Below are 144,179 nucleotides of genomic sequence, written 5' to 3' on the forward strand. Positions count from 1 at the left end.
TTACGGTGGACCTCAACAGCTCTCTAATGCCAAGTGTCACATTCTAAATGTGCAAGCCTGGGTATCAGCAAGTCATTCAGCCATGGAAGTCATCACAGTTAGACATGATTTCATCTTTATCTAGATCTTCACTGGTTCCCTTTCCTGCCAAAACAATTGGATTTCTTTCTCCCTAGTTTAAATACTCCAATATTTTTAAACACTGGTAGATTTCTTTTTGACTTGATGTGAGTTGATGAGAAGCAGCTGGGGCAGTAAAACAAATTTATTGCCTGTCAGTCAACCAATCACCTTTAACAATTCTGATAGGTTTATAAATGTTTAATATGCTTCAGTGCTAAACATTACATAATCACATACCCATCAAAACAAAGGTGATATAGCATTGAGCAACAAAGTTTAGATCCATGTAATTCCCTAGCTACAAGATACAATGAAAAACATTTTTGCAGACATTGCAATGAAGATGAAAGACTTTTCGCTATTCCCTGTGGAAAGTGGATATCACTGGCTATGCTAGTATTTACTCCCTAACCCTTTATACCCTTGAAAAAGTGGCTCTGATTCACCTGTTTAACTGCTGAAGCCCACATGATATAAGTTACAGATACACCCACAGTGCTGTAAGGAAGGGAGTTCAGAGCTCATGACCCAGTGACACAGGAGGAAAAGTACTATAGTTCCAAACCAATATGATGTGTGACTTGATAGGAACCTACCAGGTGACAGTGTTGTCATGGGTGTCCTTTCTTTGTTCTACATGGTAGAGGTTCTGTTGCTGAACCTTGTGAGTCCCTGCAGTGAATTTTGTTAATGGTTCAGACTACTACTGTTGTCCATCAGTGGATGGAGGGAATATTAAAGATGCTGATGGGATATCAGTCAAACAGGTTTCTTCTTCTGGGAGGATTTTGAAATTACTGCATGTTGTTGGAAACTGTACACATCCATATAAGTAGAGAGTATTCCACCTCACTCCTGACTTGTTACTTGTAGAATATGGGCTGGTTTTAGGGAACCAGGAAGTGAGTTACTCACCACAGTATTGGTCTTGTAGCCACAGTATTTACATTGGCGGGTCCAGTTCAATTTCTGGTCAGCGGTAACCCCCAGATGTAGATAGAGCGAGATTCAGAAATGGTAACACAAATGACCATCAATGTAAAATGCATAAGTTCTCTCTCGTTGGAGATGGCCTTGTCTGGAAATCGTGTGATGCAAATGTCACTTATCACCTCAAGCCTCGTTGTTATCCAGGTCCTACTGCATATGGGACATGCGCTGTTTCAGTATCCAAAGAGTTGGGAATGGTGTTGATCATTTTGTAATCATCAGTGAACATCCTCACTTTAGACCTTTCTCCATGGATACTACACTTATGCAGTCTTACAGAGATATCCTGAGACTGAGGTGAATGATCCTAAACAACCGCAACAATCTTCCTTTGTGCTAGTTATGATACTAATTGGTGGCAGGTTTTGAGAACTTTTCTTTGATTTCTGTTGACTTCAGTTTTGCTGGGGTATCACAATTTGTCAACTGTTGCCTTGACGTTAAAAGCAGTAACCCACCTGCCATCTCTAGGATCCAGCTCTTTTACCTGAAGAGCTTGCCAGTTCCTTCATTAAGCTACACAGGAAACTAAATTTAATTACTTGTAAAAAAAGAAAATGCTTCGTTGTAAATTAAGAAAATTGTTAAATATAAATGGTTATTTATTTCTCTGTGATTACCTTTGTGAGGGATTTATATTTGTTGAGAACTGCATCCAAACGTCGATGTCTGTTATTTGTAAATTGATTCACGTAAAACAGTAATATCTGTCTCTAGTTCCAAAAACTATGAGCAACACACAACACATTTGTTTAATCTGTTCTCAGGTTTATAAATTAAAAATACTTATCACTTAAATGTTTCACCTAATGCCATAACTGTCAGTTAGTAGAATATCAGAAAACTGTTTAAAACTCACAGTTGTACAAAATTATGTTTAATTCATCTATAAGTCTTCTTGGTAGATGAATTCAATTTTTAGTTGTTTAATACAGACCAGCAACCTTGAGAATTTGCAAACTGGTTTACACTGGATCAGCATTAACCAGGGCGGGGCCAGTACGGGGCAGGCATGCAGTTGGCCTTGCAGGTTAAGAAGGGGTTAATCAGTTGGGCTGTCACTCCGAATCCTATCTAACAACCATAATGGAAGTGTGGATGGTGAGACTTAGGCAGATGAATTATAGTACTCCCATGGTTAAATGTCTTGCCCACATTTTTTTGTAAACTTTACGTCTGAAGTAATTGGATATTTGCCAATTTGTTTGCAAAAGAACAGTTGAGAGGTAAACATGCCAAAAATAGAATAAAGAGAAAAATGATATTAGACTATAATAAATATTTATGTTTAACAAGCAGACCTATGCCTGAGAAAGGGACTTATGTGAATAGATATGCTTTCTCTGAGGTACACTTTATTCCAATGTTCCTTTGTTAATTTGAACAAGAAAAGATTTACAGCTTGACAAAGTATGCTCATCCAAACTTTTTCACACCCTTTCTCTTTCTAAATGTACCTTTCAATTATCCTCAACATCTTCAGCAGCTTTTTCCTTTGTTCTGCACTTAATGTTGTTACTGTGCTAAAATTAGAGCCAAATTACAGTTTAGACATCATGTTAATTTATTGTTTCAATTAGAATAACAATTTAAATTTGTTACTTGGTAAATTCAAACTGAAATATCGTTGAAATTTCACACTCGTTTCATTTTAATTACGAATGCTTGTTTGTCACCTGATACATGCAGCTGGTACTTTCAGATCCATCCACTTGGATGTTTATTGTTTTTTAAAAGAACTAAAACATCATGGAAATTCTCAACTTTAATTACGTACACCTAATTCCATTGGGAGTCACACTGTCAGAGTCATTAAGACAGAACAAAAGCTCAGCCAATACTTTTTGTGCTGACCTAAGTAATGAGCTGTGACACAACTTTACTGCATATCATTCTTTACAAGTCTTAACGCATAAAAAAAAATTGGATCTGCTTTTGGCTAAAATTTGAGAGCGTACACAGCAGCGACAAAGATGAGTAATTGAAAGCTTCTCGCTTCAATAATTACTGTTTAATCAATGCTCCAGTGACCTCAGGTATGCATCATTGGTTACTTTCTCTGATGGCAAATCATGCAGGATCAGTACATCGTTGATGCCCTTCAGGAACCGCTGGTATTTATTCAAAGTGGCGATACCAACAGGAATTACCATTTCCTTTGCATCTGTTTTAAACTATGTATGTTTCTGTTAGTTTGGATGGTGCAGTCTGTTGTAGTGTCAGCATTTTGCATGATGAAGCTCCTCAAAGCACCTTGTGTCTCATGTTTCTGGCACAGGTCAGAAATGAGGGACTTCTGGTTGGGCCAGGGGCAAATTAAGCAAAGAAAATGCTGTGGAATTATTATTATTATTATGGCCTGGCATTGGAAAAAGTCTAGCAGCACTGATCTTTGCCTTCTTGCCAAAGAAACACAAAGCAAGGGGCAGAATCAGCCAGTATTTTACAAACATTTCTGCAGTATGCTACACAAGAATATTTAGAAAAAAAGCAAAAGGAGAAAATTGTACTGCTGTTATTTTGGAACATTTTGTTGTTCCAGCTACAGCAGTTCTTCTCAAACATTTTCTTGCTGTGACCTCACTTCAGGTTTTAAAAATTGTTGTGGCTTCCATTAGTGGGAAGTGTTAGAGTAGGAGAACAGCAGTACAGTTGTTATAAATTGCTCAGAGCACATCTCATTTTGAAATGGAACAATGAACAGCCAGTGATCCTGGTACTATTGGCGCCAGTAACATAGGGGAAAAGAAAGATGAGTCCTAAAAGCAGCATGTAGAGCATGAGGAAGCAAGTTAAAAAGTAGGACCTTAGAGGTAGTCATCTCAAATATTGCTAACAGTGCCATATGGTTGTCAGAGTAGCAACAGTAAGATTTTAAAACAAATCCATGGTTGGAAAGCTAGTATGAGGACAGTTTCAGATTCCCGGGGCATTGGTACTGGATCTGGGAAAGGTGGGACCCCTCTAAAAGCTGGAAGAATTGCACTTGTTTTAGGGGGAGTATTTGCGAGTGCAGTTAGGGAAGGTTTAAATTAAAATGATTTTGGGATGAGAACCCTGACAAGGAGGCAGCAAAAGACGTAATGGGAAATGAGAGAAGTGACAGGCAGAGAAATCAAAGGGCAAGAATCAAATAGGGCCATAGTGCAAAATAAGGCAAACAAGATTCAGAATGTTAAAAAGACAAGCTTGAAGGCCTTTGTTTCTTAATGCATGAAGCAATCACTATAAAATGAATGAATTAATCTCGCAAATAGGTGAATTAGGTACAATATAGTTGGGATTATAGAGATGTAGCTCCAGAGTGAGCAGGGAAAGGTACTGAATATCCACTGTTGTTCAGTATATTTAGGAAGGACTAGCAAAAAGGAAAAGGAAGTGGGTAACACTGCTAATTATAGAGTAAATTCACAGAATACTGAGTAAGGATGTTAGCTCTGGTGGAGTAGAATCTGTATGAGTATCACTTTTACACACCAAGGAGTAGAAAACAACAAAGGGGCTTGTATATAGACCCCTAAACTGTAGTGGTAATATTGGGGAAGGGATCAAACAGGAATTTAGGAATTCCAGCAATTAGAGCACAGCTGAAATTATGAACAACTTTACTTTGCATGTAGATTGGGAAAATCAGTAACAATACCACGGAGGAAGAATTCCTGGAGTGTATACGGGATGGTTTTCTGAATGCATGAATTGTTAAACCATCAGACCATCCTATTCTCAGCATTGTGTAGTGAGAAATAAATAATTGGTTCTCTGGTTGTGTGAGACCATTTGGGAAAGACTGAGTATGATCAAATGCTTCATAAAAAAGAAGAGTGATGTCATTGCTTCTGAAACTAGGGTCCTGAATCTAAATAAAGGAAGCTATGGGGCGTGAGCTGGCTATGATAAATGTGGAATGTTTCTTACATTATGGGATTACGGTGGATAAGCAATGGCAAGCATTTAAAGAGGACATGGGGAGAAATGCAACAATTGCTCCAGTCTGACACAAAATAGAATGGTAAAGGTATACCTACGAATACCTTCAAGGGAGATTAAGGGTAGCATCAGACACAAAGAAGGGGCATTCAACTTGACCAAAAAGAAGCAGCAAGATCTGAGAATTTGGAGCAGTCCAATTTTCAACAAAAATGTACAAAAGGATTGATTTAGAGGGGGAAAACAAAATACGAGAGTAATCTTGTGGGACGGACGAACTATTGTAAAAGCTTTCATAGACATGTGAAGGGGACAAAAAAAGTGAAGACAGATACAGATTCCTTTCAGTTAGAAATAGGGGGAATTATAATGGGAAACAAAGATAGGGATCAATTAAATTGATATTTTGATTTTCTGTATTATGCTTGTAAAGAAATGGTGTTGGAGAAATTCGTGAGATTAAAGACCAACCGATTCCTAGAGTCTGATGATCTCCATTAAAACAAAGGATTGTGGAAACTGGAGATCTACAACAAAAACATAAAGTGCTGGAGAAACTCAGCAAGTCTGACAGTGCCCGTGAGAGAAAACAGAGTCAGAAGCTCTGACAAAAGATCATTGGACTTGAAAAGTTATTCTGGTTTTCCCTCCACAGATGATGCCAGACTGTTGAGTTTCTCTAGCACTTTCTGCTTTTGTTCCCAATGATTGACATTCCTGAATACTTAAGGAAGCAGCCCTCGAAATAATAGATGCATTGGTGTTTGTCTTTCAAGATTCCTAAGACTCTGGAACTTCAAATGGATTGAAGGCTTGCAAATGTGATCCCAATGTTTTAAAATAATAAGTAGATTAGATTCCCTACAGTGTGGAAACAGGCCCTTTGGCCTAACAAGTCCACACTGCCTCTTGGATCATCCCACCCAGATCCATCCCCCTACAACCCACACACCCCTGAACACTACAGGCAATTTAGCATGACCGATCCACCTAGCCTGCACACCTTTGGACTGTGGGAGGAAACTGGACCACCTGGAGAAAGCCCACACAGACACGAGGAGAATGTGCAAACTCTGCACAGACAGTTGCCTGAGGCTGCGAACGAACCCGGGTCCCTGGCACTGTGAGGCTGCTGTGCTAACCACTGAGCCACTGTGCTGCCCCATGGTGAGAAAACAGGGAATTATAGACAGGTTAGCCTAACATCAGCATGGGGAAAATACTAGTATCCATTATAAAAGATTTAATAGCAGAACTCTCAGAAAACTGACAGGATTGGGCAGATTCAGCATGCATTTATGAAAGGGAAATCATGTTTGAAAAATCTACTGGAATTGTTGAAATATGTGATTTGTAACATTGGTAAGGGGAGCCAATAGATATGGTATATGAGGACTTTTAGAAAGGTTTTGATGAGACCCCACATCGAAGAGATTAGCATGTAAAATTAATATGCCTGAGATGGGAGTAGACTACTGACATGGATAGAGAACTGGTCAGCAGACAGGAAACAAGAGCATGTGTTAATGGATCTTTTCCTGAGTGGCAAGCAATGACTTGGTACACAAGGATCAGTGCTTGGCCTTCAGATATTCACAATATATGGATGATTTAGATACGAGAACTAAATGTAAAATCTCCAAGCTTGCGAAGGTGGACTGTGAGGAGGATTCAGAGATGTTACAGAGTGATTTCACAAGTTGACTGAGTGGGCAAATAAGTGGCAGATGAAGTTTAAAGTGTATAAATGTGAGGTAACAAAGTGTGAAGCTGGATGAACACAGCAGGCCCAGCAGCATCTCAGGAGCACAAAAGCTGACATTTCGGGCCTAGACCCTTCTTCAGAAAAGGGGGATGGGGAGAGGATTCTGAAATAAATAGGGAGAGAGGGGGAGGCGGACCGAAGATGGATAGAGGAGAAGATAGGTGGAGAGGACAGTATAGGTGGGGAGGTAGGGAGGGGATAGATCAGTCTGGGGAGGACGGACAGGTCAAGGGGGTGGGACGAGGTTAGTAGTTAGGAAATGGAGGTGCAGCTTGAGGTGGGAGGAGGGGATAGGAGAAAGGAAGAACAGGTTAGGGAGCCTGGTACGAACTGGGCTGGTTTTGGGATGGGGGGGAGGGGAGATTTTGAAACTGGGAAATCCACATTGATACCATTGGGCTGCAGGGTTCCCAAGCGGAATATGAGTTGCTGTTCCTGCAACCTACGGATGGCATCATTGTGGCACTGCAGGAGGCCCATGATGGACATGTCGTCTAAGGAAGGGGAGGGGGAGTTAAAATGGTTCACGACTGGGAGATGCAGTTGTTTATTGCGAACCAAGTGGAGGTGTTTTGCAAAGCAGTCCCCAAGCCTCCGCTTGGTTTCCCCAATGTAGAGGAAGCTACACCGGGTACAGCGGATGCAGTATACCACATTGGAGATGTGCAGGTGAGCGTCTGCTTGATGTGGAAAGTCATCTTGGGGCCTGGGATGGGGGTGAGGGAGGTGGTGTGGGGGCAAGTGTAGCACTTCCTGCGGTTGCAGGGGAAGGTGCTGGGTGTGGTGGGGTTGGAGGGGAGTGTGGAGCGGACAAGGGAGTCACGGAGAGAGTCGTCTCTCCAGAAAGCAGACAAGGGTGGGGATGGAAAAATGTTTTTAGTGGTGGGGTCGGATTGTAGACGGCGGAAGTGTCGGAGGATGATGCATTGTATCCGGAGGTTGGTGGGGTGGTATGTGAGGACTAGGGGGATTCTCTTTTCGCGGTTATTGCAGGGGCGGGGTGTGAGGGATGAGTTGCGGGAAATGCGGGAGACACGGCCGAGGGTGTTCTCGACCACTGCTGGGGGAATGTTGCGGTCCTTGAAGAACAAGGACATCTGGGAGTGAAATGTCTCATCCTGGGAGCAGATGCGGTGGGGGCGAAGGAATTGGGAATAGCGGATGGAATTTTTGCAGGAAGGTGGGTGGGAGGAGGTGTATTCTAGGTAGCTGTGGGAGTCGGTGGACTTATCTCTATAAATGTGAAGATATCCACTTTGGTAGCAAAAACAGTCAGGTAGATTATTATCTGAGTGGCAAAAGATTAGGAAAGGGGGGAGGTACAAACAGACCCACGTACCTTATAAACTGGTTGCTGAAAGTAAGCATGCAGGTGTAACAGGGCGGTGAAGAAGGCAAATTAGATGTTGACCTCCATAGCAAGACGATTTGAGTACAGGAGCAGGGATGTCTTGTCGCATTGCACGATGCTTTAGTGAGACCACATCTGGAATATTGTGTGCAGTTTTGGTCTCTTTATCTGTCGAAGGATGTTCGGGTTCTGGAGGGAGTGCAACAAAAGTTTGCCAGTCTGATTCCTGGGATGGCTGGTTTGATACATGAGGAGAAACTAGTCTAGATTCACTGGAGTTCAGAAGAATTAGTGGAATCTATAAAAAAAACTCCAAAAAAAAATACTAATAGTACTAGTCAAGGTAAATGCAGAAAGGATGTTTCCGATGATCAGGGAGTCCATGTATAGGGGTCACAATCTAAAGACATGGAGTAGGCCATTTAGGACTGAGATGAGGAGAAATTTCTTCACCCAGAGAGGAGTGAACTTGTGGAATTCTCTACCAAAACATTGGTTAAGCCAAAACATTGAATGTTTTCAAGTAGGTGTTAGATATAGTTCTTAGGGCTAAAGGGATCAAAAGCTATGGGGAGAAAGAGGGAACAGGGTATTGAGTTGGATGATCAGTCATGATGATACTGAATGGAGGACTAGGCTCAATGGGCTGAATGGTCTACTCCTTGCTCCTATTTTCTGTGTTTTTGGAGTCCTACAGCAGCCCTTGCTGCCTCAGAGCTTTTATCCCCAATATTTCAGTTTTTGACTCCTCTTGGCATCCAACATTGACCCCCACTTTGGGGAAAGCCTGAAACATGGACAAGTGCTTATCTTGCTACAAAGCAGACAGCTATAAAGTCAAGTGTAGTTCCAGGCTAATGACAGGACTGAAATTTGCAGCAAGTTTGGAATTAATTTTGATTGGGTGAATAATTGGGGTGTAGGTGCTTACTGTGATTTTTTTCAAATTACAATGGTGAATAAATTGAGTGTAATATTGTTTTGAAGAATGAAACAGGAATTGGGGAATTAAACAAATTCAAGACAGGATGCAACAATTACCTTCTGGCCTTGGGGTAATTGTTATAGAATTGATATAGCTTCTGCAGATTCCAGATAAGTTTATCGGTCCACAATGTAATTTGTGATATAATTGGAGCTATATTATATAATTGATAAACTAAACAATAATATGTTCACTTTACCTGTTCAGAAGTGGATCTGAATCTAATTTTGTCCCAACAAAAATGTTACTTCAGCCTTGAAATTTAATCATAGCTCTCTGCTGATTTTAAGCATGCAAATGTGGCACTGGGCAGTCTTAATAATTGGTGGCTGTCGTTTTGTATGACACTGGGGAGCAAATAAGGAAAAGTAGCAGCTGTTATTTGCAGTATAGTATTATATGAATCTATCTATCTTACTGTAATGTTAGAGAGACACAGAATGGACAGTTATATTTATTGTGCGATGCTGCTAATATTTCTAAAGTTGTTGAACTGTCTTGGTTCTTTTCATGATGCCTTTATCCCTCCAATCACTCATAGCTTTACATTCCACTATTTTCCTGTTATAAGGTTCATCCCTGGATGCTTAGAATCAAGCCCTTCTGCTTCATAACCAGCCTAATCAGTCATCACCAAATTTGTCTTGATCACTACATTTGCTTCTCATTACCCAAGTTTTCCTATGGCTCCAGTACCATCCTTAAAGTCAAGGAAAATCCTTAGGTTCTCACAACTTCCTTCCCATAACATCTTCCTCTGTCCCTCATCATCACATTGAATATCAAGTTTTCGTCACTATGTTCTTCAACTCCTTCTCCATCCAAGTGACAATTCCGTATCACTCTTCATCTTTTCATACTTTTGCCAACTTACTTCTTCACCAGAGATCTAACTTTTCTTCTTCAAAAATTCCCCCAAACTAACTTAACCATTCTTGCTTTGTCCAGTCAAAACTGAGATCATAAATAGCTTCCTCTGCATTGGCATGCTTTCTCCTGCTTCAAATGTATTACGATTAATCCTACCATCTAAAAATGGTTCCTTGATTTCTCTTCACTCTGTAACTGTCGCACTATATCTAATTGCCGTTTTCCCTCTGAATTCTTTAAGTGTTTTATTACCACTGAACTCTGCAATAACCAACCCAAGTCCCTTTTCAAACTTTTCATTTTGGCATCTTTTGCAGGCTGCCTTAGTCGACATCCCCAGTTTTATCCACTGTGTGTTTTCCTTTCTGCCCCTCCATTTGACAGCTGACCCTTCAACTCTCCACCGCTGCCTTTCTTCACTAGCGCACATCCTTGAGACTGCCAGCTCAAGGCTAGTCTCATCTATCTCTGCATAACCACTGCATTCCCAGCTGTAGTTTCTCCTCTTGGTTCAATGCATTGAGCTCTGCTTGTTAAGAATAGCCAGAGGAATATGTTGTTTGATTTGAACAGTCATTTATTGGGATTTAATGAACACATACCTAGCATAGGCATGACAGTGAAATTCATACCCAATGTTATGAATTGTGTAGAGGGCAGAATATCTCTATACACAAAGTTGTGAGGAAGGGTCACCGGACCCAAAACATTAACTCAGTTTTTTCCTTCACAGATGCTGCCAGACCTGCCGAGCTTCTCCAGTAACTTTGTTTTTGTTCCTGATTTACAGCATCCACAGTTCTTTCGGTTTTCATAGAATATCTTTATAGGCTGACAGCAGCACTCTGTTAGTGGAAAACATCTTTTATATCTCCTTTCCATCATAGTATTGTAAAATGGCTTTCTTCATCTATTCAAACTGTTGGGATACTTTACCCTTCCAAGATAAATTGAAATAGGGAAGGAACTTTTCAGGTCTGAGAGTGACAGCCTTTGGTTCATTTGTAACTTTACAAGATGCACGATGAACAATAGTCTGCTCTGGATAGTCACTGTCCTGCAACATTATTGTGATGTGCTTTGTTTCTGCATTGAATTTGCAAGGTGAACAAATGGTTAAAAAGACTAACTGTTGCCAATGGCAATATCAAGCACTTTATAATTCACAGGGGTAAAGGTTTCATTTTGGATGCAATCAGCAATTTAGAAACAAATTCCTTCCAAAATTGTGCCACTCTTGATGGAAACATTTTTCTGTTTTGCGTTTCCACTTAATTGCACATCATAGGACACAATGGAACTGTAGGGCAGCATAGTGGCTCAGTGATTAGCACTGTTACCTCACAGAGCAAGGGACCTGGGTTTGATTCCAGCTGCAGGTGATTGTGTGGAGTTTGTACATTCTCCCTGCGTCTGCATGGGTTTCCTCCGGGTGCTCCTGTTTCCTTCTGAAGTCTAAAGATTTGCAGGTTAGGTGGATTAGCCACACTATATGTCTCACAGTGTCCAGAGATGTGCAGGTGACCTGAATTAAATTTAGGAAATGTAGGCTTATTGGTAGGGGAATGGATCTGGATGGGATGCTCTTTGGAGGGTCATTGTGGACTCAATGGCTGAATGGCCTTATTCCCACTGTAAGGATTCGAGATATATATTAGGCAAGAGAACAAACAACAGGGTAATTTGATTTGACCTGCTTGTGTCACCAATTAACTCTGTTTGAAGCCACAATATTTCAGAAAATTTTCTACAGTTAACATCTTAAAACATGAGGTACGAATGACAAAGAATATGCATGACACCTCCTTGTGATGCTCCTCTATTTGTGACTTGACAAAAGTTTAAAAAAATCTAAGTAATCTGCTTGGCTCTAACAACCTCCAAATTTACAACTCAATTGATCAAATTGTTTGATAACCGCTAACGGCCAATGGTGGACAATTAAAGATTTATTGGTTTGCACATATGTTAACCAGATCCTGCAGAAACACCAACTTGTGCAAACATTTCACATCTTATCCAGCAAAACATTTATTTGGCCCCTTACTGTCACACTTGCACGTAGTGATTGTAAATTTGATTTGTCAGCTAAAATAAGTAAAGAACTTGCCTTATTGAAGGTCAGTCTGTGGGCTGGTGGACCTATTCATTACAAGGTTACTGGGCTTTTACTTAAGAATTCTCTGTGTTTTCTGAAGGGACATGTGTTTAACTTAAGTGCTATAACACAGCAGGAGATGGACTAATTTGTCAAACAAAATGTGGCTGACCACAGGTTAATGTTGCATAAATATCATGCGGTTGATTAGATGACACAAAGGCTGCAAGGGACAAACATTTATGAATGGCCTGGTAGGCTAGCCTGAGGTCAAGGTTTGTTATAACTGAGAGGCAAGCCTCTTTCCTGAGAAAACAGGAAGATGTCAATCGATCATGTTTGGATGTAATACACTTGTATACACTTTGCCCATGGTCAACCAATCAACAGCAGAAGACTGGGTCGTGTCAAGGATTGATCACGCAGGCTGTTTGATTGGAAAGGAGAATAAGAGAACGTGTCTCAGAGTGTTGTCAGCCAGCTCAGGGACAGAAGTCATCTGATCAATGACTGGGGGTTGTAGCGGAGCAGGGTGATCACCTGTTTCAGTCTGATCTTTAGACAAGTGCATGTAAACAGGCCACTTGTGATCATGTATAACTTCATGACATATTTATATTGCAGTGTTTTAAAGCATGTCTTGCTTCAATAAAAAAAATTAGGTATAGCCTGTCATTGGGACAGACTTGGGTTATTGATATCCAGAGTAAATCTAGTCCAGGGAAGGTAGGAATAAAAGCCTACACCCTCCACAAACACTACTACCTCCACACTCTTCCACACACTGAATTAGAATTGTCATCTTTGTTTACGAATCTCTTCAAGGCCTGGTTCCATATCACTTGTGCAACTTCCTCCAATGTATCCCAAACATGCTTTTCTCCTTTCCAGTATGGTCTTCTGTTTCTATCCACTGGCATAGTGCCTCCATCTTGCTGTATGCAAGTTGCTGCTATATTTGCCCATAAAGAAACAATGTAAAACTTCAAGAGTAATAATTTGGTTTCAAAGTGTTTTGGGATGTTCAAAAGATGGCAGAATCCAAATTGAAACAAGGTCTTTTATTTGATGATGCTAATACTAGAATGGCTGAGAGATGTCCATTTTCCCTGCTGCCTTGATTCTGTCCCTAACCAGATAAAAACATCACTTGCTACTTTGGATGATGGGTATTTTACTCTCTTCAACTTTGCTGCGGTAACAGAAAGCAAGTGAATCTTATTTGAAGATAAAACAATCCTTTACTCTCTATTGGTATTTTAAGGAAAAAAGTTAAAAAGTTTAATTGATTCAGAGGACAAAGTAGAACAAAGAACACTGCAGCACAGGAACAGGGCCTTCGGCCCTCCAAGCCTGCACCAACACATTTTATCTTTCCATACTAAAACTGCCCTCACTTACAGGATTCATACTCCACTGTTCCTTCCTATTCATGTATTCGTCCAGGTGCTTCTTGAATGTTGCCATTGCGTCTGCTGCCACCACCTCCTCTGGCAGCATGTTCCAAGTGCTCACCAGCCTTTCTGTGAAAAACGTGCCTTGCACATCTCTTTTAAACTACTTCCCCTTGCACCTTGAACCTGTGACTCCTAGTAATTGACCCCTGCACTCTGAGAAAAAGCATGATACTTTCCACTTCATCCATGCCATTCACAATCTTCTAAACTTCTATCAGGTCACCCATGCAAGCTCCTGCATTCCAGTGAAAACAAACCCAGTCTATCCAACCTTTCTTCATAGTTCAAATTCCCCATACTGGACAACATCCTGGTAAACTTTTCTGTACCCTTTCCAAAGCATCCATATCGTTCGGGCAGTGCGGTGCCTAGAACTGTGCATAATATTCCAAGTGTGGCCTAACTGAAGTTCTATAATGCTGCAGCATAACTTGTCTATCCTTATACTCAATGCCCCTTCCACTGAAGACAAGTATTGCTATAGGACTTTTTTACTACCTTATCTACCTGTGTTGCTGCCTTCGGTGATCTGTGGACCTGCACACCCAGGTCCATCTGCATGTCAATACTCCTAAGGGTTCCACTATTCACCGTAATACGTTTTAGTCATCTTCACTTGTTTTCCTTCATCGGATATAAAATAGAATCTAAAAATAACCCAGATCTCAAGTTTAATTATTCATACCTGACCTTAACTATGGCAAGAAGGTGAAAGGGAACTTACGTAAGGCCAATGCTTTGTAAACCTACTGCCTTCTGGCATATCCCGATCTTATTCAGCTGTTGTGAATCAGTATGTGGGAAACTTGCAGGAGGAGACAGGATCAATTTCAAATATGTATATCAGGTCTGAAATATCATCAGGACCTAAACTCCAATGTCAACCAATATTATTGGGAGTGTGTGGGCATGGAATTGTTGCCCTTCACCCATTAAAGCTGTTAGAAGTCAGGTCTTCTGCTAGCAAAGGTACAGGAGGTAAATTTTAAAATTTTATTTTTGATTTCCCTGTAAGTCAGAAGGGCACCTCTAGGCCTCTCGCAGATGCTTTGGGCCCTACTTGCTCTGTAAGGATCTTTAGCAAAGAGGTTTGTGAGCCTTCAGTAAACTGAATTACTTCAGTTTAGAGGGCATTTGGCTTGGCCTGACCTGACTCTCTGTCAGGAACTAATATGGCATTAAATGGTTAAAAAGTGGAAGAAAGCAATTTTATGGCTATGGGATGAGGGGAAATTTCTGATCAATAAAGTTGGAGGTAGCGTGGAGGCATAAAGAGGCGTGTCAAATAGTACTCTTGCAACCTTCAGGACTAATTACTTTGCCCAGTAAGAAAGTGTCAACTGATAATGTGTGATTGAGGAAAACCAGGCACTTGGGACTTGAAAGATCAGGCCAATTACAGGGTATCTTCCAGGCACATTGCAATGTGAGGGTTGGAAAACGCACAGCACAGGATGAAGGAAGAGAGTTGGAGAGGGTGAGTTCAACATCAAATCAGAGGCAGAGTGAGAAATAATGAGAAAGAAAGGTTAGATTAAGGGAGATAAAATGATGAAACAGAAAGAACATATAGGAAAGAATACAAATTGGATTTTAAAAAATACCCGTTTTAAAATCTCCACAAATAATTTGGAGCTTGAGGGCTTTCAGAGAAAGTTTTCCAGACTAATCCTTGGAATGGAGCTACTGTCCTGTAAGGAAATGTTGGGCAGCCTAGACTTGTATTTTCTGGAGTTTAGAAGATTAAGAGGTGATTAGTTTGAGACATGAAACAAACTGAGGGCTCTTGACAGAGTAGATTTGGAGAATCTAGAACTAGAGGCCAAAATTGAAAAATCAGGGGCTCCCATTTAAAACAGAGGTTAGGTGAGGAATTTTCTCTCAGAGTTGTGGATCTTTGGAACTCTTTTCCTGAAAAGCTGGTGGAATCAGAGTATATGGACATTTTTAAGGCAAAGGTAGATGGATTCTTATCAAGCAGGGTGTTGGGGCTGTATTAGAGGTATGTCAGGAATGCAGATTTGAGATGACAACCAGATCAGCTATGATCTTATTGAGTGGTAGAGCAGGCTTGATGGGCCAAATGGACTAGCTGTGTGTCTGATTCATAAGTTCAGATGTAACTCCAGAGTTAAATTTCAGTCTCATTGAGGGTTATTGGCAATCATTAAACTTATCACACCATTGAAATGGTACTTGTAATTACTCTCCTAAATACCAGCAGTGATTTCATAGTTCATCAACTCCACAACATTCAGAACATGTCGATACTGTTTTCGTAAAGACTGTAGCAGAGGGATGCAATATGGACAGCACTTTCTAGAGATTTGCATTGAACTATGTGATATTCCCCTCAATTAAAGTCACTGTAATGTCTATAAGTACATAATGGCAAATATTTTCATTGCTAAGTTGTTATTTTGTCTCCAGAAACCCATCCATTCCCAATAAGGCTGATTCCTGGGATAATGGAATTGAATTATTAAGGATGTCTGAACATGTTGGGCCCTTATTCATTAGGATTTTAAAAAATGAGGGGTATTCTATTGAAACATACATGAGTCTGAGGGGGTTTGACAGGGTAGGTGTTGAGATTCTTCCACTCGTGGGGAGTTATAGTTCCAGGATAATTTGAAACATTTGAAACTGAGATGTAAAGGGATTTCTTTTCCTAGTGGGCAGTGGAAAGCTGGAATTCTCTATGGCAGAGAGTTGTGGATGCTAGATTGCTGAAAGTATTTAAAGAAGAGGTAGAACTTTGAAATATCAGGGATCAAAGTCTCAGTGCCGCTGCCACAAAAGATGATTGAGGCCTGGGGCAGATTGGCCATGATCTTATGGTATGGCACAATAATCTTGAGGGGCTAAATTGCCTACTCCTGTTCCTATTTTTTATGTTCTTATGTCTATAAAGTGTCTCCACTAGGGGTATCAAAATATCATTGTACGTTTATTGTCATATGTTAGCAGAAGAATAATTTCCTTAAGTATTTTTATCATACAAGTGGAGACCTCAATTACCAGTTTAAGAGCAGGATCAGGGATCCAATATTAGTTTATTTAAGCCAGTGGGATCTCTCAGTTAGGGCCATGATGTTTTGGTACAGGTGGGAATTTTAAATGGGGAACAACAAACAACCACACAGGCACTTGGATCAAATAAAATGCACTAGATCAAGTTGTGAGGACAGAACATATAAATTAGAACTGTTTTCTCTCCAATTCAGAAGGTTAAGAGATGATCTGATCGAAGTTTTCAAGAAATTAATGGGAAATTGGTGAGGGATTCCAGAAGTAGGGGCAGAGTCTGAGAATTACAGCCAGACCATTCAGGAAAAATGTTAGGAAGCGCTTCTCCATACAAAGGATGGTAGATGTCTGGAACTCTCATCCACAAATGGCATGCTGGATCAATTACTAATTTTGAGTTTGAGATAGATAATGTTTTGTTAAGCAAAGGTGTTGGGCCTAAGGGCCTGTTTCCACACTGTAGGGATTCTATGATTCTACGATTAAGGAATACGGGCCAACAACAGGTTTAAGGAATTAGGTCACTATCAGCCACGGCCTCACTGAATGATGGAAAATTCCTGAGGGGCTGAATGGTCTACTCCACATCCTATGTGATATAGAATTTATTTTTTAAAAACTTTGTCCATGTCCTCCGTCTTGACGCCAGAGCACAGATTCAGTACTTACACTTGCCCTCCCTAGCTGGTTTTTGTGCTGTAGCGCTGCTGTTCCCGCCCCTCTCTCGGTGCAGTTTCACCGAATGCTGATTGGAGCCAGGAGCCGCCAGATGAGTGGCGTGAGCAGGGCTGAGCTCCGGAGAGGAGGAAAGAGAGCGGAGCATTATATTGACAGCGACTTGCTAGCAGTGCTCAATGTGCAACAGCTTGGCTATCGGTACGTTTGTGCACATTGAGAGAATGCACACATACATTTATACAAGTATTAAAAGCATTGAACACCAGAAGTAAAAGAAAATAAAACCCTGCATTTCGCAATCAATCCATGCATTCACGGCTGAATTATGTTGAAGCAGGATTTTTTTTGTTAACAATACAAACTCAGGAAATGACTTAAGATGCATGTGCAAACGGTCGGATAAAACAAATCGTGCACGGGTGCTGTTTGGAGTGGTTTGGCATATATTTTTATTATGTGGGGAAGATACAATTGAACCAGGTTTTTCCCGACTATAGCGTTCGGGTACCCTCCCCTCCGCCGGGTTTAGGGACTCCGTCTGCCTCTTCTCCAGCTCCAGAGAAGGGGAAACAGCAAGAGACAGACAGATATGGAGAGTAAGGATTAAAGAAGAGGAGGTGGGGGTGGGGTGGAGGAGGGGTGATGGGGGTGGAGAGGTGGGAGCGGGGGGAGGGGATGGAGCGGAGGTGGTGGGGAAAGGAGGCAAGACGTGGGGTTGGGGGGAAGGAAGAGTCGGGGGAAGGGCAGGAAGCGGTGGGAGGGAGGTAAGAGGGGAAAGGGGGAGAGGCAAGGTGGGGAAGAGGAGCGGAGTGCAGGGGGGCAGTGCAAGCTGGAAGGGGGAGAGGTGGGTGGGATTGAGAGGGAGCGGGGGGAGGAGGGAAAGGTGAGGGTATTGGGGGGCGAGGTTCATGGGGAAGGGGAGGGGGTGGTATGACTATCTGTGTGTGATATGACGTTGCCAGGAATATAAAGCTTTCCTTTGCTGCGCCTGGTTCAGTCTCCCCCCTCTTCCTGTCTCCGTCTATGTGTGTGTCTGCAGTGGATTGTCAGACTGCGAGAGGGAGCTAACTCCACTCTGAGAATAGCAGCAGCAGCAGCAGGAGGAGGAGCTTTTGCTTTTTTTTTCCACTTCGACTGTCAGGATTTTTATTTTTCACGAGGTGAGTGAGGAGGCATTGCTGCATTAACCGTTCTTGTGAGTTCAGCCACTGAATACCGTATATCAGGCAATATTAGACAATAGTTAGAAACGTGTATAAAATGCTATGTGCTGTTCTACAAAAGGTGGGAGCATTGCAAATTGCAGTTCGGCAATGACAGGCTGGGCGAACTCTGTGTATAATGAACCCGGGCAGCCTGCAATTTCCAGCAGGGCACAAATGCTTTATATATTTTGCATTTCAAACGTAGGAGCAAGTCGATGTGGTTTTGGATCTGCACTTTGTTTTGCGCCTAGAGCAAGGGGAGTTTTTTTTCCCACAAGCCTTGCTTGCACTGATCGAGCACAAAGCAGTGCTTCTGTAATATACATCTTTTCTTTTGTTACTCTGTTGGAGAGGAGCACTTTGCATCTTTTCCCCTCAGGGCGTGCTCTCTCCCACTTCTTCAGTTACAGTCCTTTTGATGGCTGCTGTTGGTTTTGAGATTGAACACCTAAAGCTTAGTTTGGCATCAATTAATGTTACGGAGTTCGCTACATATATGGACGGGGTGGGTGGAGGGGAGAACTGCAAAAAAATGGTAAATTAAGGGCCAGCGAAAGGTATGTGAAGAGTTGTGAAAATAAGATGCAACGGTGTGTGAGTGCTGTGCAGAAATTTTGTTCCAACATGATGTGAAGAGTAGCAAAGTTTCAACTCTTTCTCAAGGACGTCCGGAGTATTGGCGTTCCTCCCTCGGTAACTAGACATTTCTCATCCAAATTACATGCTTAAAATGTGCCAAGGTTGGTCTCTTTCAGGGTTGAAACTTTGTTTTGGTGCAGGCAAGTGTATTTTAAAAATCATTGGAGGCATTAATCAGTGAAGCTGGTCTGACCTGACCTCAGATATTGAGGAAATTCTGGGATTGTCAGGAACAGTTAATAATCGATGATTATTATGTATGAAACAACCCAAGTGTCAAAAAGTTTTAGTTCTGACAACCAGTTGAATACAAATCGGAAACAACTAGCCCTGAGCTCTGTTACGAATGAGAAACAATTTCTCTTTCAGTAGTTTTCTGAACATTTGTGTACCCCTCCAAAATCACTTTTGATTAAGTTTGTGTTCATTTTCTGTTACTGTTCCAGTTCAACTTTCAGTCCATTTCTTTGCATTAGTATTCTGGAACACTGTTGGAGTTGTAAATATTGCTAAAATGAATATTTAATGTGTTCAGAACTTTCTCTCCTTGTACTTAAGAGTCAATGAAATGCTATTTATCGCAGGACCTGATCAAAAATGTTATCTGAACAAATGGAAGTATTGATTTTCTTTCCCCTAAGATGCACTCGTAATCGAAAGACTAATTATAGATCATAGAATCCTGACAGAGCAAACAGAGGTAATTCAGCCCATTGTTTCTGCACCAATCCTCCAAGGAGCATCCCACCCCGAACCAACCTCTCCCACCCCAGTCTTCGGCGCCAAGCCTCAGAAAATAAAGCAGTTCAGTTCGGTACACTCTTTGCTTGTTCAGAACAAGTATACATCAGGATTTGACTTTCTTTATAGTTACAATAAACCCAAAGGCATTTCTTAATTACGCAAGGTACTATTAACATGTATTTGAGGCACCTGGAAGGCCCGATGACTGAACGGAACCCCATTTAACTTCAGGAAGACCTCAGGCAGTGGTCATTTCCCACTGCACCGTAGCGGCAGCTGCCCAAAGCTTTAGTGCATCACTCAGCACATAGTCCTGGACTTTGGAATGTGCCAGTCATGACATTCGGTTAAGGCCAACTCCTTGCTCTGGAAGACCAACAAGTTTCAGGCAGACCAAAGAACGTCGACAAAAACCACTGCATCTCTCTCCAGACTTCTTTGGTAAAGACACATTCCAGGAAGAGATGTGCGACAGTGTCATTCTCCCACCCCCCCCCCCCCCACCAACCAATTCAAGGGCAGCTTGCAGTACAGTGCAGAGAATACATGAAGGATCTCACAGGTAGTGCCCTTCTCACTACCAGCCAGACAACGTCTTGGTGCCCATTAGAAAGTTCTGGTGATGAGGCATTCTGCCAAATAGACTGATCAAAGAAACAGTGCAATGCAGATGCCTTGGACCTCTCAGTTTAACATCAACCTTGGGGAAGTTACTGGAATCCTGTCATCACAGACAGGATGATTGACTACATTGACAACGACAAGCTAGCCAAAAAAGGCCAGCACAGTGTAGATTATGCAGCACCAATCCAAGATCTTTTTGAAGAGTTTATCATCTTGGTGAATGGGGAAATGCCTATAGATAAAACCTGTGCTAGAATTTAATAGGCATGTTCTTCATAAGAGATCATCATTGGAACTAGAAGCACAAGAAGTTGGAGGTAACTCCGACAGAAGTTAGTAGTTGGTCAGGACAGGCAGAAGCAAGCCAGCAGTCCTCCCCAGTGATCGGTGATGAAGCATCAGATTTTTATTATAGAAAGCAATGAAGTGGATGAGGAAATAGAATTAGAAGTAAGCATTAGATTTTATTGTCACGCATACTCAAATATTGGAATACCAGAGTGCAATGAAAAGTGTATGAAGTAGAAATAGTTGCATATCTAAGTTTTCTGAGTTAGGAGAGACATTAAATAGTGTTCACAGGAGTAGATTGGCCTACAATTATTGGTCAGTAGTGGGCACAAATACTGGACTGGTACACAAATATTGGACATGTTCCCAAACACTGGACAGGTTCACACATACTGGACCGGTTCACAAATATCAGACCGGTGCCCAGAGCCATCAAAAAAAGGTTGAACATTGATCTTTAACTTAATGGGCTACAGTGGATTAGAAACTATGTTGCAATTATACAGACCTTGAAGATTTCACTTGAAGTACTGTATTCATTATTAGTTGTCGTGCTTCAGAACCGATTATATAGGCCTTTAGAGTGAGTGCATTATAGATTTACCAGCATGTTACTAATCCGGGTTAGATTATGAGGACAGACTCATAAGTGTGGCTTGAATTGCCTTTAGGTTAGAAGGTTTAGGGGTGATCTAATCAGCAGTGTTTAAATAGTAAAAAGAATTCAGTATAGTACACCCTGAGAAAGGGGAATTCAAAACAAAGGGCACAAATTAAAATTAGATCCACCTCAAATTGGAATGAAATTGAGGAAGCATTTTTTAATGCATAGCTTATAAGTAAGTGGGAACTGCCACCCCCGAAGAAACAAACTTTTGACTTAATTTAAATTTTCAAGACAGTTTGATCGTGTTTGTTTCTTTGGCAGAGATATTCAGGCTTAAGGATCAAAGATTAAAAACCTGGAGTTGAAATGTAGTTTAATCCTGACTTTAGGAAAAAACAGAACAGGCTTGAGATAATGGGAACTGCAGATGCTGGAGATACCAAGATATTAAAATGTGAGGCTGGATGAACACAGCAGGCCAAGCAGCATCTCAGGAGCACAAAAGCTGACGTTTCGGGCCTAGACCCTTCATCAGAGAGGGGGATGGGGGGAGGGAACTGGAATAAATAGGGAGAGAGGGGGAGGCGGACCGAAGATGGAGAGTAAAGAAGATAGGTGGACAAGAGAGTTGCAATGGGAGAGAGATTCCCTGAGGTTGGTCCGGAGGGAGGAGGGTAACTTCTTCAGGTTAGGCATCCCTGGAAGAGGCTTCGCAGTGAGGTTAAAATAGTATCAGAGATAATGGGAACAGGCTTGAGGTGGTTTTCCTCTGTTGTTATCTTTCTACATCCACAACGACAAATCATCTCCTGAACCCTACTTTGCCAACATAAAGTTTGTAGGGGAGAATGTAAAACAATGATAGCTTATTCACTGTTGACCATCATTATGTATAGATTCATTTTCTAACTATGAATTGATAGCAAAACATTTCAATGGGCTGCAACAGTGGAGATTTCTGTATCGGGCTTTCTTTTCCATTCCTTACCTTCTATAGTTCTACATATCTTGGGGGTGGCCCGGTGGCTCAGTGGTTAGCACTGCCGCCTCACAGCGCCAGGGACCCAGGTTTGATTCCAGCCTCGGGTAACTGTCTGTGTGGAGTTTGCACGTTCTCTCTGTGTCTGCGTGGGTTTCCTCCGGGTGCTCTGGTTTCCTCCCACAGTCCAAAGATGTGCAGGCCAGGTGGATTGGCCATGCTAAATTGCCCATAGTGTTCAGGGGTGTATGGGTTATAGGGGGATGGGTCTAGGTGGGATGCTTCAATGGGCAGTGTGGACTTGTTGGGCCAAAGGGCCTGTTTCCACGCTGTAGGGAATCTAATCTAATCATATGTAATGTACCTAATTTCACAGCACACTAGTTCCAAAGTAAGGAGCAATGATCCCTTGATTCTGGATGAAATTGCTACAGCTATGATGGTTATTTTAACTGTTTTGTTTATTTTGGCATCAGGCTTTTGATCAGTACTGAATGTATCAAATCACGAGCAAAATGAAACATTTCTACTGAGTTGTTAATAAATAGATAAATGCGTAAGGGATCTGGTAATTTTTGCACCTAATTTACTACTCACTTACACTTGGTATAAAGTTGAGGAAAGAAAGTTCTCAAAATAGCATCAGTGATATCTGACCTGTTGCTTCTAACACTGTAAAATTCTCCCTTGTTAAGTCAATCACACATTTGCTAATTGTTGCTTATGGGTACTACTTGCCTAAAACAAATTACAGACATTGTTAATGGATTCATCCACTCACCCATGTAACTTATGTTATGAATCTGTGGTAATTGTATTTCGCTGATATGAAAACTAAATATTTGATGTTCAGTACATTGTAAAGTGTGGCAGTGGAGATATTGCCCATAGAACATTTTAAACATGCAACAATATAGAGAAAACCTTTGTACTATTGGAATACAAAGCTTATGAGGTCTTTGTTATTTGGTACCAATTGTGAGCTTAATTCTTGTTTTGTGATCCAGCTGTCCATTTACTAAATAATGTTTTATTTGTGCTGAAGTCGAGGTTATCCTTGGTTGGGGGAGGCTGCTTGTTTTCTGCTTAAATATTACTTTATTGCGTGAAACATTTGCTATCTTGGAATGTGGAGTCATTCGTGCTTGTAAGACAAGAGGTAATGAATTTCTGTGGCATTTGATACTGTTGACTACTCCATCTTGTTAGAATATAAACTTGATGGTATTAAAGGCCTCTTCTGTACAATATGATTCTATGATTCACTGCAACTAGTTCATCTTTGTGATGCCATTCCTGCATGGTTTGATCCCTAGCTGTATATGGCTCAGCTTTTACAGTGGTTCCTCCTCCCAACTAATGTGGTCACTTTAAGAGTACCTGCAAAGGCTACATTTATCTTTTCTATTCTTTATCTGCATACTATATTCACTAATGTGGGTTTGGTTTCTACCTGTGTCCTGACGGCACCCAGCTTTACATCTCCGTGAGCAGAAACAGATCCATATCATTAATATATGCTCATATTCCTCATCTAATGTAAAATGGCAGATGATTCAGACTTCTTCAACTTCACATTGCCATTACAAAACCAGCCTACTTGACCCTGTTGGTAGGCCTAGCCTCCAATCCCAACTCCTCAATGAGCAGTTCATTCTCGCTGAACTTTGGTCCCCTATCTGGCTGAGCTGAGGGTCTTTTTTTTAATCTACTACCCATCAATTTCCAGTTCTGCCATATCACCAATCACACTTTCTGCATTGGTGGAACTTTCATACATCTCACAGACTTTTCAAGCTTGCTCTACATAAACCCAATCTCATCCAAAACTGTCTTGACTGCAGTGTACAATGCATTTACCCTACATCTGTTGACTTCCTCTGGTTTTACATTCAACAGTTTATTGAAAACTTTAGAAAACATAAAGGTGAATAAATCTCTGGGACCTGATCGCATGTATCCCAAGACATTGTGGGAAGTTAGGAAAGAAATTAGTGGGCTGCTAGCAGAAATATTTGTATCATCCATAATCATGGGAGAGGTGCCAGAGGATTGGAGGCCGGCTATTGTTACACCTTTATTTAAGAAAGGCTGTAAGGAGAACCCTGGGAACTATAGACCAGTGAACCTGACATCAGTGATGGGTAGGTTATTGGAGGTGATTCTGAAATATAGCATTTATATCTGTTTGGAGCGGTAAAAAATGATTATGGATGGAATGGTTTTGTGCAAGAGAAATGACGACTTACAAACTTGAGTTTTTTGAGAAAGTTCCAAAAAAGATTGAGGGCAGAGTGGTAGACGTTGTTTACATAGACTTTAGTAAAGCTTTTGACAAGGTTCCACATGGTAGACTAATTAGTAAAGTTAGATCATGTGGGATTCAGGGAGAGCTCGCCAACTGGATACAAAATTGGCTTAATGGTAGGAGACAGGGTGGTGTTAGAGGGTTGTGTTTTCAAACTGGAGCCCTGTGGCCAGTCGTGTCCCACAGGGATCAGTATTGGATCCACTTTTGTCATTTATATAAATGATTTGGATGAGAATATAGGAGGTATGGAAAGTAAGTTTGCAGATATCACAAATTGGTGGTATAGTGGACTGTGCAAACGGTGACTAAGATTACAAAGAAATTTTGATTAATTGGGTCAACGGGCTGAGGAGTAGCAGACGGAGTTCAGTTTGGATAAATGTGAAGTATTGCATTTTGGTAAAACAAACAAGGGCAGGATTTATACAATTAATGGTGGGGCCCTGTGTAGTATCGTAGAAGAGGCATCTAAGGGTTCAGGTACATCATTGCTTTGTTTCACAGGTAGCCACGATGATTAAAAAGGTGTTTAGCACACTTGCCTTCATTGCTCACACCTTTGAATATAGGAGTTGAGACGTCATTTTGAGGTTGCGCAGCACATAGGTGAGGTCTCGTCTGAAGTACTGTGTGCACTTTTGGTCACCCTCCTATAGGAAGGATATTATTAAATTGGAGAGGGTTTAGAAAGATTTATCAGGATGTTGCAGGGAACAGAGGATTATAAAAATAAGCTGGGAGCATTTTCACTGGAGAGTAGGAGGATGAGTAGAGGTTTATAAAATGATGAGAGGGCACAGATAAGATAAATAGCAATGGTCTTTTCCCTAGGGTGGGGGAGTTCAAAACTATGGGGCAAAATTTTAAGGTGAGAGGAGAAAGATTTAAAAAGGACTTGAGGGGCAAGTTTATTTACACAGAGAGTGGTTCATGTATGGAATGAACTGCCGGAGGAAGTGATGGATCTAGGTACAGTTACAACATTGAAGAAACATTTGGATAAGCACACCAATTGGAGAGGTTTGAAGGGATATGAGCTAAAGTGAGACTAGTTTAGTTTGGGAACATAGTCGGCATGGACTAGTTGGACCAAAGGGTCTGTTCCATATGACTCTATGATGTCTTTGCCTTTATTTACAAATTTCACCAAACTTTACCATTATTTTGCTTTGTAGTCTCCTCCAGCCCTTTTTTTTAATTTCCAGTCTCCAGAGCATTTTACTTTGTTCCATCTTTGACACTAACTGACCAGATCCTACGCTTGGACCCCTCTTCTTAAACCATTTGCTTTTCTACTACTTGCAGAAGCTCCCTCAAAAGCTGTCTTTCTGTTCGAGCACTTCCTCCAGCTTTTCTATTATTATTCCTTCATGGCAGTTCCTTCTCCTCTGTCTTTATTGACTGAAAAGTGATATACACAGACATGTTGTTGACTAGGAACAAGGGAACAGGATGAAGCCCTTTTAGCCACTCAAACTTGTTCTGCCCTGAATTCAGTACCATGGCTGAAGTGTGACCTAACTCCATTTACTAGCCTTTGCATTAGATCCTTGAGTATAATTAGCCTTTTGTCTGACAAACAGAATTCTCTCAAGTTCTGATTTAAAATTAACAATTGACATAGGGGTAATTTGTGGAAAAGTGCTCTAAGTTTCTGCCACCATTTCTGTGTCACAATGTTTCCTTATTTCTCTTCCTAAAGGTTTTTGGCATTAATTTTTATATTCTGCAGTCCTACTCCTAGGTTTAGAGTAGTACAGCAAGGAAACAGACCCTTCAGTCCAACTCGTCCACGCTGACCGGATATCCTAAACAAATCTAGTCCCATTTGCCAACATTTGGCCCAAATCTCTCTAAATACTTCCTATTCGTATACCCATCCAGATGCCTTTTAAATGTTGTAATTGTACCCACTTCCACTACTTCCTCAGGCAGCTCATTTCCATACACGCAACACACTCTGCATGTAAAAGTAGCCCAATAGGTCCCTTTCAAATCTTTCCCCTCTCACCTTAAACCTATGCCCTCTAGTTTTGAACTCCCTCACCCCAGAGAAAAGACCCTAATCACCCTATCCATGCCCCTCATGACTTTATAAACCCCCATAAGATCGTCCCTCAGCCTCTGATGCTCCAGGGAAAATAGCCCCAGCCTCCCCCTGCAGCTCAAACCTCCAATGCCGACAAGATCCTTGTAATTCTTTTCAGAACCCTTTCAAGTTTCAGACACCCTTCGTATAGCAGGGAGACCAGAATTGCACTCAGTATTTCAAAAGTGGCCTGATTAATGTCCTGTACAGCTGCAACATGACCTCCCAACTCCTATTGTCAATGCACTGACCAATAAAGGCAAGCATACCAAATGCCGCCTTCACTATCCTATCTAGCTGCGACTCTACTTCCAAGGAACTATGAACCTGCACTTCAAGGTCTCTCCGTTCAGCAACACTCCCCAGGGCCTTACTATTCAATATATAAGTCCTGTCCTGACAAAACTTCTCAACCAGTTTTGCTGACTACCTTACATTAAATTCTCCCAAAAAACCCCGTAACTTTAAAAAAATTCTGGGAAGTATAATCTTACTCTGTGCACTGCCTCGCTTGTAGCTTAAACCATCCTTCTGGGTGGTTGGAGGCATACCTGGCATTAAAGAGGGTAGCTGTGGTTGGTGGAGATTGGTCATCTCAGCTCGAGGACGTCTCCGCAGGAGTTCCTCAGGGTAATGCCCTCGACCCAACTATCTCCAGCTGCTTCTTGCTCTCAGAAGTTCAGAAGTGGAGATATTTGCCAATGATTGTACAATGTTCAGCACCATTCGCGATTCCTCAGATACTGAAGCAATTCATGTCCAAATGTAACAAGAGCTGGACAATACCTACGTTTAGGCTGTCAAGTCAAGCACAAGTGCCAGGCATTGACCACCTCCAACAAGAGAGAATTTAAACATCAGCTTTTGATATTCAGTGGCTTTATTGTCAATGAATCCTCTACTGTCAGTAATCTGGGGTTTACTATCTACCAGAAACTGAACTGAACTAGCCATACAATTAGGAAAGCTTGACGTTTTGGTTTGGGACCCTTCTTCAGAAATGGGGGAGGGGAAGGGGATTCTGAAATTAGTAGGGAGACAGGGGGAGGCGGATAGAAGATGGATAAGGGAGGAGGTAGAGCGAGAGGAGACAGACAAGTTAAAGAGGTGTGGTTAGAGCCAGTGAAGGTGAATGTAGGCGGGGAGTTAGAGAGGGGATAGGTCAGTCCAGGGAGGATGGACAGGTCGGGGGGGGGGGCGGGGGTGCAGGATGAGGTTAGTGGGCAGGGGATGGGGGTGGGGCTTGAGGTTGGAGAAATGGTTAGGGAGGCGTGGACTAGATGGGATGGTTTTGGCATGTGGTCGGGGGAGGGGAGATTTTGAAGCTTGTGAAGTCCGCATTGATACCCTTGGGCGGCAGGGTTCCCAAGCAAAATATGAGACGCTGTTCCTGCATTTTTCAGGTGGCGTCATTGTGGCAATGCAAGAGGCCCAGGATGGATATGTCATCTGAGGAGTGGGGTGGGGGGGAGTTGAAATGGTTTGCGACTGGGAGGTGTAGTTGTTTGTTGCAAACTGAATTTGCAGTTGGCAAGAGGGAAGCCAAGAAGGAAAGAAACTTGAGAGGCAGAGGCAAAAAAAAGTAGAAATAGAGAAATGACATGAGATTCCATGGGCTATACAAACAGCAGATTAGCGTTCAACTGAAGCTGCAGGCATGTATCTTTTTCTGCATTTGTTTGCTGACCACTGCAGCATTTCTGTTGCCGTAGACTAACAAAGATCTTCTGTAATAAGAACACTGGTTTCTTTTGGGTGTCTAATGCTTTCTTTCAGACGTTAGGACAGGGGAACCTAGAAACTGCATAGCACTCCAATTCAGGAGCCTAGCCAGCAGTGACAAAGCCACACAGTTAACATGATGAGAAGGAGTGTATAGAATTGGTGACATCTGCAACCAGCTTATGAGTGAGTCTGGTGGAGGAGCTGGTTACTGGGAATGGGCAGCAATCTGCAATTTCAGTGCTCAGCTAGGAAGAGCATGCCTGGCTCCACATTCGGGCAAGCAAAACGTTGTTGGTGGCACTTTCCAGTGGTCCCATTAAGGACTGCTGCTTTGCTTTTAGATCTAAGTATACGAAGGAGCACAGCACATGTTCTGATGAGTTTGTAATAGGCATTAAGAGAAGCTTTGGGTCTATGCTGGACTGGGACAATTGCCCTTGACAGCCACTGCTGGAATTAACTTCTTTGCCATGTACACCATGTACTATTCAGACCTTCACTATCAATGTTATAGACTTGGACACTTGGTTGTCTTCACAGAGAAAAATAGAAAATCATTGATCTGTAACCATCAGTCTGCTTCAGTGTGCTGCTACTTTATATTTGCTCTCTCTTAATTTGGTTTTCTTTTTCTTCATCTCTCTTTCTTTCTCTCTCTCTCTGTTTTCCTTTTTGTTAATTCACATTACTATTCATATCAATCCTAATCTTTTCCCACTTGTTCCCTCTTTCAGTCCTTATCACTCTGTTTTGTCTTCATTTTCTGTTATTATCTCACACTGTTCAGTTTTCACCTTCCTCTTGGCTCTTGTTTGGACTCTGATTCTCAGTCTCTTTTTCCATTTATCTCTCTTGGTTTGTCACTGGTTTGAACCAGCTTCTTTAATTTCCCCCTCTTCCTGTATCACTTTGCTTTCTTTTTGGTTTATCTTATCTCACCTTTATTTCTCTTTGCAGCACTTTAACTTGTATCCACTCCTACTTGTTTTTCACTTCTTTTCCTTCCTCCCCCTACTCCTGTATCTTTTTCTACACCTTAGTGTTTATTTAAATTTCTTTCTGCTTTTTTTTGTTTCTTTTTATCTGTTATTCCCATTCTTCTCTTTGATTCCCTTTTATTGCATGCTTTCTTTCTCTCAATCTCCTTATTTCTCTTTCTTTTTTTGTTATTTTCTACACTATAATGTGAGCTATCATTCTGTCTTTCTCTGATCCTAATTTGGAGGCGTTTGTTTTGGCTTCCCGGCTTTTTCCCAGATCTTTTGGACTGGATTTGCTCTTCGGTATAACTGATGCAAATCGAAAACCACTCTAATGCTCGAGTTGCCTGTCCCTTGTGGAAAGATTTTACACTCTTATTGAGTGGAATTATCGGAACATGATTCAGGTTACAGTTATACATTGCATTATCAGCCTCCAAAATAAGTGCCTTGATGGAATTTTTTGCCGTCAGTGATGGCGATCGTCAGATTTGTGAGACATCAATCTTTGTATCAATGCCTTTGGACTTTTCAGTGACTCCAATGGTAATTATATAATTCTTCCAACTTGGTAAATCATCCCAAGGTGATCCATAGAAACATCAGAAAAACAAAAAGAAAGGCATGGAACCACAAAAGGCGACATTGGGGCTGATGCCTAACAGCTTGGTTAAAGAGATAGATTTTAAGGAGCATCTTAAAGGAGGTGGTGTGGTTTGGGGAGGATATCCTAGAGCTGAAGGTCTAGCCAGCTCATTGTATGGTTCCTAGTGGTGGAGAAATTAAAATTAGTGATGCTCAAGGCACCAGAATTAGCTGAGTGCTGACAGCTTGAAGGATTGGGGGTGCTGGCAGGGATTCAAAGAGAAAGGGAAGAGGTGAAAGATTTGAAAACAAAGCAGTTTGTTACAGTTAGAGACATAGAGTCAGACAGTACAGAAACAGACTCTTTGGTCCAATCAGTCCATGCCGATTATGATCCCAAACTAAACTGGTCCAACCTGCTTGCCCTTGGGGCCTGAATCTCCTCCAAACATTTCTTATTAATTTATCATCCAAATGTCTTTGAACACATTGTAGCTACATCCACCACTTCATCTGGAAGTTCATTCCATATACCAAACCCCACTCTGTGTAAAATAAAACTTACTCCTCATTTCTTCTTTAAATCTTGCTCCTGTCATCTTAAAGATATGCCCCCAAGACTTAAAATCCCCCACTCTAGGGAAAAGACACTTGCCAGTCACCTTAATTATACCTTGCATGATTTTATAAACCTCTGGAAGGTCACCCCTCAAACTCATATGGTCCAGTGAAGGAAGTCCCAGTCTACCCAGCCTCCTGATGAATAATGCAACAAATTGGACACAGTTGAGTATGTTTTGGATTTGTTGCAGTCATCGCTGTGTCAATGATCTCACAACAAAGTTCAGTCTATCAGTCATCTAATAATCCTAGTGTTTGTTGTAGGGTCATAAAGACCACAAATCATATCTCTCTCTTGGCTCTGAATTTTAAGGCTAAGTTACACAATTGTCTGAATTTAAAGCTGAATAGTGAACTTGTCTCCATCTACTAGTTTAATCATTAATTTTACAGACATTTTTGTGTATAGAAAATGTTATCTTCTCTCCTCAGGTTGTGACATAAAATCGAGTGCCTGATTTAGGTATGTGAAGTTATAAAACACCTAGACTGCTGGGAATGCATCCAAAACTCTCTGGGGTGAAAAAAAGACCAGAGACTGTGATTTGTGATTTCTAGCATTTCTGCCGATACCGGGGCAGACTGGAATTACATTTGCAATATTGTCTGAAGGCCTTTTCCCAAAAGAATGAGACATGAGCCCAGAAATAAAAGTTTTTTTTTTATATATAGCCATTCATAGGATGCGGGCATTGCTGTCACATCGATGCCAGTATTGCTGACAAGCCCAGCTTTTGTTGTCCATTCTTAATTGTCCTTGCAAAGGCCAGGGTGAGTTGCCATTTTGAATCGTTGCAGTCTGTCTATTGTTGGTTCATCCCACAGAAGAGAGTGATATAGTTCCACATCAGGATGGTGTGTGGCTTGGAGGGGAACTTGCACGTGGAGATTGTTTGTTTGTTTTTTTTTCCATGCTGCTCTTGTCCTTCTAAGTGGTAGCAGTCATGAGTTTGGGAGGTATTGTCACAGGAGACTTGGTGTTGAGTGCAGTGCATTTATTAGATGTTGCACACTATTCCCAAGGTGGTAAGGGGATCTGAATGGATCAGGTGGCGGATGTGGTGCCAATCAAGCAGCTGCCTTGTCCTGACTTGTTTCAAACGTTTTGAGCGACTTTGCTGGAGCGACTCTCATCCAGCCAAGTGGGCAGTATTTCATTAAATTCCTGATTTGAGCCTTGTAGATGGTGACTATAGAGACATAGAATTAGGAGAAGGCCAATCTCTCTCTTTTTCATGGCTGATCAAAAAACGCTTTTTATCCACATAACCTTGTACACCGCAGGTAATCAGGAATCATTGAATGCTGAACGTACTCAAAGACTGAGCCTCCACAGCCCTCTATGGTTGAGAATTCCAACGATTCACAACCCTCCGAGTGAAATAATTTCTCCTCATCATGGACTTATATAGCATCTCCCTTATTTTTAAATTGTGTCCCCTGATTTGCTGCCCCAACCAGGGGAAGCATCTTGCCTGAATCTATCCTGTTGTAAGTTTCCTTTTATGCATTTTGAAGGCTTCCGTTAGATTGCCTCACATTCTTTCAAACAGTCGACATTATTGGTCTAATTTGCCCAGTCCTGCTCAGTTCCTGGTCAGCGCTAACCACAAGGATATTCGTGGTACGAGATTGAGCATTAGCTGAGGTGATTACAAATGATTTGACAGAGTTGTTCAAAATTATGCAGGGATTGGACACCATAGAAAGAAGGGACATAGACGTAAGATTAAAGAGATTTTGGACATAGTAGAAATGATTTGAGATCCATGATGTGGAGGTGCCGGGGTTGAACTGGGATGGACAAAGTCAGAAGTCACACTACACCATGTTATAGTCCAACAGGTTTATATGAAATTACAAGCTTTCAGAGCGTAGCCCGTTTATCAGGTGTGACTTCTGTTTTGAGGTCGGGGGCTATAAGGCTGTGGAATACACTGTTGGATTAGGAAGTGGAAGAGATGCATGTTTGTATTTATGAATGGGTGGCTAGCTGTTTGAAAGAAGATGAAGGGATATAAGAAAGGGTTGGGAACATAGCATTCAATATAGAGAGTAGACACGAGCAACGTTCACTCAAATTTATTTTTAGTGTTTGTAGGAGATTTTTTAAAGTGCGTGATTCCTTCAAAGTTTATTGTTGTTATACAAGTTTGAGAACTTAAAGGATCAACTTTCCTGATGGTGAGGAATACATGAATCACAAACTCAAATGATGTACTCCCATGGACTAACCATAAGATCCTACCAGAATGATAACATTTCTGAAAGAGTTGCATCCCTTCAGTACTGCATTGAAATATAAGCCAGACTGCATGCTTAAACTGTGGAGTGATATTTAGACCTTTAAGCCACGATATCACTAGCCGTCATTCATTGTATGAGATTTAAATAGAAATGATTTGTATTTCTATAACATCTTTAGTAGAGTTAAAGTTCCACAGGTTACTTGGCAAGAGTGTTATCAAAGAAAATTCAACACCAAGCTACCCGGGAGATATTTGGGACAGGGGATCAAAAGTTGAAGCAAAGGAGTTGAAAATTCAGGACGATCTTAAAGGAGGAGAGATTCATCAGAATGGTCCCCAGGGTGACAAACATCAGTTACAAAGATAGATCAGAGAAGTTGATACGGAGATAGTAGGAATTGCCGATGCTTGAGAGGAGACTTGATAGATAAATTGAGACAAGTCAAACCTCCAGTTTTGGAAACGTTGTCAGTTGCTCTCACTGTCAGATATTTTTTCTTTTTATTCAGTCATGGGATAAGGGTTTTTCTAGCTAGGCACCATTTATTACCCATCCCTAATTGCCCAGAGGGCAGTTCAGAGTCAGCTGCATTGCTGTGGGTCTGGAGTCACATGTAGACTGGACCAGGTAAGGATAGCAGTTTCCTTCCCTCAGGGGCATTAATAAACCAGATAGCTTTTCTGACAATGGATTCACAGTCATCATTAGACTCTTAATTCCAGATATTTATTAAGTTCAAATTCCACCATTTGCAGTGGCGGGACTTGAACCAGGGTTGCCAGAACATTATCTGGGTCCCTGGATTAATGGCCTAGTGATAAACCACTAGGCCATCACCCTCCTTAGTGGTTGGGATTTCCCAATAGAAAGATGCGTGTGATAATGAAAAGATCTGAACTGGTACCTCTGGATTAGCTGAACTTATTGACACCAACCAACTCGAATGGAGTTAGTCTGTGCTAGAGACTAAAATCAATGTCAAGGCTGTAGAATTGCCCATATCCTGAACAAGTGTATACCAAAAATGTTGTTAACCCACATGAAACTGGACTGGGTTCACCTTCTTTTGCCAGATTGCTCTTTAATGTTTAAAAATGAAGACATATGATGGTGTACAGTGAAGGAATGTGTCATTGCTTTGGTCTGCATTGACCAAGATGGCACAAAAAAGTTTGCTGAAGTGATGCTCCTGGATTTTGCACTGCAGTACAAAAACACAGGAAACGTTGATGACATGGTGATTTTGTACGAAGACAGCATGCAAAACAGAATAAAATGCCATTTTCCTAGTGCTAACTCCCAGTGTTTTTCAATGCCTTTTACTGTATAAGGTCAAGTCAATTTAAGGTGTATTTCATATACCCTCTGTGTCATTTCATCTTTAGTTGGTTTTATTTTTGACACAGCACATTTGAAGGCACATCAAGCCACACAGGGATTCTCCGTGATCTCAAAAGCCCTACTGCACATGGATTTGTGAGTGGTTAGGAAGGATATCCCTGAACTTTGATCCAGCGACATTGAAGGGACAGCAATATATTTCCTAGTCAGGATGGTGAGTTGGTTGGAATGGAACTTGCAGGTGGTGCTGCCCCCATGTATTTGCTGCCCCTGTCCTTTTAGAGATGAGAGGTCACGGGTTTAGAAGGTGCTATCTGAGAAGCCTTGGAGAATTTCTGCAGCGACTCCTAGAGATGGTGTACACTGCTGCTTCTGTGTTTTGGTGGTGAAGAGAATGAATCTTGAAGGTGTTAGAAGTGGTGCCGTCAGACAACTGCATTGTTCTGGATGGTGTCAAGCTGGAGCTGCACCCAACCAGACAAGCGGGTAATATTCTATCACACTGCTGACTTGTGCCTTGTTGATGGGTGTTCAGGCTTTGGTGAGTCAAGGAAATGAGTTACTCATTGCAGTATTCCTAGCCTCTGACCTTCTCTTGTGTTTATATGATTGGTTCGGTTCAGTTTCTGGGCAATGGTAGCTCATAAGATGTTGATAGTAGGAGATTCAGCAATGGTAATGTCATTGAATATCAAGGGGCAATTATTGGATTCTCTCCTGTTGCAGATGGCTATTGCCTGGCGCTTTCATGGTGTGAATGTTATTTGTCACGAGCCGGCACACATCCCAGATGTAGTGTACATCTTGCTGCATTTGGATATGGTCTGCTTCATTGTACAGTCATCAGTCAGCATCCCCGATTCTGTCCTTTATGGTGGAGCGGTGATCTTTGAGGCAAATTATAGATTGTTTGGGATCTCAGAACAGGCGTAGGCCATTCATCCAACCCCAAGCTTCCATTTTTTTCACCTTTGATCCATGTCCCTTAACATCCCTGATCAACAAAAACCTACTAATTTCAACTTTAATAATTTAGTTGACTCTCAGCATTTTGCAGCTTTCTGTCTGAGTGAATTTCAGAATTGAGCCGTACTTTGTATAAATGATCACTTCTTGATTTCAGTGTTGAAAGGCTTAACTCAAATTTTACAACTACAGGAACCCCCAGTTTACAAAAGTCGCAACTTACGAACGCTCAACATGATCCCATCCAGGGGTGTGATTTTTAAAGTTCTGACTTTTGAATGTTCCCTGTACTTATGAACGATTATGTTGTCCTGCTTTGTGAAAAATATAAAAAATATATTTGAATTTCCAATGACTGAAAGGATCACAGAACGGGATTTCCAGTTTTAAGACTTTTACTGTAACCGACAAATTGAAAGCAACATTTTGTTATACCTTATAATTTCAATTTGTCGGTTACAGTAAAAGTCACTCCAGAATGGAACCCATTTGTAACCTGTGGGCAGACCACTTGTTTTGTTCCCTTACTGCCATGGAAGTGATTTCTCTGTTTCTACCATGTTGAATCAATTTATTATTTTGAAATTCCCCAATCTGAACATGATTATCATAAATGAGATAATGGGAACTGCAGATGCTAGAGAATACAAGATAACAAAGTGTGGAGCTGGATGAACACAGCAGGCCAAGCAGCATCTCAAGAGTACAAAAGTAGACGTTTCGGGCCTAGACCCTTCATCAGAGAGGGGAATGGGGAGAGGGAACTGGAATAAATAGGGAGAGAGGGGGAGGCGGACCGAAGATGGAGAGTAAAGAAGATAGGTGGAGAGGAGAGTATAGGTAGGGAGGGGATAGGTCAGTCCAGGGAAGACAGACAGGTCAAGGAGGTGGGATGAGGTTAGTAGGTAGGAGATGAAGGTGCGGCTTGGGGTGGGAGGAAGGGATGGGTGAGAGGAAGAACAGGTTAGGGAGGCGGAGACAGGCTGGGCTGTTTTTGTGATGCAGTGGGGGGAGGGGATGAGCTGGGCTGGTTGTCTTTTTATTGTCCGTTATCATATCTTTATTATCATAAATGATTCTTTTCTCTTTTCTAATTGCTATTGTAGTCCAATTACAATCATCACTTTTTAAAAATTTACTTTGTGTTTTCTCCTACTCCCTGGTGACCCGGTACCTTTCAACATTTGCTGGGAATCACAAGGTATATTGTTACTTGCTGTTTTTTTTTGATGGTTGCAGTTTTGCATGTTATTACAACTGTCACAGGTCTTTGGTGAATATTCCCTAGGGCATAATGCCACCAGTCACTGTTTAATTTGACATTGCATTTTCTGAAATCGTTTGCGTACTTTGATCTTACAATCCCTGAAATTGCTTTTGTATTACAACCTTGTGTCCCTTTCAGCAGTCAGTCCTGTAATGTCAAAAACCGTATGACACCAGGTTATAGTCCAGGTTTATTTGAAGACACAAGCTTTCGGAGTCTCACACCTTCTTCAAGTGTCAGCTGTTGGGCCGTAACCTGGTGTCATGAAATTTTTGACTTTGTCCACCCCAGACAAACACCGGCACCTCCACATCAGTGCTACAAATGTGACATATTGCAATCCCTATAATCAGTCCTATATGCTGACCTTGTAACCCCAGCAGTTAAGTCTTGTAATGTGACCTTGTAACTCTGGCAATCAGTCTTGTAATGTCACCTCGTACTCCCCTCAATCATTGCTGTAATGTAACATTGTATTCCTGCTGTCAGGCTGTAATGTAACCTCACATCCGTGCAGTCAGTTCTGTAGTGTAACATTGCAGCCCTACCAGTCTTGTAATGTGTAATTGTGATCCCTTTCAGTCAGACCTGTAATGTGACATTTTAACCCTAGCAGTCTGTCCTGTAACGTGATTTCACGTTCCTGTGGTTAGACTTGCAATGTGACATTGTGATCCCGACACAGTGCATTTGGGACCTAGGAGCAGGAATAGGCAATTTGTCCTTTTGAATCCATTAGTTCCTGCTTGGGGAGGATAGAAGATAGCATTTCTATCTGGATATAGGGTCCATGTGATTCACATTGGCATGGAGATGAGCTTTGAAAAGGGTGAAGATCATAGAAAGCCATTTTAATATTGGTTCACAAAGGCTCCAGGATATGCCTGAAATTCTCAACCAAATGTCAGGGTGCTGCCCTCTGAGTGGGAGAAAGCAGGAGGCCGAGGCAGTCAGTCCTACTTCTGAAGCAGAGAGAATGCTGGTTTTATTGTTCATTATGCAGAATGTGGTCGCGAGCCCATGCTTAGGTGGAAGAGACTGAATCTGTGAAGAATCTGGGATTAGAAGTTAACCAACTGGCAAAGGAAAAAGGAAGCAGGCCATCAGGAATAGAGAATGGATTTGGACTGGGTCAGGGAGAATAAAGTGTGATGTTAAGGGACGGTGGCATGTGATCGTCAGTCATGTTATAAGTCATACAGAATAGGGAGTCTTTCCTGTGTTTTAAGGTATAACAAAATGTTGCTTTCAATTTGTCGGTTACAGTAAAAGTCTTAAAACTGGAAATCCCGTTCTGTGATCCTTTCAGTCATTGGAAATTCAAATATATTTTTTAAAGTTATTGGTTTTTTTGGCAGAATCATACAATATTCAATGAATGGTGAACGTAGTAACAAACTAAACACCATTTAATGTGCCTTTCATCCATAATGACTTTTACCCATTAGTTTTCCAATATTTCCAGAGTAAAACTGAAACCTAATTCACTATCAGAGTTAACGGGAACTGCAGATGCTGGAGAATCGAAGATAACAAAGTGTGAAGCTGGATGAACACAGCAGGCCAAGCAGCATGTCAGGAGCACAAAAACTGACGTTTCGGGCCTAGACCCTTCATCAGGGTCTAGGCCCAAAACGTCAGCTTTTGTGCTCCTGAGATGCTGCTTGGCCTGCTGTGTTCATCCAGCTTCACACTTTGTTACCTAATTCACTATCACCAGCTTTGGGTACTGCATTTATAATTCATTTAGACAACAATGTAAAGCTAGTCGCTTTGTGTTAACAGTTCACTTTGAACATGGCACTGCAGGAACTGCTGCTCATCTGTTCATTGCTGGATCTGTGAACAGGAGTGAAGAATATTTAAGGATCAGAGGGGAATGGCATTTTGGGTTGATCCCTTTTATGATGATGGTTGCCTGTAGCTTCTGTGGTAACAGAAACAGGTTGGTTGCATTTTCTTGCTCCTGAAACGATGCACAGTTTTAAAGATTAGGGTATGCCTCAAGGCTTTTGTCCTGTCTCCTGGGGAAAATATCCCAAATGAAACAGTTCAGTTTCATGGGTGACTTTTTTTTAAGTCGTGTGTCCATCCTATGTTATTTAGAGAACATTTTAGGGATGAACTGGAATAGATATACAACTCTGGGCAGTGGGGAGACACCCTGTTTCTGAGGTGCAACTTCGAGCCCCATGCTTAGACTTCATGGCTGGGTGCGAAACGCAGTCAAACGAGGTTTTGTATCAACCCGAAAAAATCCTTCTAGTACTCGTCAACAGCGGCTAAGAGCGGAGGGAAGCCATTCCTCGTTAGCTGTACGCTGAAACAGAATTTGCAGTCTCTGCCGTCACTATCCATAGATCTAGACTACTACATGCGTGTAGAGAATATGTTACCACAGCAACCACAGAATCCCTGAGTGAACTGCAGCACACCACCACAGCTCAGAGGTTAGGTGGTCACCTTACTGGTTTATACTTAAGCCCAGCTGCCACAAGAGAATGTCGTTGGGTATTCTCTTTGGTAATTGCTTCAGACTCTCTTCCTTAGAACCTGAGTCTGCCCCGCTTCCTGGTTACACTGCTTTGTTCGTCATTTTGCCTGTTGCATTTGCATTTCGTGATGGCCTTCCGACCACAAGACATCATCGTCATCGTCATCATCATCTTCATCATCACTGAGTTTGCCTCTTTCCACCCGGATGACGTTGCCTGTAATGCCCTGCTGCAGCTCACCTGCTGCCGATTCCCCCTCACCCCTGCCTTCATTGCCGGCAGGTTGACTATTGCAACTGTGCCTTTGGCTGCAGGTCCTCTGTAACCTACCATCTTAGGGGAAACCTGAGATCATCTGCGCCCCCGGCCATGTCCTGAACTGCACCCAGTCCTATTCACCCTTTTGCTTTCTGACCTAATTGCCTTTCAATTAAGCAATGCCATGACTTTAAAATCATTGAATCCTGACTATGCAGAAAGAAGCCATTTGGCCCATTGAATGTATACCCATCGTGTGAATGGCATCCCATCCAGACAGAGGCCCCCACCCCATGGCCTGTAACCTGGCATTTACCATGGCTAATCCTCCCAACCCTCACATCCTTGGACAGTATGGGACAATTTAGAAAATGGCCAGTTCACCTCATACTGCACATCTGTGGACTATGGGAGGAAACTGGAGCACCCCGAGGAAACCCACACGGACATGGGAAGATTGTGCAAACTCCACACATGTTCTCCTGAGGCTGGATTGAACCCGTGTCTCTGACACTGTGAGGCAGCAGTGCTAGCTCTGCCTCTGTGTTGTCCATAGAAAGACAACCTGCTCAGGGATGTTATAGCTTACAGCTAAAGGAGGTGGGACTTGAACATGGCATTGTTGATCAAGCGGTACCAACATTACCACCGGATAACTCGAACTCATTTTCCAACTTCTCATTCTTGATTTCAAATCCCTCAATGGCTTCACCTTTCCCTGTCTCTGTAACCACCTGCAGCCCTGCAATCCTCCAAGATGTCCACACGCTAATTCAGGACTCTTATCATTGCCTACATAGCCAAAGATTGCAATGGACCTCCAAATCAGTGTCGCCAATTTGATTGCAGTATAGTCCAGATGATGTGTCAGAAAGCACAGTTCATGCTGTGCTCAAATAGATAATTATACAGATGCTACTTTGTATTGTACACAGTGTTTCAATTAAGTAACTTGCTGTGCATGTCTTTGTTGCATTGTACAAGGCAGCATTGTAGTTATGAACAGTCTTTTATTCCACTCAGAATTTGTGGCATGTAATCTTTCAGATGCTTTCAAAATGTAAGTTTTTAATGCACAAATTTACATTTGCATCCAAAATGCACCGTTTAATACCTCTCGACTCACTGAAGTGATTTGTAGTGGACTTCTGTAAACCTAGAATCTTCAAAACTTTGGAAAAATCTAAAGAAAAGTTTTATGATGGACCTGAAATGTTAACTGTTTCTCTCCCTCCACAGACGCAGCCAGACCTGCTGAGTTTCTCCAGCACCTTCTGCTTTTATTTTACATCTCCAACACCAACAGTATTTTGCTTTTACATCGAGTTAGGGTTTGGTAACTCTAAGATGTGCTGTCGATTTTAAAAAAATCTTTTTGTGGGGTCCATTGTGGACAGGGCCAGGATTTATACATAATCTCTAAATGCCCCTGACCCAGTGCTTTAAGCCTGAATGGTGTGGATATACTCACAGCCCTGATAGGTCATGGTCCTTGACAAAGACAGACAGCTGAACATGGAAATTGAACTTGAGTTTCACTCAGTGACTAGGGTTATACATGGAGATATGGAGCAACTCTGGTGAACCTAGCAGGGTGTCTCAGTTTTTGAGGTGGATAGGCAAGACAGAAATTTGGTGGATAATGAAGGAAGGGATTAATATCCAGAAAAGAATAAGGCCTAATTGTCAGCAAAACTTCTGTTGCTGTACAGCTGTAATTTTTCTGTGTTGAACCACACAGATTATTAAGAGATCATGAACCAGTATAGAATATAACCATAAAACACTAATGGAATAGTGGTCTTTCTGCCTAGGAGTGTAAATAAAAGTGAGTATAAGAAGCCACGCTTCAGCTCTCCAATGCCCTAGTTATAAACGCAGGGAGTGGTATGAATTGTTCTGGGCATTAGACCCTAGAAAGGCTATGTTGGCCTGGGAGGTAGTGTGGTGTCAGTTTATCACAATGAAAACAGCATTCCAAGAATTAAGCTATGAGAACTAATTAAATAAATTCAGCCTGTTTGTTTACCTGTTCTTGTTTTAATCCAGCTGTTGAGAAATGTTATTATACACCTCTGGAGCAGGTGGGACATGAATTCAGACCTCCCAGTCCAGGTGTAAGGACACTACCATTGCACCACAAGCGGGCTGGTGGTAAATATGTCCCGTTAAGAGACATGCCCATGATATTATCACTGTATCAGAGCATGTGATTTGAAGGTATAAAGATCTCAGACTCTATCTTAACTCGGATCACTTGAAACGTGAAAACTTCTGTAAATCTAATTGCTTAGTTTTAGCCCAGACACTAATATGTCTGTTAATGCAATGTTTGCATAGAATAAGCAGCTACACTAAATGTCGACTGGATTCTACAGTATCCATGTATAGTTTCTTATATAGCATTGCCACATCAAGCAAAACATCTTGTTGGGCTGAAACCCCAAATCAAGCCAATCCCAAAATTGTGAGATCTCAGTTTTGGTGATGTGATAACTTTAGGTTTAGAACAGCATTCTTTTAGTTTGTAGGTGATAGTTGTTCCACTTTAACTGCCAAGCATTGTTACAGTTTGGACTTCCTCCCAACACTTTGTTCATGCTCACAGCAGCATGGCAGCAGGCCCACATCTCCTGTGAACTGAAACTTCCATACTTCATACTGTACACTTCACTAGGATTGACAATTCTGATAGATGGAAAAGCATTGTATGTTTCAAGCCAAGCTGTAAATATTGTTGACTGTATGGGGTAGATTTAAACAGAAGCAGTACGAAGTAATAAAGTTTCTAAAAGAAATGTTTGCTGGCTTCTGCAATGGATTTTGAATCATTGCATATCTTCCAGCAAGAACTGGCTCAGCTTCTGGTTAGGAGGGAGATCACTATGTCCAGGAATAGATTGTGTGTCTTATATGTCTGGGACACTGTGGCCTGCTGGATTATGTTGACTCACAAAAGGGGAATTTTCCAAATTTTGTTCCCTAATACCATGGCTCTGGTTGGTTAGGTAACATTATGATTGTAAATGCCGGATTTTCCCTGGTCAGCGTGTATATAATGACACTTGTTCTTCAGATTCATTAGACCTGACCCTGATACAGCACTCCTTACTGCATCAATTTAACATTTTGTACATATCTTACATCAGTTAGCTTGAGTTTGTCATCTGTTGTTGAATTGAAACCAGTTTTGTGCAGTCTATCCATGGCCATTCAAGCAAGGTAAAAAATGTTGAATTAATTTTTGAAGCAATCACCCACATTTATTTGGATAACTCTTCCCTCAGCATAGAGAACTGTCTAGGTACTTCACAGAAGCGTAGCGATTAATAGGTAAGTCAAATTAGGGGAGCTTGGTTAATGATGCACACAAGAGACTGGAATGATAGGAACAGACTTAAAGGGAAGTTGGTAGATTGGAGAGAGAGAGAGAGAGAGAGAGAGAGAGAAGAATATAGAATGCTTCAACACCAAGGACAAGTATTTTAGGTTTTGAGTGGCTCCCAATACTCCTCCAGTGTAAATCTTCAAGTTGTTTACGTGGACTTTAGTAAATCCTTTTACAGGGTTTCGCATGATAGACTATTGGTACAGTTTATCACATTAGATTCAGGGTGAGCTTGACAATTGAATCCAGTATTGATTGATTGAGTAAGAGACAGAGGATAGTGGTGGGAGATTGTTTGTTTGTTTGTTTTTTTTTGGGACTACAGGCCTGTGACCAGGAGTGTTTCACAGGAATCAGTACTGGTTCCCGAGATAACAAGGTGTAGAGCTGAATGAAAAGACCAGGCCAAGCAGCATCAGAGGAGCACAAAAGCTGACATTTCGGGCCTAGAGCCTTCATCAGAAAAGGGGGGTGGGGATAGGGTTCTGAAATAAATAGGGAGTTGGGGGGGAAGGCGGATTGAAGGTGGAGAGGAAACAGACAAGTCAAAGTACAAGAGAGTAACGTCAGCTTTTGTGCTCCTAAGATGCTGCTTGGTCTGCTCTGTTCATCCAGCTCCACACTTTGTTGTCTCTTAACATAATCATTGTTCCTTTGAGCACTCATTTCTTCTTAGATCTTAACGTCAGCTATGCCATTCTGAGTACTAATTTCCTCACATCTCTCATTAATCATTCCTATGATTAAAAAGCCGTTTATGAGCTCTCCTAAAATCTTCAACCTCCATGGGCTGTAACATCCACACTAATGTTATTTCAGAAAAGCCAATAATCAATCTTTACTCTGTACTCTGGGTTCCTGCAATTGTTTCAATTACCTGCTCCTCTCACATTATAGAAGGCTCTGAAGCAAGATGCTCTATCACGCTGTGAAGAGAAATTTAGAATATTAACCAAGTGCTGACTGGTTGGCACAATGTTGCACTATTAGCTTTGATATGAGGGATCGTAAGTTCCTCGGGAGGCCACTTCCTACTGTCTGACAAGTCCACCTTACATCCAAATTCGAGAGCTGACCTCCTGCTCAAGCACAGACAGTTGACAAGTGAACATTGAATGGCGTATGCATCTGCTTTTAAAAACTAGAGCAACTTTGCTGTAAATGCCTGGAAGAATAGCGTGAAACCTTTCTCTAGCATTTCTCCATTACAATGAACAAATTATTCTCACCTTCTGCACCTTCAAAAGTCACCCTATTTTCTGAGCTGTTACCCATTATTGGCAGAAATCTGTGACCAGCTACAGCTTTAATGATGATTAAGTAAAATCTTCTCCACGTTCAGACCTGTCCATCAGTATTTTCTATGTTTCAATCAAATTTTCTCTTCCAAACATCAGTGGATATAAGCTCAACCTGTCCAGTATTTTCCAATCCAGGCATTAGTCTGGTAAACCTCTGAAATACCGTCAACACTTCACATTCTGTCCCAAATAAGGTGACCAATATAATAAATAGTATCTCACTACATAAAAGTGCATCAGCTGGCTTGGTGGAATAGTCTGCTTCTTGTGCTGTTATAAACTTTTTATAATTCACTTGTTACAGAAAAAGGTTTCTTCCTTCTGTCATATTTGGTTCTTCTGCTCTTCAGTTGCAGTGTGTGTCCTCTGGTTATCAACCCTTCAGATTATAAACAGTTTCTTCTCATTTACTCTACTGAAATTTCCTTATTTTACACATCTTTGTCAAATCTCCTCTTAGCTTTCCTTTCTGTAAGGAGAACAATCCCATCGTCTCCACTCTACCTGCATGACAGCAATCCCTTATCCCAGGAGCCTCTCCAAAACTTAAAGCATGGTGCCCTGAATTGAACACAGTACTCTGGGTAAACTGGTTTTACGTCACTTTAGCATAATGACCTGGCTTCTTTATTGATAAAGCTCGGCATCCCTCTATCTGTTTTGCTAACCTATCCTGCCACCTTATGAGATTTTTACACAAACATTCCAGACTTATTTTCTTGCAGTTCCTTTACAGTGGCATCATTTTGGATGTATCGTCTCTCTCTGTTCTTCCCACCCTAATGACTGACCTCATAGTTCTCTGCTATTGGTCTGCTCCACTGGCCTGTCCATATCTACTTGGAGTCTATTATGCTCAGATAGGATGATTCAGTCTGGGTCTTGTTTTAAAAGTGAACTTGATCCCAGCTGCAGATTAAAAGTTCCACGCAAATAAAAAAAGCCACCAATCTTTTTATTTGTATAAATTTACCAGATCTGTGCACGATTGATCAAAATGGCATTCCAAATGTCCATACACCCATGGGGAAAAATATATGGGGGACTGTCATGAGAAAATTATACATATGTTCAGTTAGATGTGTTTTGACTGGAGAAAGTAAACAGCCTGTTGGATTAATTTCTGTTGACATGAGGGCGAAGATTAAAGCTGGAGTAAATTGTTTAAGGGGAAATTCATTGGAAATATTTCAACCTTGGCTGCCACACAAATTCAATTTGTATGCAGCTTGGTTTTATGCTTTGTCAAAATAATGTTTTGTAGGTGAGTTGACAGTGGACAGGGTAGTGAAGAAGGCATTTGGCACATTTCCCTTTATTGTTCAGCACATTGAGTATCAGAGTTGGGAGGTCATGTTGAGGCTGTACAAGACGTTGGTTAGGCCACTTTGGAAGACTGTATTCAGTTTTAATCTTCTTGCTAGATGAAGGATTTTTTTCTATTCATTTGTGGGATGTGAACATCGCTGGCTGGCCAGCATTTCTTGCCCGTCCATAGTTGCCCTTGAGAAGGTGGTGGTGAGCTGCCTTCTTGAACCGCTGCAGTCTTCCTGCTGTGAGTTGACCCACAATGCCATTAGGGAAGGAATTCCAGGATTTTGACCAGGCGACAGTAAAGGAATGGTGATATATTTCCAAGTCAGGATGGTGAGTGGCTTGGTGGAGAACTTAGAAGTGGTGGTGTTCCCAAATGTCTGCTGCCCTTGTCCTTCGAGATGGAAATGGTTGTCAGTTTGGAAGGTGCTGTCTGAGGATCTTTGGTGAATTTCTGCAGTGCATCTTGTAGATAGTACACATTGCTGCTACTGAGTGTCAATGGTGGAGGGAGTGACTGCTTGTGGATGTAGTGTCAGTCAAGTGGGTGCTTTGTCCTGGATGGTGTCAAGATTCTTGAGTGTTGTTGGGGCTGCACTCATCCAGGCAAGTGGGGAGGATTCCATCACACTCCTGACTTATGCCTTGTAGATGGCGGACAGGCTTTGAGGAGTCAGGAGGTGAGCAACTCACCGCAGTATTCCAAGATTCTGGCCAACTTTTGTAGCCACCGTATTAATGTGTGAGCTCAGTTGAGTTTCTGGTCAATGATGAGCCCCAGGATGTTGACAGTCGGGGATTCACTGATGGCAGCACCATTGAATGTCAAGGGGCTAATGATGTGATTGTCTCTTATTGGTGATGGTTATAGCCTGACATTTGCGTGGCGTGAATATCGCTTGCCACTTGTTGGGCCAAGCCTTGATATTGTCCAGATCTTGTTGCATGTGAACCTGGACTGCTTCTGTATCTGAAGAGTCATGAATGGTGCTGAACATTGTGCATTCATTGATGAAGATCCCCACTTCTGACCTTACGATGGAGAGAAGGTCATTGATGAAACAGCTGAAGATGGTTGGGCCTAGGACACTACCCTGAGGAACTCCTGCAGAGATGTCCTGGAGCTGAGATGATTGACCTCAAATGACCATGACCATGACCATCATCCTACGTGTCAGGTATCACGCCAACCACTGGAACATTTGCCCCCTGATACCCATTGATTCCAGTTTTGCCAGGGCTCCATGATGCCATACTCAGTTGAAAGCAGTTTTGATATCAAGGACTGTCACCCTCACCTCACTGATGGAAGTCAGCTCTTTTGTCCATGTTTGAACCAAGGCTGTAGTGAGATCAGGAGCTGAGTGGTCCTGCGGAACCCAAACTGAGCGTCATTGAGCAGATAATTTCTGAGCAGGCGCTGCTTAATAGAACTGTTGATGACACCTTCCATCACTTTACTGATGATCAAGAGCAGACTGGTGGGGTGGTAATTGGCCAAGCTGGATTTGTCCTGCTTTTTGTGTACAGGACATATTTGGGCAATTTTTCCCATTGTCAGGTAGACACCAGAGTCGTAACTGTACTGGAACAGCTTGGCTAGGGGAGTGGCATGTTCTGGAGCACAAGTCTTCAGTACTATTGCCAGAATGTTGTTAGGGCCTGTAACCTTTTGTAGTATCCAATGTCTCCAACTGTTTCTTGATATCACGTGAGGTGAATCGAATTGGCTGAAGACTGGTATCTGTAATGCTGGGGACCACTGAAGGAGATGGAAATGGATCATCCACTCGGCACTTCTGGTTGAAGATTGCTGTGACTGGTTCAGCCTTATCTTTTGCACTAATGCACTGGGCTCTTCCAACATCGAGGATGGGGATATTTATGGAGCCTCCTTCCCCAGTGAGTTGTCTAGCTGTCCACCACCATTCATGAGTGGCTGTGGCAGGACTGCAGAGCTTAGATCTGATCCGTTGGTTGTGGGATCACTCCGCTCCATCTATTACTTGCTGCTTTCACTGTTTGGTGAGCAAGTGGTTTCATTTTAAAGGATTCTGAAAAGATTTTCGAGGATGTAGCCAGGGTTGGTGAGTTTGAGCTACAGGGAGAGGCTGAATAGACTGGGGCTATTTTCCCTGGAGCGTCAAAGGTTAAAGGGTGACCTTATAAGAGTTTATAAATCATGAGGGGCATGGATACGGTGAATAGCCAAGGCCTTATCCCCAGGGTGGGGAGTCCAGAACTAGAGGACATAGGCTTAAGGTGAGAGGGGAAAAATTTAAAAGTGACCTAAGGGGCAACTTTTTCTCATAGAGGGTGGTGCATGTGTGGAATGAGCTGCCAAAGTAGTGGTGGAAACTGGTACAATTACAGCATTTAACAAGCATCTGAATAGGTACATGAATAAGAGAGACTTAGTGGATTATGGGCCAAATGCTGGCAAGTGAGACTAGATTAATTTAGACGATCTGTTTGGCATGGATGAGTTAGATGGAAGGGTCTGTTTCGGTGCTGTACACCTCTATGACTGTATGACACAGCTCTTACCACTAATGCAATGTTGCTGATGAATGTCGTGAAAGAATACTACCTCTAATCTGTGATTGCATGATGATCAAGCCTGAAGCTGCTGTTTTATACCAGAGATTCTGGTCTCAGCCTGGTATCTGTATTATGTGATCGTTATGCTGCTGAGGAGAATCAGGCTGAGATAAGTGATAAAGGCATGCATTCTTAGATTTGTGAACAGAATTCTCTCATAACAGAGCATCACAGAATGTTATGCAACAAAATCAGGACTGCATCTTTTTTGAAAATCACCTAGTTATTGCAAGACACAAAATTATGGCCTGCCCTAGGTATCTCTTGGACTCAGCACTGACACTGTCTTTTGTATCTAAAGCATCCTTTTATTACCCAGTATATACATATCCAGACATACAATGGTGGGATCCAGAGCCATAACAATGAAGCCCATTGCAGAGTGCACTGGACCTGTTTCCTAGCTGAGACTCAGTATTATGACATGGGGCCAATTATTCATCAACACGCTGATTATTTTTAACATGCACTTAATGTTTGAAAGGATCAGACTTTCCAGTGTTATTAATTGTTCTTCATGCATGTAACACCGGAAAAAAGACGCATTTGCTCATGCTTGGACCATTGTAATAGCTTAACCTTTAGACTGTAGCACCAGCCCCATGTACAGTTTTGCCAAGCAGTTGCCATTGGCTGAGATTAAGAAATTATTATTTGTACAATATTGTAGCCACTGTGCAGTGGTTAGCTCCTTCCTCAGAGATGACCTGGGAAGCCAGAGACCGTGCTGTTAAATTAGCCAGGAGCTACGGGCTGCAGATACCAACGCCTTTCCTGCAGGGCACCTACAAAAGTATCTGCTTTGGTGTCCAACCTTTATAATGGCATCTAAGTTGAGATTTTTCTTTCATGTGACTGATACATATGTGGAGCAACAGTTATAACTTTACATTTGGTGGGAAAAGCTGATAATTTTATCCGGAATCAAAGAATCATTGAATGGTGGCAACACAGAACGAGGCCACCAGGCCCATCGTATCTCTCCTGACTCCCTGTAAATCAACTAGTCCCACTCCCCCACCTTTTCTTCAAAGCCCTGCAAATCTTTCCTTTTCATATAATGATTCAATTTCCCTTTTGAAAGCCATGATTGAATCTGCCTCACGTTCTCAGGCAACGAATTCCAGATCCTGGACTAGTTGCTGCTTAGAAAGGTTTTTCCATACCTTGCCTGTGGCTCTTCTGCCATTTAACATAAGCCAGTGTTCTCTGCTTTTTGGCCCTCCCTCCAACGGGAGCATTTTCTTCCCTGTCTCTCCTATCCAGTGACCCTCATCCTGATTAGTGGAATCCATTGCCGTGAAATCGCATTCTTACTGGTGACACAGCCATTGAGTTGTTGTATATTCCATTTGGTCTGATCTGGGTGACTTCTGTTCTGCTGTTCGTGCATCAAGTATTTACGTCCACCATGCTTTGTGCAGATGCAGCTTAGACTTGCCAGGAGCTCCACGTAAAGTTTGAAACCTGGGATACTCTAAGTCCTATATTTCGCATGGTGTTTGAGAGTCCTTGTGAATGTTCAAGCTCTGCTGGGCATTAAGGTATACTGTCGAAGGTTATGCATGTGTCTCTGCAGGGGTTGCATGACTCCAGTTGATACTTGGACGCTGTTGTTGAGGCCATAATGGGTGAGAAGGCTGCAGCGACTTATTTCTGCAAAACACAGTTTGTAGCCCTGAAAAGCCTTGGACTGCCTTCTTGATTGTGGGACCCATTGTGCTTCCAAGCACATTGAAACCAATCTTAATCATACTTTAAACAGTGGACCTCAGCAGCTCTAGGAAGGTGCCTGAGAGATCTTCGTAGCATCTAAGCTCATCCCCCTAGTGCTACTCAGCAGCAGTGCAGAATGGAAGCAGATCCTGTTGCGTGGACATCCCCCAATGCTTAGTAAGATTCTGCCCTCTATCCAGACAGCATTGGATAGTGCAGCAAGGAAAGTTGTTTGCTCTTTTTCTGGAAGATCCTCCTCAGAGCCCACACGAGGCCAGGGGTATGGTTCAGCTAGACCCATATTTGCTTAGCGCTGCAGCAACTCACCTAGACTCTATCAACAGTACCTTCCAAACCCCCGACCACAGCCATCAGAAGAACAAGCACAGCAGATAGATGAGAGTACCATCATCTGCAAATTCCGCTGCAAACCCCATGTCACCCTGACTTGTAAATATATCGCAGTTTCTTCACTGTGACTTGGAACCCCCTTCCTATCAGCGCTGTGAATTTATATAAACCACAAGGTTTAAGGCGGTGCTCACCACCACCTTGCCGCAGAGTAGAGCCTTTGTCTATATCTTCTTACCATCACGGGAATCAAGAGTTATGGGGAAAACACAAGAAGATGGACATGAGGAATGTTAGATACTATATGGTATTGTCTGCTACAGAACAATTCAGGTCACAGGTGATAAATGCACTTACAAATCTTGAAAGAATGCAAAATGAACTTGCTTATACCCACCAAAGTGTTTGTGCCTGAATGGACAAATGCTTCAAGTGACTTACTTATCTTGGGATTGTACCTTTTCCTGTAAGACACAATGGTACAAGGTAAGCACGTAGCCATTGACCATACTGTTAACACCGTGGCAGTACTTTCCTAGTGGTTCAAGTAAACAAACAGCCATAGTGAGCAGTTGTGTTATAATTCTGCATCTAGGAACGTTGCAGTCATTACAACCTATAGCATCTTGCAGTGTTTATGACCTCCTCATTTTAACATCTGTAAGTGCCTTGTGAAGTGCATTAGGGGTTTTATTTGCTGTTATCATGACCCGCCTCACCCAGTGTGAAGTATCTGTTACCCAGTGAAGAATAGTACACTTTGCTTCAGATGTATTCTTTTCATGAGAAACAAATTCTAAGTAGTAAAATACATTACTAGGTCAGTAAAACTGAGCCAGATAATCATGGAAGGGACTATTGTAGCATAATTCTGTTTCTTCCTAAGAACAGCTTATGAGTAATCTTTCTCATCTGTTGATATAAACAGAGAAAATTAACTTGCTGTAATGAGTGAGGAATATCTCCATTCTCTTTCTGTCTTGCTGCCATTTCAGCAAAGTACTGGCTAAATTCAGGCTAACTGTTATCTTCCTATGTATTCAGTGAACTGACATTAGCTGACTCCCTATGATAGCAACCTCAGCTAATGTGGGCAGCTGGCACAAACACTCCTGTATATGTATAAGGTCATAACGTCATTTATAGCTGTACCCATATAATACAGCGTCAGAGAATTGATAGTGTTTTTGCTTCACTGGGCTCTTTTATTTTTGAGATTGGATACCTTCTTCCTCCTGTCACTCCAAATAAGGCAGCTTGTGGAGACTGTGCTGATCTCCCATGTGATTACCTCATCTGCAGCAGAAGTGTGTGTGTGTGTGTGTGTGTGTGTGTGTGTGTGTGTGAGAGAGAGAGACAGAGAGCGTGTGTCAGTCTGTCTGTATATGTGATGGATATGCCTTTCTTCTCAGCGGAAGGCCATCCTCTGTTTTCTCCTGTCTGTAGTAGTTTGGAGGGCCAGTACAAATAGTAAAACAGCCACTCTCAAGCTCCAGATGACATGTTCTGCACTTTGGTTCATGCATGCACTGCAAATGATTAGTACTAGTGTGTTAATTAAAAGGTGATTTCAGCCCGATTATTGCAGGTTTCTTTTTTTTTCAAATTAGTTGCTTAGTGACACCTAAGTTAGAACACTCCATAGCTCCATGAAAATATTCCCTCGTGTTGGAAGCCCAGAATCCATTTTAAAACCTTTTACTTATCCCTCATGACTAGTTATACTCACCCTGATCTGAGCTGATTTTGGACTTAATTAGGTTTCTATTAGCTATTCATCTTTGTTGAATCTCTTAACATGGTAGCTGTTGTCCTGTTTTGAGCTGTTTGTGCTTAATCTTGTCTCAGGTGTGTTGACTGTTATGATCTTGTACTTAAATTTGTTATTGTTGGAATATTGCTTTCCAGCTGTATGTAGTGTGATGATCTTTCTTTCCTTCTTCATATTTTTCCGGGGACGTTTCTCATGCCTGTAATAACTACTGCTATTGTTAAGGCACAAAGCCAAAAGCACATTTAAAATAGCAGATTATAAATACTGTAAGGAGGGAGAACACGTGAAACATTTTGACCCAAAGGATTGTAGATATGTGAAATAACTTGGCAGGGAAGGTCGCTAAAGCGGATCGTCTAAAATGATTCAAACCACTTAGGTAGAAATGAGTTTATGCGGCATTATTGAGTGGAGTTCTGACCTCCATCATACACAAACGGATGTCAAAACACCTGGAGAATGTACTGAGAAGAAAATTGTAGGGATGCCTCCAAAATTGAAAAGCTGTACATTTTGTGTTACATCTTACAGTCAGTATCAGTGTTCTTTTTTAACGATTCATGCTCACAACATCAGCACTGTACCGCAGTGTGTGACTTGAGGTGTAAAGGTCTCATATTATCTCAGGTCCGTTAGCAAGACAATCGACTGGGCTTGTTCCTCTGTTGGAACCTAATAGTTTAATGTTAGGCCAGACACTTAGGTGCCTGAGAAATTGAATATTTGTATGTAATAGTTGTAATAAATGCCTGTTAGATTCTCCAACATCACAATATCTACACCTTGTTTCTTATGTTGCTGGAGATAACATTAGCATTGTAAGCTTTAGTTGAAATACCTGCTGGAGGCAAAAACCACACCAATAACAATCAAGTCACACTGGGGCCCTTTCAAGAAAAGACTTAATAGAATGTAGGTAGGGAAGATGTTTCTAGTTCCGACGGTGTCCAAAACTACGCACATAAATATAGGATTATACCAGACTTCGGCTGTTGAGCCAGGTGGCTTAATTTTCATTCTTGCTGTACCTTGCAGAGACAAAATTGCCTTGAATTGATGAATAGGTTTCTATAGCGAGGTTGGGACAGATTGTACATGTGTGGGGTGATGCTGGTAATGGATGCAAAAATGATATGGGGTGGATGTGTGCTGAGCCAGGCTGGTTAGAAGGCCCAGCTTGGTTCTCTGTGATTTAGACCTGATGTTTTGGAAGATTTTCAGATCCCTGACCTTCCCTACTCAACACCCTTTACCCTTCGATTGCCCTTACAGCCCCATGCTAATCCTATGCCAGCTTTCTTAATATCCATTGTGAGAAAACGTCAGAATCCCTGTGGAATGTAGGAAGTGAAACATAAGAATGTAATGCATTTCTCTCCAAAGAGACTTGATAGTGAAAAAAATTCCCATTCATGAAAGCATCAAAGATTTTAATCTCCTTATATGGATAATCTCTTATGCTGGTACCTCTAATCTTTTAATAATGTCTTTTAAGTTGTCAATCATACAGTGAACTTAGAACCCTAGCTGAGATAATTGTGGTCTTTGAAACTTAGTCAAGCATTCCTGACCAGTAGGCCTTTGGGAACCTTGGGAACATTTCCTTTGGGAAATGTCAGCAGATGATGCCATTGCTGGCTTGTGAATCAAAGCAGCCCAGCAGGCTTTTGATTTAGCAATCATTGACAGCTGCGGCTAATAATTGTTTTTTGGTTTAAAGAGGACCAGATTTGAAAATCTTAAGATCATGACCGTTTACAAAGACGTTATCTGCTCTTGGGAACTTTCTTTGACTATTCTGTTGGTTTGAGAGTCCCTCACAGCAGGTTAAATCTCTTGGAATCACCAGTATGGGGCCTCTGAACTAAGCTCCAATGGCTTCTCTTGCATGACTCTTGCCCTGCCCTGTACCCTGCCGACAAAATTGGAGTCTTTCAGAAATGACAGGTGGGTCTTTTTGAATTGTCTTACTCCATGAAAATCCAGCCCCTGGTCTCCATTCAGGAGTTAAGGAGCAACTTTTCTAATTTGGATCAGTTAGAATATGATACTTGAACCAGTTGAGGCACCTAGCAAAGATGAGATGCATCTTTTCCTTAGATATTTATCCATAAAATATCCACGTCTCTTGTTTATAAATTCAAGATGGGGAAAGAAGTAGGAAGTAAAAGATAGAAATGTTTTGATGTAGAGTGGGAAGTGGTTCCCGTGCTGTGTCAACACTGACATGGAGTTATTGTCTGAATGCCGGTTTCTGTCTTGTCAAATTCCTTGATGTGATTTGTGAAGAGACGAATTCAAGTTTAAGAAGTTTCATCCTTTTTCCCATAAGGTCTGTAAGGCTCTTTTTCTTTACATCAGTTACTTGCTTGCAATCGTCTTACTTAAAAAGGTAAAGTTACCATAGTCTTACCAAACGATAGGGCTGCCTTCTTATTAGAGAGGAAGAGAGACAACTGATGGTGGTTTAACCTGAGGGCCACCACAGCATGGGTGAGAAGGAGAGTCCGTTATGGTAACCTCAGCTGGTGCAGGAATTGAAGTCATGCTGTTAACGTTACTCTGCATGACAAATCAGCTCTTTAGCCAAACGTAGTCAAAAATTTAAATGGCATTTCAATTATTATTTGTTTATAGACAAATTATTTGTCAAGAGGGTTCCAGTCCTAAATGGTTGTTCTCAATATGCAGATACTGACTGAGATCTTTGCAGAGTTAGGCTGACTTTGAATTTTGTTCCCAGTTTGAAATGGCTTCTGAGCTCTGCCCGTCATGGCTATGCGTTAAATGGCTGTGGGATTGGCTGATGGATATGAGCAGGCACGGGAGGTGGGAGAGGTCTAGAGTGCATTAACAGGCTGTTGTAAAACCGAGCTGATGTCACAGAGGATCGGGGCAGACCCTTTAACCGGTCAAGCCTAATACTCACCAGCCTCTGGGGTTGCTCCAAACCTCCCAGGGGCAACAAGCACTACACTTCAGAGTGAAAATCCTGTGCAAAGAGACCCCCTACTTGAACCTCCCACCTCATGGAATTGATTGATTTGGTTTATTGTCATGTGTACCGAAATACAGTGAAAAGCTTTGTTTATGAGCAGTACAGGCAGATCGTAGGAAGGAAAGGATGTACAGATCAAGACGTCTTAGACAGAGGCATACAGGTTACGTTGCACAGGAAGCAGGTTAGGTGAGATCGATGTTAGCAAGAACCGTGTTATTTGAGGTTAGAGAGTCCATTCATCATTCTAATCAGGGCCAGAAAGAAGCTGTTCCTGAACCTGCTCATGCATGTGTTCAGGCTTCGGTACCTTCTGCTTGACAGAATAAGTTCTAGGAGATCATCACCAGGGTGCAATGGGTCTTTGATTATGTTGGCAGCCTATTTGTGGCAACGAGCCTTAGAAATAGAGTAAAAGATTAGAAGGATGGCTTCCCTGATGGTCTGGGCTGTTTCTTACAGTCCTGGGCAGAGCAGTTGCCAGACCAGACGATTATGAATCTGGACAATATGCTTTCAATGGTGCACCTGTAGAAGTTGGTGAGGGCCCTTATGGGGATGCCAAATTTCCTGAGGATGTAAGTTCATTGTTGTGCCTTCTTGGCTATTGCATCGATGTGGGAAGTCCAGGACAGGTTATGGGTTATCGTCGCTCCGAGGAGCTTGATATTCTTCACCCTCAGAATTTCACTCTCATTGATGTAGACGGGGGTGTGTTCTCCTTTCTTTCTGAAGCCAATGATCAGTTCTATAGTTTTGCCAATGTTGCGAGACAGATTGTTTTCATTGCACCATGTCACCAACCCCTCTATCTCCCTTTTGTAGTTTGACTTGTCATTGTCAGATAGCCGTTCTAGTACAGCGGTGTTGTCAGCGAACTTGTAGATTGTGTTTGATGTATTTGGTATGGGGAGAATGATATTGATCCTGTGCTTTACCTATCCTGGGAGAGATTGATGTCAAGGGAGAGTTTTTACTTTCAGCTTGAAAGAGTAGAGTGTTAGATAGTTGTCATTTCTGTGATTTATGCAATCCTGAGAGTTTATAATATTGTGCTCAGTCATTGCATAGTTAGTGACTTTCCTTGTTTGAAACCTAAGCAGGATATTTGTAAATCAGCAAAAGAAGCCTTTGTTTGTCTAACTCTTCTTTTGATTGCTTTTAACAATCAATAGATACAGCGGAAGCGCAATGACTTCTAAAAAGCAGGCATTAAAAAGACCAAAATAGAATTTAAAATATAACTCACAGATTAATTTCCTTCCCTATTCATTTTAGCTCTGATTTGCTTTATTATTTGGACAGTGCTCAATGGTGATAACCTTGAAGTTACTAGTGGCAATTGACAAGCCCCAATTCCTTGTTTTAATGGAAGGGCTACCCTTTTTTAAAATAAATGAGATAATGCCAGCATCCACTTCAGAGACAATGCAATATTGTCTCGATATGCCATCAACAATCCTTCTCTGCCTCTTGAATTAGACAAAGTCTGAACTGTAGATTTCACGCTTGTTTGATTAGAGTCTGACAAATGGTTATTTCAAATCAGAAAGGAGGGTGCGGTGGATGGGTGTGCATCGTTTTCCCAAGGTAGATTACTTTCCTTCCATCTTATGATCCACCAAGATCTAAAGGAGTCTAGCTAGTGTATTTGTGGCATAGTTGACCCTGCAGTTTGCAATCCCTTGATGTCTCATTGGAAGCCAAGTATTGGCTTACACTTCTGGATTTTGACTTGTTTGATTTCATTTCCTTTCTCATAGCAGTTTCGCTGTGAATTACGTCTATTAGAACAATACTTTTGCATTCACCTGATACAATGGACATCTGACTGCTGTGGATCCATTGAATCAGAGGGATGCAGCTTGGGCACTGTGTACAATGGGGGAGCTGATTCACTCTGCCAGATTACTGTCCATAAAAATTGGTAGAAACTGGCAGTTAGCAAATGGAAGACAAAAGTTTAAGACTGCTGTATACATGTCTAAATCAGTCTTTCTTTCAAATCTTAATTGTATTCTTTGTTTTAATTTGAAGTTCCCACATTCACAGTTTCTTTTTACATTCACACTTACTGGCTTTCCATTATTGTTATGGTTGAGAGGTCTTTTACTCACAGATTATTGTCGTTACTTTTATTAACGTAGAGTTTATGTGAATGTGATCATTGGTTCTCATTAAACACCATGAATCCCTTAACCCACACTGCACAAGGTGGTTCTGTCTAGTCTTTCTTTTATTCATTCATGGGGTAAGGGCACCTCTGGCAAGGCAGATTGCCCTGAGGGCAGTTAAGAGTCAACCACGTTGCTGTGGGCCTGGAGTCACATTTAGGCTAGACCAGGCAAGGATGGCAGTTTCCTTCCCTAAGGGACACGGGTGAACTAGATGGGTTTTTCCTGACAATCGACAATGGATTCATGGTTGTCATTAGACCCTTGATTCCAGATTATTATTGAATTCAGATTCCACCATCTGCCATGGTGGATTTCGAACCAGAGTCCCCAGAACATCTGGGGTCTGGGTCTCTGGATTAACAGTCCATTGATAATACCACTAGACCTGCATAGCAAGGGAGGGAACAGGCTTCAAAGTTTTCACCAGTGGCTATAGATGCCTCAGTGGAGGAGATGGAAAGTCGGACAGATTTGAATGGCCAACTTGAAAGTAAAGATCTTAGTATAATTCATAATTTGTAATTGAAAGGTTGAAATTCTTACTAAGTGTGGTAATCAAGTATTCGATTTTAAAGCATCGCCGAATTATTGAATGATAGCACTGTTTGAAATATAGAGGGTGCTTCCATGATCTTTAGGTACTGGCAGTGTAAAAGGCAGAACTGGCAAATTGTCAGTGCGCAGCCTGTGAATCTCCTCATAATTTTAGGTCTGAAAAATGCTAAACTGTGCAGCCTTACCTTCCTGAGATCGACCCCCTTGAAGAGCTGCACCCCAGTACATGCTCTGGATGATGGTATCACCCTTACTGTGCCTCGGAAACAGGCTTGGGATCACACTGTGCCCAGCTCCCCCACAATATAATGCAGACAGCATGGCAATTTGATGCACTCTGTTCATGTTAGCAATTGCTGTGGAAGTCAACGTTGATCACAATGTTCATGGACAGAGCGACCGAGAATCAAGTCTTGCTAGCACCGCTCAAAGGTAACCCATGCAACCTTCAAGGTGCTTTAGGACTGGGACATGAGTTGACAGTGGTGTGAGAAGAGAATCTGACTTAGGAAACATAACGTGGGAGGTAACTGGCTTCAGGGTTTTCATCAGTAACTCTGGATGCCTCTGGGGGAGATGGAAAGTTGGAGAGTTGCATTATGTTCGCGCTGGGTCTCCAGGTGGCCCTTCGTACACACACACACACACACACACACACACACACACACACACACACACACACACACACACACACACACACACACACGCCAAGTCAGTGCCAGTAGTCACACCCTTACAGTTCTGCACCCTTCAGTGATACATGCTGCAACCTGCAGCAGGAGATCCTGACCCTGTTCCAATCGCCCCTTTCCCTCACCAACCAAAATGCAGAAAGTAAGCAATTCTGTTTAATGCCATTGCATCATTGAAACATCTCTGAGTTATCTTGTTTGTTCCATTCTATTTACTGTTCTTATTTAATTACTATAGATTTTAAAAATGGAAGCTGTGGACCGGACGCTGAATTACTATTTTGTTTCATGGTTTGGACCAAGAGGTAAGTGAGCATATTGATACATGATGAAGTAATGTATAAATGCATTCCAAGTGTTTCAGTAGGCATATGATTAATATTTTACTGTACATTGCAAGATGTAAAACATCATGAAACAAGTAGTAATCCAGTTGGTGGCACAACTAATAACAGTAATGTGCATCTTATTAAGAGCGCAGCTATTTTAATGGGTCCAGGCATTTAATTGTACTGTATCTAAACTAAAATAATGAACAAATGGGAGCTGAGAAGAATTATGCTGGGCATACTAATCAGCTTGACCCTAGGACGTTATTAATAAAACCAGAAATACGACGCAAGCTTTTTTCTTAAAGATGGATAATGTTTCTTTTTTGAAAGAGCCAGTTTATAATAATCGCATTGTGAACATGCTTTTCATTTGTTGGGAAAGCTGTTATCTGTCCCTGGATCTTTGGGAGTTATCATCCGTAGAGGTGACCTCCCAGTAACCTCCGAATGTAGTGGTATGATAATGTATGATTATCAGAATGTCAAAATCTAAGGGTGCTACTGGGCAGTACTGCTTCTTCATTAATGTAGGTTACATTTCAACAAGTGGGATGAGCTATGCACAGCTGTTGTGTGAAACATTTGTGCAGTGTTCTCTCTGTTTTATGCGGCTGATGGAGCCCATGCTGTTGATCTCCCACAAGCTATATCTAAACGTTGGTGTGCGAAACCAAACATTGCCTCTTAAGAGCTGTGAGAACACCAGTCAATGATGTCCTTGCTTTCTGTACAACAAGTGTCTTGAAGGGCTATCCCATTGTGGTTTTCATTGTTGGTCTCTGGTCTGTACTCCATTGGAGCTTCATGACAGTGGACTGCTATCTCCTCTGTCTCTGGCATGTTCGAATCATGACATAAAGAAATCATTTTGCTTTCCTTAGGGGTTTGCAGAAAATTATACCCCGGCAGCTATAGTATGCCTGTATTGAACATTAAACAAGACTGTTCAGATTATATAAAGGAAAAGCCAATAATTTTGGAATAAGAAGAAGGGCTTGATGAGATGTGTGATATTTTGCCGCCTTATATCTGAGGTGATGAAGAACGATGACAGTTAAGACTTTAATGAACAGTGAGAGAGAATTGTTGGAGAAATTAGCAAAGCTGTCCCGAGTATCAGTTCAGATATTCCATGATGTGATTCTCAAAGCTTTGTTTCCTCTGCCCATGCTGTTTCACTTCTCTGACACCTTATGTCTTCCAATTTGCTGAGTTGTTAAATGTGACCTTTTTTAAATGGCATTATATCAGAACATACATCCAGTTTGAACACTCTTCAACTCTAAATGAACTTCTAAAACTCTTCCATTATGATTGTGCTACAGCAATAAACTTGCTGACCATTTTCATTGCCACCATAAGGCTGGAATTTTATTTGTGGCATCTTAAAAATAAATCTTGTAGTTTGGAGATTTGTTCCACAAGCTCTCTTTTAACGCTGTGGCGGCATTTTTAGTTCTCAGCCGTGTGTTTTGTATGTCATTTTCTGTTGTTTACCTCTTTTGTCAGGTGGAAAAAATATCACGTGCACTGATCAGGTGCTGACTTATGGATATCTTATTTTCTCACCAACAGAAACAAATTGCCACCAAGAGAATCTCTGAACTCCACATTGTTAATAACAGCATGGAGAATCTGTATAGATTCTGTAGGCCACAAGTTGCCTAAACTGGCAAAATGTCTGCCTGGTGAACATTTTACAGCTCCTCAGCAAATTTGGACCAGCTTTTATTCATTTGGTTGTTTTGTGCAGGCTCATGTTCAGATCAACCAAGAGAATTAAAAAGGATTTAGATTTGTAAGTACTGTTAAATCATGCAGAAAGTGTACAGGTCTGCTTTTTCATGAATATTTCTCATCATACCATATTTTTGCCAGACTCGCTGCTTGCGTTTTGATTGTCCTCTCTGATTTTTCCAGTCCTTAGATTTTCTTTCATTTTTAACCACACCAATGCCTTTGGTCCTCCTCTCCTTCTTCATACTTTAAAAGAAGAGAAATTTTAAGTCACCTGTTTATAACAATTAATGCTAGTTGCACAAGGGAATGTGTGCACAAGAGAGTTGGAGTCATATTCAGAGTTTCAGAAAGCTTCTCCCCATTGTGTGAGATATAACACAGCATGGAGCTGGACGAACACAGCTGGCCAGGAAGCATCAGAGGACCACAAAGGTTGACACTTTGGGTCAGGACCCTTCTTCAGAAATTGGGTGGGGGAGGGAGCTCAGAAATAAATAGTGAGAGGATGGTTGGGGCTGGGGAAGGTAGGCGGGAAGGTGATAGCTGAGTGCAGGCAGCTCCTCACTGTGTTATCTCTGACTCCAGCATCTGCAGCTGTTGCTGTCTCAGTGATTTATAACCCCACTGTGAAACTTCTTCCAAGGACACCCACCTTGAAGAAGTTGTCCCCCTCCCTCTGGAAAGATATCCGTGGATCTCTCTCCCACTGCAACCCTCTCGTAGTCTCTTCAGTCCTGAAATTCTTCGGTCCTCCCACCTCACTGAGCAATCCCCACCACTTCCAACCTGCTGTCACCTGTCACCACCCCACCTACCTTCCCCAGCCCCACCCCTCCTTAAACTCTTTATTTCTGGCCTTCTTTTCTCTAACCCCCTCTCCAATTCTGAAGAAGGGTCCCAAGCCGGAACTTGCCTGCTTCTCTGATCTACCTGGCCTGCTGTGTTCGTCCAGCTCCACGCTGTGTTATCTCTGACTCCAGCATCGGTAGTTCTTACTATCTTCCCGTTGTGTGATTTTTGGTCGTCTTAATGTTAGGAAGAGAGTCAAAAGATGTTTTCCACTCCAGTATACATTGGATAAAACTCTGTTGTAAGGCAAAACTGCAGTAAATTGGCTGCTGAAGAAAGTGATGACTCAATGTGGAATGAGATGTGCTGGCTACACCCAGGATAGCTCATACATATTGTCAGCGAATTGTGATCAATAGGAGAGCGAGAGAGGGAGGGGTGTGTGTGTGTGTGTGTGGAGGGGCGGGGGGAGCGGGCAATGAAACGATCAGTTCCCATAGTGAGGAACCTATTCCCATTGATTGCTGGTTGCATGAATTTCTGGCCAGTAGGATATGAGATAATGGGGTAACACATTCTTAATGCAACATGATAGCTGTTGATTCATGGCTCACATTTTGACACCCACAGAAGTAGGTTAGGTTTCTGCTTTCTTTGCTATCTGCCTTCAAGTATTATACCACTAAAGAAACATCCTTTCCCTGCTTTCTCTGTGGCCCTCAAAATTCTCCCTCCTGAATTGAACAGCCAGCCCTAACCTCCCTCCAGGGCCAGAGTTTGGAGCTTCTCCACAGTCTGTGCTCTCACTAGCAATTACCAGTGATGCTTATGTGTGCTGTTGAAACTGCCTGTCTGGTTTGCATTCCTGTCCAATTGCTTGAACAGCCTTGATAAAAATAAAGTATAACTACAAACCCTGGTCCAAAATAAGGGTATACAGCTGCTCCGTGAGCATCTGAAAAGGAAGAAGTCAGTTACTTTCCCAGCTGTCTAACCATAAGGCTAGTTCTTAGTCCCCTTTGAGTTGCTATGTATTTACAGGACTGTCTGTTCTTATTATCTGATATATCAAGCTGCCATTCACTCAATCTTCCTCCTCGTCTTCGGTTTCTCATTTCTCCCAGCATGATCGTCTTGCCTAGCTGATCTTCAAACCCTCTGTCCCTTAAATTCCAGAAAATTGGAATTTCCTGTTGAGGATCTTGTAGTCTCAGGTGCTTTAGTCTTTCAAGTATCAATTCATTACCCCAAAACAATCAATAGAAGTATTGAGAATGTCTGTACAGTCTTACATAGCAAAGGGTTTACCACTTTCAGTGTGGCTGCCTGTGTTTCAAATCCATCGAGAGATTTTGATCCAGTCATACATCCCAGTGGTGTCACAACCATTCTGTAAGACACATGCCTGCCGTTGTAGTTCTTGTTGCACTGTCTAAATGCCTTTCTTGCTCCGGGTGGTCCAAATTGTTTAGCATCCCAGTTAGTAGAATTGTTCAAATCTTTGCCTATCTTGGTTTTGAGGGTATATTTAGGCTTTGAAAGAGTCGTTTTTGGAGGACATCCTTTCCCTGCTTTCTTTGTGACCCTCAAAATTCTCCTTCCTGAATTGAACAGCCAGCCCCAACCTCCCTCCAGGGCCAGAGTTTGGAGCCTCCCCATAGTCTGTGCTCTCACTAGCAATGGGCAACTAACCTGACTGAAGGCCAAGCCTGTCATTCATGCTGATATCCAAACAGGTGTCATGTCTCAAAACTGTCCCATGCGCCTGGTGGAGCCGAAATTCTTTGGCTTTCCTGGGAAAGCTAAACTTCCAGGTTCATGAGCGAAAATTCTGCAACCCCCCCACCCCCGATCCTGGAATATGCAGCTCAACCTTGTTTAGGTTGAAGGCTTCAGTTTTCAATCTTCATGGCCCCTCATAGTTTATTTTCCAATTATTTCCACCTTCACTGTTTTGGCAGTAAATTAGTCTAACAAAATGGCTGCCCCCATACAGAAGTAAAATCTGTTTGAACTCTATGATTGACAGGTGTTCCAGTCCCACTGGAGCTTTTTCACCCAGTGAGTTGTGTGCCTGTGGAATTCTCCGGCACAGAGAGCAGTTGAAGCCAAAACATTGAATGTTTTCAAGAAGATGTTATATAAAGTTTTTAGGACTAAGGGGATCAACGGGAACAAAACAGGAACAGGGTACTGAGTTGGATGATCAGCCAAGATCGTATTAAAAGGCGGAGTAGGCTCAATGGGCTGTATGGCCTACTCTGCTCCTATTTTCTATGCCTCTATGAAGATAAAAGTGCCTAGTCCCTCTTTGTCCCTACCCCTCTCTATATTTCTACCTAACCATTCCTGGTTTGTGAAAAATGCCGCTTTTGGATTGAACTTTGAACAGTTTGGAAACCCTGAATGAAAACTTGGCTGGTTGATTGATTTTAGTCCTACAAGAGATCTTGTCACTGCTTTCCTGAAATCAGGAGAATCTTCAACACAGTCATAGAGTACAGAAGGTGGCCCTTTGACCCACTGTCACTACACTGGCCCGTTTCTGTTTCCATTCATTCGAAACCCTTCACTTGGCTGTTTATGAAACTCACTGCAGGCTTAGTTTTATTAACTTCTTACTGAAGCATCATTTTTGAAACTGTTAATTCTGAATGATTTAGATATCGGCTCAAAGAACTGACGCTGAATCACAGAAGCTTAGGTCTCCTCTTGTGTCGGTAGAGAGTCAGAATTGCCTCTGGCCAAAGGGAGACATGGATACTGGTGGCTGAGCTAATTCCAAGCTGAGTAGAGTGGGAACCTCATTCCTGTTCACTTTGGAGTCAGTTTGGACCTTGATAGTTCTTCCAGTTGCTTCAAGTGCATTAAAGACTTGCTGTTCTTGCACATTTTATGTAGAAAAATGGCACAGGGCACTCCACAGAGAATGGATGCCAAGTCAAAGAAAGATGTATTAAGAGGGGTAACCATAATCATGATCAAAGAGCAGGATTTTAAAGAAGCTTTGAAAATTTACTGGTGTTGAAATTTAGTGGTGGTTTTAAGACTGAAAACAGCAAATAGGAGCAGGAGTAGGCCATTCAGCCCTTCAAGCCTGTCCTGCCTTTCAATTTGATCATGACTGATCATCCAACTCAATACCCTGTTCCCACTTTCTCCTTTTACCCTTGGATTCCTTTAGTCTTAAGAACTGTACCTGACTCCTTTGTTGAAAATATTCAGTGTTTTGGCCTTAATTGCTTTCTGTGACAGAGAATTCCAAAGGCTCACCTGTCTCTGGGTAAAGAGATTTCTCCCCATCTCAGCCCTAAATGGCAATCCTGACAGCCTTTTGACTGTGACCCCTGCTTCTGGATTCAGGAGCTTGATGCCAAAATCACTGGACCTGGGGTTCGAATCCTGCCATGTCAGATGGTTGAATTTTGAATTCAGTTTAAAAAAAAGTGTGGAGGTAAGAGTCTAATGATACGCATGAAACCATTGTCAATTGTCAGAGAAACCCCTCTGGTTCGCTAAATTCTTACCTTTAAGGAAGAAAACTCGTCTTTACCTGGTGTGGCCTACTTGTGACTGCAGATGAACAGCAATGTGGTTGACTCTGAACTGCCCTCTGGGCTATCAGGGATGAGCAATATATGCTGGCCTAGCCAGTGATGCCCTGATTTCATGAATGAATAAAAAAAAATTCTGGAAGTAGAGAGATTGGGAAGGGAGCTGTTGGGATGGAGGATATTAGAGATAAAAAGGGGAAAGGCCAGGAAGCAATGATAGAATTTACACATGTTGAATTTTGAATTTGAGGCACCAGAGAACCAGGCACTAATGTGGGTTGGTTAACAAGTGCTGAGTGAGTGGGGCTTCTAGCAAAAGGGGTTAAGTGCAGCAGTGTTTTGTCTGTTGTTGATGTTGACAGTTTGAAGGAAGGGATTCCAGCAATAATCTGGGGACCTGAGTTTCATTCCACACTTGGGTAACTGTTTAGAGTTTGCACGTTTTGCCAGTATCTGCGTGGGTTTCCTCCGGGTGCTCCAGTTTTCTCCCACAGTCCAAAGATGGGCAGGTTAGGTCGATTTGGCCATGTCAAATTGCCCGTGGTGTCTAGAATTGTGCAGGCTAGGTGGGCTAACCATGGTAAATGCAGGGTTACAGGTATAGTGTGGTGAGGTGCTGGCTCTGGTTGGGATGATCTTTGGAGGGTCAGTATGAACTCACTGGGCCGAATGCCCCGCTTCCATACTGTAGGGATTTTATGATTCTATGTATATGAGCAATGAAATAGTTGAATCCAGATGACAACCTCAGCAGCAGATGGGCTGGGGTAGGGGCAAAGGCAGGTGATGTTATTGGAGGTGAGAGGAGGTGGTCTTTCTGATGCCAGAAATCACAACTAAATATAGAATGTGCTAGTGCAAACATTTGGCACATCAGCTGTTGTCTGTGGAGTGTGAAGCAGACTAAAATTTTCAGTTCAAAGTCCTTCTGTCAATAACTGTTAGCGAGATGGTTTTAATTTTAAAATTGAATTCAACTCATAACTTCTAATTTCATTTTTTGACATTCTGAATTTTGGCCTTATCAAATGGTGGGCTTTACTTCTTTAGTCAGGTCTACAGCTGCCATGCTTTCAATATTTCTGATGAAGTGTCTAGGCCCAAAACGTCAGCTTTCCTGCTCCCAAGATGGTGCTTGGCCTGCTGTGTTCAACCAGCTCTACACCTTGTTATCTCCCATGCTTTCAATATGATTTGTTCTAGCAAAAAGGCTAACTTGTTAGATGGAGTACTTTTTTTTGACCTGCATGTGGGCCCTGAATAGGCAGTCTCAGAAGAGACAGCGGTGCTCACTATGGGTTTTGTTTTCATTCATTCATGTGATGTAGGAGTCACTGATTGCCCAAGTTTGGGTCGGCCATTTCAGAGCACGGTTAAGAGTCAACCACATTCAGTGGTTCTGGAATTGGATGTAGACCAGGACACGTAAGGATGGCACTTTTCCTTCCTTTAATAGGTATTAATGAACCAGAATCATAGAATTCCCCAAATGTAGAAGCAGGCTAATCGGCCTATTGAGTCCACACTGACCCTCTGAAAAGCATCCTTCCCTACCCTATGGCTGTAACCCTGTATTTTCCAATGGTTAACCTACTTAGCCTGCACACTATATGGCTAATTTAGCATGGCCAATGCACCTAGCCTGTACTTCTTTTGGACTGTGGGGGCAAACTGTAGTACCCAGAGGAAGCCCACACAGACACTGGGAGAGATGTGCAGACTTCACACAGACAGTCTCCTGAGATTGGAATTGATCCCCTGTACCTGGTGCTGTGAGACAGCAGTGCTAACCACTGAGCCACTCCTCCATGTCACCCCTCCTCAGTCTTCATAGGGAACAGCAGAATGCAGTTGTGATATCCCTTGTGTTTACTCCAATGGACAGAGTGGCTGTGTACTGTACATTTCCTGAGAGAGACTCGGTGGAAATTTAGATTGTTTCTAGGGTGACCAGAACACACAATGATCCATTGATAAATGAATCCTGTTGTGGTCCTTGGATAGGTTATTAGCTGATCTGGGATGGTACTGAGCCTTACAGACCAAACGAAGCTGAGGTTTGACTCCGTCTCCGTGACGTCTATGCTTCTACATTCAGGAAAGGAAAAGCAGCCCACCTCATACCTCATCCTTTGCCCACAGTCTGCCAGGTCATGTTTCAGTTGCCACCAACCCATTTCTTCTGCTTCAGCTCCAGGCAAAGGTTAAAGTATTGAGGCATGCAACAAGTGCTTTATTTAAAACCAGTTGTGCTCAGACATTCTTTAGACAACAAAGCAAGCTCACTAGCTATTTTTCAGAATCATTTCCAAATGCCTTGATCACCCATTTTTCTAGAAATTTATCCTGGATTCTCATGAAGACTGAAGTGAGTCAGCCTTCACTACATTCCCTCAAATCGTCTTCCATTCTTAGATTCACATTTCTAACTTTAGTTTGGATTTGTGACCTTTCATTCTTCCTGACCTCAATACCTCATGTTCACTATCTCCTTGCATGACCTCCATACCCTCGATATTCTATAGATATTCGTGCAACATCCCCTCAAAAGCCTTCTCTTTATTGTTCGTAGACTATAAATACACATTGCCCTTCTGTGTACCTTTTCCACAGTTATGAAATCCGCTCTGAGTCAAGAGATACTGGTTCCAGACAGAGCAAACTAAAGGCTGTCCCAGATCCTTACATAAACCTTTGAGCTATTTGTTCAGTGCAGGTCATGGACCTTTTGGCTGCAGCTTGTTGACAGTGGGTAGAATCATACTGTCTCTTTTCAACGTATTTTGGAGGGGTGGGAAGTAGTAGGACATGTAATTTCCCAGTAGCCTTATCGCCACTCTCCCAAACTTCTCCCCAGCCTGTAAGTGGCCAATTATTGACTTAGGCTAACTGTGAAAAAGGACAAAGAACATTGCTGAGTAAAAATTAACTGGGAGAAATCTAACTTGAATGTGTTTATAACAGTTGGACCAGAACACGTAGAATTATAAGTTGGCAGGCAAAACAGTAACTAAATGATAGGGTACATTTTGACGAACAAACAGCTTGGACATAGTCAATTTGGATCAGTAGGTACCTAAAATGTGGTCTCACACATTGAAGCAGGGACAAGGCTCAGATATTAAATTAATACCTTGTATTTTCTTTCCCAAGGAAGGTGTTGCCCAGATCTTGGCAAAAAAGAAGGAAATTCAGACACTTGAAGAGTCTAACACCAATAAGAAAGAGTTATTGGATACGCTGTCACTTGTACTTAAAGCTAATCAAGTTCTTGTTGAGATGTACCCAAGGATTCTGATGGAACTGAAGGTGGTAATTCCAGAGGCCCTGGCTGTAGTTTCAGTCATTCTTAGACTTCGGGCTGGTCCAAGGGGATTGGAAGATTGCAAATACACAACTGTTTCAATAATGTGTAATGAAAAGCCCAGCAACTATAGCCCAGACAGTTTAACTTTGGTGAGAAGCTCCAAGAAATAATAATTCTGGATAAGACTAGCAGTCATTTTCACAAACACAGGTTAATTAAGGAAAGCCGGCATGGATTTCTTAAAGGTGAATCATGTTTAACTAATTTGCTAGTGCTTTTGAAGAGGTGTCAGAGAGGGTAGATGAGGGTGATGCTGTCGATGTGATGTACTTGGGTTTCCGAAAGGCTGCATAACAGTCTTGTGGGGAAAACTGTGGCAGATGGATTAAAAAGATGGCAGCAATGGGGATATGAATTTGGCTGAGTGACAGAAAGCAGAGAATAGTGGTTAATGGATTCTTCCATTAGGATAGGCTGGAGAATGGTTTGCCGTGGTTTGCAGCTTTTTCTTGTATCTACGTTAATGATTTAGATCTTTGTGCACAAGGTACAATTTCAAAATTTAAAAGGCACAACATCAAAATTTACAGCTGATGCAAAACTCGGAAATATTGTGAATTACAAGAAGGAGAGTACAAAACTTCAAAAAGTCGTGGACAAATGAAGGTGGTTGGACAAATGGCAGATGCAATATAATGCTGAGAGGTATGAATTGATTCATTTTGGGAGGGAAAGCACAGAAACTCAACTGAAAATATTGGATTAATTCTAAAGGTGGTGCAGGGGTAAAGGGACATAGGTGTAAATGTGCATTAATCACTGAAGGTAGCAAGACAGGTGGAGAACAGTCAATAAAAAACACAGTACTCTAGGCTTCACTAACATACCATGTAAGAGGAAGAAAACTTAAACCTGGATTTAAGTGATAATAGGAACTGCAGTTGCTGGAGAATCCAAGATAATAAAATGTGAGGCTGGATGAACACAGCAGGCCAAGCAACATCTCAGGAGCACAAAAGCTGACGTTTCGGGCCTAGACCTTTCATCAGGGATAGGTCAGTCCAGGGAAGATGGACAGGTGAAGGAGGTGGGATGAGGTGGTAGGTAGGAAATGGAGGTGCGGCTTGAGGTGGGAGGAAGGGATGGGCGAGAGGAAGAACAGGTTAGGGAAGCAGAGACAGGCTGGGCTGGTTTTGGGATGCAGTGGGGGGAGGGGACGAACTGGGCTGGTTTTGTGATGCAGTGGGGGGAGGGGAGATTTTGAATCTTGTGAAGTCCACGTTGATACCATTGGGCTGCAGGGTTCCCAAGCGGAATATGAGTTTCTGTTCCTGCACCCGACACCTTCCCCTGCAACCGCAGGAAATGCTACACTTGCCCCCACACCTCCTCCCTCACCCCTATCCCAGGCCCCAAGATGACTTTCCACATTAAGCAGAGGTTCACCTGCACATCTGCCAATGTGGTATATTGTATCCATTGCACCCGGTGTGGCTTCCTCTACATTGGGGAAACCAAGCGGAGGCTTGGGGACCGCTTTGCAGAACACCTCTGCTCGGTTCGCAACAAACAACTGCACCTCCCAGTTGCGAACCATTTCAACTTCCCCTCCCATTCCTCAGACGACATGTCCGTCATGGGCCTCCTGCAGTGCCACAATGATGCCACCCGAGGGTTGCAGGAACAGCAACTCATTCCGCTTGGGAACCCTGCAGCCCAATGGTATCAATGTGGACTTCACAAGCTTCAAAATCTCCCCTCCCCCCACTGCATCACAAAACCAGCCCAGCTTGTCCCCTCCCCCCACTGCATCCCAAAACCAGCCCAGCCTGTCTCTGCTTCCCTAACCTGTTCTTCCTCTCGCCCATCCCTTCCTCCCACCTCAAGCCGCACCTTCATTTCCTACCTATCACCTCATCCCGCCTCCTTGACCTGCCCGTCTTCCCTGGACTGACCTATCCCCTCCCTACCTCCCCACCTATACTCGCCTCTCTACCTATCTTGTTTTCTCTCTATCTTTGTTCCGCCTCCCCCTCTCTCCCTATTTATTCCAGTTCCCTCTCCCCATCCCCCTCTCTGATGAAGGGTCTAGGCCCGAAACGTCAGCTTTTGTGCTCCTGAGATGCTGCTGGGCCTGCTGTGTTCATCCAGCTCCACACTTTGTTACCTGGATTTAAGTGTTGCATCTAGTTCTGGGAAAGTTGTGAAGCAGTTAGAGAAAGTGCAGTAAGGATTCATGAGAATGATTCCAAGAATGAGCAACTTCAGTTACATCGATAAGTTAAAGATGTAAGTACCTGAAATACTCATCTTGGAGAAGAGCAGGTTCAGAGATTTGATAAAGGTATTCAAAATCATGCAGTGTCAGAATAGCATAGATAGGGAAAAGCTGTTCAAACTGGTGGAGGAATTGACAGTGACGACAGGAGGGCTAATTGACAAAACGATCAATGGTAATGTGAGGAGATTATTATTCGCTTAACAAATGGTAGTAATCTGGAATGCATTGCCTGAGGTGTGGTGGTGCCAGATTCCATTGGGTATTCAAAATGGAATTAGATTAATATCTGGATTGCAGGGTCAAGGTGGGAGGATGTCACTCAGTGCTGTGCATATTCAGAGAACTAGCAGATATGCAATGGGCCAAATGGCTCTGTCCTACATTTTAACAATTCAGTGACTGTGCACACTCCACATTCTTGCTTGTTATTCAGTGGCCTGTGTGTAGAAAGTATATTTGTGTGGATGTCAAAACGTTTGTCAACTGTTTCATCTATGACATGCATCTGAGGCTACATGTCAGTAATACTCACTGCTGGTTCATATGTAAACAATTTTGTTTTTGCAGGGTAATGCATAATTTCTTAGAGATCTGAAAACACTGATCTTGGTACTATGATGTGAGCCTCGCACTAACCTCTGTACTGCCCTTGCACCTGTATTATGGATACGCTTTCATTTCGAGCCTTATGAGATTTTAATTGCCATCAGTTACATTGTACAGATTGGAGTACAAGTCAGGATAGAAGAGAAACGTTTAACTCGATTAATGCAGGCCGCTGTGCTCAGAATCCTTGGGTACAGTGGCCTTGTGGTTAGCATTGCTGGCTCACAGTGCCAGGGATCTGGGTTCAATTCCACCATTGGGTGACTGTCTGTGTGGGGTTTGCATACTCTCTCCATGTCTGCATGGGTTTCCTGTGGGTGCTCTGGTTTGCTTCCACAGTCCAAATATGTACAGGTTAAATGAATTGACCATGCTAAATTGCTCATAGTGTCCAGGGAGGGCACATTAGGTGGATTCATGAAATGTACGGTTATAGAGATAGTGTGGGTCTGCATGGAGTGCTCTTCAGAGAGTCACTGTAGGCATCGATGGGCTGAATGGCCTGCTTCCACACTGTAGGGATTCTATGATTCTGTTCTACATTCAACTGACCCTGGAATCTTACCAACTTTAAGTTCAGATGACAGCCTATTCAGTACCAAAACAGAAATTGCTGGAAAAGCTCGGCAGGGCTGGCAGCATCTGCGGAGAAAAATCAGAGTTAACATTTCAGGGACAGTGACTTGACACGAAAAATTAACTGATTTCTTTCCACAGATGCTGCCAAACCTGCCGAGCTTTTCCAGCAATTAGTTTTTGTTCCTGATTTGCAGCATCCACAGTTATTTTGTTTTCTAGCTTATTCAGTACCTCTCCTTATCAGTTTTAGACTTGACAAGTTTCTGATTTCCAGCATTGGCAGTTTTTTTGGTTTTATGTCTGAACCTTCTCCTGGTGACGGGCAACATTTTCTTCATTGGTAAAGACAGAGTTCAGATTGCAAGTGGATTTTCACTTGCGTTGCATCCATCTGGCAGCTGTTTGCATTGTCACAGCAACAAAATCAAGACTTTTAAAAGAAAGTTGGGAAGGTCATCAGAATCGTTCAGTCTAAGCCATATTGAACTGTGCATGAAAATGAGAAGAGAAAAGTACGTACTGTCACGTTAATACACTCATTCGCTTTTTATCCAAAGACTTGCTAGTCATGTAGTTCCATGGTCAGCTCCAGATGCCATCTCGAATTTTTTCAGAGGTGTTCAGTGGCATCAAGAAGATTTGAAATGCCTCCAAAAGAACAGGAGCGTGTATAGATGTACTCCTCTGAACATGAGTTATTCCTGCGCACACCTCTCCTGTGACATCTGGATGTGAGCATCCACCTCCCATTATCATGTCTAGTTCTGCACACCATCTGCCTCAGTAAAAGATGTGCATTTGTGGTAATGAAATGTGAAGCTGGATGAACACAGCAGGCCCAGCAGCATCTCAGGAGCACAAAAGCTGACGTTTCGGGCCTAGACCCTTCATCGGAGAGGGGGATGGGTGAGGGTTCTGGAATAAATAGGGAGAGAGGGGGAGGCGGACCGAAGATGGAGAGAAAAGAAGATAGGTGGAGAGGAGAGTATAGGTGGGGAGGTAGGGAGGGGATAGGTCAGTCCAGGGAAGACGGACAGGTCAAGGAGGTGGGATGAGGTTAGTAGGTAGGAGATGGAGGTGCGGCTTGAGGTGAGAGGAAGGGATGGGTGAGAGGAAGAACAGGTTAGGGAGGCAGAGACAGGTTGGACTGGTTTTGGGATGCAGTGGGTGGAGGGGTAGAACTGGGCTGATTGTGTGGTGCAGTGGGGGGAGGGGATGAACTGGGCTGGTTTTGGGATGCGGTGGGGGAAGGGGAGATTTTGAAGCTGGTGAAGTCCACATTGATACCATTGGGCTGCCGGGTTCCCAAGCGGAATATGAGTTGCTGTTCCTGCAACCTTCGGGTGGCATCATTGTGGCACTGCAGGAGGCCCATGACAGACATGTCATCTAAAGAATGGGAGGGGGAGTGGAAATGGTTTGCAACTGGGAGGTGCAGTTGTTTGTTGCGAACCGAGCGGAGGTGTTCTGCAGAGCGGTCCCCAAGCCTCCGCTTGGTTTCCCCAATGTAGAGGAAGCCACACCGGGTACAGTGGATGCAGTATACCACATTGGCAGATGTGCAGGTGAACCTCTGCTTAATGTGGAAAGTCATCTTGGGGCCTGGGATAGGGGTGAGGGAGGAGATGTGGGGGCAAGTGTAGCATTTCCTGCGGTTGCAGGGGAAAGTGCTGGGTGTGGTGGGGTTGGAGGGTGGTGTGGAGCGAACAAGGGAGTCATGGAGAGAGTGGTCTCTCCAGAAAGCAGACAGGGGTGGGGATGGAAAAGTGGATTTGTGGTACATAGGAGAGGCTCTGAGTGGTATCTGCATGTTTTTATCCACACTCCTCTTCCTCCCAGATTAAGAGGACTGAGTATCAGAAGCAGAGCCGTAAAACACTGAAAGCTTGTTCAGCATTTACTCCACATTTCTAGAACTTGTGATTTTAAAATATCTTGTTAACACATCTTGAGCTGTTATTTCTTGCAATTTATGACCTTGGAAGCTTTAGATTTAAGTTTTAGCCTCATAATTGTTGGGTATGTACACATCATAAAATACCTGCTGTCCTACTAAATTATCTTGCTGATGAAAATGCTCAATAATTTAAAACGACCATGCTTTGGGTACAGTACAGATTTTTGAATCATGACAGGATGTTTTGTTCTGCAGGCATGTGCCGAATAAGCTAAAAGGGGCTAAAACTGCAAAGCAAGTGTAAAGAAAGAAACATTTGTGTTTAGTTATCAGAGTGTAACAGCTGTATAAATGTGCTGAAACCACAGTTTGAAGAGTTGAATAGTTGCAGTATATGGCCTGCTGAAACAAATGGCCTGAAAACTATCTGTGTCTTTCTTACCCTAAACAATGCTCATTGTCTTGGGGATTTTTTGAAAATGAAATAAAAGCTGTAGGTGAAAAAATACTGCAGTGAAATATTTACAAAGGCAGCCGCTTAGGAGGCCAGAGAGTAGCTTTGCCTATTGTAATGTTGGAAAGAAAATGCTACAAAGAAGTTTGTGGACATAATTTACAATAATCCTTCTGTGATATAAACACTGCCTCCTTTTATAGCTTTATCTCCATTTATGGAAGCATTAATTCAGCTTTACATCTTACTGGTTGACCTGTTATGCTGCACATACAGAAAATCATAAAACTAACTGCAAAACCAGGAGATTTCAACTCCTTTTGCTCCTGTTCATTGTTGATTTATATCAAAAAAAATTAAATCTATTTTAAATTAACTGGAGCTGTATTTTTGCTGAATTAATTGTCTCAATCTGGTTGCAATTTTGTGACTGTTGAGGGGAAACTGACTCTCTGCTGCCATCGCTCATGACTGTACCTTTGTTCAGTGTTTAATCAGTTTTTCCATTTCCATTGGTAGTGGTAGTGTTCAGTCAGTTGGAATGAACTGTGCCTTGTCGATAAACAACCTGCTCGCTTGCTGCCTGCTTATCTATTGGTGTATAATGTACCTGGGAAACTGCTGTTTGATCAGTGGTATTTCTCCGGCCTTACCTAAGTCCCCACACAGGGTTTTGCTGTCTATAGATGCAGCGCGCTGTGACACTGCTTTACTAGGAAGAAGGCAGTGGGGAAAAAAAAACATTGAAGTGACAACTCGGATTCTTTGAAAGGTGTAGATTGCTCACTGTGACATGCAAGAATTATACAGAAAAAGTAATGAAAGCCTAACAAACATTGAGCCTAACAACCCTAAATCAGCTTTTAATAAAGGAGGTGGTGTCACCTAGCTTCAGTTTTTAGTTTTCCAGTGACGGATTGGGGAGGTTAGATTCAGGTCAGGTTTTGACAGCATGATCATGAGGTTTCTGAACTCATACTTCCATTCCACTTGTTCCAATAAGCAGCTTCCTATTCTTCCAGTATAGCCACACAGAAGTAAATAATTGATGTCATGGTTAAAAATAACCCTCTTTCTGTGGCTATTTCTTTGCTTGCCTCTCATGGTGTAATTTTTGTTTCCTTTTTATCTGAATTTGTTTCCCACTCTTTCCATCTCCCTTTTGCACCCTTCCTCCCACCCCTGCTTCGCTAATTATCAATATTCATTTTCATCTACTTTACTATCCCTAGTGACTTTCAATCTTTTTGCATATATCTCCTTCCCTTTATTTCCCCACATTTTTATAAGTTTTCGTGTGTGTGTGTATGTCAGTCATACATTACAGTTTTATGCAACATAGGCTACAATGTCCCAACATTATAATTGGACTCTGATGGTCAGAAATTGGGCTTTAATCCTTCAGTCAGAAGTTCCTTTAGTCAGGAAAGTGCAGAAGTGATAGTGTTTCAATTGTTCATTTGACTTGCCACAAACACCAACACCTCTCCATCAGCCGTGCATATATCTATCAGATTCTTTCTTTAAAATGTTTTCATGCTGTCTACTTCCCTTGTGCCTTTATTCCACATATTTAGTACCCTTTGCACTAAGTTTTCAATCTAAATGCATTAGTTTGAGCCAAGGTCCTCAAATTCCAGAGTTCATGACAACTTCAAAAATATTGTGTTCGAGTTCCTTGTCCTCTGTTAAGTAGACCCAAGCCAGATGGTAAAGTCCGAAATGAGACTTTTATTAGCAGCAAAATTATTTGCAGAGCTCAGTGATAATATACCTCCGCTTTCTGCCTCACAACAGCCCAGTGTCCCAGCTCTCTCTTTCTATGCCTTGTTTATTAAGTCATCTAAACAAATAAATTCATTAACTAATTGACAGCCCCTTGAAAGGAACTGTAATATGAGCCAAATCTTCAAAGGAAACTTATCAAGTTAAGCTTCTTAAATTAATGCACTCTACCCTCTCTGGCAGTACCTTTTTATATGTGCTCATGGTACTTGATCAGTCAGTACCATTCACTTATTGTCTGTAATCTTAGTAATAAATTAACAAAATATTAACATACTCCATCAGTAGGGTATAGGTATGAGTATAGGCATTCCTTTTTTTTTCTGTCCATAGGCAATTTGTGTAGCCCTTAATATTTTTGTCTGGCCACAAATTTGGGGCTGTCACAGGGGTGGCTCATTTGGTACAGAATCTATCCTGGCTTAAGTGTGTAAATCCAGCACCGAGTTATGTTGTGGCAGGTTGCAGTGGGTCAGCACTGTTCCCTACCTTGTACTCCCTATACCTAGGATTTCTCCCCTCCCTGGAGGTGGTGAGAAGAGGAGATAATGGGGCAAGTTGACCCTTAGGAGGAACTCACCACTTTCTTACCACCTCTACAAATAAATGCCACGAGAAAATCCATAACCATCTTTCTTGCTGTATTAGCAGTTATGGCCCTTAAGTGGTCAGTTTATTTATTAGAAGATGCGGAGGTTGCTGACTAAGCCAGAATTTATTGCTAATCTCTCATTGCTCAGAAAACAGTTAAGAGTCAACCACATTGCTGTGTGTCTGGAGTTACATGTATGCTAGACCAAGTATTAGTGAGCCAGATGTGATTTTTTGCCCCAGTGACGGTGGAGGAATGGCAGTATATTTCCAAGTCAGGATGCTGAGTGGCTTGGACGAGAACTTGCAGGTGGTGGTGTTCCCACGTATCTGCTTGCCTTTGTCCTTCCAGAAGGTAGTGTTTGTGGGTTTGGAAGATGTTGTTGAAGGAGCCTTGGTGAATTTCTGCGGTGCACCTTTTTAGATGGTACGCACTTCTATTACTCAGTATTGGAGGGTCTGAATGATTGATGAATGGACTCGCAACTTCAAATAATGCTGATCTTGCTAATGTTGATTTTGCCTGGCATACGCCCTGTGTGGTATAACTTAGTCATAGGGTAATAGAGCATGGAAACAGGCCCTTCGGCCCAAACTGGTCCATGCTGACCACTCAGCTAGTTCCAGTTGTCCACATGAGGTCCATATCCCTCTAAACCCTTACCATCCATGTACCTGTTTATTTGTACCTGCCTCAACCACTTTCTCTGGCACCCCATTCCATATATGGACCACTGTCTGTGTGAAGAAGTTGCCCCTCAGGTCCTCCTTATATCTAGCCCCTCTCACCCTAAACCTATGTCCTCTAGTTTTCAATTCCCCATCCCTGGGAGAAAGACTATATGCATTCATCCTATCAATGCCCCTCCTGTTTTTATACCCCTCATTCTCCTCCATTCCAAGGAATAAAGCCCTATCGCAGCTGACCTCTCCCTATAACTCAGGCCTACTAGTCCTGGCAACAACCTTGTATGCCTCTGTCTAGTTATTATTCAGCCTATTGATCTGTATGACCTTGCTTACTATGGTCTACCTGTACTGCTCATAAAAACAGCTTTTCACTGTACTTAGATACACGTGACAGTAAATCAATCAAAATCAAGAATGTCCGTGGATCTTTGCCAAACATATTGCTTAGTCCTGGAAGACATCAAGCCTCTTTAGGGTTGTCGGAGCTACATTCATCTGGGCAACATAGTTATCATTCCCATTACCAGTATCATCACCAGTGTGAGCTTGAAAGAGCTGCTGCATTGTGTTTTGCTCAACAATAATTGCTTGCATATATGTAGTGCCTTTAACATAATAAACTGTCAAAAGTTCTTCACAATAATGTTAAGAACTAAATTTTGACGTAAAGATACCAAATGACATATTAGGAGATATCATGGCAAGTGATAAAGAATATTCCTTATTCACCTTAGTTTCTTATGCTGATCCTAAGTTAGTGTATTATTGTTCTCAACTCTTCTTCCAAAGGAATCCTTTCTGTCTTTCCATCCTAAGTAGAATGCTTAGGATTTTGAACACCTCTATCAAATCTCTATCAACCCACTTCTCCTGAAGGACGACAATCTTAGCTTATCCAATCAATCCAAGTAAGGGAAACCCCCTCCTGCCTGGGGCCATTCTTAGAAGCCTTTTCCCTTTCCTTTCAAAAGCCATCATGCCCTTTCTAAAATGTGGCACTCGCTACTGGACTTAAATCACTACATGAGGCCTAACTAGTAGTTTTTAAATGTTTGTTGTGTGTTCTTTATTTTTGTACTCTATGCCTCTATACAAACCATTTGTAATTTCAAAGAAGAGTCATTGGACTCAAAAAATTAACTGTTTCCCCTCTCCACAGATGCTGCCATACTGTGTTTTTTTGTTTTTATTTCAGATTTCTAGCATTCACTGTATTTTGCTTTCACTAGTGTGTCTCTTTAAACATCTCCCTCCACCTACCCTGCCCCCTTCAATGATTTGTACATATATGCCCCCGAGGTTTCTGGACCCAGTTTAGGCTAATGCCCTTTGCTTTATATTGCCTCTCCTCCTCCCTATTCAAATATATTACTTTGCATCCCTCTGCATTAAATTGCATTTGCCACTTCTCTGCCCGTTCCACCTACCCGTGTCTTCTTTAAATCAATCATTGCTTTCTTCACAGTTCGCAATATTTACAGGGTTTTGCACCGTCTGTAATTTTGGCATTGTGCCCTGTACATCTATGTTTAGGTCATCACTGTATAATCAAGTAAAGCAATGGTTCTCGTATCAACTCCTGGGAAACCTTACTCTGTATCTTTCTCTATTCTGAAAAGCAAACTTGCAGTACTGCTGTTTGCTGTCACCCAGCCAAGGTTGTATCCATGCTGTCACTGGCTCTTTTATTCCATGGGTCTCATGACCACAGTGATTGAAATGAATAGAGAAGGCAAGCTTATCATAAGTGTCAGGCTCAGAGACAAACTGAATATAGGAAGTTCAAAGGAGAACTGAAAACGTAAATAAGAGGGACAAAGGAGATACTAGATTTGTCAGGTTATTTTAAAAAGGAACTCAGACATATTTTATAATGTATAAGTAGTTCAAGGAAGGATGGAGTATTGGTCCAAAAGAGAGATCGCTTCATAATTCACTAGGTCAGCCCCATCTAGAGTATGATTTATTTTCCCCTGAATGCTGCCTTGGGGAACAACACAGAGAGGGTGCAAAAAAGATTTATCAGAGTGGTACCAAGGATGGTCAGACTTCAGTTATGTAGAGAGACCAGTGTAGCTGGAGCTGAGCCATGTTAAGAGGAAATTTACTGCAAGTCTTCAAAATCACAAAATGAGTTTTTTGGTTGCTAAATGCAAGAAGAATTAATAACTTAACTCAGTTTTACACATGTTAGTAGTAAGAAGCATATTCAGAAAAAGGTAAGTCTTAAAAAATACTACTGATCAATCTTTGAGTTCCCTAAAGAAAAGATGATGGAACGTGGTGGCTGATAAGTTGAGTGATTCGGCTTGCAATGATGTTGGTCGATGACCAATTGATTTTGAGGTGCTTCATTTTGCAGGTAAACAGAAAAGCCTTTGTCCTATTTTCTTTTGATGTACGTGATGCTCTTGTTGGACTGTGGTGGACAAGACCAGAAGTGACATGATACCAGGTTATAGTTCAACAGGCTTGCTTGAAATGACAAGCTTTGGGACCGCTGCTCCTTCATTAGATGAAGTGATCTGAAAGTGAAGGTGGAGCAGCGCTCCAAAAACATGACTTCATGTAAACCTGTTGGACTATAACCTGGTGTCATGTCACTTCTGATCTATTTTGACTGCAAGTTTGCTTACTTTCTGGCTACCAACAAAGAGTGAGAGACTTTCTTCCTTTTTACCTGCAGCACAAGAATAACTTGGGTTTTCTCAACTGTGACCTTGATTACTGGCATCATTCTTGTGAATTTCCGCTAGACTGCCTCCCAAGGCTAGCACATCCTACGTCAGATACAGAACCCAAAACTGGGCCAAAAATATTCCATTAATGGTCTGACCAGAGCCTTATATAGCCTCAGCAATACGTCCTCTTGTATTCTAACCCTCTCGAAATGATTGCTAACATTGTATTTGCCTTCCTAACTGCCAACTGAACCTACATGTTAACTTAATAGAATCCGGAACTAGGATTCCTAACTCCCTTTGTGCTTCAGATTTTTGAAGCCTCTACCCATTTAGAAAATAGTCAACACCTTTATTCTACCTGCAAAAGTGCATGACCTCACACTTTCCCATGTTGTGTTCTATCTGTGTTTTCTTTACAAACTCTCCTCGCCCGTCCGTCTTCAGCCCCCTGCTTCCTCAATATTACCTATTTCTCCCCTTATCTCTGTGCCGTTCATTCCTTTGTCCAGATTATTAATGTAAATATGAATAGTTATGGCCCCAGCGTTGAACTCCACTAGTCACTGAATGCTATCCTATCAGAGACTCCTTATTCCCTATTGTCTGCGTTCTGCCAATCAGCCAATCTTCTGTCCATGCCTGTGCCTTGCCCCTAACACTATGGGCTGCAATCTTATTTAGCAGCCTCATGTATAGCATCTTGTCAAAGGCTTTCTGGAAAGTCGATTTACGTTTACTGGCTCCCCTTTTGTTGAACTTGCTCAGTACTTCCACAGAGAATTCCATCAGATTTGTTAGGTGTGACTTTCCCTTGATGAAGCTGTGCTGACTTAGAACTATTTTACTGTGTCCTCCAAGTATCCTGTACTCTCATCCTTGATAATATTCTCTTTCAATCTTACTAACGACTGAGGTCAGGCTAACTGGCCTGTAGTTTCTGTCTTTGGCCTCCTTCCCTTTCTAAACAGATGTGTTACATTAGCAGTTTCCTGCCTTCTGGGACTTTCTCTGATTCCTGAAGGATCACCACCAATGAACCCGCAACCTTCTCAGCTACGTTCTTTAGAACCCTGGGGTTCTGTAATGCGAATGCAACAGTTCTTACCTGATTGTGCTTCTGCTGACCATAACTTGCACAAATAAAACATTTTGAATTTCTCTTCTGGACTTGTCCTGCTGATAGAATTGGTTGTTTTATTTCATAGCAGTGACTGTAGTACTGTATTATTTGTTTGCCTGTAATGAGCTTTGAAATGCCCTGAGGCTGTGGAAGACATTACATAATTGTAAGATTTTTTTCTTTGAGCTATTGTTTAGAATGGTCTCTGGCAATCCCACAGCCTTTTAATATTTCACTGTGTTCTCTACTGTTTTGTCACACACAGGCAAACAGAACACCACAACCCAAGGCTTTTCTTCTAAGTAGGACGCAACTCATAAATTCAATATTATTGAAGTGACAAAAGGCAACTGACACTTTTTTTTAAGAAAAGAGGCACTCTCACTGAGTATAATAAATGGGGGCGGGGCAGTGTGCAGGGTAAAGGAACATAAGCTGTTAGCGTGCAGTCCTATGTAATATGTGAAAAGGACATGGATAAGACAGAGCAGCACGGTGCCTCGGTGATTAGCACTGCTGTGTCACAGCACCAGGGACCCAGGTTTGATTCCACCCTTAGGCTGTATGGAGTTTATACATTTTCCCCGTGTCTGTGTGGGTTTTCTCCAGGTGCTCTGCTTTCCTCCCATAATCCAAGGATGTGCAGGTTAGGTGGATTGGCCGTGGGAAATGCAAGGTTACAGGGATAGGGTCTGGGTGGGATGCTGTTGGGAGTATTTGCTGTGGACTTGATGGGCTGAATGGCCTGCTTCTGCACTGTAGGGATTCTAAGAAAATTTTTTATTTAGCTCTGTGAATTAAGCTTCATGACATTTCATTCTGTCCTCTTCTGCTATTCACTTGTTCTGTTAAATTTGGCTGTATTTTTACCTGTTTGAAACATTTTGCAAGGACGGATTAGGAATGATATTTTATTGATACCAGTTATTTAAGCCTCCTAGCAGCTTTTAAAGATTGACATTGCTGTCCAGTTTTGCTGATGAGAGCTGGTTCTGATTAGGGAGGCCTGAACTCTGTACAGAGGAAGCATTGTATTATTTTTCCACATCCTGTAAGGAATCTTTGCCACCTGTATTAAATGAGAGCTCACTTTAAAACCTGAACGATTAGTTCTGCCTCCCCCTTGCCTGTAGTAAGCAACGTGACATGCATGAAATGATAGAGTGATGGTAAGGACAGATTGTTCCCAATTTGACAGAATGTACAGCTTCATCCAGCCTTACTGCAGAAGTGCTTATATTGAAACCTTTTGGATAATTGTAGGTAGCTTATCAGAAAAGGTTGCCTAACAGTTTGTGTGCTGCTTCATTTATTTGAGATACTCTATCAATGTGGCATTCTGTTTCTTATCTGAAAGCTTCCTCTTCTGTTGTCTGTGTTGTGAATGTGAACTAGTTATTGCCTAGCTGTGCTTTGCAGTGCACTGAACCATAGCAATTTGCTAAATGCTGAGGAATTAGGGCTTATTCAGTTTCTACCTTAGATAATGACAATTTTTCTGTCCATTATGAACTTAGTGCAAAAAAGCAATTTCAAAAGTATAATTTCATCCAGGATTCTTGTATTTGCATTGTTTAGTTTGATGACACAATCAACAAATACTTTGTTGCTGGGGGGGGGGGGGGGGGCGTGGTGCGGGTGCAGAAAAAGCACCTTTTGTATTAATTTGGTATGAACATTTTCCCACACAGTTTCACAGTTTATGCAAAAGATATTGTAAGTTATTCAGTGCATATCATAAACATATCGAGCTGTGTCTTACGCATTGTACGTCAGCCCTAAATTGACTGGAACTAAAGCTCATTTTCCGAAATATTAGTTTATTATTTACTGTATAGTTGCAGATTGATTTGCTTTTGTTCTAAAAGAGTCATTCTCACACCCATTTCTCTCTTATTCCAGATTCCAGAGTTGAAGGTTTTTTCCTTCTAGATAAGTATCCTCCTACGTTTATACTTAGTCTCCTGTACCTCTTTGTGGTCTGGGCTGGGCCGAAGTACATGCAGAACAAAGCACCTCTCTCATCTAGGGGAATACTAGTGGTCTATAACATTGGATTAACGCTCCTTTCCTTATATATGTTCTGTGAGGTGAGAAATATAAACATTTTGTCAGCTTTTATGAATTAATCTGTTACTCCTAACCCCCACAGATATTTACCTCCGTGTATTACTTTCTCTACCTTTTGTGGTTCAGCTGTTTCTCGTGATTTTCTGATTTCTGAGGCAGTTGGCCTGGTTCTAAGCCATAGGTTCAGGCCCGTGGGACAGTGCCATCTTCGTGTAGCCTTTGATTGATTTGTGCACTCTGCCAAGAATCCAGGAGACAGGGAGGGAAATGAAAATCAGAAGTTGGGCTCTCATTTCTCATCATGAGACAGTAACCCAGTTGGAAAATGAAATTGTGGGCACCAGGCAGTTTTGAGATCCAGCTCAGCTGTAATGCTTTTGAGAACGGTTAGCCCATTGTACTCACTGTTCAGGCTTTACTATGAAGAATGAGCCTCCATGCACGATATCAATGACGTGCTGGTGGGAACAAAGAGTGAAGGAGTGAAAATTCGATAAGTGCAATCAACAAAGGGTGGATTACTTTCTAATACTGCATTTCTCCCTGTTATTGCACATTATATAGCTTTGAAATGTGCTTTTAAGATGATTTGATTATCATTGCTCAGATCTTTTGAGTATAGGAGTTGGAATGTCATGTTGAGCTTGTACAGGACATTGGCGAAGCCTTCTTCTGGAGTACCATGTGCAGTTCTGGTTACCCTGTTATAGGAAAACGATTATTAAACCAGAGAGGGTTCAGAAAAGACTTATCAGAACATTGCCAGGAATGGAGGGTTTGAGTTATAAGAAGCTGGATTGGCTGGGACTTCTTTCACTGGAGTGTAGGGGCTTGAGGGGTGTCCTTATTGAGGCTCATAAAAATGTGAGGGATGTAGATAAGCTGAATGACAAGGATCTTTATCCCTAGTATGAGGGAGTTCAAAACAAGGGTCATATTTTTAAGGTGAAAGGAGGAAGATTTGAAAAGGACGTGAGGGGCAACTATTTTACACAGATAGTGATTCGTATGTGGAATGCACAGCCAGAGAAGGTGGTGAATGCAGGTACAGTAACAACCTCTAAAAAATCATTTGGGTAAATTCATGAGTAGGAAAGATTTGGAGGGATATAGGCCAAACGTAGGGTGGTGGGGGACTAGTTTAATTTGGGAACATGGTCAGTGTGGACTAGTTGGACCGAAGGGTCTGTGTCCAAGCTGTATGACTGATTCTATTAGGCTAGATTATTCAAAGAACTAATCATGCTTGCACTGAGTAGTTTGCTTGCCTTGTTTGAATGTGTTCAGGATATCATTTTTCCAATTTAATTATTTTTAAAATTCATTGCGCAGATGCAACTTTAATTTGTCTTCCTCAATTGGTCTGTGAGTGGTTAAGCATTTATGTTACCCCAATTCAGCTGAAACAGTACTGACCTTCTATGATGCAACATCTGAGCACTGGCTTTTTTTTTTAAAATCCCCTGTAATCATTTTAATTCCCCTTGATTTATCATTGTACACTGTATTCAGCTGCTGAGAAAATAAATGAAACTGAATAGCCAGAGAGAAAACACGAGAAAATACAAAAGTAGAAAAACTTATTTCCTCCAAGCATGTCTTCTATAGACTGTGTGTACAAAAAGAAACGTTTTGCAGTTTACCCTATCTCCCAAAAAAACTCAAAACTCTAGGCATGCAGTGAATCACTTTGAAGATCCTGACTCTTACTGTGTACGTGAATGTGATAGCCATTTTCAGTACAGACAGATCCCCAGACATTAAAGAATTATTGCATTTTGTTTTGATGGCCATTGAAGAAATGGCTATCAGGGCACCTACAATTGTTCTTGCACAGTCTTACAGCTCAGAAACAGACCCTTCAGTCCAACTAAAATAACAAAAGTGTGGAGCTGGATGAACACAGCAGGCCAAGCAGCATCTCAGGAGCACAAAAGCTGACGTTTCGGGCCTAGACCCTACATCAGAGAGGGGGATGGGGAGAGGGGACTGGAATAAATAGGGAGGGAGGGGGAGGCGGACCGAAGATGGAGAGAAAAGCAAGATAGCTACAGAGGAGAGTATAGGTGAGGAGGTAGGGAGGAGATAGGTCAGTCCAGTGAAGATGGACAGGTCAAGGAGGCGGGATGAGGTGGTAGGTAGGAAATGGAGGTGCGGCTTGAGGTGGGAGGAAGGGATGGGCGAGAGGAAGAACAGGTTAGGGAAGCGGAGACAGGCTGGGCTGGTTTTGGGATGCAGTGGGGGGAGCGGACAAGCTGGGCTGGTTTTGGGATGCAGTGGGGGAAGGGGAGATTTTGAAGCTTGTGAAGTCCACACTGATACCATTGGGCTGCAGGGTTTCCAAGCGGAATATGAGTTGCTGTTCTTGCAACCTTCGGGTGGCATCATTGTGGCACTGCAGGAGGCCCATGATGGACATGTCGTCTGAGGAATGGGAGGGGGAGTTGAAATGGTTCGTGACTGCGAGGTGCAGTTGTTGCCAATTAGGATTCCCAACCCAAACTCGTCCCATTGCCTGCAATTGGCCCATACCCCCCTAAATTTAATATTCTTTTAAGTAGTGCTCCATCTGACTGTGTTGCTCTCCTATGGCACTGAGCTGTAGAGTTTATCTAGACTGTGTGCTCAAATGCTTGAACCTCCACTTTTTCTTTTGTGTCTCAAATAGTTTTAATTGAGATGCATTTATTCAACCTCCTCTGAGATGGCTCTTCATTACTTTTCCAGCCTTTGTCCACACAAAAGAATGAAGCGACACATTGAGGCATCCAATTACCTTTCCAGTTCTTCATCACATTGGTTTACTTTTGAAGGGAGGGCTTTCTCGGTGTCTTACTGCATTCAGAAACCTCACTTGATCCAAATAATCACATGTTCCCTTGAGATGAATTCCAGTAAACAATTCATAAGAATTTTTAGGATCAGATTTTAATGAGGACTTAAAGCCCTGTTTTGTTTTTAGAGTTTGTTTTCCAGTTTTTGTCTTGAGCATCTGAAAACCAGGAGAATGAAAAAAACTTGACAAAAATAGAGCAAATTTGAAGAAAGTTAATGAAAATCTGTTTTGTTTTATGTTGAGCAAATGTAGAGAAAGCAAACAAAGGAACAACAGACACCCTAAATCGAAGACAAGCTGCCAATGTTTGTATGGTTTGACTAAGTGATTGATCCAAATTAAAATTTTCAATTAGACAGTAATTCAAGGCATTTGGCCTTCTGTATTGATTATTCAATTTCCTGAAGTGACACGATGGGATAAAATGATTTTATCTCAGCAGTTTGGCACCGAAGCCATTCTGAAACGCACATACAATGCACCCTTGATATCATTATATACCTCACAACTATGATCACACAGCAGTGATAACACGTACGCTGGTGTGAGATGGTGTTCATCATACCACTGATGCCCCATGATCATCTCACCAGTGACATCCCCTGTTTATTCTGTCAGTGATAGATAACCTGTGATCATCATACCGGTGTTTATTAAACCAGTGATGTCTGTATTCATTATATTGCTGGTATCATATATGTTTATCGCATCACTGACAAAATGCCCATGTTACATCAGTGGTATTACAGTGTAATTGATGCTGTTGCTAATTTAGTCTGTACCTTCATGACGTCAGTGATGTTATCAAGTACATCACTTGCCGATGTCATGAGTGCTGAAAGTGCATCTTCAGATCCATCAGAAGGTAAATGCTGATCAAAGGTCAAAAATGGTTAAAAAGAATGTTCACTGATGCACTAGCTTGAAGCAATCTGGCAACCTATTGATGGAAATATTGATGATAGTTATTTTAGTGATTTCCAGTGTTCAGTCTTGTTGGCACCAGCTTCATTTTAACTGGATTTGTCCAGTAAACACATTCAGAACTGATCTGATTGATCTTGTTGATTGTGTACTGAAATGTTAATCATCCTGTTGCCCCAATTGTTCATGAGTTGCAGACCCCTGCCCGGACATGGATGGCCAAAGGAACCACGTGGACTATATGCAACTGATGGGAAACACTAAGAACATGTTAAATTGATTATAAATTAATAATTATCAATACACAAAAGGATTTGTTTAATTAACATTAAACAATTGTTTAATTAGCATTATTGTTTAATTAATGATTCACTTAGAACTAAGCTCATATGTTGGACACGTGGTGGAGGTTCCTTGGCTTCCTATGTACCTAAGTGTAAGTGAAAATTGCTTTTGAATTTTGGTACATTTTATGAATCATTGGGACTAATGTGATGCCAATTTCTCCAGAGATTTTCACATTCAGTTGAAACGTACGAGTAATGAAAGCTACGGTAAGACACGAAGACACAACCTAGACCTTGTTTGTTGTGCATACTTACGAATTTTCAGATGTAAATATGATATAAAACAATGTGCTGGAGCAATTGGATGGAACTAAAATTTAGCTGTCAAGTGACTGGAGCAATTTGGATCATGTTACGTTCTTTCAATAAAATATGAATCCCCGACCCAGTTGTGATTGTTGCTCTGTGTTTCTAATGATTGTGCAAGTTTTGTAACTGCTTCCACGTTATTATGATGGTTGGTAGAGCTGCAGTGATTTGCCACTTACTCAGCCTGTAGCTAGAAGAATAAAACATACCACTTGCCCCTCACTGCTGGAAGAGCTGAATTGGAGAATCACCTCCTTGTACATGCTTGAATGTTTAGTTGTCCGTCCCTCTTAAAATTTCTGGTTGCATTCTGTCTAAAGTTGCCAATTGCGAGCTATTACTGTGACCAGTGAGCCACCTGAATTACCAGTGCTGTTGTCCATACAGTGAACTATGATATCACCTCACTGACCTTGTCTACATTCTAGGAGCTGCCCTTGAGAGGCTACATGCCAGTTGGTTTTCCTCCGTCAATGCATTTCCAGCGGCAGCTTGCCTCTCTGGCTTCACCTCTACCCCCATACAGTTCTCCCCATCCTCTGATATCCCGACACACTCAAGACTTTAAAATTCATTCCCTTCCCTTCATTGCTGATGTGCTGCATTTTGTTAATATGGTCGGTTTCCACACGTGCACTGACATTGCCCATATCTCTGCCTCAACACCACCTGATCAACTGAATGGATGAGGAACTGCAGTTATCAGGAGAAACTGGAAGAGTTAACATTACATGTCCTTACAGTTTTGGAGTTTCACTGGAGATTTAACACGTGTGCATATTTAGAAAGAGTCTTGATAGAGCAGTTAGGAAGACACGTCTTTAAGTGGATGGATAAAAAGGTCAGAAAGAGATGAGGATTTTATTTTCACGAAGCTAACACAGTCACAATGGGATGAATGACCTCCTCTATGGAATGATTCATTGGTGGGAATCTCATTTGTGGTTTCGGGGCTGTTGTATTGTGCCAGGGTATGGCTGCTAAATGACTTGCAGATCAGGCATTGGCAAACTTTTGCCAGGAATGAAGTTATAGGGGTGGATTTGGGGGCGGGTACAGTGGGGTACCCGCCTGTGGAGAGCTGCTGACCCAATATCGATCAGTAGCTCTGGCATTAGCAGCGCCACGGAGAATGCCCAGAACGCCCCTGGGATCCGAGGATCATGGATCGACCTAGGATGAAGGAGTGTGATTTGTTGTGGTGGGGTGGGAGGTGTGGTGGGGTGTGTGCGTGAGCGTGGAATAATTCTGTGGTTGGTGTCACAGTGGAGGGGAGGGGGTGAGGTGACATAGGAAATAGAACCAGGAGCAGGAAAATTGCTCCCAAGAGGCACTTCAGTCAGCTGTAGATTGCCTTCAAACAAAGGCAATACGACAACAGACAGTCTTGGAGAATCATAGTTATACAGCAGGAAGCAGACCCTTTGCTCCAACTCATTCATGTGGATCAGATATCCCAATCTGACTTAGTCCCATTTGCCAATTTTTAACCCATTTCCCTGTCAACCATTCTGATTCATGTATCCATCCAGATGCCTTTTAAATGTTGTAATTGTACTCACCCCCACCACTTTCTTTGGCAGCTCATTCCATACACACACCACTCTCAGGGTGAAAAGGTTACCCCTTAGGTCCTTGTTAAATTTTTCCCCTCTCCCCATAAACCTTTGTCGTCAAGTTTTGGACTTCGCCCACCTTCGAAAAAAGACCTTGCCTATTCAACCTGTCCATACAAAGCTTAATCCTACTGACTGCATGTTGAAACCCTTAAGTGGTTCTTCATTGGCCAGAGCAGCTCACCAACATCAAGTTATGATTGAGTTGCTTCATGAAGACTGAAGTGAATAGCCCCTTTATAAATTCTGCATCCTTGCCGGTGAATCCATCACCCTCTCCATCTTGCTTCCTACCATCTGCTTTCATTTGTGAACCTCCTTTTATGAGTTATGTCCACTGAAAGCTGTGTACAGTTTGAAGTTGCTGCTCCCTAAGACCTGGTGGGCAAGAAGATCCTGCTTACAAAGGGGAAGTCTGAAAACTCCCTTTCATGGCTGGGAAGAACAGCTTGCTGTGCAGGGGCATCCATCTGGTACCCTGGCCCATTCATAGAACATAACGTGGGCACAAATTTCCTCCAAAACCCACAATTTTGAGGCCGGTACATGACCTCTTACTCAAGCTGTCAAGCTGAGCAGGGCTCACGGTAGGTTTGGGAGTTAAAATAACCCAAACGCATGATCGATTCATTCCTTTCTAGGTTAACATGGCATCAACGTTCCCTTTTCTTTATATGGATGTCTTTTGGAGTATCCAAGCTGCAGCAATCCTAAATAAATCCAGCATGCAAATCTCCACATTCTCATTGTGCGTAATGTATTTTTTCTGAGGATGATAGTATTTGGAGGGGAATAATTGATTGTAGGACAGGGACTGCTATGCAGAGGACAAGTATGCACCAAATGTGGAAATGATAAGAGAAATGGTGGCTCAGCCTTCAAGGATTTGTTCATCATTTTTCATATATGAATAAGACTTTTATCATCTTCAGGGAGGAACCGCAGAGGACTGTGGTCCCATTAAGAATTTCATGCCAGTTTCCAGGTACCCCTCTCATCTTCGACCATAGATGCAACAGCTCATTCTGGTGGTACCCTCCTGTAGTTTTTTTTTGTAGCATGCCACTAGGACCTCCCCCGGATAGTGGTTTCTGTCCCTACGCTGAGGTTTCAAGATCTATTTTGAATGTTGTGGAGAGACTTTTAACTGTTCACTGGGAAATTGTAATGTGTAGGTATAGCCCATAGGAGATTGGATTGTCCCTATGCCCTGTTAAGAGACAAGTCTGCTGGGACAATTTGCCGTTCCTTGTTCACATGTTTATTTTGTATGGAGTGGATCATTTACTTTCACCCTTTGAAATAAACCCTTTTCTTTGTCAATCCTGTGAGAAAAGCTGCCAGTAACTATAAAATAAGTCTGTGTTTATTTTCTCAGTTGGTCAGAGGTGTTTGGGATGGAGGATACAGTATTTTCTGTCAGAACACACACAACGCTGGTGAAGCAGACCTGAAGGTAATGTCTCACATGTTTGTACTTTACAAGGACAGAATTGTCGCTGGATTGACAGCTTGGTAAAATCCTCAGCCTTTCAAATTTACCACAAGTACTATTTGCACTAAACAGTGAAGTAAGGATCTAGCAGGTTTGCAAGTGCTTTATTTTTCCCCAATTGTTTTCAGTCTTTGATGCTCTGTGACAAAATAGCTGGATGTAACTGTGTTGAATATTGTCTGTATTTGCTTGATAACCAGAGAATTGTGAATGCCCAAAGCCAAGCCCAAAATTGTAACCTTTTGAAAGCGTGTTAGTGTCTCCATTTTGCAATCTCAGAGAAAGCAGCATTTTGTTGATGTCGTTGGGTAGACCATGTCACAAGGACATAACCAGCTGCTAAGTCAGCGTAAGCGGTTACTAGATTTTATTTACATTGGCTAAATTGTGATGGGCCTTCTCTGCTTAAGGTTTCATGGTCACAGGGAAAGTAAAAATCGTGAATTTAATCTGAACCCGACACAAAATTATGTTGAAATTTTATCTACTCATTTTCATTTTACACTCATATGATCTCAGTGAAAGTGCAAGTTTCATCTTTGCCCACAAACATCTAATGCCTTCCAATTGAATTCCCCACCTCTGTAACTTAGCAATGGGTTTCTCTTGTTTGTTGCAGAAAGCAGATCCAGCCTGAAAAATATAACTCGCCAAGAAAGACACTTTGTATATGGGACTTTTTTTTAAAAAATCAGTCTCTTGGCTCGATTAATTGAAAGCAGAAATAAATATTTCTGTACAAAATGATGGGGTTTTCAATGCATTTTTATGTTTGAATTCCTGTAAAAATCTAGATGTTACTCTAGCCATTAAGCCTAACTTGTACATTAAGATTCTGTTTTGCAAAACAATTGCAGTTGTGTCATAAGAACATGAGAACTAGGAGCAGGAATAGGCCCTTCGAGCCCACTCTGTCATTCAATAAGATCATGGCTGATCTTTTCGTGGACTCAGATGCACTTACCCACGTTCTCATCGTATGTCTTAATACCTTTATTGTTCAAAAAAAATCTACTTTAGCTTTAAAAACGTTTACTGAAGTAGCGTCAACTACTTCACTGGGCAAGGAGTTCCATAGATTAACATCCCTGTGAGTGAAGAAGTTCCTCCTCAATTCAGTCCTAAATCTGCTCCCTCTAATCTTGAGGCTATGCCCTCTTGTCCTAAAAGTAACAATGTTGTCAAGTAACAATGAATCCACTTCCCCTGCCCTGTCTTTATCGCCCTTTCCAAAAATTCTCCTTGCATCAAATCAGTGCTCAGTTTTCAAACAGAATAGCCATTAACCAGCTTGCCAGATATTGATAATTGGCTTTTTTACAGCACTTTAAGCATAATTACCTACTTCGTAAGTGCATTGGGCACTTATACATGGGAGTTTTACTTTTGTGTGTCTAAGTGGATAAAGTAATTGAAAGTTTATTTTAGTTTTGTTTACAATGGTGCTTAGATTGAAAGGCCGTAAGAAGTAGGGAGCAGAGGTACGCCATTCAATGAGAACATGGCTAAGTTGAAAATGGTCAACTCCACTTGGTTGCCTTTTTTTCAGAATCCTTGATTCCCTTCCTATTCAAAAGTCTGTCTATCTTGGCCTTGAATATACTTTACAGCACAGTTTTCGTAGTCCTGTGATAAGGAATTCCACAGTTTCACTCTCTCTTCTGAGAGAAGAAATTCGTCCTCATCTCTGTTGTAACTGTGCAATCCTTTATTGTAAGATAATACTCTCTGGTTCTGGACTCTGTCACAAGGAAGAAACAACCTCTGCATCTACCTCTCAATCCCCCTAAGAGCTTTGTATGTTTTAATTAAGCCCAGTCTCATTCTCCAGGCTCAAACCACACAACCTCCCTTCATTATAAAATCTCTCCACACCCAGGATCAACCCCCACCCCCCCCCAAGTGAACCTTTATCTATACTGCCTCTGATGCCAGTATATCTTTCCTTAGATACGAGGGCTAAAACTATGTTTAGTATTCCAGCTTTGGCCTGATGAGTCTCTTGGATATTTCAGAAATACCTCACTGTTTTTTGTGCTCTGTTCCCTTTGATATAAATGTCAACATCCCATTTGCCTTCCCTGGTACCTGCTGAATTTGCATGCTAACTTCCTGTTCTTTATGTGCAAGGACTCCCGAATCCCTCTGTGCTGTAGCTTTCTGCAGTCTTTCTCCATTTAAATAATCTTCTTCTGTATTCTTCCTGCAAAATATTCTCACATCATATTCCATCTGCAAGCTTTTGCTCATTCACTTAGCTTGTTTATATCCCTGTGCAGAACCTTTTCGAGTTATCTTGACCATTTGTCTTCCAACCTATTTTTATGCCATTCACAAACTCGCTGATAGTATCAGCGATGGTAAGACCTGCCCATCAGGAGTCAGAGATAACACAGTATGGAACTAGAGGAACACAACAGGCCAGGCAGCATCAGAGGAGCAGGAAAGATGACGTTTCGGGTTGGGACCCTTCTTCAGAATCACATGCTGATAGTATGTTCATTTGCCTCATCCAAGCCATTTAATATATTTTAATATATTTTATGAATAATTGTCACCCAGCACTGATATCTAGGGCATTCCACTCGTTACAGTTGCCAACCTGAAAATGTTCCTCTTTTTCCCACTCCCCGCCTTCTGTTAGTTAGTCCATTCTACTGTCTCCAACACCAGGGTTTGGAGGTAGTAGAATAATTATTTAATGCCAAAATAATTAAAATAATTATTTAATGCCAGTGCACCTTTGTAGCTACTTCCTTTAATATCTTAAGATGCATCCCAATCACAGAATTCCTACAGTGTAGAAGCAGGCCATTTGGCCCATCAAGTCCACACTGACCCTCTGAAGAGCACCCCTCCCCCTGTAACACTGCATTTCCCATGGCTAATCCATCTAACCTGCACATCCCTGAACACTACGGGCAATTTACCATGGCCAGTCCACCGAGCCTGCACATCTTTGGAATGTTGGAGGAAACTCACACAGACACAGGGAGAATGTACAAACTCCACACAGACAGTCGCCCGAGGCTGGAATTGAACCCCGGTCCCTGGTGCTGTGAGGCAGCAGTGCTAACCACTGTGCCGTAGGGCTGGAGGTGATTAAAGAGGTGGGAAGGGGCGAGAATTTAAAAATCAGGCCATTGCTTCACCGGGAGGCACTGGAGGAGATGTACAGGGCAGTGGTCAGTGAACATGACTTGGGCCAGTAGAGACTGGCCCAGGCTGTTCAGGAGGGAGTTCCAAGTTATTGAGACAGCAACCCTGGAGAAATGGCAGTTTATTTCCAAGTTAGGATAGTGTGTGACTTTGGGGTGAATGTGCAGCTGGTGATGTTCCTGTGTACCTGTTGCCCTTGTTCTTCTAGATGGTAGAAGTTGGATCAGATAACAGCAGCAGATTGCCTTCTCTGAGGGGCATTAGTGAATCAAACAGTTTTCATGACAGCCCATTAGTTTCGCGGCCAGCATTACTGGGATTAAGTTATTCTTTCCAGATTTAGGTAAGTAGGTTTCTATAAAGCTGATAGCATAATGCACTTCAGGACCAGCTCTTTTCTGTATTGATCCTTCCTGTTTATATTATTGACTTCCTTTTTCTCTGTTGTAGCACCAATACACTTGTTAACTTCCTCATAATTAGTTGTTTCAGATAAGCTGCTCTGCATAAACAAAAACCGAAAGAACAGCGGATGCTGTAAATCAAGAGCAAAAACAAAGTTGTTGGAAAAGATCAGCAGCATTTGTGAAGGGGGAAAAAAAAGGAGTTTAGTGTTTCGGGTCCAGTGACCTTTCCTCAGAACTGGGGAACTCTGTTGTGAGGAACGGTCACCAGACCCAGAACGTTAACTCTTTTTTTTCCCCCTCATATCATAGATGCTGACAGACCTGCTGAGCTTTTCCAGCAACTTTGTTTTTGAAGCTGTTCTGCATCATCAGTTTGTCAGAGCTGAGTTCTTTTCATTTCTGTTTTTTGCAAGTGCCCACCTGTTTTTGACGGCTATCTCTGTAGCATATTAGCTATTTTGGTGTATTACTTTCAAGGCTGACCTCTTCTTGCCGAGACCCTCCCAGGTTCAAAAGGTTTGCTGTCACCATCTTTCCTCTCTCGGCTATACCCTACGATGTGACGTGAGTCAGTCATTCAGGGAGGGGTGCGAGGGACCCGTATCACGACCCGCTTCTGCCGGCTAATTAGAGAGGGGTCTGAAAATTAAATTTCACATTTTCTTCACCCTATGCACCTCCCAGGATGTTATTGGCACAGTTTGAAAGACTGGCCTATGCTGTAGAAACACTGTCCAGTACTTGCTGTTCCATCTTGCAGATATGATATTTTACAATATGAAATGAGAGCTTTATTATCCAGTTAAACACAGGTAATGCTAATTTGGATTTACATTAGAGTAATTTCTAAGCTGTAGCTGTATATATTCTGTGGGCGGCTCAGTGGTTAGCACTGCTGCCTCACAGCACCAGGGACCCAGGTTCAATTCCACCCTCGGGTGACTGTCTGTGTGGAGTTTGCACATTCTCCCTGTGTCTGCTTGGGTTTCCTCTGGGTGCTCTGGTTTCCTCCCACAGTCCAAAGATGTGCAGGTTAGGTGGATTGACCATGCTAAATTGCCCGTAGTGTTCAGGGGTGTGTAGATTCAGTGGATTAGCCTTGGGAAATGCGGGTTTATAGGGTGGGTCTGGGTGGGATGCTCTTCAGAGCTGGTGTGGACTTGTTGGGCTGAATGGCCAGTCTCCATACTGTAGGAATGCTATGGATTCCATAAGTATAATCTGGATTAAATCTAATTGTTGGTTTTAAGGCTTGGGTTCATTACTGGGAAATTGTCCAAGTAGCATTTGGCTTTATTGCTATTTACATATAACAGGATAAACCACATGTCGGTGCAATCATATAATGCACGAGATTGTTCACAAGCTTACAGCACAGAAAGGCTGTGGTTAAATACCCGCAGTGGCACAGAATTACCCCTTTTAATGATTTCAGTGCTGACTTTTGAATTGATGCTGAGGGCCACAAAAACATCTTGTGGATTCTTGCGCGTTGCTGTGGAGTCCACGTCAGTTCCACACCCAAAATCTAGAGCTTCCAAAGTGAGTTACGCCTCTTTTGTTCATTCTTCAAAATGTATGTCTGCCACAATCTGTTCGTAGTCAAAATACTTTTGAACTTCTTGTGCAATCAAACTGACCTGTCCTAACATGGTAAAGAATAGAAGAAAATGTTTACTTTTTATTCACTCCTACTGAACCCTTCCACCTACTGTCCTCTGAGAAAGACTGGAATTTCCAGATAGCACAATGACATTGTCTCATGATGTTTTACAGCCTAATTCATCAAATGAATTGATGGACTTCTAGACCTTGTGCAGACTATTATGCAGATAGTTTTATGATGCATCGATAATAAACTACATTTCAGCATTATTCCCTCTTTTTCACAGATTATCCGTGTGCTATGGTGGTACTACTTCTCTAAAGTCATAGAGTTCATGGACACTTTTTTCTTCATTTTACGAAAGAACTACCATCAGATCACTGTTCTGCATGTCTATCACCACGCCACCATGTTCAACATCTGGTGGTTTGTTATGAACTGGGTGCCCTGTGGTCACTGTAAGAGAGATAACAGTCTTTCCTTTTTTTTAGGAGATTTGTTGTTTTTTCCAAAGGGCAACTAAACCTAGACTTATTTGGATCTTTGATTTTATTCCTCTCCTCAGTGCATTAGGTTGACACTTATGCACTGAGTTTATTTGGAACTTATTGCCACTGCCATTGTGTCACTTTGTAGAGCAGAAATTTGGTAGCTTTGGCTGGAATTGGTTCATGAGCACAGTGCCTCCTTACAGGCAGTAATAAAGCTTATTTTATTTCCATGTGGTGCCCAATGTTGGACAACCTGTACATCCTTCATGAACCTTCCTACAATTGGCTCTCAGCTGAATGTTTATGACCACGTTCAGTATCAAAACAGTGACTGAGCCTGTCCCATGTCCTGTCAAAAGGCAAACCGCTCATAGATGGATGTTGTTGGGAAATTGAAACCAAAGAAAAAAATTCTGAGCGTTTTGGATTTAGTTGCTCTTCAAAGCTGCAGTGTTCCTTTTCATATTGCCAGTTTTACACACTTAACAGCCAGGCATCTGTGCTTCGAAATGGCTTACTTGAAAATTACTGTTTGATAAAATTTTAATATTCTTTTGAATTGAAAACAGGCCTGCTTGAAAATGGTATGGTGCGCTCATTTAAACGTAAAGTGCTAGTCACTATTACTTTTGCTTAACCCTTGGATCAAACGGAGGTTGTTAAATTTTTTATTGCCTCTTTATGCACTTGAGGTCTCTCTTGTTAAACGAATGAAAGTCCTTTAAAAACACTTAAGATGATCAATGGACTAAACTTACACAATTCTGACCAGTTTTGATTTAGGTCTACATAGCTGTTTGAAAGAACCAGTCGAGTACAAAAGCAGAAGCACAAAATATCCTATTCAGTCATTACTAATTTTAAATGAGAAGTGATTTTTCATGCCTAGTCACATTTACTTCTTTTCCTGTTAATTGAGAGGAGTTGCAGACAGTCCTGACAGTATGGCGAGGCCTGTCAAAATCTTGACAGTCAGCCAACAAAATATTCATCTTGACTGTGCTTGTGATCTTTTGTGTTCCTGTTGTGAAGGCAGTCTGGTTGGTGGCAGTGCTTACATAGACCTGCGAAATTAAAAACAGGCTTGAAGATTAACTCAGCTTCATAAAGACCAGATCTTTGGGAAGCCAAAGCTAACTCTGAAGCCTTATTCTCAAGCCTTTGGATTGTTCTTGCGTTTTCCGCCATGTACTTATAAGCTTTAAATTCTAGTTTATCCAAAATCCAGTTATACAAGTCGATTGTACACATGTGAACCCAACTAGGAGAAAACCCATTTTGCAGCCATGTAACCTCCTGACTGAAGGTGATTGTACGTTTTTAGGATTTAATCAGGAAAAGAGAATGCCTGCTAAAATTTCTTAGTGACTTGCAAAATATAAATGATGTACTTTTTCCAAACTTAATAATAGTGACTCTTATATACTAAATTCTGGTGGTTGAGCCTGTTTTGAAATGATTGCCTCACTGCAAACTTAGATAGCGTTTCTCAATTTTTATATTTTTCCAGACTTTAACATCAGTGTTATTTCTTGCATGCATTTCAGTTGTGTTTAGCTGGCACTCTCTTGCTTTGCAGCTTTCTTTGGGGCCACTCTCAACAGTTTCATTCATGTGTTGATGTATTCCTATTATGGGCTTTCTGCTATCCCAGCCATGCGACCTTATCTTTGGTGGAAAAAATACATCACTCAAGGACAATTGGTGAGTGTATCACCATTTTATTCAGATGCCAGAAAGTTGTGAGTAACCTCAAATTTTCAACAGAAACGTACAAAATTATGAAGGGTATTGAAAAGATAGATGCAGGGAAGTTGTTTCCACAGACAGGTGAAACTAGAATCTAGAGTGCATAGCCCTAAAATAAGGGGGAGCAGATTTAGGACTGAGTTGAGGAGGAACTTCTTCACTCAAAGGGTTGCGAATCCCTGCCCAGTGAAGCAGTTGAGATTTCCTTGTTGAATGTTTTTAAGGCAAAGAAAGACTTTTGAACAGTAAAGGAATTAAAGGTTATGTTGAGTGGGTGGGTAAGTGGGGCTAAGCCCATGAAAAGCTCAACTTCGATCTTATTAAATGGAGGAGCAGGCTTGGTGGACCAGATGGCCTACTCCTGCTCCTATTCCTTATGTTCGTATTGTATTTTGTCTTGTGCATTTTTATTTGCGGTTGCATTTGTTACTTTGCACTGGAATACAAATTATTCCGTTTTATTTTGTGCAGTTACTTATCTGCAGTTTCCTTCCTCCTTACACAGTATCTGATCTCCATGCTACCTATTTATGACAGTGTACTTTCCAACTGGTAGTTGCTGTGTCCTTCAATGATCTTTACAAACTTTGCCTTATCTATGTACCAGCCCATAAAAAAGATGGCAGATAACTTTGAAATGTATATGGGAAAGAGAAAGAAAAGAGAGTTCTGACAGTGCATTGCAACAATCCAAAAAAAAAGAAATAATGAGGGAAAATATTCTCTCCAAACCGGCAGGTTCAATGGGAGATACTGTCCAGAGTGAGAGAAATTTAGGACATCTTTGACTGTCAAATTTGAAAAATGAATCTGTGAAGTTAGATATAATCTTACAGGGGAGAGGAGGTTATGTAGTCTGAGATTTTCTGACCTGTCTACGTGTCTGTACATTTCTACAGCCCATGGTGGTTGAAGTAGGTGGCAAAGGTCGTAAATGGTTTGTTAAAGCCTGCAAATCATAGGAACAACTAGCAGCAGAGAGCCAAGGAGATTAGTGCTTCAAATGGGATAGTCGATGTTAGCATGTAATATGAAATGAATGTCCATAGAAATCATAATATGTTAATATTAATATAATCATGAAATAGTCCACTATGGCGAGAGGAAGGTTAGGGCTGAGAGAAAGATTGCATATCAGACAACAGCATTATCTTGTATTGTGTCCAGAAGACTGGAAGAGATTTTAGAAACACTTTTCTCAGACATGTAGATGTATTCACAAAGTCTTGGGGTTTATGAAACACTGAGATTTATTGAGGGGGAAAGATCTAGTTGATAGAAAAAGAATAAAGTTGAATCACCCTTTGAAAAAATTGCATTGACTGGAATCTCCATTTTAAATTATTGGAAATTGTGTATTGATTGATGATTGACCAAGGATAGGACTGTCAAAGGTAAGAAAGACGGGCAAAGGAAAATTCAAAAAATCGAAAGAAAGCATGTTCTTCATTGCCTCAGCAGTGAGAATGCTGTGAGGGCAGTGTGCAGTCTAAATAAGTTGTTAAATACAGAGCGGCAGCATCACTAAAGGTTTGGGTCGGCTCGAACAATTAGCGAGTGAAGATCATTGATGGGGAGGAAGGGAAGAGTGTGAAAGAGAATATAACCTGAAGGAATGCCTGAGTTAACAGACAAAGTGACATGTAACATTAATTGCAACCCAAATGAAGGAATGAAAGAAGCAGGATAGCAATGAACATAGCTTAAGCTGTTGTACCGATATTATCGGAGCTGAGTGGTAAAGAAATGCTGAGTTGGAAAAAGACTTAACCTTACTCACGACCGAGATGTTTTTTGGGACAATGCTTTTGTAATAGCACTTGAAATCAGTATATAAATATTAAGATACAAATATATGAATAATTTAAAAATGAGCAAAATGCATTAAACATAACGACTAGAGATTTAATGTAAGTACAATTTGATGCGTCATGATTTTATGCTGAAGATTTTATACTGGTGCCTAAAGAAAGACTAAAGTAAATAACACCATTTACCATTATTAAGAAGTAAATTGGACATAATGTTCAGAGTATGTATCCATCAAAATCCAGGAGTTACTGTCAGAGTTGCCCTGGGTTTTTAGATTTAAGGCGAGGTAGTCCTTGGACCCCAAGGACCTATTTTAGCCATCTTCTGTTCTTTATGTGCATAGTGTTCCCTGTTTGTAACCATTTGAAAATGTAGTATGCAGCACCTAGTCCTACATCTCACCTGCCTCCCTTGGCCTTTGCTAAACTATCACACTATCGATGTGGAACAGTATAAATTTTCTCCTGTGAAACATCATGTAGACAGAAGCCCTTAGCAAACTATTGTTCCCCAGCTAACCGGTTCATCCCTCTCCCTGGAGACTGCGTAATGCTGGCCAGACTGTTTAGAATCTTGTTGCCCTATTTGATATCAAGATGAGCTTTTAACCATGTTCCTGCACCGCCACTAATGCCACTTATTTCCACCACTGTAACATTGCTCGACATTGTCCAATACTTCATCTCATCTGTTGCTGAACCCTCATCCAATCTCTGTTATCTGTACAATTGAATATTCCAATGTGCTGCTGGCCCGTCTCCCTTCTTCTACCCTTTGTAAACTTGAGCTCTCCTAAAACTTTGTTGCTCACGCTCTGACTTCACCCATCACTCCTGTGACCTACATTGCCTCACTGTTAAGCAACTCATCAACTTTAAAATTCTCATCTTTATTTTCACTTCCCTCCGTGGGTTTACCTCTTCAATCTCCACTAGCCCTGCTGCCATCCAATTGTGACCTCTCGAGCGTCCGTGGTTTCAATCATTCGACTCGGCGACTCTCTCTCCAGCTGGCCAGGAACTAAGGCTTTTGCATTTACTTTCTTAATGTCTCTAACCCTTCCTTTCATTACTCCTGTAAGGTGCTGCTCAACACCGAACTTCTGATCAAGATTTTTGGTCAGCTGTTTCAAAAACCCCCTGTCTAGGCCCATGACAGAGTTTGTTTAACAGTGTTCCCTTGAAATGCCTCAGACCATAAAATATGTTACATGAATATAAGAAACCACAAGACTTTACAAGCAGGAGTAAGACATTTAAACTCTTGAGCTTGCTTTATCATTCTAGATCATGACTGATCGTCTATCAGAAAATTATTTCCCTACATTAAATAATTGCTTGTTGGTGCAGAACTTAAACATTGCTAAAAAGAGACACAAAATGGAAGCTTTGTCCTGCACTCATTCGGGCATGGATGTAAGAAACCAGACAGCGAGAGTTAAACACCGACACACGCTGCATGGGAAAAAGCTGGATGCTGATTGGTTATAATGTGGAAGCATGAAGATCTGTCCAGTCTCAGTCTTCACCAGCTGATTAACTTCCTCAGCAGGCAGCTGGACTCTGATTGGCCAGGGCATCACCATGGGGGAAGCAACAGAGATTAGCCATCTCCACAACATTTTTTTCTCAATGAAACAGTTCCAATGTATGCGCAGATTCCTTTTGCTAACACTGTAAAGGGATGGGCATGTGCATAAATACAGATTCTAACAAATACAAATGAAACATACCAAGAGCCCAACTGATAATCTAACGTGGCTTTCGAATGTAATCCATAGCACGGTCTGGATTATTTAATAAATGCCACCCAATAACAGAGCTACATCCAGTACTTTGCCACCCTGGGTTTCATTTTCCACTTCCTTATACAGTGTGAAATGTACGGAGGGAATTGTGGGTAAAGTGAGGTAGTGTTGAAATGAAAAGCATATAATGTGGCAAAAGATTGCTGGTAAACCTGAAGATTGGCAAAGATTTAAAATACAACAAAAGATGACCAAAAATGTAGAGGAGGAGCTTGTAGATTATCAAAGTAAAGTAGAAAGTAATATAGCATTGTCAATAATAGCTTCTGTAAATATCTAAAAAGGAAGAGAGGCAAAAGTGAACAACGAGTACTTAGTAAATGTGGCTGGGGAAAATAATGGGAACCAGTGAATGGCAGAGCATTCAATTAAACACATAACATCAGCCTTCATGGTAGAAGACACTAACAGCATTCCAAAATTACATAAATAATCAAATAGCAAAGGTGATATTAGGAAACCAATGGGGTTAAAGGCCAATTATGCCGAACAATATCCCAAACTAAACTGGTAGCACCTGCCTGCTCCTGGCTCATATCCCTTCAAATCTTTACAGTTCATGTACTTATCCAAATGTTATAGAAGAGTAGAATATGTCTTTTAAACATTGAAATTGTACCCACATCTACCACTTCTTCAGAAAGTTCATTCCACAGAAGAACCACCATCTGTGTAAAAATATTTGCCTCTCATTACGAAAATATGGAGTATGGAATGTACAGAGAGATTTTCTTGTGAGAAATGGTTGATTAGCTTGCGCTTGTACACATTAATGCACACTCCACTGCAGTATGATCCTGGTAGCACCAAAAGCCCAGGCATTAAGGAGCCAAATTAAGCAGCTGAGATGCCTAGGTAACAACCCTTTAATCGGATAAGTTAACAAGTTTTACTGCCTCGTGTCTGCTTACAGATGTCACAGTTCCCCTGTAGTGTGTTGCACCAGATCAGGACACTAGCTCACAGCAAATCTCCCCTCCAAAACCAGCAGAAACGTGAATGGCAGCTTTCAGCATAGTAAGCAGCAAGGGCTGACTGCAGAATCGAGTGCATGCCCTGAAATTACATTATAAAGGAGAGGTTTTATTTTGTTAGTTGATGCAAGACATTTGAGAATTAGTATAAAAGTGGGCTAGGAAGAGAAGGAATCAAACAGTAGTTTTGTGCCAATCATTGAAATAAATGAAGCAGTGAGATGAAATGTTCAGCATGCAGCAGGTTCAGATATAATTTGGATATCATTATGTGTGGTTCAGACTCCTAAGAAAGGGATGTACTGAGTTCATGAGATGTTTTAAGGAAGGCAGAAGCATTGGGAGTGGGAAAGAGAGAGATGGGAGGGGTAATTTTAACTTCTTCACATTGGGGCTTGTCTGTGTGGAATTTGTCTGATTTTCATGCTGCAAAAAAATACACTTGTCCTCTGTCGTATTATTGTGCCAAGCCTGAGAAGTGGAATATTAGCTCAGTGGTTTCATTTTAAATCAGAACATTATGATCTTCGAGAAGGATCTATTTTGAGAGTTGGGGGCAAGTCAGGGGTTAAAATGGGGTAACCTAGGTATGGGAAGTGAGTGTCGAGGAGAATTCTAATGCTCATTATGTGCCAATGCCATCATAGACATGCCTGAAATGTACTCTTTGGTTTCTATTTCTAGCAAATTACAAACAGATTCTTAAAGAATGCATTTTCATTTTGGCTAGGAGCAACAGTGAAAGGTCAGAGATCTCTGTCTAAGATGTCTTTCGGGTACTGTAGCCTGTGCAATTTTTATTTCAACCTCTAATGACCAAGTATGGGCAGTAGTTGAAGCACTTTTGCATTGTTAGAGCTGATTGACAAAAGGTCAGCGATAGATCGATTTTGTGGTATTTAACCAAGACCTATATTGTGAACCTAAATCGCTGTTAAAGAAGGAATCTGGAGCTGCTACTGAGCTTAATTTAGAGACTCAAAAAAACTGATAAAATTACAGTCTGACATTTGGTGTGCGAACGTTGAAGATGGAGTTGTCAACTGTGTTAATAAGTAGCAATAACTGACGACTGTTACTTTCCTATAAGCTCAGCGGAAACTCAGCTCCCAGGTGCAAATAAGTCAAGGCAGTTATAGCAGAGCCTGTGAGAAGTTCACGCGCACACACACAGACATGTACAGACACCAGACATGCACGCGCATACATACACACTCAACTCAAGAATGTTTTTGCATTTGTGTGGCAAGCTTAAAAGTAAAATTAAATTGCTGTAATTAGTTCAGTAGATTTAGTATGGTGTTCTATACCTGTATTTTACTTTTTGTCATTTTATGCATGTTTTTTAGACTCAAAAATTCTGATCTTGTTTTACAATTGTTCCAGCTCCAGTTTGTTCTAACAATAATCCAGACCAGTTTTGGCGTTATCTGGCCATGTGGGTTTCCAAGTGGCTGGCTGTACTTCCAGATTGGCTACATGATCTCTCTGATTATCCTCTTCACTAATTTCTATATTCAGGTAGGTTATCATATTCGGCTTCTGTTTAATCTGTACCCATTCAATATGTACCACTCAATATCTTCAATTATGTCCGAAAATCTTGATCTAGGGCATGTGACTCAAAATGCTTTGAGTGGTTTAGAGCATCAGAACTAGGAGCAGGAGTAGGCAATTCATTTACCATCTAATTCAATCCTGGCTGATTTCTCCACTTTCCTGTTGCTCCCTGTAACCCTTTAACCTGTTACTAATTAAAATTTGTTAATTTCTTCCTTTAATTTACTCAATATCCCACTCTGGGATAATGAATTCCACAGACTTGTGACCCTTTGGAGAGAAGTAATTTCTCCTTGTCTCAGTCTTAAATCTGCTGCCCTTTAGGCTATGACCTCTCGTTCCAGATTACCCCATAAAGGAAAACATCAGCTCTCTGTCTACTTTGTCAATCCTCTTTAGCATCTCATTTACCTCATTTAAATCACTTTTCATTCTTATCGACTCTAGTGAGTATAGGCCTAAACTGTTCAACCTCTCTTCATAAAACAAACCTGTCATCTGGGTGGTGTGTATGTGGTATGAGCTGTTAGAGGAAGTGGTAAAATTACAATACTGAAAAAACGTTTGGATTGGTACATGAATAGGAAAGGTTTAGAGGGATATGGGCCACACACAGGCAAATAGGACTAGTTCAACTTATGAAGCCTGGTTGCCATGGACAAGTTGGGCCGTAAGGGCCTGTTTCTGTGCTGTATGACTGGAATAACCAATGAACCATCTCTGAACTGCCTCCAGTGCAATTACATCCATCCTCAAGTAATGGAGCCAAAGCTGTATGTAGTCCTCCAGTTGTCGTCTCACCAATGCCTTATACAATTGCAATGGTACCTCCCTACTTCTCCACTCCATACCTTTAGCAATAAATGCCAAAGTTCCATTTGCTGTCCTTTATTACCTTTTTTGTACCTGCATACTAGCTTTCTACAATTCATGAATAAAACACCTAAATCCGTGTGTGCTGAAGCATTTTAGGGTTTCTCTCCATTTAGATACTAAGTTATCTTTGTTGTTCCCACCAAAATAGATAATGCCGCACTCATCCACGTTAAACTCCAACTGTTAGACTTTGGCCCATTTACCTAAACTGTCCATAATCAATTTGTAAATTTCTTGTTTCTTCAGTTCAACTTACTTCCCCCCCCTATTTTAGTATCATCTGCAATTTTGACTATAGTACTTTCTGTCCCTGCATCCAAGTCATTCACATATATTGTAAATAGTTGGAGCCTGGGAAACGAACCCTGGCACCCCACTAGTTTTAGCTTGTCCACCAAAAAGGACCCATTTATCCTGATTCACTGTGCCTGTTGGTTAGCCTGTCCTGTACCCAAGCTGATAAATTACGCATAATCCCATGTGATCCTACCTTGTGTGTTAACATGTTGTGCAGCACTGTATCAAAATGTCTTCATGAAGTCCTGATATATTATATCTACAAGACCCTCATTTGCTTGTTGCAGCTTTGAAGAACTGTAGCAAATTAGTCACACAGTTTGTCTTTCATAAAACCATGTGGACTTTGCTAATTGTGTTCTGACTTTCCTGTTACTACTTTGTAATGGATTCCAACAATTTCCCAATGACAGACATTAAAACTAACTAGTCTATAGTTTCCTCCTTTCTGCCTTCTTCCTTTTTTTGAATAAGAAACTTATATTAGTTTTTTCCAATCCACTGATACCTTTTCAGAATCCAGGGAATTTTGGAATATTCTAACCATTGCGTCCACTGTGTATGCTGCCACTTCCTTTAAAGTGTTTATATGTACTTCAGATGCATGTAAACAAATGTAATCCTTTAAGGATCAAAGAGGCCTATTATTTGATGCGTGAGAGACATTAGGTTGTTTTGAGGGACAGATTTGACGCAGATTTTCTTTATTCTGCCACCATCAACACATACTAGTTTGTACTAATAGAATAATAAGATATCTAATAAGTTGTATTCATTTAGGCTAATCTTCATACCAATTGTAAATACATCACCTAAAATCATCATGTAATTGAAGACAAGAAAGCTGCTTGACCCATTGTACAAAGTCTTCGTTAAAGCATCTATTGCTTTTGTTGCTTTTAGCTCTAATACTCTTTTCATACACCATCTTTGTGTTGAAAATAATTCTCCAATATCAATCCTAAAGTTACCATTTATTAGCTTTAACATATCCTCACTTTTGTTAGAGCCAAAGAGCTGTACGGCATGGAAACAGACCCTTCAGTCCAACTTGGCCATGCCAACCTTGTGTCTGAAATTAATCTAGTCCCATTTACCAGCAGCTGGCCCATATCCCTGTCTACCATTCCTATTCACATACCCATCCAGATGCCTTTTAAATGTAGTAATTGTACCAGCCTCCACCACTTCCTCTGGCAGTTCTTCCATGCACACAGCACCCTCTGTGCGAAGGAGTAGCCCCTTAGGTCCCTTTTATATCTTTCCCCTCTCATCTTACACCTATGCCCTCTGTTTTGCACTCCCCTGCACTGGAGAAATGACTGTTCACCCTTTGGATGCCCCTGATGATTGTATAAACTTCTATAAGGTCACCCCTCAGCCTCTACTGAGCCAAGGAAAATAGCCCCAGCCTACTCAGCCTCTCCCTATGGCTCAAACTCTCCAACCCTAGCTACATCCTTGTAAATGTTTCTTTCAAGTTTTGCAACACTTTCCCTATAGCTGGGAGACCAGAACTGAACAAAATATTCCAAATGTGGCCTAACCAATGTCCTGTTTAGCTACAACTTGGCTTCCCAACTCCTATACTCAATTCACTGACCAATAAAGGCAAGCATACCAAACACCACCTTCACTATCCTATCTACCTGTGACTCCACGTTCAAGGAACTATGAACCTGCACTCCAAGGCCTGTTTGTTCAACAACATTCCCTTGGACTTATCATTAAATATGTAAGTCCGGTCCTGATCTGCCTTTCCAAAATGCAGCAGCTCACATTTATCTAAATTAAACTCCATCTGCCATTCCTTGTCCCTTTGGCCCATCTGATCTTGGTCCCGTTGTACTCTAAGGTAACCTTGTCTGTCTACCACACCACCAATTTTGGTGTCGTCTGCAAACCTACTAACTGTATCTCCAATGTTCACATCCAAATCATTTATACAAATGATGAAAAGCAGTGGACCCTGCACCAATCCTTGTGGCATACCACTGGTCACAGGCCTCCAGTCTGAAAATCACACTCTGTCTTCTACCTTTTGAGCCAGCTCTGAATCCAAATACCAAACTCTCCCTGAATTCCATGTGATCCAGCCTTGCTGACCAGTCTACCATGAGGAACCTTGTTGAGCGCTTTACTGAAGTCCATAAAGATCACGTCCACCACTCTGCTGTCATCAGTTCTCCCTCGTTACTTCCTCAAAAAACTCAATCAAGTTGGTGAGACGTGATTTCCCATGCACAAAGGCGTGTTGACTATGCCTAATCAGTCCTTGAATTTCCAAATACGTATAAATCCTGCCCCTCAGGATTCCCTCTGACAACCTGCCCACCACTGATGTGTGATTCACCGGCCTATTGCTCCCTGTCTTTTTCTTTACCATGTTTCTTACATAGTGGCACCACATTAGCCAACCTCCGGTCTTCCGGCACCTCACCTGTGGCTATCGGTGATTCCGATATCTCGGCAAGGGGCCCAGCAATCATTCCCCTAGCTTCCCTACTCAGTTGAATTTAAAGCCATTTTGTAAATTTGTCTTTATTTTCTGTTAACTATCCCATTTACCTTTTCATGATCAACTCCTATACGTTTTCTTTTAATTCGAACAGACACGCAATCTAAAAATTCTAAATCAGTTCTAACAACCCATGTATTTGATGCTAGCAACCAAATTTATGCCTGTTTTCTACGGTGCCTCCAATCATTGTAGGTAGCCCCGATAATCTGTCCCTTGAGGCTTGGTGCACCAGTTATGGTCTGACATAAGTATAACGAGGTTTGAGCAAAGCTAGCTCTGACAAAAAGGGTCCAGACCCAAAATGTCAGCTCTCCTGCTCCTCTGATGCTGCTTGGCCTGCTGTGTTCATCCAGCTTCACACCGTGTTATCTCAGATTCTCCAGCATCGGCCGTTCCTCCTACCTCTGACTTCTAGTCTGTTCTTCTGGCCATTTAAATCCTCTGGGCTTTGCTAATTGTTGAAATTTTCAACATTAAGTCTACTAAATGACCTCTTTCAACTTGACCTTCAACATCATCTGTGGAATACCTAAGGTAACCGTTCCCTTTTTTACACGTTAGCAAAGTGTGGGGCTGAATGAACACAGCAGGCCAAGCAGCATCTTAGGAGCACAAAAGCTGACGTTTCGGGCCTAGACCCTTCATCAGAAAAGTTTTCTGATGAAGGGTCTAGGCCCGAAACGTCAGCTTTTGTGCTCCTAAGATGCTGCTGGGCCTGCTGTGTTCATCCAGCCCCACAATTTGTTATCTTGGATTCTCCAGCGTCTGCAGTTCCCATTATCTCCGATCCTTTTTTACAAGTAATCCTTCATAGTTGTTTGTGTTTAATACTGTCTTACAATTAAATATTTTGTGCAACATATTCTTTAGTTTCTGACCTGCCTCCGTTGATTTCACTGCCATTGCTGTTTTGAAACCATCTGTATATTTGACCAATTTGTATAGTTTTATGAATGTAAATCATTGTCGTAAATCAGAAACTGGTGTGGTCCCCAACACTGAGCCATGGGTACTCCCAGCCTCTACACTGACATATAGTAATTTCTAAAACAAATGCATTTTTCTACCCTTGAGCTGAGTTCTAAATCATCCCAAGAATTTAACTTAGATCTTCTCAGCTTTTATCTCACCTGAAAGCCTTTGATCTAGAGCTTTGCCCAAGTCTATTTTGAAAGTGAAGGGACATCACATTGTAGGCTGTCAGCTCATGCAGTATGACATTTCATCAAAAGGAAATTGGTCTCTCATTTAGAATTTTCCCCTCCAGAAATTATCTGGGAGATCCACTTGGGCAAGAGGGAAGACGGATAGACTTCTAGATCCTGCAAAATACATTTCTACCAAACTGGCCCATTGATCAGGCAAACGATTAGTTACAAATTCACAAGCACAGGTTGGAATTATTAAAAACATTAGCAATAAACATGTATGGGGCTTCTCGCTGTCTCTACTGTAGTTCTGGTGAGAGACTAGTGAAACCCTACAAAACCATTTGATCTAGTTATTCTGGTCTGTGCCAGATTAGTGACTGTTGAAACAGTGTTGCAGTAGGAGACCGGAGGATCTCCTCAACAATTTCACAGCAATAATAGAGTTGAATAGAGTAGCATGTATTGTTACGTGCACTCGAATGAGTGAAGTGAGAAGTTAGCAATGTCGCCACTTGGACGCCATCTTAGGTACAGGATGCAGAATTGTTACTGAATTGAAAGATTATAAAAAGAAGTATAGCGTAGGAATGCAAAGTTTTTAAAAAAGCACTGGAATTACTCAAAGTCCAGAATAAGAATAGAAGTATCTTTAACAAGTACTCTAGTTACACTCCTTTTCACTGAGTCCATGCCCATTGAGCTTCAGAACTCTAGGCCTCACTGCCTCCTCAGGCTGGCCTCCAGCCCAGGACCCACTGCCAGGACTCTTCTCCCGGGCCAGCCTGGACTCATGACACGCAATGTATAGTCTAGCAAAGAGGTTCTGGCGTCAAAATAGTGACGTTTAACTTACATAATGCATGACCAGATCCCAGGTAATCTCAGAGCATGTCATATCAACCCTGTCAGGAAAGATTTCAGATTACTGGTCTCTAAGCTCTACAAAGAAAGACTTTCATTCTGTTTGTTTTTTCAAAACAGTTTTGGTATTTCCAAATTTGGCATCTGGAATGTGAGGCCTTGACCAGCACAGAGATCAATTTTGTTTTTGAAGTTGCCCTGTTCAGATTTTCTTGAGGACTATTGTTTGGTTTAGAGGAGCTTTATTTTGGTTTTCAGGTGCTCCTTTTCATTATCATTAAAGCATTTATTAGGTGATGTAGTCATGAAGTAACAATAGCTTTTGAATTTGTGCTGACATTTGGAATATTGGGGCATTAGCAGAATTAAAAGAATTCACCAATATTTTCTTAATCCTGTATTAAAGGTCACAACAAACAAAGAAAGCAATAAAAGACACCTTATACTTAAATCAGCACAAGACAATAGGCATAAGTTAGCAACAGTTATTTTTCAAATCAACTGACACCCACTAAAAAAAACCACACCCTAAACACATCTTCCACACAGGGGATGAAGTCGCAGCCCATGCGTTTCTATTGCATATGCAAAAAACGGGGAAAGTTCAACTACCCTTTTTACTGCAAGTCACATTTCAATCATTAGATTTAAATGTAACAATTCACGCAGCACTCATTCTATTAGGATCCCCAACAATTCCCCCCACCAGCTGCTTCTAAACTAATAAGGTCTTAAACTAAAGATTCCACATTCATTTGGATGGAATTCAATACCTTGGTGATTTCAGTTTTCTCTGGCCTCTTGTTAGCTGAGTGTTGTTCTGTTGATAAGTTCAAACAGTACGCACCCTTAGCAGCATCCATCATAACACTGCTGTTTGCCTTTTTCCTCCTATCCCTTCTCTTGCCATCTTTACTTACAGACTCTACATCTTCTAACACAACCTGGGTTACGCCCAGACACAGTAGCCCCATTCCCAGCCTCACCCTCGGCCCCTCGCTCACTCACTGTACTTCCTTCCTTTCTTTCTTACTCACTGTCTGATCACATGGTGTTGCTGGTAGAGTGTCTATCACAGTGAATGCAGGAGGGAACTGGTGTGTGATGGCTCAGTGATAACTACCCATTCCTCGTACAGGGAAATTGGTTGCCTCCGTGATTTAATTCTTCCAGGTGTCCTGAGGGTTTCATGTATGAGTTCAGCTGCGTTCCAGTGCTGTGAGAGCTGCTCCTGAAAAAGGGGGTGCTCTCCAACTGAATAGCTAGGCTAGATTGTTCGTGATGTCGATTTTGTCTATAAAATATAAGCAGAATCGACTCATCTGATACAATATCTGTATAATACCTCACTAATTCATGGATAGTCCCTTGTTATCCAAGTTGGAGAGAATTAGGCTCTAATTTTAACTGCCTGACGGCAAACAAGCAGTAGGGTCCCAACCTGAAATGTCAGCTTTCCTGCTCCTCTGAAGCTTCCTGGCCTGCTGTGCTCCTCCACCTTCACAGTGTGTTATCTCTGTCATCAGCTTCGGCAGTTTTTACTATCTCTGAGGAGGGTGGGAGAGGTCTATTAGAATGACTCACTGAGCCATCTTCCTGCCATGTCCTGATCTTCAGTTTCCAAGCCTCCAAGCCTCTTCCCTCACTCAGTAATTTTGGCTTGGATAGTGGTGGTACAGAGAGAGCCCAAATGATCAAGCTGTCATGAGGCAGGCAATGAGAGAGGTGTGGAAGGCAAATTTAAAGTTTTACTTTGGGCTTCCCTGTGGAATAGGAAAGCTTCTCGGAGCCTCATACAGGAGATTTGGGCCTGGGTTTTTTTGCACTTCCTTCCAGACTCTGATGCCCTCTGTGAGGGCAAGCTGGCCCAGAGTCGTGTCCTGCCTCCAGAGCTCTACCCTGCCCCTCGGTCAGTTAGTGGGTCTGTTTGGGTGTTGACTGGGACTTTGCAAACTAAGCTGTGCAGTTAAACACAATTTCTGCCAAAATTGAAATCTTAAATATCATAATCCAAGCCTGCAAATGCTTCTGTCAAACCTCTGTGTAAAACATTACGTATTTCTATGTAAAATGTAAGACAACTGGTGAGAGAATATAATTGTTCTTTAAATGTGATGGGATTTCATTTAAAAAAAGTTATCTATGCCCTTAAGAAAAAATGCTTGTATACAAGATGCTTATTCATTAGAATTGCCCACAAGTGAGCTCACTGTGCTATGCTTTACAAGGGAATCTCCATTCATTTCTTTGCTCTTTTATATTTGAACTATTTCAGACCTACAAGAAAAAGAGTGCTTTCAAAAGCAAAGACTGTCTAAATGGTTCTACAGTAGCTGCGAATGGATACACAAATGGCCTTTCTACACAGATGGATCATTATTCAGAAAAGAAAACTCATTAAGATCGATCCCAGGGCTAGAACTGCGTTTTATCAGCACACTAAAATTTCCGTGATGTCCTGAGGCAATTTCAAAAGTTACCAATGTGTTAACTATATCCAGTCTGCATTATATAGCCATATAGGGTAGGGATTTGGAATTGAATATTGTTGTGATCAATAGAAAAATGAATTTAGAGAAATGTCCATATATGAAAACATATCTAAGTAATAGAAAGGTATGGAAAATTATATCAACCCTATATAGTTTCAAAAATGGTAGGATATTTCCTAAACTAGAGCAATGGACCCCAGTGTGAATCAGGTAAAATGTGGTTGATTTTGGTTTACAATACTGTTGTTGCCTTACTGCTTTTTTGTGTGTTAGGTACTGTCTTGTACTTACTTTAATCTTAAACCATATTTATATGTTTCAACTGAAATGTATTTGGCACAGGGTGTTGACCCACATGCCTTAGTTTTAGCTAAAGTTGCAATGCTGCATAATAATTATGTTTTAAATGTTCGATAATCCATACCTCTTCCTTGATTATAAATAGTTGAGTTGTTTTAACAACATGAAGTAGTGTTGTGTTGCTGCCACCATGTAGGAGCAGGTAACTGAGAACTGCAAAGACATATTTGACACAGTCAATTTCTCTTAGTGCAATGACTATCTAACAATGGACAGCCGCTCAGCACATCCACCTTAGGCCTCCAGTTTGATTGAATGGTCGACAATTGAGCGAAACTCTTCTCTTTCCACTGTTGCTCCTGGACCAAGTTCCAAGTTAGTAGTCCCTTCATCGTGTGCACCTTGATACTGGCCCCAATCGCTCTTCTCAGGAATTTCCTCAGTTGTTTGTTCATTGAGACAATTCTCTCCGTTACTACAAAATTGAGGCTGTAGTTTAATAGCTACCCAGACCGTCTACATTTGTGCAAAAGCTGAAAGCCTTGCGTGCAGTTGAGATTTTTTTAATATAAATTTGGAAATGCAGAGTACTCCGATAAAGATCTGACAGAGGCAGAGAGAGAGAACAAAGTTTTTGTTTCCGTTGCTGACTGACCTACTTTGTATGTTCAAGATTTTCTCCTTCAGTTCAGATTTCCAGCAATCTTTTTTGTCATAAAAGAATTTTGTGTTGTTGACCTAAGCTGAGACACACTTAGATTATAAGGGTACACTTTTCCTATTTTGAAGGGTTTGTTTGAAGCCTACTTGTGGCACACCATGCAAAAATAAAGGATATGAAGTAACTTAATGATGCTGTTATACTTACCTGTCTCTTGTGAGTGAGGTGAACTAAATATTGAAATTGTACCTTAATTGCTGTGGCCAGGTTGTGTGATGTACATGTGTTTGTGGTCTTGTTACATCCAAAATGCAAATCATTTTTGTGCGTGTACTGATGTTTCTGTGAAGTAGTGTTGTTTAAGTGCAACAGCACTGTTAGTTTATGATGAATTTGAGACTCTAGAAGTAAGTGTGAATTGTTCACTCCATACACGTTGAAAATATTTGTTGGCTGGAGTCCTTCAGCCTTTTTGTGAGGGGTGAACTTGAATTGGTAGGTAGATAGAGAGCTTTCACTACATGAAAATGTCTTGATTACCTCTTGATTCTGGGGCAGCAGTTATCTCTTTAATTTGGCAGTAAAAGCCATGGATGAGGAGCTAAAAGAAGTGCAAAGATTCCATACCCTACCAGAGATGGACTGGAAAACATGCTGTAATTGAAACAGATTTAAGCTGTAGTACACACTGGAAGGTTGGTTTTTTTTCTCTCTGTCCAAATAATTTAATTTTAAAGTTGCAGTGAATATTGGTATTTATTAAAATTAAGTAATCTTTGTGTGAGGTATCAAATGAGTTTAAAGTATAACATTTATGCAGCAGTGTCACTTTAAATAACTTGTGCAGTTACACATATGCCTTAAAAATAAATTGCAGGGTCCAAGGTTTTATTACAGGCTTAACCAATGGTTTAAGTGAGGTCTGTGCAAAAGCAAGAAAGTTCATGCAATTTCTAATTTGCATTAATCAGCAGTATGGTGACCCTAATTCTCATCCATATTTGAATTAAATGTTCACTAATAACCAGTAAGTCTCAAATGCTTCAACATTACATTAACAGGTTTGGTGATATCCTCTCAAATGAACAACACATCGATCTTTATTACTAATGTGTCAGTGTCATATCTGATTAAATATTACCCCTAACTATTAAAAAAAATCCTGGTCCCTTTAATTGGATGTATTATTTTTGATGGTGTTATATATTGAGTGACTCTTCGACCATGGTGGCTCTACCTTGGAGCATTTCAGTGAAAATGCTATGCCATGTCCAACCCATACAACGAATGTAATTGGTTCACGTGGAGTGTGAAGCAGCTTCTTTTCCCATCCTATCTAGTACTGAGTTTGCACACCCCACCTATAAATCCTGTGATGTAAGCATTAGCTGAGGCTAATGCAAAAGTTACGGCAGTCAGTCATTGTCCAAAATGTAGAAGACAGTTTCAGATTTTTTAAAAAATTAGAAAAAGCATGAGTGAAGCTGCAATCCATTTTCTAATATGATTCAGTTTATAGAAAGGTTTACCAATATTTTACTCATTTGGGTACAATGTTACTGAAACTATATGAAAATACCGTTTTGGTCTTTCTAGTCAGTCATTCTATTCACTTTGTGAAAAAATTATGGAAGCTACTCGTTTGGTCAGGTGACAGTACATTTTACTAGACTTAGTACAAAGAGAATAGCCAGTGTACGTTTTTTGGTTCCACTTTTAACCTTCATAATGGGAGCCAAAGGTTTGAATATGGAGTTATCAATGGTCAACTTCCTAAAGAGCCACGGTCTCCTGATTACATATAGGGTTTGAGGTTGCTTTAAATGCTATAAAGTCAAGAATCGAAGCCTGACTGTGAATGCTTACACAGTGCAATGTGGAACAAGAATACACATACATACTAACTAAACCACTGGAAACCAGAGAGCTTTAGATGGGCCAGAATATGCAGCCAATGTTGAGACTTGCTTGAATTGCTGAAGCACTTCCTTTTTCAAATGTTTCTGCAGAGTAACTATCTCGCGTTCTTCAGAGTTTTGCATTGGTTCCCCCCCCCACCAATATTTCAAAAGAAAGTAACCACTTTGTTTGTGGGGCTTATTTGAAGACTGCGCTACAAACTTTAAGCAAAGCCGTTCTTACTGAAGTATAACATTCTGTATCCCTTTTCTCATACAGGCACTGAATTTTTCGGTTAATGCTGCTCTCAAATGTCAAATTACTTTTTTTTTTAAAATAAAACTTTAATCATGAGTGTGCTGGTTTAACCTCTGTCTGAATAACTTGTACATTCATCAGTTGTAATACCTGCGGACTCAAAGTTCACAAAATTAAAACCTTTACTGAACTTAAAATGTTGTCCCAGCCCATTTATAACTTGGTGATATGCATAACACATGCACATGGGCAGTTTACCTCCATTTAAAAGTGTTTCTGCTACCACATACTAAAGATGGTGTTTCTTGGTCTCTTCATTACTGCTGTGGAAAGCAATCCTGACTTTAAGTGCCAACAGTGCTGTACAATAAATAAGCCTACTTCCAGGGATTCTGTGAGCTATTTGCAGAAGCAGCATAGCCGGCTGGAACCCGAACAATCAAACTGCTCTTTTTTCATAACATGTTCTGCAACTTTGGGAGTGATCTGGCAACTGCATTAAAAAAAATAGCAAATCACAACATTTGGATAAGTTAATGTAGAGGTTTCATTAAGATGATCACTACTGGTCTGTACAAAGGGACTTTGTTTTGTTCAGGATCAATAGTTGCACAGACTCAATAGTTAAATTGGGTATTCCCTGAACATGCAGAGATTGGGATGCACACTTAACCAACACTTATTCATTGCAAAGGAGGCAGTATACATGCTGTTTATTGTTTTAAATGCTTTCAGTGGCATTATCTCCTCTGCAGATTGGCTGATGCATCAGTGTGGTATATGGCAGGTATCCTAACTGCTTAAAGCTAGCACCTCTTAAAGGGGAGATGCATTATGGCCGAAAGTGAGTCTAATCTGTGAAGGGAGCTCCAAGATTTCGAGATATCACTGGAGGCGTTAGTAAATGATATAGGAAACAGGAGAAATATGATTCTATAGGATCCAAGGGTAGGAGTTCTTTCAGGTACATGCCCAAAAACAATGGGTGTGGATGTTGTTGCTCAGGTGTTGGGCATGGTTCAGTTAACCTCATGATGAAATCATTGTCAGAGAAAAGTATCTTTTAGATGCTACAACTTACAAATAACCTCAGCCAACCCCTTATTGCCATTACTACTATCAGGTCAGGACTTTCAACTGACAATCACGCAACTCATAATCTTTGCACTCACAGCTTCGACGTGCTGTCAGCTATTCAGCCACAAAAGCCTCATCACCCCATGGATTTCACAACGCAACACTCGGTGAACTAGTCTGTAACACAGGTTAAGGTGGTTCACAAGTGGAAGAAGCAAAGGCTCCCCACAAAGAGGCAGGTGCAACTACACATTCAGGCCTACATTTTTCGGGGCATTAATTGCTAAGGCTTTGGACAATGATGGAGCTGCTATTGAAGGCCACAGTCGCTCTCATACCGAATCCTCACATTCTGCCTGTCTGCCTTCCACGCTGCTTTGTTTCTCATGCTGTAGATGCTATAAGCATACGCCTCATTTCAACACCCCGCACTAAAACCAGCTCCTTAGGTCTTTCCCCTTTCAAATATCTGACGTGACCAGATAGTGGCAAAACTTCAATGAGGCAGTTATGGCCAATATCATTTAGTCAGATATGGTCACCAGCAATGGCTCAGTCAGTAGTAATCATGTGACTCTGGGTTCAACTCCTACTCCAGGGGAGCACGCAAGCAGACTTTCCAGCACAGTGCTGGAGGACAGCTGCCCTGTCGGAGATGCCATCATTGGCATCAGGTGTTAAACCAAAATCCCCATTTGTCCTCTCGTATGAATGTAACAGATCTCTTGGCACCATTTCAAAGAACAGCATATGAGTCATTTGTTCTTGATGTCCTTAATCTTCGGTCCAGACTCCAAGAACAGTTTATCTGACCTTAATCACATTGCTGTTAGTAGGAGACTGCACTGACCAAATTGGCTGCCCTGTTTCTTGCATTGCGATGGTTTTTGACTGGTATCACATTCGAGTCATAAAGTCATAACAGCACGGAAACAGACCCTTCAGTCCAGCTCAATTGTGTTGACCACACATCCTAAACTGACCTAGTCCCATTTGCCAGCATTTGGCCCATATACTTCTAAACCCTTCCCTATTTGTCTACACATCCAGATGCCTTTTAAGTGTTGTAATTGTACCAGCCTCCTCCACTTACTCTGGCAGCACATTCCACACGCACCACTCTCTGGCTGAAAGAAGTTGCCCCCTTAGGTACTTTTTAAATCTTTCCCCTCTCACCTGAAACCTATGCCCTCTAGTTTTGGGCTCCCCTACCCTGGGAAAAAGACCTTGGCTATTCACCTTATCCATGGCCCTCATGATTTTATGAATCTCCAAACGGTCACCCCTCAGTCTCTGATGCTCCAGGGAGAAATAGCCCCAGCTTATTCCGCCTCTCCCGAAAACTCAAATTCTCCAGTCCCAGCAACATTCTTGTGAACCTTTTCTACACCCCTGTGGAGTTTAACAACATCCTTCCTACAGAAGGGTGACTAGAATTATACACAGAAACATGGAAGATAGGAGCAGGAGGAGGGCATTTGGCCCTTCGAGGCTACTCTGCCATTCTTCATGATCATGGATGATTGTCCAACTCAGTAGCCTAATCCTGCTTTCTCCCCTTAACCTTTGATCACATTCGCCCCAATGCTATATCTAGCTGCCTCTTGACTACATTCAATGTTTAGGCATCAACTACTTCCTGTGGTAATGAATTCCACAGGCTCACAACTCTTTCGGTGAAGAAATACCTCCTCATCTCCGTCCTAAATCGTCCACCCCGAATCCTCATACTGCGACCCCTGGTTCTGGAAACACCCACAATCAGGAACATTCTCCCTGCATCTACCCTGACCAGTCCTATTAGGATTTTATAAGTCTCTATGAGATACCCTCCCTCATTCATCTGAATTCCAGCAAAAACAATCCTAACCTAGTCAATCTCTCCTCGTACATCAGACCCGCTATCCCTGGAATCAGCCTGGTAAACCTTCGCTGTACTCCCTCGAGACAAAGAGCATCTTTCCTCAGAAAAGGAGGCCAAAACTGTACACAATACTTTAGGTGTGGTTGCACCAAGGCCCTGCACAACTGCAGCAACACATCCCTGCTCCTGTACTCGAAACCTCTTGCAATGAAGGCCAGCATACCATTCGCCTTCTTTACTGCCTGCTGCACCTACATGCTTACCTTCAGCGACTGGTGCACAAGGATACCCAGGTACCCGCCGCACATTCTCCTCTCCCAATTTACACCATTCAGTAGTAATCTGCCTTCTTGTTTTTGCTTCCAAAGTGAATAACCTCACATTTATCCAAACTATACTGCATCTGCCATTGATTTGCCCACTCACCAAACCTGTCGAGATCATGCTGAATACGCAGTATTCCAAAAGTTCTTTAAAGACATCCTGGGGAGTGAAGGTATGCTTAATTTCCCTCCTCAATTCCCCCACGTCCTCATTCAAATGCTGTGTAGCTGGTGGCAAGTACTGTCACCTTATGATTGCAAGATGCAGCATTGAGCGGACCATGCTGTGGAGTATTGCAGGGCTGTTCCAGGGTGGTCCGGGTACTGGAAGCGCTGCTTCAGTACTCACAGTAGTCTGCTCAATGATATTCTGTGTGGCAGCATTGCTTTCATTGTCTCCATGCTGTGCAAGCATGTCATTTGTCATGTTGTCAAAGGACAGCCTGGTCATTTGGTTTTTGTTTCCTGTTGTGACAGAACTGCAACTGGCGCAGTGCTACTGAATGAATGCATCACAACCTCTGCCAGGATACCAGGCATCATCCTGCGGGATGTGCTGCTGGTGATCACACGCCACAAATGTCATGTGCTTCAGCTACAAACCAAAGTTGACGTACGGTGCCTGTAAATCGATGTGCGTACACTCTGTACCATTGGCAAAATTCCAAGCTGGGCGAGGCCACATTATTGCTCTGCCTCTTTTTCTGTGGTAAAAAATATGGAAATATAGTTAGTTTACTTTAAACAGAGGGCCACAGCGGCCTCTTTTACACAACAGTCGGTCGCAAACTGCAAGATGTTGCAAGTATCTCCAGCTCCAGCCTGGAAGAATTCAAATCCATAAATGTTCATGGCCCTGGTCACTTTCACAGCCACTATTGCTGTGACTTCTGCCCTGTGCCGAGACTGCTGACATGGCTACAGCAAATGGCAGATTTCAGTGAAGACCTCCTGAGCAAAATGGAAAATTTTCTGACATTGCTCCTAACTAGGGTTCAGGAAGAGGAATTGCTCCAAGTGATCCACTCCTGTACCCATTTCGAAGATATGCAGGAGCCTTGAAGTCAGCAAAAGTCCATGCAACTTCCACACCACGACTTGTAAACTTCTGCAATATGAAATAACTACACACAGCACCACACATTTATCGAATAAAAGCAAAAGCCAGAAGAAATCAATCTGGAACTAACCTGGAAGAAGATGATGTTTCCTTTAATAGACCTGGTGGGGATACCTTCCCAATCCCGAATGTTTGGTTATGTGAGTTTAGGAAAGCTGAAGATTTGAGCTCCAAAATGGCAATGCCAGTGTCAGTACACTGATTTATATACCATCCGTGCATTGCATTTCTTGTGATGGTCAACCACTGCACTCACTAACAGCCTCACCAACATGGTACTGAGTGCTTTTTACTGCAACGAAATAATAGGAACTACTGATGCTGGAGAATCTGAGACAACAAGGTGTAGGGTTGGATGAACACAGCAGACCAAGCAGCATCAGAGGAGCAGGAAAGTTGACGCTTTGGGTCTGGACTCTTCTTCATTTTCTGAAGAAGGGTTAAGACCTGAAATGTCAGCCTTCCTGCTCCTCTGATGCTGCTTGGCCTGCTGTGTTCATCCAGCCCTACACCTTGTTATCTCTTTTTTGCTGAAATAATGCTTTTTCAGATACAAACAGTTAAGGTCTGGGACATTTGGTTAATGTCAAACTAGGCAGTTTTGGAGTCTGGTTTGAAACTTTGAAAATTTAAATTTCTTAACAGTTAAAACTAGCCCCTTTGCCTTACCCTCTCTAGCTCCCTTGACCCTGTCAATTACTGATGTCCAGAACGATCTTATCAAAGGTTGCAAAAGGTCTGTCACTTCGATGTTCTTGTTCTACTTCAGATCTGTTTCTCTTCAATATGTTCCAACCTGCCTGGTAAACAGTGGAGCAGAATTTGAAAGGCTAAAGGATCAACAGTTCAGCTGCCTCTTTCATCAGGCACTAAACAGTGTGTGATCATACAAAGTGTGCCACCTTCCATATGGATATTGGAAAACATAGGTGGTCTGCGTCCTTGCCTGGGTTTCTGAGTAATTCTTGCTCTTTTGCTTACGTTACTGGTACTCCAGGACGCTGGAGGTAGGGAGACGTGTAGTGTATAATCATAATTAATGAATAAGAACCCATTGGATGGAGTGCCATTGAGGCCTCTACCTTCATTACTCACAAAGTGATGACCAGTGTTCCTGGTGCCAGGACCAGTATTACTGATGCAAAGACCAGTGTTCTTGTGACCAGTTTCAAATACCAGAGTATACTGGTCTTGTACTGGTCCAGTGCTTCTGGCTTTTCCCTGTGGATTAATGGAAGCTGCAAGTGAAGTTGCCTTGACTACACACTTCAACCCTATATTAAACTGTGAAGATCCTAAAGTTGCAATGCTTTTACAGGGATGAATGTTCCCTTTCATATATGTTACCCACATTAGTACATAAGCATATTCAGTCCTAATGCGTCACCACATGGACTGCAGAGGTTCAGGAATGTGGCTCATTAACACCTACACATGGGCAGTTAAGGATGGGTAACACATGTTGGCCTGCCGGTGATAACCAGATCCTGTGAAAGAATAAAACAAATGACTCAATATTCCCAGTATGTGCACGCATTCAAGACTCACTATCTGATTATTTCTGTTCGAATATTCCCTAAGCATGACTGACTGCATCTATTTATAATGACCTTACATCTTTATATAACTCTGATATTTATTACTTGAAAAGGCATTATTTCATCGCACTCTCTTTCTGTTCTTTAGGCACACTGGCAACTAGTCCACTTTTTTTTAAGATCCATTTACTCACATTTCCCCTGCATCTGTGCTGGTCCCTTCACCCCAATTCACCACTGTTACTGCTATAATCCTCCCTGGTATGGTGCTGCGTATTCTACTCAGCATATCCCCTCTTAGAGGCCTGAGGCCAGTTTGAGGGTGCCACTGTGAAACTACTTGCCCTGAACTGTGCTCAGGAAAGCCCGGAGGCCAAAGCAAAACTGTGTTTTTCTTTTAAAATAAGTATTTGAAATTCACTACAGTCCCTTCGACTGATTGTGGGAGCCAGTTGCTTCCATCCTCATTTGGCTTTGCTTCTGAATGTTTGAACCAACTATGCAGTACCTCAGCATTCCAGGTCACTGTGCTGATAAACAGCCTGAGAATGCCTAAGAAGGAATCAGTTAAATAGATTTATGCTGTTCAAATGAAGAGTTCCTGCTTTAAGGTCTTCACAAACCAACTTCTTGACTGCAACGTCACAAACTTAGGTAGTATTCACAGTGGTTGCATATTTGCCTAAACTGTTTACGTAAACATACATACAGATTTTCTGCATTTGAAGTAATGTTCACATCCCTTTATGGTTTAATTGCAGCAAAACTATAAATTTTAAGCTCGTCCCAAAGCACGAGGAGTTGATTATTTATCTCCTGGCACTACAACAGAGAATAGAATTGTATGAATGTACTGGGTGAAGTGGCAAGACATTAGCAGGAGATTTGAGACAGCACTTTGTGGTGGCACTTGTTTTTGGGCCATGGAAATTTTCCCAACAGCTTTCAAATCAAGGCAAAGTACTGGATCTCCAAAATACAAAGTTCTGAAGAAATTCAGCAGGTCTGGCAGAGGGAACCAGAGTTAATGTGCCACACTGAATGCGACTCTTAGGAACAGAAGAACATTCGAATTCCAGTAAGTGAATTGCTATAGATGCTTTCCCTGATGGTAATTTTGGAACAGGTCACACACCAGATAATGTAAACAGTGTATTTTTGTAATTCACATGTAAAACCACAGCATGGGTGAGGCTCCACAGCAGTTCACACATCAACCCATGTAACATGAGCACATCACCGCGAAACATGTCTATGCTGCTTTGATCTCTCCCTTTTGAAGCAAGGTTACTGTGGCAAAATGTTGAAGGCCAAGTTTTGTTTTCACCCTGATCAGTTATCTGCTTGTGCAGCAAATATTTTGTAAACTTGTTTTCTTTGTATCTAACTGCCATTTAATTTAAAGTCTGCTAATGAAGGCTGTGTAGATATTTTCTAACCAATCTGTTCAGAGATGCTATTACAGGGTGAGCCTTAAATCAGGGCCTCCTGGCATAGAAGTAGGAACACTACCACAACACTACAACAATTACCTTATGAAGGCTGAGTAATAACCTCTGCGTTACAAGTTGCAGAAGGTTGACAAAATGAGAGACACTTTTATTGCTCCCAGATCACGGACAAAATTGCATGGAAGCACTAATTCATCAATAGACAATATGTTGCCACTACATCAATCACTACATTTTCTCCTATTTATACCCCTGGATCTTAATCAAACCGAAATCTTTACAGATCATGTCACTTATACCTGTCCACGTCAGAACTGATTCTTTCTGACCAGCTTTGCTTCATTCTTGAGGCATTCCCAGAATTTTGTCATCCGTTGTAGCCTGGTTTGCAAGAAATATTAAATGTTGGAATGACTCTTCTCAATAATATTCCACTAGCCTACTGGAGGAGACATCAGCAAATCAGGGCAGGACCTACACACTGAATGGTGAGGTCCTTGGGAATGTTACTGAACAAAGAGCCTTTGGAGTGCAGACTCAGGTAGATGGATTGTGAAGAATGCATTTGATATGCTTGCTTTTATTAGTCAGTGCATTGAGTATAGGGATTGGGGAGTTATGTTGTGGTCATATAGGACATTGGTAGGGCCACTTTTGGAAGACAGCATGCAATTCTAGCCCAAGAGATAACAAGATGTAGAGCTGGATGCACACAGCAGGCCATGCAGCATCAGAGGAGCGGGAAAGCTGACATTTTGGGCCTGGACCCTCCCCCTGCTTTTGGAAGGATGTTATGAAGTTTGAAAGGGTTCTGAAAAGATTTACAAGAATGTTGCCAGAGTCGGAGTGTTTGAGCTATAGGGAGAGGCTGAATAGGCTGGGACTATTTTCCCTGGATCACCGGAGACTGAGGGGTGACCTTTTAGAGGGTTTGAAACAATACATGAGCAGCATGGATAAGGTGAATAGCCAAAGTCTTTTCCCCAAGGTGGGGGAGTCCTCAAGTAGGGGCTGTAGGTTTAAGGTGAGATGATAAAGATTTAAAAGGGACCTAAGGAACAATTTTTTCATGCTGAGGGTGGTGCATGGAATGAACTGCCAGAGGAAGTGGTGGATGCTGGCACAATTACAACATTTAAACGGCATCTTCATGGGCATATGAATAGGCAAGTCTTAAATGAATATGGGCCAAATTCAAGAAAATGGGGCTAGATTTATTTAGGATATCTGGTCAACATGGATGAGTTGGACCGAAGGGTCTGTTTTCATGCCGTACAACTCTTTAACTCTATCTGAGATATTGTAAAATTCACCTCACCACCTGCACTATCCTCTTCAAGCCAGTACATCATCCTGACATGGAACTGTGTTGCTGCTCCTTAAATCTGGCAGGGCCAAAGTCCTTCCTTATAACATTGTGGGTGCACTCACACCACATGGACTGCAATGGTTCTTCGCCTCCTTCTGAACGTCTATTAGGGATGGACAATAAATGTTGGCCCATTCAGTATTGCCCACATTACACGAATGAATAACAAACCCTGTGAAGCAAGTAATTCAGTGTAATATTTAACACAAGAATAATTATTTAATAAATATCTAGAAATAAACCAGAATACTTACACATGCTTCACAGACAATGAAAAACCATTTGATCATGTTTATCATTAAAAGCTATTAGAAGTGTTGCTGAAAAGTGACATTGAAACTAAAACTTTTGAGATTTATCCAGAGTCTTCATTAAGATAAAATAGTGAGCATCAGGCTAGAAATTGGACAACCATGCATGTTTCAAGTGATGGGAGGAGTAAAACAAGGCTGTGTACTAGCACCTAAATTATTCAATCTGTAAACACTACAAATATTTAGAGACCTAAATGTGCTTCCAGGACAAGAAACATTCATAACATAGACATATCAATTAAAAACTGCCACTTCAATGCTAGCAAATAAAAAGTAGGTTGGAAGCAAAACCAATGGGAGAAGTGACATTTTATTCCCAGTGTGCTTTATCTTATTTTATACATTAATAGGTCATGTCAGTTAAAGGTTCAAGTCACCCTGAATGAATGACCCGTGCAGTAATTGTTGTGTTATTGGCAAATAGAGTAAACAACCAGCAGTGTCCTTCAAAGAGTAAAGGGTTAAAAGACTAATTCATTTGTATTTATGCTGATAACACCTTAATACAGGAAAATAGATGTTCTAAACTGATGGTTTTGGTTGTCCTAGATCCGCAGTCTCAGTACCTCAGGACTTTCATATCTCACACAGTATTGGATTTCCCCATCTATAATTATCATTTCAACCTTAATTATCTTTTTAGCCAGCCATTCATTTAGCTCTTTCTGAAAGGCTATATTTGACACAGTGTTAAATGCTTTGGTTGGGAGTCTCTCATTTATATTCACTGCTTGTGGAGAAAAATGGCACTGGTTAATTTAATAGTTAACTGCTCTTGGTCATCTTTTCTAGATTTATGCTCACTGCCCTAAACTGAATCAGCAGCATTTCCTCAGCAGTGTGGAAACCAATGCCCCTTTCTGAGAGGTGAACAGTTTTGATCTCACCTTTGTAATGAGACTCTACAGGTTTTGTATGAATTTGCACAATACAATCCAGTTAGTGCCACAGGCAGCAATCGATTTATTCACATTTAACATCACCATGTGAAGTTCAAAGAGTGTATGGCTTCTCACAATTATTATTGGATAATAAAAATTGGTTTGTACTGATTTATCTGACAATGCTGTTTTAGGAGTAGATCTTTTAGGAGTAGACTGCCCACTTACCAGCTGTTCCTCTGGGAGGGTGGGGGCCAGGGGCACAAATTATCCAAACTGGTGCTCATGTTGTTAACACCAGACTTGGGCGGGGGGGGGTGCAGTTCAGGAGAGTTTGCTATTGGGTGGAGGTGTGGCGAGGGCTGGCATTGGTTCCAGATGCACATTTGACCCATTTCTCTCGAATCCACACCTTGGCACAAGGCTGTGCATAACTGGAAGAGCCACTGAATTGCCCAAGGCAACATGACAATGAGATTGTTCTTACTGGCAAAGTGAATCAGGCAGGCTGTAAAAACTTGTTGCCGATCAATATCTATTTTGTACCTTCACCATGCACAAATTTCCACCCGTCTGTAAGATCATTTAGTTCATCAGGGTGATGTGTTCATTTCATAGCCTTTCTATGAGAACTCACTCAATAACAATTGAATTTTATATTGAAATAACTGCACAGAGGCCAGTATCCCGTCACCATCACTCTTTATGTACAGAGAAATGGGTCAAATGTGGATCTGGAACGAATGTGTTTCCTGTCACCATCACCCTTTATTTACATTTGCACAGAGTATACACGACCTGAGCAGCCAGCTCAAAGCCAGAATGAGGAGACCTTCTGAATCTCCTGTTTATATCTGTCAGCCAGGGGTCCCTGATTGGCCTAGATTAAAACCCCAGTCAAGGATCTCACAGTCAATGAGATCCATCTGATTTCGATCTCTACAGTCCTTGAGAGCACGTAAAGTGTTTCACTTAGGCCCTTGATGAAGCAATCCCATAAAGAGACTGGTCATGGCTGACAAGGACTTAAAAAGCTGGCAAAACGCCCAAAAAATAGTCTCCAATTCTCTTACCTACCAGGAATTCCCTGTTACTTTTAAGAAAATCTTCCAGAATCTAATCTGGCAGTTCATTCTCTCACATTTGACCAAACTGGTCTATGCCAGTGGTTTATGAGCTACATGAACCTTCTCCAAACCTACTGAATTTTAGCCTATTTTCATATTCCTCTGTTTAAAGACCTCACAGGTGTAGTAATTACTGTCAGTAGAAATATCATCAAAAAAGACAGAACCTTGAAACATAGAGAAGTGCCTCACCATATATGTTATCTCATAGGTCCTCACCACAGTCACCTTGGTGAAGGATATATTGGGTGGATTTATTTTAGGCAGCTTCTCATTTAGGTTGGGATGTAAATGGCCTGGTTTGTTGAGTGTGGTAAAGGAAAACCACTTGATTGTCCAATGAGAAGAGGCTTTTGAATTAAACAAGATTTAGTTTGTTGTACAGTAGCAATCAATTACTAGTTACGCTGGTACTGTGGTACTTTCCCTGTCTCTGAGACAGGAGGTCTGGGCTCATTTCTCACTTGCTGCAAAGCTGTGTCATAACATGTCCGAACATGTTGATTAAAAATACCTACATTGGTATGATAGATATTTTTACTGAGACTGTGAAGGAGATCGAGATGAGAGTTCTACCTTCTTTGAGATCCAGTGTTTAGATTAGATTAGATTCCCTACAGTGTGGAAACAGGCCCTTTGGCCCAACAAGTCCACACCGCCCCTTGGAGCATCCCACCCAGACCTTGCCCCCTATAACCCACACACCCCTGAACACTACGGGCAATTTAGCATGGCAGATCCACCTAACCTGCACGTCTTTGGACTGTGGGAGGAAACCGGAGCACCCGGAGGAAACCCACACAGACACGGGGAGAATGTGCAAACTCCACACAGACAGTCACCCGAGGTGAGAATCGAACCTGGGTCCCTGGCGCTGTGAGGCTGCAGTGCTAACCACTGAGCCACCGTGCTGCCCAGTGTTCTTCCATTCAAATGTGCATGATGTCATCATATTGGGAAATGCTTAATGCATTCCTCAACCTTCAACCTTTTAGAGCCTAACAACTAATGCAACAATGTTCTTTTAGAGCTCTCTGTTCTTAAGAGGCAAAAAATAAGATTACTTTAGTCTCCAAAATGAGAGGATTTGGGTCAGGCAGGCAGAAAAAAATTAAACATTGAAAAATTGCCCTTCATTGTGCATCCCGCATTGTTGCCATGTAACAGTTCTGCCACTACTTTTTGTAACAAATAACATAAATTCTTCTTAAGCGTTCTTTGCTCAGCCTATCTTCAGTTGAACACGTTGCCAATCTTGTTAGATAAATGAATTCTGTGAATCCTGACAATCTGGAACAAGAAGATACAATGATCAACATCTGCAAAGGACAACCTCAATTCATATTTAGCCTTGTGCTGCACCATCATGCTACATTTAAAAAAAAACCATGATTTCACTTGATTTTTAATAGGACCTGGTTTGTTGGTTTGCAAAAATACTGTTTCCCAGATTTACAGTGAGTTGGATTCTTAACAAGATCCAAATGGACAGGAACCTCCCTACGTTTGGATAGTCAAGAATCTACCTGAATCTCACTTTGCATTCCATCAAAGCCAGTACTGAGATTTGTTTTAAAGATGGTAATTTGTTTCCCAACCTTGAAAGAGAACCAAAGGTTTTGGGGTTAACTTGAAAATGCTTGAAAAACCCTAACTGTGAAGTGGTAAGCATTAAGAAAAAAGCCCTCTTTCATTTTAATGACAAACTTTACAGGAATTAAATCAATTTTATGTGACACCACTCTTCCTACTGTGCAGCCGGTATTTTCAACAGGAAGGATCTTGGGTTTGGTGCATTTGCAGTTCAAGTCAAATTTATCAGCACTTCCCCTTCCTTCCCTGCTCAAACTTTGCAAGCTTGTACGTTGCTGTCCAATGATAAAGTCTGAGACTTGAAACTCACAGAATCTGTTCTGTGAATCCGATAGCTTGATAACCTTGGCTTTATCTGCACTGATAATGCCTTTGAAACATTGTTTTAATGTGGTTTGACACAGATTATTTTCTTTCTCCTGGTTTAGCTGTTCCTGTATAATGCCTGCCAGCCAGTTTCTCCAATATAATGTCACTGAAATAACAGAGGCTGGTATCTGTCACCTAGATACCCTTTATTTACATGAACACTGCACATGGCCTACAACCAGCTAGTCCAAAGCCAATCCCTAGGCTGAGGAGACCTCCTGAATCCCCTGGTTATATCCGTAAGCCAGGGCTTCCTGTTTAGCCCAGGTTAACAGCCTCAGTCAAGGATTTCATAGTCAATGAGATCGACCTGGCTTTTGTTCCAATCACAACATCCCTCTCCCCCACTAAATCCAGGGGTGTAGGCCCGATCTTTCTCTTGCAGCAGCTCCAGGGAAGCCCCCCTCCTCAGGTCGGGTTCCGCTGATTTAGACACAGGTGGCATGTACTGGACCACAGGCCTTGAAAGGGTTTCCTCCCCTTCTTCCAGTGGTGATGTTATTGAGGCTGCATCCAAGTGGGCTCTGAGGTTTCCTCTGTGCTAGATGGTGGGGAAGAACCCATACTTTCACGCAGCCATTCTGGCTGTTCTGAAGGGCCAGATGTGTTTTGCTCCTGCCCCATTCACGAGATAACAACTTTCAAGTGATCCACATGTTTGTTCAGGACTGCCTCACCACCAAACTTTGTATGTCACAGGACCTGACATCGGATCAACCTCGCCTCATACCTATACAGGGCCATTCCCATGGTTCTGGCATCAAACTCCATTCCCCAAGTAACTGTCTCTGTTGCATGTAACTGAATTCACTACACTAACTATTACAGCGAGAGAACGAGAGAGTGAAGGTAACGCATGTAACTGTTTGTTATAGTGCCTCATGTTGTGATGTCATTTTAAAAGTACAGGACTGTTTATAACCCTGCTGAAACCAGGATGACCCGAATTCACAATCATCCACATGTACGTATGCAAATATTCTCTCTCTCACACACACACACACACACACACACACACACACACACACACACACACACAAATGTTCACACATGCACACATACATACAAAAATATTCACACACACACTCACACATACACACAAACAGACAGACAGACACACTCACACACATACACACTTGTACGTGCACAAATATTCACACACACATACACACATGTACGTATACAAATATTCACACGCGCGCGCGCACACACACACACACACACGCACGCACGCACACAAAGAGGCAAATGGAAAGAAGTTCAAGCAAAACAAACCAGCAAAAACCATCAAGAGAGTGAGTCACTGACTGGCTCCTGAGTCATCTGCTCTTGAGGTTCCCAAACAAACAGCTGTGTGCCGACAGAGAACAATTGGCTACTATGAAAGTGCAAACTTTGGTTTCGAGGTTTCACAAAAAGAAACAGATTTCTTGACTCCATTACCAAAGCACAAAAGAAGAGAATGCCCCAAGTCTAATATCGTGCGGAGACGTCTAATTGCCTCTCCTGTAGACACTTGGGTCAAAGGCCTCAATTCTGGGCTTTTCTTCAGTTGTATTCTTTATCTTCAGCTGTCAGTGTTTTTACGGCCAAGACTACTTTTTTGAAGCTGATACCAACTTTCCCTTATTTGCAACTTTTGTATACGCATTGTCATCCATTATCGAGGTGTAATAGTTATGGAGCTAGTGTAGTTAAGTGGTTCTCATATTTAATGCAGATAAGGAGAGATGTTTTCTTCTTGGAGAGGTTCATTAGCCTGAAAAGTTCTCTTACTCAAGCAGCAGGGATTCTTTTCTTGAGTTGGCAGCGAGAGTGTCCAGTGGATTTCAGTGAGATCAAGGCAACGGCAGCCAAGTTCGTAGCTTTTGAACAAGCACTGCTTCTATGGGAAAGTCAGCCTTATCAAGATAGTGTGCAGATAGTTAGGAAAACAGAGACTCTTTAGGTTGCAGCCACAGGTTTGTTGAGGTGGTGGTTGATCGAAAGCTAATTCAGGAATCTGGAAAAGCTCAAATATGTGCACAATAGATGTAGAAGCAGAAGCAGAAGCAGAAGCTATTGTTAACAAGCAGGAAAATCAAGAGTTGCGCTTACTCTGACGGCAAGAGAAGGCAGTGGATGGAAGATGAGTGGAAGAATTGAAAACAAAATTCTTGCACTCACCGTCAAAATGGAAATCAAAGATTCACAACCTACTTTCATCAGTGAAACAGCTTCATCAGCATGTGCTAACTTGGAAAGGAGAGCACAAGAAATCCCCAAATCATGTTCCCTTGCTCACAACTGGTGCGGAAATGACTAGTTGTTCAAGTGAGAGCATTCCAGTGCTGGACCAAGTCAAATTTCAGCCAGATATGATATATCGTATTATTCACCACTGGGCATATGAGGAAGGACACAATTTCCCAGATGGGCAGATATTGGGTTAAGACGATACAGTTAAACTAATTATTTACAGTGGGAATCAATAGGAATCCATTTGTCATTTTGAATCGCTATAGAACATAGAACATAGAAAAGTACAGCACAGTACAGGCCCTTCGGCCCATGATGTTGTGCCGTGGAATAATCCTAATCCAAAAATAAAATAACCTAACCTACATTCCCCTCAATTCACTGTTGTCCATGTGCATGTCCAGCAGTAGCTTAAATGTCACTAATGACTCTGCTTCCACGACTTCCACTGGCAAAGTATTCCATGCGCTCACAACTCTCTGGGTGAAGAACCTCCCTCTGACGTCTCCTCTATACCTTCCTCCTAGCACCTTAAAACTATGACCCCTCGTGGCAGTCAATCCTGCCCTGGGGAAAGGTCTCTGGCTATCTTGGCATCACAGGTTGAATTGATGATAAAGAAAAATGTACACCCTACACTTTGCAAGGCTACCTGAATCCTCATGCAAGGTGAGATGCAGTAAATAAAGAGCTGGTTAGATTAGAAAAGTTTGCTCTAACATGAGAAAACTGGAAACAAAGACACGTCAGTGCAATGGAAGGGAAAGAGTGCCTTGTCTTCATCAATAGCTCTGACAATTGGATATATCTTGAGTCTATTCGCAGTGCCACAAGTGACAAAACTAATAAGCTCTTGAAAGCTTGGGTTCCAATTTATGAATTGTCACAGCTGTTGGTACAAATAACGGTCCCGAATTTATTGCTGAAGATTCTGAAATATTTCTCAGCAAGAAGCAGCTAAACACACATAAATATCAGCAAATCATGCAGTATGATGTGGTGCTGCAGAGCAAAGTGCATTCAGAGAAACATAGGAAATAGGAGCATCAATTCCATTTGGCCCATCAAGCCTGCTAGGTTATTCAATATGATCGTGGCTGATCATCCAACTCTGTACCCTGTTCCCACTTTCTCCCCATACCCTTTGAGCCCTTTAGCCTTATAAACTTGATCTTACCCCTTCTTGAAACCAGTCAATGTTTTGCCCTAAGCCTCCTTCTGTGACAGAGAACCTTGCAGGTTCACCGTCTCTGGGTGAAAATAATTCTTCTCCTTTCAGTCTTAAATGGCTCACCCTATAATCTTAGACTATGACACCTGGTTCTGCACTTGCTAGTCATTTGGAACATCCTTCCTGTGTTTACTCTGTGTGGTCCTGTGTCATAGGTTTCCATGAAATTTGCCTCTCATTCTTCTAAACCCTCTGAATATAGCTGTAACCAATTCAGCCTCTCTTCATATATCAGCCTTACCATCCCAAACTGTGGAGGGGGCCTTTGCAGAAGGATTTTCAAGATGGTAAGCTGAGCAACAAGTTCCATAATAGAGATAACACGGTGTAGAGCTGGATGAACACAGCAGGCCAAGCGTCTTCAGAAGAGCAGGAAAGCTGACGTTTCGGGCCTATTTCTCCTCAACGCAGGCTAGGCAATTTTCCAATCTCTGATAGATTGATCTCACAGAACACGTTAGATTACTCACTTTACGTGTTCTTGTTTAAATGTGAGGACAATATTTTATCAATAGCAAAGGAAGGGGATAGCAAGACATGTGACAATGTGCCAGGATGCACAAGGATGAAGTTTAGACAATTCAGTGCTGATCAGCAGGTGAAGGTGAAAAACCACTGAGAAGAAGAATAAGTGATGGGGTTGTTCCCTTTTGAAACTATAAATGGAAAAGGAAGTTACTGTTCTATCAACTGTAATACCAAGGCAGTTTACAACTTGGGAAAATCAGCCAGGGCACATTTTGTTTCTTGAAGCAGTGATGGGGATACTTTAAGACAGAGTTGCACTGAGAGTCTTTAGTTAAGGAAATGTTCTGCCTGATAGCACACAGTACACCATTGGTTGAACTACAGTTTGCTACAAACCTGTAAGTCCATGGGCAGCGAGAGATCTCTAAAGCCTACGAAATGAAACAATCTTTCTCTTGCCCACTCTCTTTCCATGTGGATCTTTAAAATGTTGTTTCACCATGTCTTCAGTGCTTCCTACACCCATAATACGTGTCAAACTGTCTGTCTTTTTGCTGTCTTCCATTGTGAATGAGTGGCTGTGTTTTTTCAATGGGTATCATTTAAGTTGTTTTGTAGTTGATAAGAAATGATTTATTTCCTTGTAATTAGTTAAAATTAATTGTATTACAATAAAATAATTTATCTCCTGTTAATGATGAAACCTTGTGTGAATTGATTTAATCCTGACATTAGTCCAGCCAGCAAATTGGTCATCTTAGTGGTCTCACTGAGATTTTTCACATTTTTGTGAATAGATTGTGGAACTGTGGGTCAATATTATCAATTCACTCTTCCCCATTAGGCCATGACAATTTGTTCGAAAGAGACTAGATGCATTCACATATCAAGTGAAGGTTAGAGCGACACTGCATCTGTGTCTTATAGATCATTTGCTTGAAAGAGGAAATCTGACAAAGAGAGGGCATGATAAACCCTACAGCTCAAATTCAAAGAGAGAAAGACAGTAAAGGTCAAAAAGTAAAAGTTATAGAGCTCAGCACTAATGCAGCAGTGATTGGAGCCAGGTTGATCTTATTGACAATGAGATTCTTAATTGGGGTTGTTAAACTGGACCAATCAAGGAGCCCTGGCTGACAGATATAAACACAGCAGTCAGACAGTTTCCTGACTTTGGGGATGGATTCTGAGGTGGCTGGTCAGAGGTGGAGTTGTGTGACATGTAACTAAATGGTGACTTGGTAACAGGATACTGGCCTCTGTGCAGTTACTTCAGGAGTGATGTGAGTCAAGGTCATTCCAGCTGCAGGATGCTGGCAAATGGGGCTAGATTAATTTGGGATACTTGGTAAGTGTTGGTTGAGTTGGGCTGAAGGGTCTTTTTTCATGGTGTACAACCCTGTGACTCTGACCAGTAGACTGCTGTTGATATCAGTTCCTACCAAGGCCCAATCTAAGGCAGCCAAGACACTACCTATACTGATATGAAAGAATGAACTTCCAAAACCCTTGAAAGTAAATTCTCAATGTACTGTGAACAAAGCCTTTCCCATTAGCTGCTGTCAGTGCTATGTTTCCATGAGTTTGAATCTGTATCCTTAATAGTCACACTGTTCTCTCACCTTGCATTAAATAGCAAAATTCAGGAAGCTCAAGGAAACCTGTGGATGCCTTTAAATTTCCAAGTCAGTTGCAATTTCATCCCAGTTGAGTGATTAGCACTTGTTGATAGGTAACCTGTGTCTCCTTGTGCACAACCAGCTTTGTATACACAGGTTATGGGCTGGAGTTGACTTCTTGTTGTGCTTTTACTTTTGCTGGATTAATGTTCTTCTACATGTAGCCAAACCCCTCTGCTCCTAATTTAAATTCACACTGTTTTATCCATTCTTTCAACTTTCTTTCATTGAAAGAAAATCATGGCATAATTGGCAAGTTTCAGGAAAGCAAATATCTCTTACGATTGTGGGAGTGAGTTAGATTAAATCTGAAGCCTGACTGATGGACCAATGGATTATTCATGCAGCCAAGATGTTGTGACAGGCCACATGTGGAAACAGATCTTCATATGCCTTTCTTTTTTATTTATTAAAGGTGACAGGATTAACACAGGCAGCACAATTTTCTGTCTGACTCTTTTAAATTTACTTTATTGAATGTTATTGTGTTTCATGCTGTAGCAGGAATTTTATTTTTTTAAATTAGGTAATACAAACTTAACCCCAATGTTTTAAAGATATAAAAGTCTATTTTAGTGCTTTAGTGGGTCTATTTGCCTTTCCTTCTGTGCTGCTGTACCTAATCTTGATATGAGTCAATTTATCTTTTCATGTATAACACTTTAGATCTGCGCTCACTCATTTGAAACCTTCACTCCCATGACAGGTACTTCATAACTTCAAAGATACACATGCACCCTCCGATCCCTCTGTCGCTGAACACTGGCCCTTAACAGTTTATTGCGTCTCTTTCTCTTTTCTGCCAAAATGCATCGCTTCATGATTCTCAGTAATCAAGTATACTTATCAATTGTCTTCCCATTCAGGTAACCCATGTGTCTCATCAAAACATTAGGACAGATAAGTCTTTGTCAATAGATAGTCTTGAGAGAACTTCTTCAGGAGGAGAAATGGGGAGGGACATAGGTTTAAGAAAGGCATTCCAGAGCTTAAGGCTAAGACAACTGAAGGTACAATTGCTAATACTGTAGTGAAGAAAAAAGCTAGGACCAGAATTGGAGGAGTGCAGATAGCTCAGAGGGTTGTAAGGATTGCGAGGTGGCTCGGAGGAGATTATAAGGATGGGGGGGGGGGGGGGTGGTGGGGGAGGGTGTTGGAGGAAAGATCATGGAAGGATTTGAAAACGATGATGACATTTTAAAACTGAAGCATCGCTGAACGAGAAGGCAGCGTATCTCAGGCAGATACAGGATTGATATGTTTTGGTGTGAGGGTACCAGAGCTCAAAGTAACAGTTGAATTGTGGGAGTTTAACCAGGAGGAGATCATTGAGCCAGTCAGATCTGGATGTAACAATGGCAGGGGTAAGTGTTTTAGCAACTGACAAGCTGAGTCAATGCTTCAGTTAGAGGCAGCACTTTTAACACAGCAGCAGGGAAAGAAATGTTAACTTTAAAAAAAAAGCATTTGTGTGTGAGTATTCCTTGGTCTAACTTCAGGGCCAACATGCTCAAAGAACAACATGGAATTAGCCAAACAATCAGTAACTAGTACCCTTGTGCAGTCAAAATAACTGCAACATGATACTGTTATTTTTTCAATAGGATCTATCTAACAATAAAGTAGCCAATACAGAAATGACCTCGATAGTTGCTGGGAGCAGAAGAAAACATATGAACACAAACCTGGCAACGTGCTAGAATCTCAAGGTCCAAAAGGTTAAGAAACAAGGTCAGACACTTTTTATTTTCTATTATGGAATTTTTGGACTTCACTCAAAAGTTGAGGGCCCCCTTGTTACCAGAACAGCAATTTCATTCCATCAAGCACTCTCATTTTTCAACAGCGACAATTAGTTTGGTAATTTAAAATAAAACCAGGACGTGCTGCAAATCCTCAGCAGATCTGACATCATCAGTAGGGAGAGAAGGAAAGTTAAAGTTTCCCAACAATGACCCTCACTCTCGAGTCCATATGCTAGTCCTGATGAAAGTGGATCAGCCTAAATCATTGGCTGGATTCTTCTGCTCACGGTGAACGTGGTGAAGCATAAGGGGTGATTCATTAGGCTGGCTACTTGCAGACCCAAACTGTGCCACCTTACCATCTCCACCTGAACTAGGCTCTGAATGGGAAGCCCCATCACTCTTCACAATGGATACACTTAGTCAGCCTTTGTAATGACCACTTCAGGGCCTTAGACTGTCCCCCCCCTGGACCTGACCCAGTGGCAATTGGAGTTGCTACCCTGTGGGCAGCCTGTCACCAGTGAAGTTGGAAGCCAGGGGATTGGGTCCATCTATCAAAGGTAATTGAAGGACTTGGCTTTGGGCAGGGGAAACCCCACTGGGAGACACGCATCTATCTTTGCTTTAGAGCACCCCACACCTTTCATGCCCCTCTCTCTGTCACCCTCCCCAACCTGCGAATGTCCATCCTTCCCACCCACCCCCATCACTCAACCTTACCTTGGGAATGCCATGAACCTGGGATTTGGTGGGTGGAAGGAGTGTTGTTCTTCTGGTAGCTGTGACAGCCTTCTCCATAGGCTCAAGAAGCTGGTGGTTGTTGCCAAGCAGGACATACTGCCTTGATTCCAAGGGAATGGCAGCCTCATTACAGCCCGCCTGGATTCTGGTTCCCTGGAAGAGCCCAAATTACTAAGGTGGATATGGTTCAGAAGCGATGTACCAGGATGTTGCCAGCTATGGAAGGCTTGAGTTATAACGAAAGACTGGATAGACTGAGACCTTTTTCATTGAAGCGTAGGAGGTCGATAGGAGAGGTTTATAAAATGATGAGGGGTACAGGTAGAGTTAATGGTAGTTGTCTTTTCTGTAGGATGGGGAATTTCAAGATTGGGGGCACATTTTAAGGTGAAAAGAGAAAGATTTTAAAAAGATACGACGGACAAATTTTTTTTACATAGAGGGTAGTTCACATGTGGAATGAACTTGCTGAGATATGGCTGCAATTACAACATTTAAAAGGCATTTGGAGAAGTACATGAGTAGGAGAGGTTTGGAGAGATATGGACCAGGAGCAGGTAAGTGGGATTGGTTTAGTTTGGGATCATCTTCGGCATGGGCTGGTTGGACTTCAGAGTCTGTTTCCATTCTAAATGAGTCTATGACTCTATGGGTTCTTTGGTCATTCTTCACCTCCCCATCTTGCGATGCTTCAACAAGATTCTGCTATTAATTCTGCCTGTTACTCCAAAGATGATTCTCGACTTGTTGAGCACATCCAAAATGTTCATTTTTTTTGACAGATTTACAGGATCCGCAGTATTTTAAGAATTTCATTATTTGGCTTGTGTTTGAACCTTTGGGCTTAAATCAGCTCCTGATTCCATTCTAGTTTGAACTTTGCAATCATTAAAATATTCCCTACTTAACTGTTAATGAAGAGTTAGGGGTGTGTATGAGTAACAGTCACTCATACTTTATATTACTATCAAATTTTCCATAAACATTACCTCTCTCTGGCAATAAAAAATCTATTTTGGGTCAAAGGTTTTGAGTGTCTGATTCTTGACTTAATTTTATGATGCTAATAAAGTGCAGTGACTTTTGTTGGGCAACTTAATCAAGGCAAATTGAAATGGATAGAAAACACCTGTTGGAACCAGCAGCAAAATTTAAGATTCATATTTATTTAATGTTTGAGTCAGCTAGTAGCTTGTTTTTGTTGTATTTCCCATGTTACAACAATGATTACACCCCAGTAACACTTCAGTGACTGTAACATGCTTTGGGATGTCGTACAAACCCGTAAAACTTCTTTTTATTTCAAAAATATACTTTATTCATAAAAAAATCTTTTTATTTTATATATGTTGTCCCTAAAGCAGTTCAGTTTTGTACAATAGCATGTGAGGAAACAAGCAAACATTGGAGTTTGAGTAAACCCAAGGCATTACTTACTTGAACGAGACTATGTTTGCACGCATTTGAGGCGTTGGGAGGGTCTGAGAACTGAATGGACCCCTGTTTAATATAGACAGAAAAACCTCAGACAGTGGTCTTTCCCTTTTGTGCCTTGGCAGCAGTTGCCCCAAGCTTTAGTGTGTCCTTCAGCAAGTACTCCTGGACCTTGGAATGTGCCAGGCCCTATATAAAAGTAAACCTTTCATCTTAGTTGCTCTGTAACTCCTGCTGCTGAGTGGAAAGGAATATTGTGGCAAATCCAGCTGCTGTACAATGGTTGACTCGTGATGGGCCCTGGCCAGCACTTTTGATATTTAAGGGCATTCCTAATCCCAGAGTCATGTTTCAAGACTTGCACAGACTCATTTAATTTTTTTTTGTTCGTGGAGAATAAGTGCCCTTGTCAAAGGTAGCTTATGCAAAAATTCCTTTCAAAATGTAATGATGCAAAGGATGTCTCATGAGAATTTTAATGGCGATGACTGACAAATAAACAGAACATTTAGGCTACAGTCAATCCCAATCTGATTCTGTTTGATTTACTCCCTCATAAGTCAAAACACAAAACTTAATTCAGTCTGTCTGGGATAAAATGTGTTCTTGAAGAAGCTAGCTTCCCTTCCAAGAGTTTCTCTCTGTGACTGACGTTGTCTTTGCTCATTTGCATAAAGTGCCCCCCCTGCTGTTACAGCACAATAGGATACAGCCTTTTGGTTAGGCTTCAGTCACAGCTCTCAAAAGGGAATTGGGGGTGGACTGTAGATGAAGGAAAGCTGTCTGCAGAGTCATGGGAAGAAAGCTGATACCAAAGTACACAACCAAACTAAGCCACTCCTTTAAAGGGACCCAGCACAAGGATGGCACGCATGGCATTTAAAGCCAGGACCCCTTGGGAGATTGGGACAGGACACCCCTTGGAAGAAACCAGAGGCGCTCAATCCAGAGGCTGCCACCAGAAGCCCCCATCCACTCAAAGTGGATGCTGGAAGATTACATGGGTCGTAGAATCCCTACAGTGCGGAGACGGGCCATTCGCCTTATTGAGTCTACAGGAACCCTCCAAAGAGGATCCCACTCTATCCCCATAACCCTGGATTTCCCATGGCTAATCCGTCTAGCCTACACACCCCTGGACACTATGGGCAATTTAGCATGGCCAATCCCCCTAATCTGCATATCTGCGGACTGTGAGAGAAAACCAGAGCATCCTGGTGCAAATTCCGCACAGACCATCAGCTGAGGCTGGAATTGAACCTGGGTCCCTCGTGCTGTGAGGCAGCAGTGCTAACCACTGAGCTGCCGTACTGGTTGGGGGTGGGGTGGGGAACGGTAGTGGTGATGCCCAAGGCTCTAGGCATCTGTCATCTGGGTGCTACCACTATGGGTGGGGCAACCCCATAATCAGATAGTCATTGACATGTCGAGGGGTAGTGGTGGAGCTGGGTGGTAGTGATGAGATCCACTGTTTTTTCCACCTGCCGTTGGGTCAATTGAGGTCCTTCAGGACCCGAGGCTTGGTGCCTTTGCCACCTGACATTTTATCAGCGGGTTGGGAATGGGGATGGATGCTCCTCTTTTTTGGACTCTGTGTGGACCCAAAGGAGATTTGCTACATTGAAGATCAGCATGGTCAAGTTGCTCCTAGCCTTCTAGGGGCCTTCCCTCCCCTCCTGGTGGAGCTGTCTCTGCTGATTTGGCATTTAGTGATGAGGGTACTGACTACAATGCCAGCATTGGCCACTGTTCCTGACAGGAATCCCGACTTCAGGGAGTTAACGTCCTAACATCAAGATGTGGTCATGGGAGTCCCCAAGCTTCTAGCTGGTATTTGGAGCCAATATGTTGGTGTAAAACTGGTGCATCGCCTTCAGTATATAATGTGCCAACAATTACACTCAGTTCATACTTTCATCTACTCATTGAAGAATAAAGCATCATGGCTGTATACTATACTAGGAACTACCACATTATAAAGACTGGTATTTAGGGAGATTATATAACAGCTGGGTTAATTGTTTACTCTGACTTGTCTGAAGGCAGTCCATGAGCAGTTACTGATTGTTTGTAGAATTGCACTTTCATCCTCAGTGGCAGTAAACATTTAGGATGTCAAAGGTTTTGAAGCCTTATCACTTCCTTTATTTTTGGAGAAGTAAAAGTCGCCACAAACATTTCCTATCCCAGATAATAAAACCCAATGTGAGTCAGAGGTGTCATTCTGGTTTCGCTTATTTCATTCCACTGAAACAGTTGACTGGCACCTTTCCTTAAAATGGCGCTAACTCTAACATTTTCATCTTATTTACTCACGTAGTGTTTGCACCGCTTCTAAGTTTCCTAATGCCACATAGGAATGAGTATCCGGTTTGTCATAATTTACCTCAGTACACTCTCATGTTTTGCACAGTAGTGTCTACTCACATGTGCAGTGACCAGCTACTTTCTCATGGGGTGTGGGTGTTGGGGTTAGACAAGCATTTATTGCCCTTTTCTATTTGCCCTGCAGAAGGTGGTGGTGTAGCTGCTGCCTCGAGCCACCTGCAGGTCTTGGGGCGTAGGGCTACCTCCTGTTGTTGGCTGTCCCTTTCAATCAAGTATACACTACTGCCATTATGCATTCGTTATTACGGCTCTGAGACATGGACTGATTGCAGCAGACACAAAGTTCTGGGGCAGTGCCACCAATGCTGCCTGCGCAAGATCCTATGAATCCACTGGGAAGAAAGACATACCAACACCAGTGTCCTCGACCAGGCCAACATCTCCAGCAACAGGGAACTGACCACTCTTGGTCAGCTACAATGGGCTGGGCATGTTATCCACATGACCAACATGTGACTCCCCAAGCATACACTCCACTCCCAGCTTCAAATTGACAGGCAAGCCCCATGTGGACAGAGGAAACGCTTCAGTGATACCCTCAAGGCCTCACTGAAGATGTGTGACATTCCCATAGATGCCTGGGAATCATTGGTGCAAAATGCTCCAAACTGGAGGAGGAGCATTAGGAGAAGTGTTGAGCGCCTCAACGCTTGCTGTTGGGAAAAAGAAGAAGACAGACAAAAACAGCGAAAAGGGCGCACAGCCACACCAACACCCCACCCACCCCTTCCTGCAATTTCCTTCTGCCCCAAATGTAGCAGAATCTGAGGTGTTTGCACCAGTCTGTACCTCCACCTACAGACTCATCCTGAGAGTGGGAGAGAGTCCTCCCCATCTGCTAGGCATTATGAGAATTTGAAAATTAAACTATTTGGATATTATCGGGCCAGAGAGGGAATTTTCATTTTCTTTCTTGGAAAAAAGCCAAGAGTTAAGAAGAACTGGAACAGCAAGTCATTTTGGGAAAAGGAAACAACAATAACCTCATAAAAAGAGTAGAGATTATGTCTAGGGATAATGGGGACTGCAGAGGCTGGAGAATCCAAGACAACAAAGTGTGAGGCTGGATGAACACAGCAGGCCAAGCAGCATCTCAGGAGCACAAAAGCTGACGTTTCCAGCCTAGACCCTTCATCAGACTTTATGTTTATCAGAGATTACGTTTATCAACCTTAAAGGCTTGTTAAACAAAACTGAAGATAAATCTTGAATCTATGCTCCTGTTACCTAGTAACAGCCTCTGGATTTTGATTTATGTTTTACCAGATATTTGGGAGTTGTTGGCAATTGGAAGAAAATTGGCATTAGCAAAAATATCTCCTTCTCCCAGAGAGTAAGAGACAATCCTTAAACGTAAACCAGTTGAAGAGATTGTTCAGTGAAGTATTTTCTGGAGATTGAGGTAAGTTCCTGAAATCAGTATTTCTGATCTCCTTAATAACTCTAAAAAATGCACTGTTAAGTTCAATCTTCAGCCAGAAGTGGTGAGTGAATGATGCATCTCGGCCTCCTCCAGTGGTCTCTAGGATCACAGAAAGCAGTCTTCAGCCAACTCGATTCACTGCACGTGATGTCAAGAAGCAGTTGGAGACACTAGATAATGCAAAGGTTATGGGTCCTGACAACATTCCAACAATACGCCCGCTCTCCTGGTCAAGCTCTTCCAGTGCAGTCACATCACTGGTATCTGTGTGACAATGTGGATAATTGCCTAATTATGTCCTGTGTACAAAAAGCAGGACAAATCCAACCTAGCCAATTACTGCCCCATCAGCCTACTCTTGATGGTCAGTAAAGTGATAGAAGGTGTCATCAACAGTGTTTTCAAGCAGTGCCTCTCAGCTATAACCTGCTCAGTGATGCCCAGTTTGGGTTCCGCCAGGGCCACTCAGATCCTGACCTTATTACAGCCTTGGTTCAAACATGGACAAAAGAACTGAATTATCGTGGTGTGGCTTTTGCACTCATTATTATTTTCTTAAGTTCATTAATGGACTATAGGCATTGTTGATATTTTTGACTTTTTTTTTGTCTGTTCTTAGTTTCCCTTTGGATGTTTGTACCTAAGTACAAAGGCTATGAAAGAAATTAACTAGAAGGATTAACTGTGATTGTGGCGGTCCCTGCTGTTCAAAATTAAGAACTGCAACATAAGGTATGAATGTTGGAATACTTCTCCCTCAACTGCATATTAACAATATGCAAGCTTGCATCATTTAATAGACATTGCCAGCAACTTTGAGTTATTTATACATGGATGTCTTTTAATTGTACAATTTAATTTGAGAAACTTTCAATTCAATCTTTAACTGACTCTAGACAATTAAATTGGCTCCCAGTGTCCAATGTGATCCATACACAGCAGTTAATTTATAGAGTCATAGAGGCATACAGCACAGAAGCAGACACTTGAATCCAACCAGTCCATGCTGAACATAATTACAAGCTAAACTAGTCCCATCTGCCTGCTCCTGGCCCTCAAATACATTTCCTGTTCATGCACTTACTCAAATGTCTTTTAAATGTTGTAATTGTACCCACATCTACCACTTCCTCAGCAAGTTCACCCCACAACAGACTCCCGTCTATGTAAAACAAAAAATTGCTCCTCATGTCTTTTTTAAATCACCCTCCTTTCACTTTAAATATATGCTGTTTCTGCTGTCTGGCCTGCTGTGTTCCTCTAACTCCACAGTGTTGTCTCCATTATTACTCCTCCCGTGAAGCCAATTATGTATCCAATTGGCAAACTCACCCTGACTGCCATGTAACCTAACCTTACTAATTAGTCTACCATATCAAAGGCTTTACTGAAGTCTAAGCGAACAATGTCTTGTTTTAATCTCAAGTAATTTTAATTATTATGCCGCCACATGACCATATCGACATTGAGAATTAGCATTATAAAGTTTGATCATCATAATTGTAATGATTCCTGCTCTCGGAGTCCAGGTTTTGCTGTAATCCTGGGTTGTCAATCCTGAAATTGCAGAACTGAGATGTATTTTTGTGGAAACTAAATTGAACGAACATTTTATTTACTCAATAAATTTGCTCAATTAGGCAAATAAAAAAACCAAAGGCAGAGATGAGATGGATACAAAGGGAGACTTGTGTACAGTCAAACACTAGGACAGGCTAGTTAGACTGAAAAATCTGCATTCTCTATATTCGGTGTAATTCTACCTCATGTAAAGAGATGATGAGACAGTCAGAATCTAATAGTGAGGTAACTTAGAACTTGAGTTTCACATTTCAATAACGATGCTCGACATTTTAAAATAAGACTGAATATATGTAGCTTGAGTTGCTGAAACAATTAACATTAATAAGCATTTTAAATTCTCTTTAATTGAATAGTCTGTAACGTCAATGAAATAATTCTTGGAGTGAAGACACAACAACCATGGATATGCATCAGAAACAGACAACTGACATTGCCTGATAAAGATACTTGTCCTGAAGTTTCATTTTCATCAGTTTTCATTTATTCCATTTCTTCTCTTGCATTTTTCATATCTTCTATTTTTCTCTATCTTTCTCTTCCACTTGTCCTATTTCTTCTTGTGGCAAAATGAGTTGACAGAGGTCCAGAAATTAGGGGAAAGCACAAACACAAAGGGAAAAGATGTAGCATGAAGGTATCTCAAGAATCACTGAGGTTAATTCAAGCTTAAGCAAAGTTGGGTCCTGGAATCACATGGAGCCTGAGTTAGTAAGAGAACCAGATAAATCCTGGGCTGCATATAGCTAGGCATGGATTGGATCAAAGGTTTGTAACAGCCTAATTTTGTAAAGTCAGAACAGTAACTGGTTCCCAGAAAGGTCATAGATTTTGCATAGGCTAGAACTACATACAGCACACTGTGGGTGTGTAAAGTATATGTCGTGTGCCTGGACATCAAAGGTCCCCTTAGTGGCGAGTACAATACTTCTGAAGAAACCAATGTGTTGCCCTCTGCTGGGAGAGGTGCTCAAGCAGGCATACCCTACATGCACTAGATATTGCCCAGTTAACCAGACTGTGATATCAAATCACTATTCCAGATGTGCCTACAACCCTTATATAAATTTGTATCATGTGAGCAGCGCTCCTCCTGAGCTGGCAATTGAACTCTGCTTATCCCCTGTTTGACCAAAGGCCCCTCATGCCTAAGGGCTGACATCTGTCGACCCCAACTCTTTTCCATTCTCTAAGATATGTGCAGTGCCAATATCGGA

At 41.8% G+C, this 144,179-nt stretch overlaps 1 protein-coding gene across 4 annotated transcripts; it reads left to right on the plus strand.

The window, feature by feature from the left end:
* The first annotated feature begins 2,953 nt into the window (after nucleotides 1–2,953).
* Nucleotides 2,954–115,185, plus strand: elovl5 (ELOVL fatty acid elongase 5). Of its 4 annotated transcripts, none has more exons than XM_048530497.2 (8): nucleotides 2,954–3,149; nucleotides 58,357–58,423; nucleotides 82,430–82,617; nucleotides 90,008–90,085; nucleotides 95,583–95,754; nucleotides 97,367–97,491; nucleotides 103,516–103,650; nucleotides 111,671–115,185. In XM_048530497.2, the coding sequence occupies exons 2-8, from the start codon at nucleotides 58,366–58,368 to the stop codon at nucleotides 111,794–111,796; spliced, it is 882 nt and encodes a 293-aa protein (XP_048386454.1). In that variant the 5' UTR covers nucleotides 2,954–3,149; nucleotides 58,357–58,365; the 3' UTR covers nucleotides 111,797–115,185. The 4 variants fall into 4 exon arrangements, with proteins under 4 accessions (XP_048386454.1, XP_048386451.1, XP_048386453.1 ...); XM_048530494.2 differs by lacking the exon at nucleotides 2,954–3,149 and adding an exon at nucleotides 18,258–18,434; XM_048530496.2 differs by lacking the exon at nucleotides 2,954–3,149 and adding an exon at nucleotides 18,419–18,469.
* Nucleotides 115,186–144,179: the final 28,994 nt, after the last annotated feature.

The sequence above is a fragment of the Stegostoma tigrinum genome, chromosome 4, assembly GCF_030684315.1.
Source record: "Stegostoma tigrinum isolate sSteTig4 chromosome 4, sSteTig4.hap1, whole genome shotgun sequence".
Lineage (NCBI taxonomy): Eukaryota > Metazoa > Chordata > Chondrichthyes > Orectolobiformes > Stegostomatidae > Stegostoma > Stegostoma tigrinum.

Excerpts from the sequence above, each read along its gene's own strand:
- elovl5 (XM_048530497.2), top strand. The coding sequence starts at position 58,366 with ATGGAAGCTGTGGACCGGACGCTGAATTACTATTTTGTTTCATGGTTT. Across the intron at positions 82,618-90,007 it reads CCTTATATATGTTCTGTGAG|TTGGTCAGAGGTGTTTGGGA; the intron begins GTGAGAAATATA and ends TTATTTTCTCAG. Across the intron at positions 95,755-97,366 it reads CTGGGTGCCCTGTGGTCACT|CTTTCTTTGGGGCCACTCTC; the intron begins GTAAGAGAGATA and ends CTTGCTTTGCAG.